The following is a 140,144-nucleotide window of genomic DNA, read 5'->3' as shown; positions in this document are numbered from 1 at the left end:
ACTTCCACCTGGTTCTGTATTTTGTCCCGTATTTTTCCCCGGTGACGCGAACGCTGCGCTCCCGCGGCTGGGCCGGGGGTGCCTGGGGAAAATGGCGGTGCGGCCCTCTCGCTCTCCGTAGCCCTGGAGGACCGGCGGCGCCGCGCTCTCCCCGTGTCTCTATGGCCGCGATGTGCGCCCCAGCGTGTTAGCCCTCCCAGCCGGCGCCAGCTTCCGGTGGCGCTCTAGCCGCCCTGACGGCTCAGTGGTGGTTCTGGGCGGCGGCGCTCTGTGCCGCGGCGGTGTCGTCTCGCTGGCCGGGCGGAGGGCGGGCCTGGCGGAGTCATGGCGGCCGTGCGGGGCCTGCGGATCTCGGTGAAGGCGGAGGCAACGGCGACAACGGCGGAGCTTCGCGGCCCGGAGCCTGAGCCTATGGAAGTGGAAGAGGGCGAACTGGAGACCATCCCTGTGAGGCGTTCGCTCCGGGAGCTCATTCCGGTGAGGGGCGCGCGGTGGGGTCATGGGCGGGGGGGACGAAGGAGGAACCAGGTCCTGAGGAGGGGGCAGGGTACGTAGAGGTTGAGGGTGGTGGGGTGGGGGTCTGTGGGGATCTGTAAAGGCATTTGGGGGTACATTCGTGGGAAGAGGGGCAACAGGGGGTGGGAGGCGCAAGAGGGGAAGTGAGGGTGGCGGGGAGTGGGGCCATGAGGGGACTTAGAGGTGCCTGAGGGGACTTTGGGGTCAAATTGTAGGAGGAAGAGTCTAGGACAGGCTTGGGAGCGGAGAGAATAAAGGAGGTGGTGGGGTGGTGGAAAATTTGGGGTATAGGGGTGGACTGTAGAGAAAGGCTGTGAATGGGAGAACCTAAGAGTGCTTGATGCAGTGAACGTGCAGGGTAGGGAGCAGAGGGGGTGACCGTGGTAAAACTGAGTTGGAGACATGGGGAACATGGGCTCTGATGAGTGGGTTTTGAGGGTTTCCTTTCTATTTTTTTCCTTTTTTCCTAATTGTTCCCATACAACTTTTAGCAGAATTAGGTTTAATACATAAAAATGGGTCAGAGTTCTTCTAACCTCCTAAGTAGTCTTTTGCTCTCAAAACTTGTGTGGAAATTACTTCAGAAACTAATCTCTAATTAGCTGATTTACCAACATGCTTGAGCTTCTACCAAATATGTGGCCTAAGAGACAGCACCTGGCTGTACTTCCTTGTGCTCCATGAGTCAACCTTAGACAGTGGGGGTCTTTAACTTTAAAAATAATGTTTATTTTGCTTTTCTTTTTCTTTTTAATAACTCTAATCATTTGGCAGCGTCAGAGAAACTTTGGTACTTTGGTTCTTTTGGTACTAAGAAAAGCAGTTAGATTGTGTGTACTTTGGTATTTCTAAACTGAGACTGGCCTACTTTCTAGAAAAAGTCCTTTAGCTAAAATAATTATTGCAGCACAAGTGTAAACAATGTGTTTATCCCTAGAGAAAGCAAGATGTGTTCTTGCAGCTCCAGAGTTTTGCCAGGTGATGGTCCCGAGGGTGCCAGAATGAAGAGGTGCCATTTTTGCATATACAAACCGTGGAAGGGACAGAATTGGGTCATTGGTCCAGGGTCTGTGTGGTTTAGTGCATTCTTGTGAATTCAGCAGTCCTGACTGGTGGAAATGAAACTTGTAATTTTTTTTCCACATCATTCTCCATTTTTACTCTTTATCAGTAGGGTTGTATCAAAACAGTAATGCTTTATCATGCTGGGATTTGGAAGTTGGGTTTGAAATATTGATAGGACTAGGGGTAAAAGTTACTTGTTTAATTGTGGATATGGCTTGGTGTTCTGACTTTTGAGACTAAAAGTTGCAAATTGACGCTTCAGGAGTTGGGTATAACTGTTAAATCTGTTCATGTTTTACAAGGAAGTTATTCCCAAAACCAAAATTGTGGAAATATTAGTTAGGAAAGGTGTTTGATGACTTTCTCTGTATTGCTGAGAGAGAGTAAGTAAAAACTGTAGCAGTGGCAGACCCAGAAACTATATTTTGCCAAAGGAAAGAATCCTTATAGTAAAGGAAGTTTGGTTCAGTTCATATGCTTTTACCTTTACTGACATCAGTGAGAGTTATCACTTGTGTACCTGTCTGTCAAGGGATGTAGCTTGGAGTAAGGATGCATTTCTTGTAAAAATGGGCAGATTTTTTTTTCAGCATAGCAAGTATGTTGCTTTCAGTGTTCACTGAGATTTCACAACCATTTTGCTTTGTTTCAGGACACCAGTAGGAGATACGAAAACAAAGCTGGGAGTTTCATTACTGGAATAGATGTAACCTCCAAGGTAATTTTTGTACTATGGTTCTTCAACATATTTTAATTATTGCTGCTGGAAAGGAGGAACCATTTCATTCATTTCTTCCCCCACATGCCCAAAAGCTTAGCCTCATATTCAGATAGCTGGTGTTTTTCAACAACTAAGGAGTTCTCCTTTTGTTGGTTGTGGCCTGCATCAGGACCCGATATCTCATAAAGTGTGAGAATTAGCATTTTTAAGTTACAAAAATTTGTGTGCCAAAACCTGAAAATGTTTATATTGAAATTGCCTTGGTGCCACTCAGTATTGCAAAACAAAGCCCTTTCAGACTGGTCAGCCGTGGGTTTTTCCTCTTAGGTGAGTGACAGAAGGAAGAACAAGTACTTGGCAGGAACATCTGATTTCATTGCCTTGTATCTTCCAAGGGCATCTTATTGTTTCATTGTTTAAAACACAGTTTGAAGAATGTGAACAGCTACTACATTTAAATAACTTAGTTACATAATTCTGTGGAACTGTTTTAATCCTACAGCTCATCTCTGTACATTTAATACCAAATTGGCTGTTGTTTCATATTGTACAGTTGACCACTATATCTAGCATTTGGTAGTGGAGAAAAAGCATTTAGTCCTATACTTTATAGGACCGATACAATTTTACATGTTCTAACAAGTATGAATCCCCACCACGACAGTGTGCTGACAAATCCCATTTTGCATTAGTGAAGCTTAGAAGATTGTGCTTATCAAAGGCTACAAAAAGGGTTCCAGATGAAGACTGAAAATCCGCTTTTTGGCTTCAATATCTAGCTTGTGTGTTTTGTAATTCGGTAAAGAATTTGAAGTTCCCCTGGTCAGGGGAAAGCTGTCATCTTTTGCTATGTTCTTTAAGATGCAACTCTGAAAAACTTTAAGAAACGTGGCTAAAGATGTTTTGGCAATCTTTAAAAACTAGTAAAAAGCCCATGTTTATTTGGATATCATTGTTGGCAGTTTTTGCTTAATCACAGTTTGTGTTCCACATTTGACTTCCATTAGTAAGATCCAAAAATCTATAATACTTCCTGATAAATTCTGTAGAATAAGAAGCTTCTCAGTCAGTTTCAAAAATTGCATGAGATCCGCATAAGCTGTTGCTACTTAAAAGCAGCATGAATTGCCAGTCTAAATAAGATCTTTATAGTCAGCACTCCAGCTAGTGCTGTTAAATTCATGCTCAGAAAGGCAAGTTTACACTTTTGTATATATTTAAAAACCACATAGGGAAAAATCTTAAAAGACAAATTTTCCATGTGGTGGAAATGCTTTTTTTTAAGAGGTTTTTGGGGGTTTTTTTTTGAGAACAATCTCTGTACATTTGTTAGGAAGGAAAAGATGATGTTACTGTTCCATCATGGAGTCTGAGCGTTGTCTGAGATACCTTATTTTCCATGCATCTTGATTCCTGTTATGTTGCTGAACGTACATTAAAACTATTATGTGTCACAGAAATGTTTTAGTGAATTATTTCTACATTCTGAAACTTAGAGGTCTCTTCAGAATTAATAGAATTATTAATACAGATTGTTGTTGTCTGGTAGATTTTTAATTTAAATATCTGGCACTTCGGTGCAACTTGTTGGGAATGCTGCTGTGATTCCTGTTTTCACTGCATTGTTTTGCATTTGGCAGGAAGCAATTGAGAAAAAGGAACAAAGAGCCAAACGCTTTCATTTTCGAGCTGAAGTGAATCTTGCCCAAAGGAATGTGGCGCTGGATCGGGACATGATGAAGAAAGGTATGAGTTTATCCAGCAGTCAAGAAAAAAGATCCCTCTGTTTACTTCCTCACAGTTCCTTTACTTGATTTATCCTGTAATATTTCCTGCATCCCCAGAGGTTTTCCTAGGTCATTGCCAAAAGAAATCAGTTTGTGGGTTGTTTTCACCTTTTTATTTTCATGTAGTTACTTTTTAAACTACTTGACAGTTACCATTTTGCTCCTTGTTTTACAACCCCAGAAAGAAGACGACATCTTTTGTGCACCTTATTTACTGTTTGGCAACGGCACCTAGTGCTGCATGTCCAAGATTCATTTTCTGGATCAATGCTGCTTTAAGAATGTTTAAATCCTTTGAAAGGACCAGACCTTGAGCACTGTTTGTGTTCGGGTGGAGGACTGTGGCCCATGCCCAGTGAGATCCCGTTGTGTGCTGTATGGACAGTGAGGCTGGACTGGTTGCGCATGTGCTCTTAGATGGCAAGCTGCGCATGTTGGAATATAAGCAGATCAACCGCGTGTGCTTTTGGCATCCACTTAGTAGTTCTCAAGGCTTTTCTTCCAACTGGCAGCTTGGACCCACTAAGCCACGGCCTCTAACAGCTCTGCATCAGATGGTACGAGTGGAAGTGCTTTGTACACGTGTCCTGGTCACAGGCCTCGTTAGTATTCTGACTCTTTAGTGCTTAATGGTAGTACTTTGGCAGTATTTAAAAAAAATAAATTGTTTTTAAGGCAGTTTGATGGCATCTACCAGTGCTTGTAATGTTACCTGTTTTTAATTCTCAGTTTAGTAAATGTTTTCACTGTGGAATAATAGTCCAAGTTATGGTGTTTTAGAATGGTGTACATCATACATTGCTTTAATTAGCTTCCCTTTAGCTTATTTAAAATGTTTGCCTATTTAAAATGTTTGCTTTATAAACCCATATGTTACTAATATAAAAGCTTGCTCTATAGGAATAAGTATCAGTTTTATATCTCTTCCTCTTCATAGCAATTCCTAAAGTGAGACTGGATACAATTTACATTTGTGGGGTGGATGAGATGAGTACACAGGACATCTTTGCCTATTTCAAAGAGTATCCTCCTGCTCATATTGAGTGGTTGGATGATACATCATGTAAGTATATGAAGTCTTTTGTCTAATTCTTACTCTGTTTTTTAATATCGGTCCTAGCTGTACTTAACATGTCTTAGTGGCTTTCAGAGTCCCTGATCTTTTGTCTCAGTTTCCCTGTCATATGCTCTAGTCAAAAGAGATTTAGAAGGAAGGAATAGCATATGTTGAAAATCAAACCCACTATCTGGTTGAGTATTATTGGAAAGAGATAGCATAGAATAACTTGTAAAAAAGAAAAAGGTCTAAAATTTTGTGCTGCTTACATCTTGACATAAATAGTATACCTGATTGTAAGTGTCACAAAAGATGACATTCTGAGAGAAGATTATTGAGCTGTGTGCAGTTAGGCAGGTTGGTATGGTTTTGTATTACGAAGGAGCAGACTTGTTGCTGTATTTGTTCAGTGCATTCTCAAGGAGAAATTAGTGGGTGGAAGAAGGTAGCAGCTGAATGCAATTTACATAGATCGGAAAAGGAATGTAAATTAATGTTGCAAGGGCTGTTTCAGGAAATAAGCATGCAGTGAGATTGCCAGAAACATATAAGGTTGTTGACAGTCATGCTTTCTTCAGTGATATTAAAGATTGTACAAGAGCTGTTTGCTACAGTTGGGTGCTGGGTCATGGAACTGGAAGGCTCTGAGGTCATGTGGCTAGAAACTGTGTAACTGAAATCATATAAAAAGAAGTAGGAACCAGTGCAGGTTTTCCATTTGGATTGAGATTGCTGGAAACTGGTTTATTGACAAGTATGGCTAAGACCTGAAAATTAGTAACATCGTTCCCTGCAATGACCCTGAAGGAATTATGCTCCAGTGCAAGAAAAAAGATACGGTATACTACAAAATACTGGTAACCTTGAAGTCACTGTGTATGACAGCTTGATATACTGCCACAAGGTGACAGAAAATTTGAAATGCAATGAGCCCCGGGTGGACAATTGCAGGGAAGATCTGCTAGATGAAGCTGTGGTGATGCGTAAGCTAGCCAAGTGCAGAGTTTAACTCTGTATCTGAGGCTGCATTTCTAAGATTGTCTGATTATCCTTTTTCTGTCTCATTATCCTTTTTCTTAAATGTTACATCAGTAAATTTAGCATGGAACCAGAGTGAACTTGCAGCAGGCTTCAGAGTCATAACAATACTTTACCCATTAACACACACCTTTTTTAGTGATTTCTTTTCATGCTCTGAGTGGCATGCCAGCTACACTTGGTGAAAATATCAAGAAAAAGCATTGTCTTTTCAGCATAGATTTGCATCACAGCATGGCAAAAATTTTAGCGTTCCCAACTGAATTACATCTCAAGGTGTCTTAGTGCAAAGGTGAATTTAGACAGTGTTCTGTGTTTCAAACTGATGAATGTGAAACGATAAAGGCTTTGAAAATTTGGAGATGTGAAGAGCAGGTAGGCATATATAAATGGAAAGTTATTAGCTGGTCATTGAAGTTAGTATCTGGGTGTTATACACCTTGTAAATGCTGTCTGTTCAAGTAATTTAAGAGAGAATCTTTTATTTCAGGACATTGTATAGTTTTCTTGAGATCTGAATACGCTCTGCTTAATGGTAGAATTAAATGACAGTTGTTGCTGTATTTGCACTGAATGCGTCCATGTAGAAAGCTTTTGTTCAAAACCTGTTTCTAAGCAGTTTTAGTGCTTGAACAGTCTCTCCTACTTTCCCCTATTTTCCTGCTTTTTGGAAAAGATTAACAGAATTCCACAGTAAAGTCCAAGGTTCTGTTAAATTGCCAAAGGGAAAAAAAATCAAGGTTTCTTTCTTCTCCCCCTGCCCCCTTAATCACATTTGTGTGCTAACACATTCATGAAATACACTGACTCTGATTCAGTGTCTAATCTGCTGTGCTCAGGAAGCAGTCTCTAATATACATGGATGTGCATTTCAGTGATTTTGGTTTTGATCAGTTGTGTGTATTTTTTGGTAATGTGATGAAAACTCTGCATCCCCCAGCTTATCAAGTGTGTTAAAGAATATGACTTCCCTTGCAAGAGGTACATCTGATTGCTTTTTTTTTTGTCATGTCATTATATAAGAATGTTTCTGAATTTTTGTTAGTAATTTCCCTCCAGTAAGGCAGTGTATGTGACTGATTATACAAACTGCATTTTGGTTTTGTGTGTTTTATATATGTCATAGGTAATGTGGTCTGGCTTGATGAAGTAACAGCAACACGGGCTCTAATAAATATGAGTTCCTTGCCTGATCAGGAGAAAACAAAAAGCAGAGAAAACAATGAAGAGAAGACAACTGAAAAAACCAAGAAAGGTAGATTGAGATATGCATATATAGACATCATCTAGTTAAATCAATGAAACTTTAAACTTGTGCTTGGGTACTGCATAATCTAAATTACTGAAGGAGCTTCTATCATGTAGTTTCAGGTAAATGTATTCTGCCACTTTAAAAAAGGCTTTCATCTTGGAAACCTTTTGAAGAACCTGCTTCTTAAAAGGTGGGTTGGAGCTAGACCAAAAGCAGTAATCCAGTCGATACTGAACATGTTAGATGCAGGGTCATATGCAGATGTGATATTTATAGTGGTACATGTTGCACAGAAATATGTCTGTGTGATGTGTGTACAAAGGCAGTAAAAAGGATGGTTTCTAAGTGTGGAAAAAGGAGGTGTAAGAAAATCTCCTATTTTTGAAATACCACAGGTGATTCCTTTCTTGATACACTGCCATCCTTTAAGTATATCGTTCACACTGATGTGCCATTGTATCACTTCACCACTGTATATCGTCTCTAAATTTCACTATTATACTTTCCAGAAAGCAGCACACTGAAAGATCAGTCATAAAAGAGTAAAGCAGCGCAAGTACCTCTTAATGTTCTGGTAAATCTGGTACCTAAATGCCTTAATTGTAAATTTATTTTATGGATGTAAGTTAAAAATCAGGCTTATTGCTACCTTATGACTGTTTGGCTGTTAGGCTGGTGTGATAAATTGCTGTGATTCAAAGTACTGTACCACACGGGACAAAGCAAAGAGAGTGGTTGTATTTATCAGCTCTTCCATAGATTTTGCTTAAACATGCTATGAACACAATGCAAAGAGTCAATCTCTCTATTAGATATTTGCAGTGCTACCAAGAAGTTTGGGGTTTAGGGCTTTGTCAGACTTGTGGATCCTTCTAATTCATCCCCTTTTCTTGTTGCTTTTCTCCACAATGCAGTGGCTCCTCAACCATCCATGTGACTTTAATTTTGGGGCAAATATTGATAATGCTTCAAGTAAGACTTGTTATGAAGTTTTTGGAGATTAGTAATTGTCTTGTTTAAATGGAGCATAAATATATCTATTTAATCTTGTTGGCTACAAATTACATATTGCAACACCATTACACCATGTCTCAAAATAAAACCTGTCATCTAAATTACTCCTGTGCATCTGGAAAAGTGGGACATTAGATAAAGTACAAACTGTTCAATTACATCTTAAGGTGTGAGATGCATACAGATACACTGGAGTAATCTGGCTTAGTTGCATTCCTTTCTTAGATAGGAATTTGAGGGATATTTAGGCATTTAGGGAAGTGAGAGACTAGTCTTTACTGTGAGAAGTTTATCATTTGGGGGGAAAAAAAGTGCGTGAATGCTGTCCCTGATGAAACTTAATTATTCAGGTTTGAATTTGTCTGAGTTGTTTACCTCAATTCTCTCTTTGGTTTCAGTTTGGTTAATTTTTCTTTATTCTTTTCTTTGAACTTGGGTATATTGTCAGGATCTTTTGAAGCTTCTGCTCTCTATTTTAAGTTTTCAATTCTATTGTTGGATGAGATTAAGATAAGGAGCTCTGAAATATAAAAGGTTTTTTTAGTCTTACGTCTATGAAGTACTTTGAGATCTTTGCAAATGATATTGGTATATGTTGATAGTTGTCCATATTCACTACTTTTTTTTTTTTTTGAGGACTGTTTGGGAAAAAAAAATCCAATATCGATTTTCTTACTCTGAGCTAAAAAGAACCCTGAAAAATCTATGCAAGCATCTCACAATTTTAATAGTTCTGGAAGTATGCACTCTTCTGTTAGTTATTTCACTTCAGAATTAAGTCACTAAAGTGTTTGGGTTTTTGTCTCCTGTCTCAGAAACTTCTAAGCTTTTTTTGAACCTGATTTACATTGTTAGTATTGGATACTTGTAGGTACTTGCAGCATTTTAAAGGGAGGCTGAAGGAAATGGGCTTTTATATGCCTTTACAGTCTTGGCCTTGCTGATCTCTGTCATACCCTGAAATGCAGTGCAAGTTCATTGGCTTTCAAAGAATTAATCTATGTGTGCTGCTGCAGGCAATTATCTGCACAGAGGCTGTCTAGTTAATGTTATTCTGTGCTCATGTGTGCTTCAAATTTCTGTAGACGTTTACTGTTTTGATTATTTTCTAGGCTGCACAGAAGAAAGGATAACACCTTCAGTTTGATTTCTGAGATTGTACATACTAATAATCAAATATGACTGTCACACTAAAATGGAGGTTATTTTTGTTTTCCCCAATTATTTTCCTTCTTAGAAAAACAGGAGGAAAGTTCTGATGATGAGACGGAAGAAGGCGAGGTTGAGGATGACAATCCAAGTGATGTTGAGGTCAGTACAGAAAGAAACTGAAAACACTATTAGGGAAATTTTGCTCTGACTGGTGTGAAGTCTTCATAACATTATTGTTTTAACCATATATATTTGCAATTCACAGTTAATTATCAAAGTAAATTAAATGGGGATATGACAGGAAGTGTAGATACAGTGTTGGTGAGAATAGCTACGTAAGTGTTTTGTGAGACTAGATTTTGAGGAGTGCTAGGGCATCGAGCATGTAAGAGCTAGACTGGCTGCTCTTTTCTGCTGAGAGGAGGCAATGAAAGAACAATAATGGAAGACAACGGCCTTTCAGCAGTGAAGGCAGTGCTTAAAGAGACAAATAGGATTTAGGCTGTCCGTAGATATGTGTAGGAATCAGCATATGCATTGATGTTTTGTTAAGTAATTTAATCTTCACCAGCTGAATATATAATAGGTGTGATTAGTATTTTCTTTAGGGATGGCTGAGTGAACGCTCATACATCATGGAAGTCTGAATTGGGCATGAGAACCTGTTAGTAAAACCATTTAGATATGAAACAAGGAAAAAAATTGAATAGTTGTTCTTCAGTGTCCTAGTTGTGCATGTCAGTCAGTAGTATAGTGTGATTTGAAAATTACTGGATTTAATCATCTGAAATAATGTTATGAAGGAAGAGAAGAAAATATTTAAAATCATTAGGGCAAATTACTTTAGAAATTCACATTGGTTTGTTAAGAAAAAAAGCAGAGTTTATTTGAACATAATTTGAAAAGTAACTTTCTTAATAATCAGTTGATTGCTTCTCTGTAAGGAATCCATTTTCATTCAACAGTAATATCATTTTTGAGTCCAAAATACTTTTTTTGCCCCCCAAAGTTGGATGCACTCTCCCAGGTAGAAGAGGATTCTCTCCTGCGTAATGATCTTCGCCCTGCCAATAAACTGGCTAAAGGAAACAAGCTATTCATGAGATTTGCTACTAAAGGTAAATGAACAGCTTAACAAGCATAATGAATTAATCACTTGTTGTAGTTTTATTTGTTGACTAATTAATGACTTGAAGTACCTAATTTTTATTTGCAGAATTGTTAGGTTTTTTGGTAATCAATTAGGTATTAGGATTTTGCAATAAATCCACATTTAATGTGTGAATTAAAACCAGTTCAAGTTGTATGAAAATTATTGTACCTAAACAATTTTACTTTGGGCTCAGAGCATTCTTTCCAATACCCTAGAATAGGTTTTATGATGCCTTTCTCCACAGAGGTAAATTTCACATTTTATAGATATGAAAATCACTTAAGATGCTGATGAGGTATTAGTGGAAATAATTGCTAAACACAGTTGAGATATTAAATGGTGTTTATGAGTAAAACAAAAATCCATATAATTTCTGGCCATGTGGGAAGTGACACATCTATAAAGAAAAGAAAGGTCATGAGTAAGGTAAATATAGCCTCCAGCAGTTACAGTGGGGTGTAATGCTCTGTTAAGCTGATATGTAGAAACTCAGTCTCCCTAGAATTAAGTTTCTAGACAAAAATAAAACTCTGGTAGTAGGAGAAATTTCAGAGGTGTCAGCAAAAGTGTATCCTTCATGAAGGAGATTGAAGTAACGCTGATCTGTAAGACATTCAGTCTTACTTTCATTTTCTGTGTCTTTGACTGGATGGTTATTTATTTTTATGCTAGTGTTGTAAGATATAAGAGGGAAATATTCCTTTAATTTATGTTTTTTTCAGATGACAAAAAGGAGCTGGGAGCTGCAAGGCGAAGCCAGTATTACATGAAATATGGCAATCCGAATTACGGAGGCATGAAAGGAATTCTTAGCAATTCATGGTGAGTATTGGATAGAGGAATTGGAACATAGTCTAAAACTGCTTTAATTTGTGGATTTTCTTTCTGTTCATTTTATGTAGATGTTTCTTATGTGTAAGTAGTGTTTTTGCAGTGTTACTGTGGATTTGTAAGGGGAGTATTTTCTCATGAAAATAAAGAATGTTTATATTCAAGACATTCAGAACAGATCTCTGACATAAATGTATGTCTGCTATTAAAGTGAGTGATAATTGCATATGCTTAATCCAGGACTGAATATGGGTCATTCGTGATGCCTTTTCTTTTTATGGTGTTTCAGGAAACGAAGATACCATTCACGTCGAATCCATCGGGATGTGATAAAGAAAAGGACACTTATTGGGGATGATGTTGGCTTGACTCCTCCTTATAAACATCGTCATTCAGGTAATTGATGCTGATTTGGCATCAGTTGATGGACTCTGTAAGAGCACAACTGGGGCATGGAGGGCTGGAAAGGACCTTAAACAATGCCTCATGTAATGCCCTGTGGAGCATGAAAGTGAAGTGTACTTTTAAAAAATGTATAACTGAATCACATTTTGAGAGTTTGCAAGGAACAATTGAGGCAGAAACTTCATGCTGCTCATTGGCTTACCAAAATAGCTATTACTTTTGAGGTGATGTTTTTCTTTTACAAATTTAGGACATGGGGGCTCTAGCATCAAGGGCAAAAAGAAGAGATAACATCTTTAAACTCCTTGGCAATTTGTCGTACTTGCTATGTCAGTCCTTCTCCTCTGTGAAAAGGCAAGCTCTAGATGTAGAACAGTAAAGATTAAAAAATTCTATTAATTAGGCCTGAATATCTTCGTCTATTCCTAAGGGAGGGGATGTGCATTAGAAAAATAATTGGTGTAAAAATCTTTGACGTGAGACAAATACAGTGTCAAAGTTTCATATGAGTGGCCTGTTAAAAATACAGCCATGGATGTATCAAATCTCATGGAAGATTTTTGCATCTTGATGATGTACTGCTTTCTGAAAAGATGGTTGCACACTGCTGATGACTAGATTTAAGTTGATTTGTATTTAAATCAGTGTGTGTGATAAATGTATACTAATGATACGTGCGTTCTTTTTGGCATTGCTGCTTACAGGACTTGAAAGGATTATTGCGGAGCCAGCAGCTGTCATATTAAACCCTGCAAGATCGTAGGAATTGTTATGCTTAGTTCAGGAAATATGAACTGCACCTACTGCAAGAGGCAGTTGTACTTTATATATTCAGTCCAGCTTTATGCTTGAGCAGGCTTCTGTGATAGTGAACAGCGTGGACTTTTTTTTCTCCTGTAGCAATTTTCTTCCACTTAGGCTATTCTGTAATATGGATTCCATTTGGAATATTTTGAAAAATATTCCCTCTCTCTTTAGCTGTAGAGAACTACAAAGACTCATTTGTAGTGGATCATTAATTACAGTGATTTTTATTCCTTTTTTTTTTGCTTTGGTTTTAAGGTACCTTATATGAATGATAAACTTCAGTTTATCAGAATCAGTTTGTTTTGCTACAGGCTTAGTAAATGTTCCTGAGGAGCCTATTGAGGAGGAAGAGGAGGAAGAAGAAGATCAGGATATGGATGAAGATGACAGAGTTGTGGTGGAGTACCGTGATGAACTGCAAGCTTTCAAACAGTCCCGAGACCGCAGTGCAGCAAGACGATCGAGTGCTAGTGCATCTGATTCTGATGAAATGGACTATGATCTTGAACTGAAAATGATATCAACACCCTCTCCCAAAAAGAGCATGAAAATGACAATGTATGCAGATGAGGTGGAATCACAACTGAAAAATATTAGGTAAAAGCTTCTTATTCTTTAAAAGTATCAGTGAAAAGGCATTCTAAATTTTAGTGACAGAGCTATCAAAGCTTAAAGACAAACTGTTGAAGCTACTTTTTCAATTCTTAACATAATTTTGGAGTAGATATTCTAAAAAGAAATACAGAAAACACTGATACAGGCTTTTAATTACAATTGACATTTTTTAAATATACTTTCCTTTGCAGATTTCTGTAACCCTGCTTATTGGTAATAATGAAGCTCAAAGTGGAATCAACAGAAGTGCATGCAAGCACAGTTAATTTCTTGCATTTCATAGCTAGGCCCTGGAGAAATAACTCCTCTTGTCCCTTTACTTCTTCCTCTTTTCTCAGAAAGAAGAATAACCCTTAAGTGTTGATGCCAAAAAGGAATTTACATTCATTATGGGCATATTAACCAAAATCGCATACATTGTAGATTGTTAAAATAACTTCAACGTGCATCGCTTCAGTACTATGATTATACTTCATTATAATGTCAAGTCTTTTAACAATTTTGAGTTGCTTATCTGCTCTGAATTTTGACCCAGAGGCACAGCGTTAAGGAGACAAACTTGATACCTGCCTTGAAGTGGATACTGAGGTATTCATGTGATTACTGTTAAACTTAGGATTCTGACTGGAACACGTTCTCTTCTAAGTAACGTTTTTACCTTTTGTTTCCGAGTAGAGAAATCCTGATATTACTGTTTTGTGATGTAATTTTACATACAAGAAGGCTTAAGAACTATATTAGATTTCATTTCACTTAAGGGACATTAAATCTATTTTCTTTCAGAAATTCCATGCGAGCAGATAGCATAGCAACCAGTAACATCAAAAATCGGATTGGCAATAAAGGATCCTCAGAGAAAGTTGCAGATGTAAGACTACTGTTAGAAGAAAAACGTCAGAATAATACTGGGCCACGTCAGCCAAACAGCACTGTAAAATCAGGTAATTTTAAACTGTTTTATTGTGCAGAATTGCAGCCAGCTCATTAAAATGGATATATTCATTTCACATCTGTGCTTCACTGCAACTAACAAACCTGAGGGAATTCTGTTCAGCAGCAGTTTCTGCATCCATACAGTTAATTTTTCCTCACTAAAAGACTGAGTTGGGGATTGCTTTGGGGAAAGATGAAGTACATTTGAGTGAAAGTGATGTGTATTTTTATCCCGTTTACTTGCCGGTTTCTATTTCCCCCACTTTGTCCTTTTTGATTTGCTCAGTCCTTGAGGCAGAGATTCTGTACCAATCTGAGAAACATAGCATGTTGGGGAGCTCATGTGCAAAATTAAATGTGAAATGCTAGCTACTTACATGAAACAACATGTATTACATGAATATGGACAATTTTTCAATTGGCGGGGTTTATTTTTGGGCTTAATTGACTTGCTTTTTTGACTTGGGTACATGTAATTTCAGCTACTTCTGACATACATAGTATGCAGAGGATTATCTGATTGATAACTAAAAGATACTCTTTTGTATCAATGTAATGTAGAAGTTAGGTCAGTATATTTTACCCCTCCTGCACATTTTGGGGCTCTGACAAGTTGGCACATAAATCCTCTAGCTTCCTTTGCCTTTATGTTTTGCTTTGAACCTTCTTTAAGACTAGGAATTTCTACTTAAACCAGACAAACTTCAGAATGTAAGACTCTCATCATGGGTTAAGTATCAATACATTTAGGATTCTTGTATTCTGGTTTTCATTTTATTCTGCAAAATACCAAGCAGTATTAGAATTCTAAAGCAAGGTATCTATACTCTGAAAAGGTTTGTTGAAGGCATAGCAATTTTCATATAATCATACCTCATGCTGGATACATTCACCCTGTGCTGCTAAAACAAAAGTGCTGCAAGCCATGGAATAACTTACTTTTTTGATCTTCTGGACAGAGCACAACCTGAAAATATTAAATGTCAAATTTATTGCCAAAAAAAGAGAAATGAAATCTGGATAAATTGTATTGCAGTCGTTGCCAGCACTGAAATCAGAGTATGAAAGACTTAAATGAAAAAACTACAGAAAAGATTAAAAACAGAAAATCTGTCTAGTTTCAAGTTGTATGAATTGTGAACAAGCGTAAAACTAGCTGGCAGGACTAGACTAAATGCAACATGATTTTTGTAATTTTAATCACTGAAAATATCCCTAGATGTGCGGCAAAGACTGGGAAAAAGACCACATTCTCCAGAAATCAAACCTCCAAGTAGTACCTCTGCTCCTCGTCGAGAACCAATATCAGATGTACACAGCCGCTTAGGAATCCCCAAACAAGATGTAAAAGGTCTCTACTCTGATACCAGAGAGAAGAAATCAGGTTAGTTTTATAGAGAAAATGTAATACTGCAATTCCTTTGATTTTAGAGTATGAGAGAAATTTCAGCAGAAAATCTTGAAGGATGTTCAATTGAGTGAAATTAAAGGTGAATTAGCAAATGTCTGTTCAAAGCTTTGAAACCTAAATACGTGTAGGTAGGTTGAGCTGAGTATTTTTATGAGCAATATTTTTATATAGGTATGCTTAAAAGTAGAGAACTACTTTAAAGCTGTGATCAAAACGAGGCACTAAAGTGTAATGAATGCAGTGGCACTTCAGACCCATGTGTAGCATTTTCTGCAAATAGGAAACAGTGAACAAGAATGCACTGAGCCTCCCATATTTTACTTTCAGCTACTGCTTCAAAGTGTAGTAAGTTCCATGCCAAACAAGGTGGGAGGAGTATGAGGAGTTTAAAGAGATGCAGTGCATTTAAGACTAGGTTCCTCAGAATTCCTCTTAGTCCTGTCTTTTTTTTTTAAAATGTTTGTTTTCCATCTGATTAGGTAATTTATGGACCAGATTAGGGTCTGCTCCGAAGACACAAGAAAAGACTTCAGATAAACCTGAAAACTCTGTGGCATCTCCAGAGGAAGATGATTCAGAGCTCCAGCGGGTTTGGGGTGCTCTCATTAAGGAAAAAGAACAGTCTCGGCAAAAAAAGAGTCGATTGGATAATTTACCATCTCTACAAATTGAAATCAGCCGAGAAAGCAGTTCTGGATCAGACACTGAATCATGATTGTTTTTACATTCTGATCTTCACCTCAAGATTGTGACTGCAGTGTGGCAAGATTTCCTTTGCCCAAAAGCTGGACACTGGCAAAGACTCTGCAGTGAAGGTTCCAGAAGTGTCTCTGTTCCTTTTATACAAAAACAGAGATGCATATACCACTTGAAACCTAAAGCAATCACGTTTGTCTGGAGTCTGTGGTTGACCCTGTGTTACATAGGGCATTGTCATATATGTTTATTACAGCAAACCTGTAGTTAATTCTAGCAAAACACTTTTCCCCAAGCTTTGAACTTATAAGAAGAGGCAGAAATGCTCTGTATTTTTAAGACGACCTTTTTGTTCTTAATATTTTTAACATGGAGCCTTTTAACAAAATATTTTACACAGTTCATCCAAAGAACAGGGCATTTCAAAATCGACATCATTGCCTTGCCCTTCTGGCTCTTACCAGCACCTTTCCTTTCCTCTTGAAGTAATAACAATAATGCTTCCTGGGTAGGTAGCCAGCAAGGATAAAGCATGAAGGGACTGACATGTTCCCTTCCTCCAAAGTACTGAATGTAAATCTAAGTTAAATGTGTTAGTACAGTGAAATTTCACAGAGTATCCAAGCAGCATCACTGCTCTCAAGGAATTCTGCTCATTTATTTTGGTGATACTACATTCTGCTGTAGTAGGGATTGAGATGTGCAAGACTGCAAAGTTGGCTATTTGAGAATTGTGTAAATTCCCAACGGTTTAATTTTTTTTGTTGTTACATGATGAGAAATTCTATTTCTTTCATTTTATCTGTATCATGTTTTGAAGAAATCTAAAAATTTAAAAACATACACTTTTATATTTGTGAGAATTTTCTTGTTGGCCACGGTGAAAGCTATAGTGGTGTTTTCCTGTGTGCTGTTTAACTATATATATATAACTGAAAGAGAAAGGAAAACTATAGGACCGCTGTCTCATGTCAATATTTTTGAATGTTCTTATTGTGTATTACATGTGGATGTGCACATGGTTGACTTGTTACATTCAGCTTTTTTACCCACAGATCCTCTCTAGGTAGGACAAAGATTTGATCAGTGTGCAACCGCAGTTTTTTCTTGTTGCCTGTGGCATTTATTTTGATTGCCAATAATTCTAAATAAGGAATAATGCTAGCACATCATATTCCGGTAAACAGAACAGGTAGCAAAGACATTGCCTGCTACATTTTGATAGTCTGAAAATTTATTTGCATTGTCCCTATTTCCTAGGTTGTCAGTCCGAAATGTCTATGAATATCTCTTCCCCTTTCTGCTTTTCAACAAACAAATGTTTTATCTTTTTTCCCCCTACTTTTGTACTAAGTTGAAGTAGGTTTGAGACTTCACAAAAGCGAGGAATCTGCAATTAACTTTTCTTATTGCTTTATTATGTGTAAGAATAGCAGCATGTAAAATTAAAGGTAAAAATGAAAGGTACAGTGACTAGAAGGGTAATCTGGGGACTGACTGGGCTTCAAGCCTTATTATTTCCTTGTTTTGTGACACTCATCCTTGATTTTATATTTAATTATTGAATATATAAATATGTCTCATAAAAGTACTGTTGAGAGTAAATGACTGCAATGTCTGATCCCTGTAATAATTCATTTTAACGTGTGCTTTCATGAACAGCCCTTTCAAAGCTTTCGAATAGAATCATACCCATACCGTACCCATTTCTCAAGATCCTGATAAAATTTATTTAACCAGTGTCTTTTTGCCAGTAAACCTTCGTGTTGTATTACAGCTTTGAATCCATTATGACCTTTCCTTTTCCTGAAAGGAGATAGTGGATATGAATCATGCACCTGGTCTATGTAGACAGGCTTCTGCATTGTTGTGAATCTTTGCATGTTTTTAAGCTCAGCAGCTGGTTGTGGTCTTGCTGATAACCACTGTGTTTCCATGTAAATACTCATAGCTTGAGCCTGGTGAAGGACAGACTAACTGGTATGAAGGGCAGAATGGGAATAGAGAATCTCTTCAACTGATATAAAAGATCTGAACTAATGGATATATGAAATCGAGAGAAGCAATGTAGGCAAAGGCTTGTGTTTGAGGAAGAGGAGCCATTGACACTGGTTTTGTCTTCCAGGTGGTCATAAATACACCTTACAAATGCCTCCACGTCAGGCAGGTCTGTCGTGTTTTGGTTTGGGGGGAGGGTTTTGTGTGTTAATGAGACCATGGTAGCTTAGCTGCAAGTAAAATAGAGGTTTACTGTTGGATAGAGAGGGATTTTTGTAATTGAGTGTTGTTTGCCTGGTTTTGCTTTTTGATGATGTACAGAGAAGCCTTGAAAAGTGTTTTCTGGTGTCAGGAACTCTAGCTTTGGTTTTCTTTAGTTACCTGAACATGAACTGCTGGGTTTTTATAATTAAAAATGAGCAGTGCATCTTTAGAGAATGCTTTTTCTTCAACATGGTGAAGTTAAATCTCTTTGACCTAGAGAGAGATTGGATAGAGAATTTTGTGTAAGTCCCCTTCTCTTTGTGGTCAGCTGTTTTGCTCCTAGCTAATGTGTTCTTGATTTTCACTGAACTCCCAGATATTATCACCTTTAGGGAATTTGATGGAGAAATTAATGTTCTGATACCGAGATGTGTAACCTATGTATTTGACTAAAATGTTGAAAATTGCAAGAAGTTCAGCTTTGGCTTTTGCTGGAGGATCTGTGCCTCAGGAAAAAATAATTCTGAATTTTAGGTGGCTCGTTACAGGACCACACTAGTCCTTCTTCTAGGAAGTGTTTGCTGTTTTAAAAAGGTATATTTTTGGTAAATGGTTCAGGCAACTGTTATATTGTGCGAAAGAAATCGTCGAGGGGGCTATGGGCTCTGTACCTGTAGCTGTCCTCAGACGCTGAGCGTGTGGCATTGATGGTGAGACTTGAAGATGAGGTGTGGGGTTTTTTTGTTTTTTTGTTTTTTTTTTTTTGTTTTGTTTTTTTAAGATGGTAGTCAATGTGTTTAACAGGGAAAAGGAAAGCAAAAAACCCCTTTATTTTCAGTTCAGGATGACATTATAGTGTGAAAATAATGAAACTTTTATTTAAACAGCTGTTCTATTCCCAATAAAAGTGGTCTGAAGTCACACTGACCCATCCCGTTTTGCCGGACCGTCCATGATAAAGGACCGCGCACCCCTCCCTGGTGCAGGGCCCGCGGTGCCCCCCCGGCAGCCCGGCGCGGGCCTTGTGCCTTCCTGGGGGCAAGATGGGGGTCCCTGCTTCGAGGTGTAGCCTCTCCCCGCCCAGGCTTAATGAATCCCCTTTCCTGCTTTCAACCGAGTAGACGGGTGCTTAAAATCGGGGTCCTCGCGGGCCTGAGAGAAAAACCAGAGTCCCGCCCGGGCCGCACTGCAGGAAATGAACGCCTCCGCCCACCCCTGCCTTGCCGGAGCAGTGGCACGGCCCACCCCGGGCCCCCCCCCGCCGCGGGGTGGTACGTCCCAAGCCTTTATAAGCAGCCGCCGCCATTTCTCGCGCCCTTTCGCCCCGCGTTCCCGGCGGCGGGTACGGCGCGGTGCGGGGCCGGCCGGGTGTGGTGGAAGGCGGGCGGGGAGGAGGCAGAGGCCCGGTTTGCGGGGCGAGGCGCCCTTCTCTTTTAGCGGGGGGCCTTTCCGCCGCGGAGCTGGGGGCCTTCGCACCCCCCCAGCCCCCGGCAGTGGTGGCACCCGCTGCGCCTCCCCGTCCTTAGGACCGCTCGGGCCGGGCCCGACCATTGGAGGCAGCGGCGGGGGGCGCCGTTGGTGCCGCGCGCAGGGGAGGGGCGTGGCCTCGCAGCACGTGGCGCCTGACTGCCCTTGTCCCCGCAGGCCGGCCATGGAGGCGGGCACGGGAACGGGCACCGGGCGCTGCCGGCACCCCGCCAGCGGGGCCGGACCTACGCTAGGGCTGCAGAAGGGGCTCCCCGGTAAGCGGAGAGGGGCTGGGTTGGGTGGGGAGGCCCGCGAGCTTGCTGCGTGGGTGAGCGAGCGCCAGGGCCTGCTGCCTGAGCCGCGGGGGGATGGCGCTGCCCTCGGCGAGCTCGCAGGGAGAAGCTTGGTTTAGGTTAAAGTCAATTCACATTCGGTTACCTCCCCCTCATGAGCCTCCTGGCTGCTTAAGGCGAAGCCCTCGCTGCTCACAGTATCACAGACTGCTGGGACAGCGTCCCGCCGGGCTCAGAGCTCCGTAGGGACTGTGGGGTAACGCCTCTGGGGTTAGCGCTTTAGTATTTCTATGTCTTCTATGGATTTTTATTTTTATGGCACTATCTTGAGCAAACAGGTCGCTTTTTTGGTTGGCCGATGTGCCAGGCCCTTTCTGTGCAATGAACTTTACAACCTTAGACTTGGTGGTCTGTGTAATTTCAATTTAAAAATTGCCCTTACGGTAGATGCCGTCTGACAAGCTGCGTAAGGGAGATTTCTAAGTTTTCTGACCAAAACCAGTTTAGAGAGGATTGTTGACTACTAAAATCTGTCCGATATAAATGTTTTGGTGATTCATGATATCAACACAAACATGGGTGGAATTATAAGCAGACTGTTGGCCGTGGGGTTCTGGTTTTGGTGGGGTTTGGGTTTTTTTCTGTTGCTTTGTTTCTTCCCGAATAAACCTACTTTATAATTTTCTAAAGTTACTGCTGAATAGTAGTATAGTAATGGTTCTTTTGCTTTTATTCCCACAGGAAGGATGTCTTGAAGTAAAGAGTAAGTTAAAGTTTATTTATTTCTAAGGTGTGCAAAGTTGTTAAGAAAGTTCCAGGCCTTTACTTGCATGCTAATGACTTAAAGTAGTTAAATACAGGACTGTTAGTCGAAAATGACCTGCAATAATTACAGCTTAAAACAAGTTAAAAACTAATTAAAACTAATTAAAAATACCATTAAGTTAACAGAGTTAATGCCTTTCATGAACAAAGGGGAAAAGGTACAACTGTTAGTTCAAGATGAAACAATTACTCTGTTTTAAGCAACCAGATGTAAAAGTTGTTGGCTGTTGATGATGATAACCCTGAATAGGAAGTGCCGTCAGATGCGAGAACTGACGATAACCTTCTTACTTGTCTGAAACACAGCTACATGTTTGCAGCGTTTGAGCTCTAGAAATTTGTCTTCTAGAATTAATCAGGAAACTTTGGTTTATACTTCTTTCTATGAAAAGTGCTCTTGCAGTACCTAACGTAGCTTCACGTTCATCTGTTTTACTTTATCTGCAGAGCCTGGTCTGTCCAGATAAATGTGACACACTTCCGACTGGAAGCGGGTCACTCTTTGGAGATGGCCCTAATGTGAAGGTAAGTGATGAGCTTCACTAGACCACGTAGAGTTTGATACCAACTGGAATCTCAGTTGAGAATAAGTGAGGCTTACAAGCAGACAAAAACTTGGGAGGTGTATTTTGTAGGTTCAAACTTTATAGCTTAAATGAATCTGCTTTCCCTCCTCTCTTCCTCAAAATTTAAAGCCCTGTGGTGTTTATTTCCTGGTATCTCTATATTTAGATACAGCTTGCAGGTTTTGACTGTCATGTACTAATTGCTACTAATGTCTACCAATTGATATTACAGCTCTTCACAAATCCTGTGGAAGGCAGAGAGACGGCAAGAGCAGGAGATACTGCTGGGTGAGTTTAATATTTGGTGTGGCATTACTTCAACGTGATATTTTTTGGCTACAGTCTCAGAAACATTACCTAGTTGAGAACGTTCTCATTGGCTGTGTTTCTATTTCTATATAGTCTTAGCTCTAAAAGTATAACTAATGAAGTTCTAGGGTAAAAAATATTTTATTAGACTTCAACACGGGCAGTAAATGTTTAAGAACTGCCTTCTGCGCTACAGTTTTGCTGTCAGCACTCTAGAGCAAAGGGATAAAGGTCTTGCTTCTGCTAGAAATCTATCAATTTACCTAAAGATATCATATGATGAAACTAACCAAAAATTGCTGGAATTACCGGCAGATTGACTGGTGGTGAACAAAGGTTTTTCTGATGATATCCCTTACATTAACATATGGGTTCATAGTTAGTGTTGAATGGTTAACTTACCCATGCTGTTGTATTGCAGGTGTTTATCCTGAAAATGTCTGAGGAAGAAGGAATCTGATAAAACATGTGCGTGAGCCTGGGGACTAGTGTTTGTATGCACTACCTATTTTTCTGCATTAAGAAGTTAAGAAATGGTAACAGTTACAGTTTTGGTTACACATACATTAAAATTCTCTCAAAAACCCCCAACTGGGTCTGGTTTTGTCACTACTTGCATTAAGGGATGATTTTCCATTACACAACACCTTTTTGATAAACATGCTGAGCACTCCTATAATTTGCTATAATATGATAAAAATCATATACACTGCAGTGTAAATAACGTAAATGGGGTTTGTGTAAGCATTCTATGTGGCGTTGGGTCATTTACTTGCTTTAAACAGTTTAAAGAAGTGATACTGCTGCTGTAATTACTGGAGAGATGAGGCCTTAAATACCCCTAACAGCAAGAAGAGCAAATGCAACTATTCCTGTATCTTGTTCCAGGCTTGCTATTTCTTCATTATTTTGGCCTCAATCTTTCTTAAAGTCTGCTGCAGTGGTAGCAGAATGGGTTCCTGCAGCAATAGCATTCTAGGCAGTGTTCTATGTCTCTTCTAAATAATGGTCCAAATGTGCAAATCTAAAACTAAAGGGGGAGAAAGGGAGGAGAGACTCTGTAATTTGTTCTTCAGTGTCACTAGCAAAAGTGGAAAAGGGTGCTTTTGTGATAGTGATTCATTCTAAGATTGGTCTACAATGGAGGTTGATAAACAAAAGAGTTTTGGGGGAGACTGGGTGACTTAAGGTGCTTAAATGAGAAAAACAGCATCTGAGACTGAAACTCCCAATTAGACTTGCTATGTCAGTATAACTGATGGGCTGTAACACTTCGATGCTATTTTTATATTTATAGGAGAGGCGTGGAATGTAAGAGTTTTCATCAAAACGAGAGCAAATGAGGATGTCCACTGAGACAGACTTAACAGTGCAGATGTTGCCGATCATTTTGCCCACTTGGTGTCACCAAGTGAAAGAGTATAGTCTTTAGAGTATGCTTTTTGAAAAAGATAAACATTAATATAAACGAATTCCTTGTGAGTGCATGCTCGTTCTGTGCCAACAAGAATTGAAGTAATGTTAACTGTACAGCTCCAAGTAGAAGATACCTTGGTCTTGCTTCTGAAAGTAATGGAACTTTTACCCAATTGGAAATTTTGCTGGAGGGGGTGTGGCTAGGAAAAGGGCAGTCAAGATGGCCAAAAAAAGAGTTGAAAATGGTAGTTTGTGATGAGTGATGTTCTTACTGTAGTAATTTAGGTGAACAGTTCTTGGTTTTCATAAAACAAAAAGCAGGACACAGCTTTACCCAGGGGTTTGTAGTCAAGAAAACCACTGTCACAGTGCAAGCTTGGTTATTTTCACAATGGGTCAAGTGAAAAAGGAGTGGTGACAGTGGAACATAAATGTTAGTCCAGTTCTGGGTTACAGACTTCAGAGACTGTCCCAGCTGTGACTGCACTTCCCTGTGTAGTTTAGGTAAAGACCTGAATCTGTTTTCTTGACTGTTACACCTCTGGACTGATAACCTGAAAGAAAAGATGATGCTATGGCTTGTTGCTGCCCATCTGGCATCCCAGGGCAGTGTCCCTGTCCCTCCAGTGGCACCGGTGAGCCAGGCTGACTGATGGCTGTGGAGCTACTACATGTGTCTCTGCTTGGGGCATAAATTGTATGAAATGTGGGATTTCACAGAGGTTTCTCTCATTGAAAAGTCAGTTCTGTACTTTAATCACGGAAGAACGGGTTTGATGTTTTTCAGAGAAATGTCAAAAAGCAATAGAGTGCCTGATACTATAATATACAGGTAAATTGGGATTTTTCCTAGGAACATTACTGTGAAACATGCAGGGTTTAATATAAACATTGAACTTGGGTAATGGAGTATGCAAAACTTGTTTGGAACTAATTCCTTTCTATCTGAATTGTATTTGAGCAGTGTGAGCAGGTTGCTCCAATGTTTATTTTAATTAAAATTTTAAAGTAGAGTTACATTCTGTTCCAAGCGTTTAATGAAACAAAACTATTTTTGCCTGATTTAAAGAGCTTGTGTATTAGAATGTGTTGACAGAAGACATTTTTTAGCTGGTATGATACACACTGGAAATAAAAATGGTTTTAAATGTTTCAGAAAGAGTACAGGAATCCACCGTTTTTTAAATGAGATTCTGTATGCCAGTAATGATAATGGAGATGAGTGTGGCCACAGTTACCTCACTAAACAAACAACTTGGCAAATTTTTGCTTGACTGTTTAATGTGCTGTTTAATTTGCTCAAGATAGGTTTGCAGCAACTTGTGTTTGTAATTGTTCTTTCTAGTATGTATCAGAATTGCCTCATTACAATAGAGTTGATCTGGGAATACTTCAATAAACAGGAAAAGGTTTATCTGGGTTTATTGAGGTTACAAGTTGGTGGTACCTGTTACAGTTAACTATTCATGAGTTTCATTTTAGTATTACTTGTTTATTGTTTTCATCAAAACCAAAATTCCTCAGCTGGGATCCTCTTAACAGGTTGGTTTTTGCTAAGATGAATGAATAGAAAAGTGTTATTCCTATTAGAATATGGTGCCTTTAGAACAAAATAGGTGTCCTAAACATATTACTATGATCTTACATGGGAGCATATATAATCCTACTATTTATCTTACAGTGCTTGGGGGGAGGTGAAATAAAATAATTCTGTTTTGATTACATTTGGAACACATCAATTTTACAGTGTTGGGGAATAAGCAACAGAAAAAATCCTGACTTTAAAATACAATTGTTTTGGATTTTCTAAAGGTTTAAGAGAACAGTTGGCAGGAGTCCCTGGCACTTAACAACAATCAACAACCATGGATAAATCTAAAATAGATGAGAGGATTAGAGCAGAAAGGAAAAAAAAAATACCTTGTGCAGTGAAGCTAAGAGTGACTGAGTGCCAGCTTTGAGCAATATGAGAGATGGCAGTGTCATAAAATTAATTTGTGAGGGAAAACAGTGACGTGGATGCGACTGCTGACCTGATGGAGAGTGGCTACTCTGGGTAATAGTCTTCCCGTTGGTGTCTTTCCTTCTGTACTGAGTTGGTGTAGAGGATGCCAGCTGCAAAACCATTTCTGTGATGTGAATATGCATTTAATAGTAATGAGATGCAAATCCTCAGGCTCCTTTTTATATAAGGCACTTAAAGAGATGGGATGGGACTGACCTGTAATCTCTGTTCAGGGGTTTGTGGTGTGACTGGTAAGAGGCATGAACTGTGGGCAGCTCATTGCACGTCATGTTTGAGGTAGAATGGATTAGAATGGACATTGCACAGATGGTTTCCTTGCGTGTGCCCGGGGAAAGTGCATTGGTTTCATCCCTTTCCCATGTTGTATGAAAATGATGAAGGACAAGAAAGTAATTGTGGTGTGGCTCGTGTCATGGTGGAGAGACATTACTGTGGGGAAATGGCTGCCTTGGAGTACTCCTGTTTTCCTTTTTGTAAATCACAAGCTTCACATTTCATATAAATGCTGGTTATCATCATTATTTCTTGATTAGTATTATAAAGCAATCTTATCTACAGGATTAAAATAATTACTCATGCAAAACCATAAATTACTGTAATTAATAAATCCCAGCTATTAACTAAAATCTCAAGGTGTGGTTTTTCTTAGCTTGGTAGCTGCTGGTTCAGCTGGATCAGTTTTAGCTGCCTGTATCCACTGAATGAGAAGGGAGGAGGGGGTATACTGCCTATCTTGCCTTTTCAGAATGAAATAGGTTCTAAATTTTGAAACTTCCCTCCTTTTCTCTTGAAGGCAGATGGAAGAACAGTTACTTTTCAACTCTTCTCTCCCTCATTTCAAATTGGTGAAAGAGAAGCAAACCACTATCAAAGGAATTGATGTTTCCTAGCAAGATACAACTGAGATGATACTAGTGTCATGCAAGGAAAATTTATGGGTTTGTTATCTTCCAACTGCCACATTAGCAAATGCTTTATTATAATTTTTCAGCTGCTACAGGCAGTGACTCGAGTTGCTCTGAGCAAAGAGTGAAGGCTCAGAATAGCTGGGAGGTGTTTGGCCTTTTTCACACTCACCCAGGGCTCAGGCTCAGCAGTGTCCATAGCACCTGATAAGACTTTGTGCTGCCAAAACTTTATCACATTTCAAGTGTTCCTGTAAAGAAGGACAAGGTAAACACATCGTTCAGTGGTCTGATACGACAAACATACCTTACTTTGTCAGTTCATGTAATTCAGTGCCTCAGCTTTATGCATAAAATAAATTTTAGCCCAAATGTTATGAACCTAATACTGCTTAAAATTGTAAGAGTTTTAGCAGGTGGAATTTGATTTAGAGCGTGCAAGGAGGACATTTTAAAAACAGGAGCACAAAATGTTTACTTTAATTAAAGATTTGCCCTGTTTTACCTCCTGACACTCAAGCCCACAAGATGGTGCAGTGATCAAGTAGAGAAAGATTTTGCAGCCTTGGAAGATACTTGTTTGGGGAAACATGGTTTTACTGCTGGTTTCTTCCCAGCTGTCTAATAAGATTTGCAACTTTCATTAACACGCAGAGAATCCCCCGCACAGTGAAAATATCACTTGTTAATTGGCTGTTAATAATGTTTCTTAGCGTAGGACCAGCAAAGGCTGAGCCTCCATTTTCTTTGACACTATGCAAACCGGTTGCAGTAATGGTCCCAGCCCCAAAGAGCTTCTGGTCTAAGCAGGCAGCAAGTGACACAAGAGTGCATGAATAAATGGTGTGATGAGGAGCCAAAGGAGTTAAAATTCAGTTTTCTTCAGTAAAAATAAAAATACGGCATGAAGAATTACTTGCTCTTCATTACCTTTCACTCAAATGCATGGAGCCTCAGGACTTGCAAGCCTGGCTGCTTGCTAAAGCCCACGACTTGCACAGCAAAGCCCTGCTGTGTCTCCTTGGTGGTGGGTGTTGAGCTTAACTCAGCTGAAGTCAATAAACACCTCACAGCCCAGCACCTGTGTGTGGAACTGTAAAACCTGAGCAAAATACAAATGAGCAAATAATTTATGCAATGGAGACTGAATTTGAAATCCCTGCTGTTTTAATCAAGTTGAAATGTTAAAAGTTTCATCTCCAATAATTAAGACCTTTCCTGTACGTACTTTTTTTTTGTTAGACTCCTGGTAGTTTTTGCAAGTCAATACGTAGATTTTTTTTTTTTTTTTTGTAACAGGGTTTTTATTTGTAATGGTTTGCAGTAAAATAATTATATAGCACAGCTGCAACATGAACTCTCTAAACAAATTAAATAATGATCCATATTTCTAAAGCTGCCTATGGCTTTCTGGTGGGATTTCTAGTTTTTCATAATTTTAATTTATTTTCTAGTTTTTTTGAATGACTTCCTTCACTTTTCCAGATCCTGTAGGAGGATAGTTTCTCCGGGTTTGGTTGTCTTTGTTTTTCTCATATTCTGTACGCCTGCTAACTGCATTTGATGACTTGTGTTGGCTGTGAGTTTCTATGGGGTGCTGTTATTAATGGTGGAATAGGTTTGATAGCACATTCTGAGACAAACTTCCTAGCTAAGTTTAAGTTTATCACCTAGATAATAAATTTTCCTGAACAGCTTAAACTTTATTAATAAATACCTGGGTCAAGATACTAATGGTATCAAATACTTCCCTTAGTCATTTGGTTATCAGAGCCTTTATCTGACAGCAAATGCAATACTGGTGTTCAGGTGATCTATGAATATGTCCAGTTGTTTAATGTGGCCCACAACGACAGCAGATGAAATGCTTAATATAATGCTTGCCATCGCTTGTGCCCCCATCAGATAATCTTGAAATGGTCTGCCAGCGGTCCTGTGAAGCCATATTACCACCTCGTTGCAGATGAAGAAACTGGAGATCAGAGCCTTGCTGGGGTGGGTGAGAAAAGGGAAGGCCAATTTAGTCAGTTGTTGGATAAAGCAATCTTACTTAACTGTGTCAAATCAGATATTTATTACCTTCAACTGTTGCAGTAAATAATAAAATCTTTGTGCCGAGTGCTCCTCGGGATGTGAAATACATAGGATACCTGCTGTGAAGATGATGAGAATTGTTTCAAAGCGAGGTACAAACTGAGAGCTTTGAAATGCGCAGTGATTTCAGAAGGTAATGGGAAGACGCCGTACCAAGGTATGTGCACTTTGAATTTGATTTAATATGTATCCAGTCATCTCCCTAAACAGCCTGTACGCTTCTGTACTGGGGGAGGAAGATGCTCTGTGTTTGCAAGAGGCAATATAAAGCTTTTGTGTCAGCGCCAGGTTGTTTGGTAGTCCAAAATGGGAGACCACATCAAGGAGAAAGTATTTCAAAGCTACTGCTTTTAAGCTTCAAAAGGGTCTTTGGAGATGACAGCACCGCTGTGTCACTTGGCAGCGTATCAGCAGCTCAGAGGCTAAAGCTAAGGAAAAAGAAGGGTTTGGGGGAGGAGAGCAGGACTGAGGTAACAGCAATGACACCAAAATTGCTTGAAGAACTGATGTAATACCCAGAGCTGGTCATATGGATGAAGGGACAGCTCTGGTCTGATGACTGCCCCTGCTCTGGGAGGCTGTTGGTAAAGTTCAGCCCATTTTGGGGGTTGGTTTCTCCAGCGGTTGTGTGAAAACTTGTTAGCTTGTGTCTTTGGAGAGAGTTTCTGGTACAGAGAGGTGGAGAAGGCTGCTCTGCTTCAGAGAAACTCCTCTTGTCAAGCTAGCAGCAGCTTAAGATGCTTGGGTTTGCCTATGGGATGCTGCAAAATACATGTGGAGTACACGGAGGAAATTTGAGATTGTCAGAGGAAACAAAGAAAATAGGAAGTGGCAGTGAAGTTATAGTGTACTGTGGGAAACTTTTCCCCCCTTAGCATTTCTGGAGAGCATGTTCAGGAGCCTGGTCACTGTGGGTGCAGATTTTTGGTCGGTTTGGAGAGGATATTTGTGCAGAACTGTAAGTACAAAGTAAGATTTAAACTGTCACATGCAGTGAAGACTTTTTACCAAAGCCCATGGGTTCATCCTTCACAAGCAGGTCTTAAAGTCATTAAAATTGCATCCAATGCGTCTGGCAATTTCCCTCATCCCCTCTTACAGCCCCTGAAAATCTGATCACCTGTTGAAAAGCCAGGTCTGCAGGTTGCTGCAAGAAGGGGTGGCCCAATCTGTGTTGAACAATGTTAGAGCTTGAATAATCTCATTAAAAGCCTTGAGGCTGCTTGCTGACTGAAGGGCTGACAGGGTTGGGACGTTGGCTGACCCTTGTTGATTAAACAGCTGGTGCTCATTGGGGGCCCCAGGTGAGGCTGTTTACCTTGATTTCATTTTAAACATCACATCTAATGCTCCTCCTGATAGCTCAAGCATAGGGCAAGGATTGTTGGGGCTTTTCTTGTTGTGTTTGGGTTTTTAAAACTCTTTCTTTCCAGTACTTCATAAAAATAATACTACACTTATCTAATTTCTCCTGCTGCTCGCAGAATGGCAAGCTCCAAGGATGAAACAGCAAACTTCTGGGTAGTGCTGCGTGGCTTTGGAGGTAGGTGAGGAGGGAAAGCTGCAGTTCTGCTAGATGATTAAGCAAGAAGCCTTTGGAGTTGTAGACTAGCAGGCACAGTTGCAAGAGGAAGAAGAGGTGGTACCTACATCCATTAGAAGAGGAAAATAAAGCAGGTAGGGAAAAATTATGATTTCCCAGAAAAGCTGGTGTCTAATCACACTCCAGATTTTCCTAGAAATTAAGGGGCGGGGGAGGAAATGATTGGTGGTTGTGGGAAAATACTGATCCTGGTGTGTGGAGGGATTTCAAGAGGAGGCTGTTAGTGTCTCTTACTTTGGAAGAAGTTTTGGTGGGCTAGGAGGGAAAGGGAAAAGGAATGGATGATTTGGATTAAAATAAGGACAAGAGAATAGAGACATATTTAAGAGTTGTACAGCACAGGTGATGCTTTATTGTGAGTACATGGCATTACTTTAGAAATGCTGTGGTCTGGAGCTCATTTCCTATCAGGTATTGCCAATTACTTGACTCCTGCTTGGTAGTTATCACAGAATGCTGCTTTAATCCCTTCTGTGTGAGCTGTGCTGAATTTGTGTGGGACTAACTTTTAAATGAGGCTTGCTTGGCACAGGTGGAGTCGGAGTAGACTTGGTCCATCAGATGGGTAATTTTGCTGACGTACAAACCTGAGCTGCTAAGATCAGTCAGCAAGATGTAGTTTATATGAAAATCACCACCTAAATTAAAGCTGCTGTTCCATTGTGCGTGTGTACTGCGTGTTGCGTAGGTGCGGGGAAAATAGCTCTTGCCTTCTACCACTTCCTAATGAGTATTATCGCTTAAAGAAGCAATATCCACTCAGGTTAATGAGCTAGAATGAGGACAGTTTCAGCAGCGAGAGACGTGCAGAAGACTGAATTTAACTGCCTCCGAGATGGGAAGCCAGGTTTTCTCCCAGCAACGCTGGGGACTTGGTTCATTTAGCACATTGCAAACGTCTTCCCGTGCCACCAATTTACAGAACAGGCCTGACATACTGCTGATATGAGCTGAGGTTAGAAATGAGCAGTAGTGAAATACAGCTCCTATCTCCTGAGTGTTGCAATGCTTTAAGCTGTTCTGCTCGTTTGTTTGTTTGTTTTTTTCCCTTGGCTGAATAGCAGAGTGATTTTTACAGTAACTTTTGCCAGTTGTTGGGAAAATGCATGTCACCCAGTTGGCTTTAAGCACACTTGCAAAACCTCTCCAGCTGCTTGGAAGGGAGAAGGAGGTGCTTTGTTCTTTTGAAAATCTCCCCCTTATAATTTGCCTGATTATCTTTTCTGTTCCATCTCTTGCAAAGAACCTGAACATAGTTGGCAGGTTTTCGTGGCAGAGGCATATGAAGGGTACAAAGAGGGGCCAAGTTTTGCATTTTAGCCTGCAGCTCTATGCTGTTCCCAGTGCATGTGCTGGAGGGGAGCTCTGAGCTTGCAAGAAAGCTCATCTTCCCCTAGAGTGGTTGGAAAAGTACTTAATCTTTAAATTCATAATTTAACAAAGTAGGTGTGTACAGTGAAGGAGAAGAAATGAAAAAGTAATGGCGAAGTTCTGCTATTGGGAAGTGATGTGTAAAGGCGTGCAATCTGAAGTGGATGCCTTTTATTTTGTGTTTGAAAATCTGCGTGCACATCTATCTATGTGCAGGATTCAACAGGAGTTTGGTAAAAGCCAGGTTAACAGGTACCAGAGCATGATGCACGTGGTGCTCAGAGATCGATTCTTTGCTGCCTTATATTTCATTTATATAAGACAAGCTGGAATTAAAGGTCTTATCTGGAGGTAGTAGCAAGACAAGAGACAGCTGCAAAAGAGGAAAGGGAAGGCTCATTCCCGTGGTGATGCAGTTGGATTTTCCATATTTGTTATAGCCAATGTCCCTTCCTTTATCTTGTAGTTTTCCATATAAATTCTTGTAATTTTCCATATTTATCTGAGTCTCTGTATATCTGTTCCAGGAGTTTATACCTGTAGGACAGGCATGCCTGTAATAAGGCACTTTGAAGTCTAATCATGTAGCTGCAATTTTCAGGTTGTGTTTAGCATGTCTATTGCTGTCGCTTGTGGTCCTGCTGCTGGCGGAGGCCTTCAGCTGCTGCCTGTGATGCAAAATCCTAATCACAGAACACCTCTGCAAAGACTTGCACAAACCAAAAGAGGGTCTGGTTTCCCCTGGGGAAGGACACAGCTGACAGGTAATACAGCAAGCCGTGGGGAGAGACAGAAATAGAAAAGCCTCGGTAGAAAAAAACAGTGATAAATGCATGGGCCAAATCTTCAGTGAGTTATATACTCATTTTTCTCCCCTTCTTGGTACCGCACAAAGCAGTGGTCCTATGCTTCTCCTTTGTAAACCTCAAACTCTTATTTTTGCTTCTACTAACAATTCAGAGGGATGCAGTGTGCAACAGGGTTACTAAAGAGCTGTGCTGGCAAGTGATTACTTAGCTAAACCTGCCAGATGCAGCTAAGCAAACCCTTCTTGAGGAATGCTATATAGACTCCACAGGTTTATTTTCTCCTCAAATTGAATTAATAAAATAGCAAAGAATAATGAAAGATGGCACAGAAGCCATGGAATCAATAAGCTATTAGGAGGCAGAAAACCTGGGGAATGAATTTAGAAATCTGCAGAAATAATTAAAGGTGGTGGTAAACAGGTCACATCTTTTCTGACTTTGTTGAATCAGGTCTTCAATTTTATGTAAAACCATAAACTAAGCCAAAGGTAGAAATAGAAAACGCAAGCCCAAAACTGCCAGAAGGGACTACAAACAAAGCATCTCCAATTCCCCATCGGTCAGGAGTAGTTGAGCATGGGCTTATGCAGTTTTCATGCAAAAAGTTGGTACTGTATTCCTAAATACCTGTCCTGTGGTGCCAGCTTGGGATCCAGGGTTCCCCCCATCCCTTCTAGGTAGCAAACCTCTTGCAGTTCGTCCTTGTGAACAAGTTCTGCACTAACATTTGTTAATGGTAATACACAAGCAAAATAGATTGAATACTTTCTTTCCCTGCCAGCTTAGTGATTATGGTGCTCAAGGAAATAAGCTAACATCCACTTTTTATTCCCAGCAAGCACTCAGCTCAATATAAATCATGTGCTTTGGATGTACAGCTCTCTTTTGCTATTCTTTTATGATGTTGCTTGGAGACACTGGTTATTGCAATGTCTGAAAAAGGAGGTTGGTAAGTTTGGTTGTAAGTTCAACTGTCTCACAAGGTAGCAGAGGAGCAGTAGTTGCTACTGCATGGCCAATTGCTACTGCTTTCCTCTGTAATAAAGCTTCCTATGCGTGATCTGTTGTAAATTAACGGGTCATCCATCATGCAGCAGCTTTCCGCTGGGCAGGCAATTAATGGCGCAATCAATGAAATCTACTCAATTTAGCTGTGACCTCTGAAGGCTGATCTGCCAACTTCATACTCAGAGGCTGAGAGCTGTGAAGCAAACCTTGCAGGCTTTCCCTCGTCGCTTTTGCTAGTCCAGGACACACGGATTGCATAGAAAAATCTGTGGGATGTTTCCAAAGCCAATATTAATCCTGACAGTTTAGGAAAACTGATCTTCAAACCCACCTTATTTAAAGAAGCAAGTTGGGAGTCACTTTTGCTGGTTGTTAGCTTTGAGTGCATGGTGGAGGGATGCTGCGCTGCCCATGGTCATGGGCTGTCATGTCTGTACAGCTTCTGTTGCAAGAGAGCCCTGATCCTGGCCAAGACCTGTAACGTTGCCATAAGCATCAAAACAGTAGGATACATCAGATTTCTTTTTTATTATTGTGGCTATAGTAAAAGGGAAATTTCACAATTGAGTCAACTATTTGCTCACTGAAATGTAGGAGATCATTCATGGGCTGGAAGGGGAGGGTGGTCTGATCCATCCATCCCTGCTCCCAGGAGGCTGGTCCTCCCCCGTGCTCAGTACTTGGCATCTGGCACTTTTTTCCCTGGGCCCTAAAGTGTTTTGGCATTGGCCTTATCACTCCACCAAAGAAAATTATTCCAGCAAGAATTGCACACATCTGAACAGCAGTGTAATTTTGGTTCAGATGTCCTTGATCAGCAAGAGCTAAAGCCCTTCTGGTTCCTAACTGTGCTTGCTCAGTCCTTTGTATGTAAAACAGGTAGTCCTTGAGGGATAATACTTAGTTACTTTTCCAGATGCTGCTATATACGTTTTCCCCTATCAGCTAAGATTGAGCAGACTATTCGCTATCTCCAGGGCCAGCGTTACACACACCAGCATGAGCTGCCAATAAATAATGCAAAAGATTCCCTTAGCTGGGACTTCTTCTATTAGTAAGAGGAAAAAATATCAGGCTTCAGGTAGTGTGGGAGTAGCTGAAAGTTTTAGCCTCCTGGGTTTTCATGCAGATGTTTTTTTAATCCCAGATACTGTGATTGAGATTTGCCCAGGTCTTAACCTTTTCCCTTTTTGTGTCCTTCATTGCAACCCCATCAGGGAACCTTCTCCCTGGGAAAACTGCGTCCTGCAAACATCTCCCTTAGCTCCTGCTGGTTTCTTCTCTATTTAACCAGCTTCAGCTGAAGCACTCTTGCAAGAGCTGATTTTCCTCACACTAACCAGAGTATTCACATAGGTTTTGTTATGGCCTCGCTCACAGCCTTCAAAATCACTCCCCAGCTGTTGAGTTATGTTTTAGGTGGAAAAGGCATGATTTTGTGTGTGGCCTAACTCATGATTTTGGAAGGAGAGGCCTTGGAGCGTACATAGGGCTGGTGGCTCTCCTCTGGACCTGTCTGCTCAGGAAAATGGCAGCCCAGCATTCCTGAATTTTGGATATTGGGATTTCCATTGAGATTTTGATGTAGCTTCATTCAGGGCAGCTCACTGCAGCCAGGACAGTAGTGTCTGCTCAGGGGGCACTCACCAGACATCTACCATGACAAGTGTAGAAATCCTTCTTGGTCCCTGCAAAGCACTCTTCGCACTCCCCAAGCACTGCATTTTCCAACAAATACTTTAAGGACAATAGAAGTCAGCCAACCTGCTGTTTTCTGGGTTTTCAACTAGGTCAGCTTTTTCTTGTTTGAAAAACATGTTTTTCAAATTGAAAATCCACCTTCTTTTGCAGCAGTTGTGATTATTTTTCATTCACCCATTCCCTATAAACAGCCATTTCCTACGAACTTGCTTCTTACAACCCAGAGGCTGCAAAATACAGATGTAAGAAAAAAACCAGCCTGTACCCATCACCCTCTCCAGTTTTAATTACTATTTCAGTTCTCCCCTGCAGTGCTGTGCGTTCCCGGGGAGCACATGGGAAATCCTCCATGCGCTGCAGCCCTGCAAATATGTTTTGTTTTTTTTTAAAGTTTAGAAGGAAATGAAAATAAATACAACACAACAAGTTGGGTTTTGCTGAGGCAGAGAGGAGGCTGCATCAGGGAATCCTCAGTCCTTTAGCAAGTGCAGACACAACCATTTGCCTGCCCTGCCCAGACACCCTCCTGTGTACCTGGTGTTCAGTTTCTCCTCTGAATAAAGAGGAGGAAAGGTGAGGAAGAAAAAAAAAGATTTGTCCTAAGGGTGGGTGTGATGCGTGTAAGTAAAATGAGCGAGAATGAGAGAGCAAAATATGTGTTGGGCTGTGTGCATCAGGGAGAGGGGCCTCGATCCCCCCCAGGGCTTGGTCCTGGTGGGGAAGGGATTGTACCTGCGTGGATTTGGAGGAGCTGTTCTGGTGCAAGCAGTGTGGATTGCAGTGAGGTGAAATAAGTGGGCAGCCTCGCAGCCAGCCCTGCACTAGTATTTCCCCATCTCCTGGCTATGAACCTGCCTGCCTGCAAGCAGTCACTAGCTGCAGATATTTGCATTTATTATAAAGTTTGTGGGGTTTGTAGCTCACCATGGCGTTGCCCAGACTATTGCAGTGGGCTCAAAGCAGAGAGGATGGCTGTAATCCGTGCAGGGAGATGTTGTTTGCTCCTCACTTTGTCTTTCTCCTGGACAAGCTGTCCTTGACCACGCACGTGTAAATAGGACCAAAACCTGTTGTATTTCTTAATTTTTGGCTAGCTTTGTGTGATTAGTAGTCATGATATGCTGCCTGGGTGTGTGTGAACCCCTGTCTTGAAAGTGTGCAATTGCTGGTTGTGGGGTGCTGCAAGGGAGGGGAGCGGTCCCCATCAAGCCTTCAACTCCATCATCTTAGAAGACCTCTATTCCCCCAAGGCATGGAAAGGAAAGGCTGAATTTCCAAAGCCCAGCAGGTTGTGGTATTGCAGGGTCATCAGCTCTTTTGTTTATAGCTGTTGAGCATTTGAGAATATTTTGTGAAGATGGGGCCCACTTGTATGAAGCGGTGTAACTCGCATCGCTGGAGGCTGTCAGAGGATTGTGGGTGATGGATCTGGTTTCCCCGTTCGTCCTTCAGAATTTAATGCTAAATACATTTAATAGAGCTGGAAAGATCATCTCCTCTTGCTGAGTGTAGTCTGATGGTGGAATAGGGCCCTCAGGCAGATAAAAACTCAACTGCCTCTGGAGCGAAGGAAGAGTGGGATCACTGTGATGTTTCCAGGATGACATCTGTGTACCAAAGAGGTTGGGAAGAGATTAAATCTGTTGCTTATATAGGCACATTACACTGGAGAGGTGTCATGGTTTCAGATGGAATAAAGTTAATTTTCTTCCTAGTAGCTGGTATAGTACTGTGGTTTGTATTTAGGATGAGAATAATGTTGATAACACACTGATGTTTGAGTTGCTGATAAGTAGTGTTTCTACTAAATCAAGGACTTTTCAGCTTCTCATGCCCTGCCAGCGAGAAGGCTGGAGGGGCACAAGAAGTTGGGAGGGGGCATGGCCAGGACAGCTAACCCAAACAGGCTAGAGGGGCATTCCACACCATATGATGTCATGCCCAGTATATAAACTGGGGGGAGTTGGCTGGGGGACATCATGGCTCGGCGGTTGGCTGGGCATCGGTCAGCAGGTGGTGAGCAATTGTATTGTGCATCACTTGTTTTCTATATTCTATTACTATTATTTTCCGTTCCTTTTCTGTCCTATTAAACTGTCTTTATCTCAACCCATGAGTTTTACTATTTTTTTTTTTTTTCCAATTCTCTCACCCATCCCACTGGTGGGGGGAGTGAGCAAGTGGCTGTGTGGTGCTTAATTGCTGGCTGGGGTTGAACCACGACAGGAGGGTAGGTTAGTGGTGTTTTTCCCTTCCTCATAAGCATTAATGCATGAATACTGCTAATAAGGTCTAATGGTTTCCTTGGCAATAGCAGCTACCAGCGAGACGCTCCCAATTAATGGAACATGGGCGCCTTTGCATTTCTGAGGATTTGAGTGGTCCCTGCAAGAGCTCAGGAGCCACCTCTTCACCTGCTGCTGAAATTAGGTGTGCTGAACCATTGGAAAGTGCCGAAACAGTTGTGCCCAAATGCCAAGTCAGCTGCAGTGCGATAACTCAGTGTGGTGTCATCGCCAGGCGCAGGCCTATCACTGGCTTGGCCGCTGCCATCTCCCCCGCTGTCCCCTTAGTCCTTTAGGTCACTTTTTGGCCTTTCCTCTGCTGCAGTTTTGGGTAGATATTTGCAGTCTTCTGTTCTTCTTCAAAGGACTGATGAGCAGCAAGCAGTGCTTTTGGCTGAAGTATTTAGGAGCTTCTTGCGGTCCCCAGCAGTGCTGTCTGTGGCTTCCTTGCTTTCCAGTGCAGTCCATGCTTGGGGGTGACCATCACCAGCGTTCTTGCCTGCTCCCAACACCCCCAGGAATGTAACCCTCATTTTAAATGAATAATCATCTTCAAAACCCAAATAGGGCTTGTGCAAACTCTTCTGAGATAACCCAGCTGGAACGAGCCCTCTGGAGCACGTGGCATCAGCCCTTTCATGCTTCTCTCATTCCTCGCCTACTGCTTTGATTCCCCTCAGTGTGGGCTCTTCAATCTGCACAGAATGATTTCCAATTACATTTTTGTTGCTGAAGGCATAAATCTTCTCCCACAGACTAGTTTCTTTCATGCACAGGCAGAGCTGTGTGGCTCTGATGGAGATAACTAACCAAACTGGGCTTGGATATTTTATGGACTTTTTTATTTTATGGTGGCCATTTCCTCCCCCCTTTGACAAGAAATGACCTCATCCAACTTTAATATTCTAACAGCAGTGATTTTTCAGTACTCAAATCCTTCTTCTAGAGCCATTTAAAAGCTTCTGACCAGAAGCAGCAGCCCAGTGTAGCACAGGGAACACTGATTATATATGGAGTGAGATCCAAGCTTGTTTTGATGCTGATGAGCTGGGAAGGGAAGCAATCTCACGCTGCTTTCTTAAAAAAACCCCACTCTTTACTGAGCCCACAGGATCATAGTCATCCTGAGTGCAATAAATGGCTAATTGACCTAATCCACACTGTGAGGAAGAGACTGATTAGTAAAGCCCTCTTGTTTTTATAACCAAGTAACTGTCTCTACTAGAGCTGTGGGTTTTTTTATTTTCCTATGAAAGTCAGTAATTTGGTGCATGGTTCAGCATGCACAACTATATCAGTAAAAGGCCCTTTCTAGTTATTTCCCTTTCTTGGAAGGGCTAAATCCTCGCTGGGCACAGAGATACTGGCACAACCTGGCTGTACCAGTGGAGCAGAGCTAGCTCAAGTGGTGCAACATCTGCACGGGGCGAAGGGCTGGGGGACATGGGGTCTTTCTCTGGAGGTCTGTCCTTTGCAGCCTGGCCCTGGATGATCACACAGGGGACCCAACCACAGCATTTCACAGCAGAGGGGGATGGCCGGGATGAGGTGCTCCTGATTTGCAGCACATCTGCAGCAGCACTGGGGACAGAGCCTGACATTTAGCCCTGTGCAGCCAAAAGTTGAGCTGGTGGGCTGCTGGTAGCCCCTTGCAGAAAGAGTCTGATAAATGCAAAATATCTCCCAGTTGACTGATGTGTTTCACAGCAGGTAGAAGCTCAGCTGGAGGGGAAATGTGGCAGGAGCAACCTCCTGGGTGGTTTGTGTTGGCGAGGGAATTGAGCGTGCAAAGCATCAATAAATGATGCAGTGCTCTAAATGCAAAGCGCCTCTGGTTTATGAATTTGCACGGCCAAACTGGGGGGTCCAGATGGATGCTGAGGCCCAGGATGTCTGGTTCCTGTGCAAATACTTAGCAGAAAATAAAAAGCCAGCAGCAAGGAGCTTGTGATTTAAATAATTTAAACAGACGGAGGGGCCTGAGCTGTGCATGAGGAGGGGAGTCCAGTGTTGAGTACTGAGGTATTGAGCAAACCTGTGCCTGACCTCTTACAGAAGAAGGTGCTAGAGTTTATTTTTTGCAAGGAGAAATCTTGTTCTTGATGAAATCCCCATACGCTGAGTTAACAAATCTCCATGAGGGATGTACTACTGGCACAGCAGGGCAACGTGTGCATGTGGCAGATGAAGTAGTGATGGTGGATTTGCTGCCTGTGTCTCATTGCCTGCTCTGGGTCTAGGCACAGGCTCTACAAGCTGCCTGTCAGCCTTTCCATATGAACAAAACATCCGTGCCATAGGGTCTGTCCCACAGCCTGCAAGGAGACCCCTGCGTGTGGCTCCTGGGGAGGGGGAGAAGTGCAATGTCCCCCAAGGATGGGCTGATGGTTAGGGATGCATCTGAGACCTGGCCAGCCTGGTGTATCCCATCTTGCTTAATTTATACCTCTATTAAAGGTACTTTATTAAAATTGTAGTAATGGTGGAAATAGCCCCCAAGTGCTGTGGGAGAGGTCTCCTGGGAGTTAGGACAAGCCTGCTCCCACCAGCATGTTGGCTTCTATGTGCTGTCCCCTGCCATGGTTTGGGTGCTGGAACAAAAGATTATATAGAGAGTCCTTGCTGCAAATAAGAAGCCATCTCCTTCAGTGCCCTGAGACTGTAGCACTGGAGAGAAATACCCTGTGGAGCAGTATGTCATTCTCAGTATTCCTTTCTCTCGCATTAGTTTTACACACCGGAGACATATAAAATTTAACAGATGCTTTTATGATGCTTTTGAGTCCACCTTGTGCCCACCATGCAGAATCCAGCTCAAAAACTGGGCTATCTATTTCTCCAGCCAGCTACAGTGACCCTTTTTTTTAAGCACCCTGGAGAACCCAGACCTGCAGCGCTTAGCACTGTGTTCTCCTTCAGCTGTAGTTTTTGCTGGGGTACTCGGGGCTGTCAGCTGGGCATTCAGCCTGTACAGAGGAAAAATTCAACGCTGGGTCTTTATTAAACATTGTCATTTATTTCGATTACGGATAGCTCCTTTATTTTAAACAGAACAGTTTATTCACTGCAAAGTTTTTTCATGCCTGTTGGAAGGAGTTAGCATTAAAAAAAAGAAAAAAGGCTTGGATACATGCAAATCATACTGAACGTTGCCAAATGTATTAAAACGAGTAGCAGAGTTTCTTCTAAGTTATCTACTTGTGTACAGAGGAGAAACAACAACTGACAGCATGAAGCCCCTCTGGAAAAAGCTTCCTGGTGCAGTGATGTTAAATGAACAGAGCCAAAGAGATGACCAAAATGTCTGACTGCATTTGCACCCAGAACAAGCAAAGCCAGAGGGTCACTGCTGCGAGCCAGGAAAACGATGCTGTAAAGCTGGTCAGGGATGGCCTTTAAATAGATAAAAAAGGGCTCCCTCTTAGCAAAGGGAGTCATGTTTGGTCCTTTGAATGTAGGGGAGAGGAAGTTTTTCCACACTTTCCTGCCCTCCCCCAGGTTTAGGATCAAATGAAAATCTGGTTCAAAAGCCAAAGTGCCCATTCCAGCGCTGCTGCTCTGGGGTGATCTATTTTCCATCAAAAATAAAATAAAATCAAAACTGTGTCTCTTAGAAAAAAACGAAATAACATTTTAGAAACAAAGCACTTCTGGTCCAGGAGGGATGGACACATACAGCCAAGTGCCCCAACAGCCTTTCTGAGGCTTTAAATCCCTAGCTGGCTGTGTCTGCCCAGCCCTCAGTGGCAGTGATACAGGGATGAACCCCAGGATTATTTTTCCTTTTATAAACCTTCAGTATTGTGGTCTCTTTTGCCAGCAACAGCAATGAACCTGAGCTGAGCCCTGGCTCCAGATTTTGTGGATTGCTCCCCAAAATGGATCAAATACTCTCAGCGTTGCTGGTGCAAGCTCCAGGTACCACATTAAAAGCTCTGGGGTTATTACAGCAGCACGGCTGGTGGGAAACTGGATTTTACATCTGAATAAACACTGGGCAGGCACAAGTGCCAGCCTGATTTCGGTAAGGCTGGAGGGTGAGAGTGGTGTCCAGGCATGCTGCGGGCTGGGATTTAGCTCCGCACCAGGAAAGCAAAGCTCTCCCTCTGGGCTGGCTCACAATATTAAGAGAAACACCCCTGGTTAGTGTGTGATCAGACGTTTGTTGTATCTCAGCAGATATGCTATTCATTCCCAACTCCTAAAGTCAGAATTGGAAAGGATTTGTGGTTTATCTTGGTGGCAGTCCTCTTTGGGGTGACCGCTGTCTGTCTATCACGTGTGGGAGAGCAGCTGGGGTCTGGCTAGATCTAGTGCTAAGGAGAGGGAGCCCTTCCCTGCAAAGTCTGGGTATCTTTCTTCTCCCCCTTTGTGCTCTTTGAAGGGCCTCTTATTACACCACCTCGGAGATGCATTTTTGAGAGGTTAAAAAGCACAGCACGTCACTAACGTTTAAAAATACCTGGCCAGCTTTTATAAAATACAGATATTCAATGCGGTCACCTTTATGTGTTCTTTGAAAAGAAAAAAGTTGACATTCATCTTACGGGAGGAAGGCAGCAGTCTGGACTCCCGAAGCATCCCACTGTGTGAATCGACCCTCCGCCGGGACCTCCAATGCTGAGGTCTTGCTTTTAAGTCATCTTTGCTCAACGTGCCCACCCAAGAGCCATGGAGCCGAACATCATGTCTGCGCTGTCGCAGCACCTTGCTCCGAGTTGGGGAGCTCCCCAACCTCGACTGTTCTGTCTGTCTGCTGCAAGCCTATGTTATCAGTCTTGCCTGGTCCAGCTTGCAGGTCCTCCTGGCTCTCAGCCAGGCCATCTTGGCTTTCCAAATCGCTTACCTGACCCTCGCCGAACTCCAGAATGGTTGGCAAATTGCCTTGTTTTGGGCATCGTCTCTTTAGGCTGACCAAGAAAGGCTGCGGCAAGGAGAAGATGTCCACATTGTTGCCAAGGTCGATCCAGGTGACACTGGGGAACTTCTTGGGGTCCTTCAGGGTTTCGGTGAGGTCCCGTAGGATGGCTTTGGTGAGCCGGTTGCCATTGAGGGAGAGGGTGGTGAGGTGGGGCAGCACGCAGAGCACCGGCAGCAGCTGCAGCAGCATGTCGTCCGTCAGCTCCGTGAAGCACAGCTCCACCGTGTCGATGTGCTCCGAGCTGTGCTGGAGGTAGGACGTGACACGGTCCAAGTCTTTCAGTGTCAGTGGGATGCCCGACAAGTCCACTGTGTTGTCCTGAGGCTTCCCCATCAGGACAGCTTTCAAGCTGAGTACGAAGAAAAGAAGAGGGACGTTAATGTGGGGGGATGTCTCTGCTTGGTGGTAACGCTTTGGGTTCCCTGGCCATTCTCAGAGGGGGAAAGAACACGAGTTATTTAGGTAGGATGTTCAACTGGGGCTAAGCATCTGTTATGTAGAGGCCAGGAGTGTATCTGTGCAGTTGGGAGGCAGAGAGACATTTCAAGGCTATTTATTGATAGAAGATGGCCAGAAACAAGGAGAACATACTCAAAAATTATAGTTCAGAAAGAGTGCAGAGTTCTTGTCTACAGCCACTGCAAAACCCTGGAATAAAGAGGCTATCCTGATGCTCTTAAATATGCAACAAAGGGTAAGGAAGTCCTCTAATTAGATGGACAGGAATTGCTGGTGCTGGTGTAACACTTCTCACACTGCTGATTATGAAGCTCTTTAAGTGTGAGGACACGTGAGCCAGAACAACTTTAGTCCAAGACAGCAAATGTAGGACTGACACCTCCAGGGTTGGGTGGTTTGATCTAGTATTTCCAGTGTGTTAGACCTATTATGTCTCTTCAGTCTAGCTGCCAAGGAGATGAGCACTACGGAGAAGTCCTTAGATAAATAAATTAATTCTTACGATGGCCCTACAGAGACTCATTAGCATGAGCTAGACTGGAGTTTCACAGGTCAATTTATCTTCTAAAGTGAATCAAAGAACACATCTACAATGAGGACCTGTTGGCAGACTAGCACTGCTGAGGACTTTTTGCTAATGAATTATTCTGAGTGAATTAGGAGGTGGAAGGAGCCTCACGCATGCTAATTGCTCATGTCAACTTAGTGAGCTCACATGTCTTCTCTCTGCTGCGGTGGCACATGCGTTAGCCTCGCGCCAACCCAGCCAGCTGCAGAAATGCTTTTTGCCTTTCATTACAGCCTGAGCCAGGGAATGGTTCTGCCCAGCACCTGTTGGTTTTTCTAGCTGAAAATGCAAACCAGTGCTAACGCTGCTTTCCTTAGCTGCTGAGCAAGCCCACCACCTCCGCTACACAGATGCTGAAGGGCGTCTCCTCCAGTGCCAACACACCTTGTTTGAAATTAGTCTTGCACAGCACGGTAGGATGTTTTACAAGTGGTCCCACAATGTGCACCCCAAGCTGTGACCTGTTTGTGATCTGGGGGTGAGTGCAGGCAGCTGGTAAGCATTGGGCTTTTCCCCTGAGGAGTTACAGAATTAACACAGCTAGAGAGTTGTAAATTGTGCTGAGCTTTAATTTGTAAATAACGTACACAGACAACCTTGCAAGGTGTTGTGAGCTCCACACTAGACTTTGGGGGAATAATTTAGAATAGAGGCAGGGTGGAAGAAAATGAAGGTTATCTGTAAGTACCAAAGCATTTTATTGTTGACTGATTAATACCCGTGTTCACCACTGGAGTATGAGGAGCTTGCCATGGCTACTTGATGTACTATAGACCTGCAAGCCAAGGAGGAGTGAAATTCCTGCAGTTTCTATGGAAATAAACCCCCAAAAATGCTTGAGCATGTGTGTGTATGTATGTGTGTGTACTTTCTAAAATCATCATCACCGGAATGACTTTCCTAAATAATCACAGAAAGGCTGAAATTGCTACAAGCTACAGCTAAAGAGTTTACTCCAAGCCAGTGTGTCTTGAAGTGTTAGGAAAGGGCCAGGGAGAGCAGAAAGCCTGGTTCAGCCCAGCAGCAGAAAGGGACATGCTGTCAGGTGTCCCCCCCTCCCATGAAGGATGGCATGTGTGCATGGCCACGAGCTAAGTGCTCTAGTTTAACGGAATCTCTGTAGTCATCAGGAGGGCAACATGATTTGGGAGCATGGGGGCTGTACAAGGTATTGTGAGTGTCTGGATGATGATCTGCCATGCATGTCTGCTCTGCCAAGGGTGCAGAGCTATTTGCAGTGCCTTACTCGTCTGTCTTTCACACCCCTGTGGAATATTAGTGCCTGCCTTTGAGTCAACAGGCAGCGGTTTCCCAATCGCTGCAGGAGGCCACCTTGTTTGGTGGGGCAACACAGCAGATGCAGTCAGCAAGGCAGCTAGCTTAACAGGACTTATGTTGGTTTTAGCAGTAAATACAGAACAAGCTGTGGCAGGGCTGCCCTGACATCCTGCCTGCCATCGATACACGCATGTGCACCGGTTGAGAAAGCAACTGCATTTGCACTTGGGGTTAAGCTGCTGGCCAGATAATGTAATGCTGTGGAGGACACAGGGCCAAGACTCTGCTCTGCTGTCTCCTCTGGGCGTGTTTTTTCAAGCTGCCCATGAGAGCTGACTGCCCACAGACTGTTATTTCAAACCAGGGGAAAAAGGAGAGCTTTACTCCAAAGGTCCATGCCCATAGGTTGTGTGCTGGTTAACAAGAGAGTCTCCAAATCCAGAGCTACTCTTTTGCTCTCTTGAACGGCACAAGAGCCATGTACCGGGTGCCCGTGGCCACAGGTTGACTATGGAGACCTGGCTATGACCCAGCTGAGCTGGGGTGAGAGCAGGCAAACTCCTGGGTGCTGTTTTTAGACCAGAAACATATCACAAAGTCTGACCAGGTTGTGATGGGGAGGCTGGGAGGGGTGAAAGGCCTCTTTTAGAGTTCCCTTGGTGATGCTGGATTATGCTCCACAGTCTGTTTAGCAGTACTTTGTTCCTACTCCTCCTTTGAAGATCATATTACAAGGAAGAAATGGATGCAGATAGGCATTGGGATTAAAGTCAACTTCTGTCTAGAGGCTTGGCTAAACACTAGGAAAACAAGCTCTCTTCCCAGTTTCAATTTGCACTTAAGCTGTGGCTTTCTGATATTACTTTGTGGCAGAAAGGGAGGTAATTTCACAAACTCTCCTGGGCTCGAGCAGGTACTGAAATCAGAGCTGGATGCAACAGCTGTGCAAAAGGCCTTGATCGTCACCTGGCTCTTGGATCACTGTCATTTCACACAAACTATTTGCTTTCAGGGAACACCCCACAGGAAAGAACTAAATTTGTTTTTTTATTCGTGGTTCCTTGAGCACTTTATGGGCTCCCATGGCCCAGTGCAACCCTCCAGCTCTAATAGAAAAGCACCTGCTTGTTGTGCTGCGAGCAAAATGACTGAATTTCACCCAAATTGGGCTATGCAATGTTAAGGTCTCCTTAAGGAAATCAATTTTCCCTCCTTCTTCATGCCCCAGAAACTGCTCAGCTCCTCTGTGTGTGTTATTCAGGGATTTTATGTTTGAAGAGAGGAGCTTGTCCTGGCTGCAGTCACTGCTGCTGGGGGGACATTGCTGTGGGCTGGAGCAGACTTCAGCCAGGCAGAAGGGGAGAGACCACGAAGGGCATTGCAGGATCCAGGAAGACAGCAAGTCTTCCCAAAAAATGCTCGAATGGCATTAGACCAAATAGCAGCTGCATGAATTAATTTCTCATCCTTAAAAACGTGGGTTTGTGCAGCAGTTGGCCAATTTCTTTACCACCATTTAGAAGAGTGATTGACTTCTTATTAACCTTCTAATTCTAAGTACCCGGGAGACCTGAGGGTAATTTTGATCCATCATCCTGACTGCAGCCCTGGCATAAAGAAAGCGTTGGCATACGGCATCGGGCGAGCAAGCCGGGGCAGCTCAGCAAGCACTATCTGCTGTGACCATGCGTGTGCCACGGGCTGGGGCAGGGTCCGTCAGGCCCTGGGCTCTGGGAGCTCATCACTGCACAGCAAACCCAGTGGCCCTCGATAGGAAGCCATGGGAGATGGGGAGGATGACAAACATCTGGGATGTACTGCATGAAATAGCACCCGTCTCTTAATTTGACACGCAGCCCTACCTGTGAGGCTGTGCCAGATCATGAGAAACATCTTGGCCCTTGGTGGGGGAAAGAAAAAAAAATCTATAATGGAATCTCAAGAACAGAAAACAGGAGAAAAGGGACGTATCCAGCACAGAAGGTAGGACTCTGAGGAGTCGGGTGATCGCAGCAAAAGCAAGATCTGCAAGAGCAAAACCAAAACAGCCAGAGGCAGAGGGAAAGCCATTTCCTTCTGCATATGGCACCAGGAGCAGAGAAACCAGGGAGCAGCAGCGTGCTGGGGTTTTATGGCTGTATTATTTATTTAATATGTGCTTTCACTTCTCCAGCTTGGATGAAATCCAAGAGGGTCAGTCCTCTGGCTTTGTGGGGACCAGCTTTAGCCAATACAAACTGAAGCCCTGGCACAGAGCTGTGCTCCTTCAGGGCCTCATGCAGCTGAGTGGGATTTTGGGGTTAAAACACAGAATCCTTACATGGGTGCAGGCAATCCAGTGGGAACTGTAAGCACAGCTGGGTTCGCCGAGTCTCTGCACTGCCTTTGGGCATCCTAGCAAGAGAGTTGTTGTCTGAAGAGAAGAAACCAAACCAGCCTGATGGATGAGCTGCCCTTCACTAAGGGTTTTTGCTATGTGCTAAGTGGGCTGGGCTTTACTGATAAACAGAAGCCCCAGACTATGATCACCCACTGCAGGCTCTGAACCTGTGATTTAGGCCCATTCAAAGGTAGACAAATCCTCCTGGAAACCTTTTTCTTTTAAACAAATCTTGGCTCATTAAGTGACTTATTACACACATCAGCCAACAGTTGGGTTGGGGTAGGAGGAAAGGCTAATGAGAGCTGCTGTTACCATTTATTATGATCTGCACATTTCAGTTGTTGGTTTGCCCTGGGAAAGATTATGCATGCAGGCTGCCTAGCAAAAGACTGGCCAGACAATTTCTCTAATTTTAATCTTTTTTAAAATTTTGGTGCCTTGGTGCAATGGTGTAATTAGCACTTTCCCATCTGGGCTTCTCTCAGCCGCAAGACGCGGTGAAGCTGGGATGCACCTGCTACACCCCCCTACGTCACCTTAAAACTAAACGTATTACCAAACTTGCACTGCAAAGTGGAGAGGGGTGTGACGGATAATGCTGCTGGTTACTGGATTTATTCCATGCTGTGAGCTGGGCCATACAAAGAGGCTGGAGGAAGGGTCAGAACTTGGCCTTGCTCCTTCACCCCCTTCTCCTGCCATTGGCACTAAGCCTGACTTTGCAAGAGGGCAAAGGCATAAGGCTATTTTGCTCACTCCAGTAGCCCAGGCTGCTCAGTCTAAGCTAGGGCAATTACTAAATCTTTGTTTTTCATGCAGGTGCAGGAAAATAGCTACCCAGACTAAAACTAGCCAGAGAAAAGTTATGCCAATGAATTGATGCGAATCCCCTTTGCCTTAGGCAAGATCCTGAGCTGCTCTTCCACAGTGATGTGTTTTAAATCAAAATTTCCAGGGTGAATCTAAGTGTCATTCATCCAAAGAGCTGGGCCCTCACTTTAACAGTGTTAGGTTAGTCTTAAAGCTTATTTAACATAAGAAAATAGCTCAAAATTTCTAGGAGCAAACAGCTCTGGAAGCTCTGGTAGAAATAACTTACCCATGTGGAGGATCAGTCCTCGAACACACCTCAGTAGCAGGAGAACAAGAGGACTTTTAAAAAAAGTTACAAAACTATTGATGTTTTCCTTTGTTTAATGTGAGGTTTGGTTTGATTTTTTTCTTATGGCAAGTCAGATCATACAGTGCAAAAAACTATTATTAAGTGATCTGGTGCCAAGCTCCAGTGGGTAGGTCAATAATGTCCCTGGTGCTCAACACATCTGGACTCTCACTAAACTCTCCTGTGCCTTGGGGACCCATTTCACTGCTGCGATGGCACTTCTATTAGTGACAGTTCATGGTTTGCTGGGTTAGCTGGAACCTCAAACACACACCTCCACAGTAATTTAACAAGATCTATACTTATCCCTTTACAAGGTCTCATTTAACCTGTATGTGGGCAGAAAGACAGCTGTTAATGTGATGTGGTAATTTTTTAGAAACACTGGAAAAGAAACCAATGAAATAGTATATTTATTATTATTATTTTAAAGAAAAAAACAATGTTCATATGTTGGCAGCTACTTCTCTGCTGTATGTACTGCCGCATCAGTTTTTGGAAGCAGCCCCGGCGAGCAAGGTGCAGTGAGGCTGGGTCCAGGGTGATGCCTTGGTAACAAGCTCTTCCCACCTAAAACTAACTTGCTCTTGTCTTGCAGTGTTTAAGTACCAAAGCTGGTTATAGCGGGATCTTGCTGTCAAATAAAGCACATCATAGTATCCCTGTGAGTAAGTGATAACCATTTAATAGCATGGCTAAAATAAGCATCCAGGGGTCGATCTGTGTTTTATCCAGCATGGATGTCTCCTGCATGGAGTGATGCTGCCTGCCTGCCTTCATGTAACTTCTAGTGTGGCTTTAATTTAGCAAAACCAAGAAGATAACAAAAGGGGAATGGGGATAACTTCAGGGCAGCTCTTTTCTTCTTTTGAGCTGCTTTCAATATTGCTTCACATTTGGTTTTTTTTCCTTGGAGCATGCATACAATTTCTGCCAGCAAGTAAAAGAGAATTTCTCACTAGGGCTCTATCTTTTTCCCCTTGAGAGGGATTTAGCTGATACCTACTGAAATGGATTGATTATCTTGTACAAATAGCCTTCTCACCCTGACGATCTGCAGTCTAGATCAAAGGCAGAGGAAATCTCCTAACTTACTGGGTCAGAGCAGCCCTGTGCTTGTGCTGGGGGATGGCTTGCTGTTCTGCAGCAGCCTACACTCAATCTGTCCCTCAGGAAACAAACAAACAAACCCCAAACATGATTTAATAAAAATAGTTCTGTGGATATTCTGAACCATCTCATGAAAATGAGGAGGATATTATGTTAACAAACAGCTGTGAAAACTTTCATCCCTGCCATAAAGTTTGCCACAGAATGGCCCCAAATTTCTGGAGGAAGATCTTACCATTAAACAAATCCCTATGAGCTTTAGTGGAGGCTCAGTTACACCCACTTGGTTTCATCCTCACATTTTATGAGGATATTCCATAGGGGAAGACACAGATTTTTTTTTTTTTTCCCCAGCTGGAAACAGTATATGGGGTTTTGGCTAATGTAATGATAGGATTGGGTATACAACCGTGCACTAAACTCCTGATAACACTTTGACAGGATGCTGATTTATACACACTCATGCTGAACTGAAGGCTATTTTGCATGCAGTATTGAATCAGATGAGAAAGTGTTCCCATCAATAAGAATATTGATGTTTGGATCAAAGAGAATTAAAAGAAAAGTATTTCCTCTTGGTTTAAATTCATGACATTTCTCTAAAGCACTGTACAAATTGGGATCATGTAATAAAGTATAATTGGGCTATTGAGCCACTTCCTTGGAGGGCAAAGAAATAGCTCAAGAAAAATGAAGAAGAGGCAGCCCCACAGAGTGAAGAATTACAGTAAGAAATTTATATGATATCACTGGTGAGAAAATTATTTACAAAAATGTCAGCAAAAAATTATTGAACATAGTGAGTCATCAGAAAAAAAAAAGTCTTGAGATAAAAGACTTGTCCTGAAGTACTGGTAGTATCAAAGATAAGTATTAAATAGCTTTTTCAAAGTCCCTACTCCTGCTTCAAGTGATGACAGTCAAACACTGGAATAGATATTTTGGAAAAGGAGAGAAGGAATACAAACAAATGCATGTAGTCTGTTAGTAATAATGTTGACAAAAGGGTTAAGCTCTCGTAGCCTCAGAGAAGGAACATTTAGCTTAAAGGAGGAATGTGACTGAGATGTATATAATAATATATACTATATGCTATACATTATACATAGTGTATATATAATAATAAGGATGAATAAAACAGAGAATATGAGACTAGACTTCATCTCTTTTAATGCATGAGCTGAGGGACACCCACTGATGCTGAAAGACTAAACTCCCAGTGGATAAAAGGGAAGGAGTGTGTACACAAAGCTCAAATTAACCTCCTACTCCAGCCATGGGATATCACTGAGATCAAGGGCTTTGTGGGAGGTCCAAAGCGGACACAGCACTGCTGATAACATCAAAAGTCATGTTAGGATTTAAAAAAAAAATATATTTTTTTTTTAAATTGGCTGGGTCTATGTCCTGGAGTGTAATTGTAGAAATTCTACAATTCACCAAAATGGGGCCCTTTTGTTTCATTGCCAGGAGCTTGGACAAGGGCTTGGTGGGTTGAGCCTATGTGAGCAGTGTGTTACTGAACAGCAACGGCCGTGGGAGCTGGTCCAAAGGCTATGTCAGGAGGCTGGGGGCATATAAAAATATACACACATGTGACTCTGTATGTGTGTTTTGCAGCTGCTCCTTATTTAAACTAGGGAGAGACATTACAGTCCCAGAGCAAAAATGCTTCTGCTTAAGCCAGTGGCAAGGAAAGGACTGTATTTCCCAAGTTAAGTTCAAAAAAAAATCCCTTTTAACAGGTTTGTGATGCTGTCTGGTTGAATAATGTTCTTTTTTTTTAAAAAAACCCTCAACACTGATCAAAACATGAAAGATGAAATCCAAAACTAATGTAGACAGACCCCAGATCAGAATGGAGTTGCCAAATTCTCCAAAATTCAGAGACACGTGATTCCAACATTGGACCACCACAGCCGATGCTCACCTTTTACTTCATTCTTAAGTTTTTACTCGTCAACACTTCAGCGTGTGTGTGTGCCCTTGTGATTATTCATTAGCTGGTTTAGCTCATTGTTTACTGCCACAGAAAGGTTTAGAGGTTTACTAACAGTGTAGTTTAAAGTCTCTGTTTTTCACTGCCTTTACAAATTAATAGCTTGGAAAGATTTCACTCCTCTCCTTGGTGAGATTCAGAGTAAAGAGGATTATATATATTTATTATATATAAATATAAAAATATGTAACTTAAAAGCCCCTTTAGAGCTTACCAATAAACACATTAAAAATTCCTTAGTCTTCACTGTTAAGAGGGAAAGTACCAGTGGGGATTAGTTATTCTGGTCTCTTCTTGTTCCAAGAGCGAGCCTTCCCAGTTTTGCTAAGGTTTGCAGTTTTCACATCATAAAGTCTACACATTGCTGTTGTTAACTTCCCTCCCCTGCTATCAAAATCCCTGTTCACTCCTCCAGCGAGTGCCATCCAATTTGGGGGGTAGAAAGAGCAGATCGCTCAGCCTGGAGCTCATCGTCTGGGGGCTTTGCTCCTAATTTCGGCCCTGATGTGTGACACCAAAATTAACTTTATTATGGCCATTGATAAAATAGTTGTGGCTGCTGGAAATGCTTTGAGGGAATGACATCACCTAATATCCCTAAACAGGATCTCCTATTGCCATTGCAAGATCAAACACCAGGCTATTTCTCGGATCCAGCAAAGCATTTTTTAAAGCATCTTGTTAAGTGCATACCTGGAGGGAAGGCTAAAAATCTTCTCTAAATTTTTCTCTTGCAGCAGGATCCCCATCGTTGCATGCTGCTGATCGCTGCGTGTGATGCTTGCAGCATTCCTCCTCTGCGTGCCCAAGTGCACGGGCTGCTCCAGAAATAGCTCTTCGTTTACATGTCTTTCTTTTTCAAATCCCACTGAATTTTCTTTGGCTCCACACCAAGCTACACAGGCCTGTTCCTCCTCTATTCCAGGCATAAGGCTTGGTAAGTGCATGGGGTATTTGATGGGAGGAGTAATTCCTGTGCACCCAAGAGCATCCCCTGCACCAGGAGAACTGACACGGGTCTGGTGGCTTCAGCCACAGCATGGTAGTGGAAGGACCGCTGGCATTAGAAAGATCTTGATCAACGAATTCTTCCCATCATGGAGCAATAAAGTCAAGCACCGTTGATTTATATTTCTTTACTGAATTACTCCATGCCTGTGGAATGTCTCCACAGACACCTATTAAATTCTAAAAACTCGTGATACAAATAACAAGAAAAAGTCATTTTTACCCCTGGAGGAGTGCTGACCTTTTCCATCAGCCTCGACTCCCTCATCTCGTTTGATGAAGAGCCCTCCACTAGAGAGCAGTGTCACCCAGCCTTTGGTGTCTAAAAGCCAGCACCTCACCCCAAACCCAGATCAGGAGGGACACAGCCCACAAACTGCACCTTGCAGATGGATTCCACATTGCAAATGGGTTCCCACCTTGCAGGGAACGAGACGCTGTCTCATCCCTGGTGTGGTGAAGGGATGAGATGTCACTGTGCCATCAGATGTCCTACTCGTGGCACAGCCCTCGGCCCTTCTGCTGGGTATGTCACATGGGCTGAGTTTTCTGAGAGCTGACAGTGGTTTTGGGCAGCTGCACTCAGACTTTGAAGACCCAGATCCGGCCCTAAACACACCTAAGCATCCTAATAATGACCTCATCGCCCTCTACAACTCCCTGAAAGGAGGTTGCAGAGAACTGGGGATGAGTCTCTTTAACCAAGTAATAAGTGATAGGACAAGAGGGAATGGCTTCAAGTTGCACCAGGGAAGGTTTAGACTGGATATTAGGAAGTATTTCTTTACAGAACAGGTAGTCAGGCGTTGGAATGGGCTGCCCAGGGAGGTGGTGGAGTCCCCATCCCTGGAGGTGTTTAAGAGTCGGGTTGACATAGTGCTTAGGGATATGGTGTAGTTGAGAACTGTCAATGTTAGGCTAATGGTTGGACTAGATGATCTTCAGGTCTTTTCCAACCTAGACAATTCTGTGATTCTGTAATATTCAAAATAACGTGTGTGTGGAGGAAAGAATCTCATATTTTGGGTGCAGCATCTCTTTGGGGAGAAACAGTGCAGAACAAGAGAACAGGGAACAGAAGAAACAGAGAAGAGTCTTCATTTGGGGTGGGTGGATTAATTTACTTTAACATCTCCCAAAATGCCTCTAATTCCACCCTAGAGCATCTTTCTGAAGAAGGGAAATAAAGGACAGAAATTTTCTTTGCATTAAGCATTTTGGCAGTGCGATATTTGGTCCCTTCCTAAGGCTGATGTGCCTCAATCTTGTGCTAGCACAGAGAAGGGAAACCAAGGGGAAGGAAGGTCAGTCAATGCGGGCAAAAACTGCAGGTGGACACTGGCTTCTGCACCGTCTTTCATGGGCACATCGGCTGTGGGAAGTGCAAAGACTGCATTCATTTTGGAAACTGAGGAGGAAAATATCAGTATACAAAAAGGAACCAGACACGTTGAAATGAATTTAAAGGCGGGAAAAAAAATATGCAATGGTTTTGGTTTTCAGTCCAAACCACATAAATTTGACCCACTAACACTGGCCAAGTGGAAGTCACAGATCCATTACCCAGGAACTCAAGTAAAGTCCATCTGGGTCCAACTGCTGGGGTTCACGCCCAAGCTGCTGGAGAAGCAGCTGCACTTGGTGGTATTTGGTGACCGTTAGCCACTGATGGGCCCCTACAATAGTAACCCCTAGAGAAGGTCCAGTGGTAAGGTTAAACCAAACAAAAAGTCTGGGATGGACCAAAATAGTACTCAGTCCTTCCCATGGCCAAGCTCCATCAGCAAACCACTCTTCCCTGCAGCCTTCACCAGTCTACAGCGACGAGATTACTGCTGCGTCATAATTTCACAGCATCTCTGTGGTATTTAGTAAAAGGACCCAATTAAACCTTTAAAAGCAACAAGTTTCTTGGAAAATGAAGTACTGTTATCTGAAGAAGCAGCTTGATAAATATCTCCAGTAGGGTTAATTAAGCAGAAGAACTGCTCTCATTTGCATGCCACGCAGCCAGCTCCTCGTCATGGTCCAGAGCTGAGGAGCCTGGATTCAAATACTTAGTGAAGCGATGGTCTTTTGCTCTGTATGAGAACCACCATTTATGCGTTATGAGAACGGGGATTTTTCCCAACTTGTTTTTAATTTCCTGCGAAACAAAATTCTAAAAATAAGCATTTGGGATCCATCAAAATGCTTTGCTATAATTATAACTCTATTTAACTTATTGCAAAAAAATGTAAATATCCTGCTGTTGCAGTACTCCATTTTTCTAGCCCCATCCTCCCCAGCATGAAATGTATTTATATACTCCTTTCTGTGATAAATTTTGCTCTCAAGAAACATGCATTTTCTTATAGAGAAACTGTGCTGGAATATTTCCAACAAACTCTACTCCAGTGTAATAAGAAACTGCAGCTGACGCCCCATTAATAACATGCATTTGCAGAAAAGGCAATTTGCACAAGTGCCAACAGAAAAACAATCAAGAATTTAAAAGAAAACAACATGTTGGGATTGTTGCTTCTGTAAATGATCTCCTAGAAGAGAATTGGACCAGAATAAGAAATTGGTCAAGTTTGCATTATAGCAAACAATAGTTTGCAATAGAAGAAACAACATTTTCTTTAAATTCTAACACAGAAAAAAAGAAAAAGGCTGAAAAGACACTTGGAAAGGGGCTTCTAAGATTGAGTATATTAAAAATACCCAACCATTGGATCTACATGAGCAACTGCCCACTAGAGAGAAAGGAAGCTGATGTGCTCTGGTTTGACTGGGAAAAGGACATTTGAATTGAGTTGTAGTCCTTAGTGTCCAAAGGCAAAAGGCCATAGGAAGAGAAATCACTAGTAAATTGCTCATAAAAACATACAATTTGCTGCCAATATGTTTAAAAGAGTTCCAAACCAGTGAGTTGAAAGGAAGGGGACGAAAAAGGAAAGTGGGGACAAGAAGAAGGAGCTGCGATGGTGAGGGATGGTTGGAGCATGACAAGGCAGCACTGGCCGGGGCTCTAGCCCCTTCTGCAAAACCAGGATGGATGGTGGCTTGAAATCCTTCAATTCAGCCTCTCTCTTTGGTTTTGTTACCACTTTGTCTTATTGCAAGGAACAACCCTGCAAGCAGGCTGGATGTGACCCCCAATGTGGGGTGGGAGAGCATGGCTGCTCCCTCTCTGTCCCCCCTCACCACAGTTTTAGAGAAAAAGAAATGAGTTTTGACAGATCTTGTCTGTTTGCAGATGAAAGGGGCTGCGGCTAATTATCTCCATCCCTTTCTGGGGCCGAAGGAGCTTTGGGGTGGGGGAAACACACAGGCAGGGCAGCTTGAGAGGCATTGGCTCTGGTTTACTTCTTCCCACCAAAACCCTCTCCCAATTCTCGAACCTGCCCCTGGTGCTGTCAGACAACAAAAAAAGCCCAGGAAAAGTTTGCAGACAACTGCACGTATCAAACCGAACAGCCTTTTGCTGAAGGTTTGAGATTCACATTTTGTGTTTCCTGTTCCTTGAAGTAAGTTGAATTCTATTAATACAAAAGGGAAGAAAACAGGATTTTTGCTTGGGGTTGGGGGGGGGCGGTGAGGGGAGAGAAGCTTCAACTCTGATCCTCCAGCCCAGTTTTCTCATCAGAAACCAGCCCAAAGAGGAAAAAAAACCCCTCTCCCAACTGCTCTTCCTGCAATTAGGGAGTGATCAGCTGCCAAAGTGTGTGCCTGGGGCTTCGCTTTCCCTAAACTGTTTATTTTATTGGAGCACAGATCACATTTGGAAGAGTTTAGGCAGGCAGAGGTCCCCTATTGCCTGTGCTGCTCTGATGAGAGCCAGAGCACGAGACGCAGCCGCCAGCCCGGCTCCCAGGGTCCCTGCTTGTCCCTTGTGCTGACTTGGGAAGGCATTTTCTCCAGGGCCAGGAGCTGGTATCACCCCTCATTTTCCCCTTGCCCCCGCCATCCTTGGCATATCTTCCATTTCAAGCCGAACCCCTGCCCGTCCCGCTGCCATCCCGACACCTCTGCTGTCCAAAGTGAGGGTTTGAATCACTACACGGGTCCTGATGCTCTTGTAGGTGGATCAAAGGAAAACCACCTACTTTTGTTTCAGCCTGACTGCAGACACATTTCAGAGAGCTGTTTTTTGGGGGGACACATACCAGTTCCCCCACCCAGGGTGGATGACAGACAAGCCTGCAGCCTTCCCGTAGCTATGGGGCTTGTGGCCTCCAGCCATGTCTAGCCGGTCAGGAACCACCCCCCCCCACCAGCTCCCATTGAGAGCACCTTACTGACAGACCACAGGGCACCCAGGCATTTATGTCAGCAGGAGTTACACAGCGAGAAGGTCTCGGTTGCAAGAGTAACTGGCTGCCAAATGCAGAGATGGGCAAATTGAGACAGCTGAGGTGAATGCCTTTCACCTGATGCTTGGCCTTGCTGTCAGTTTTTAATTGTAATTTGCACATATAGTGAGCCAAAAAAGTTCTGTTGTGTGTGACTTTCAATAAACAAGCGGTACGTTGGCCAAGAAAGCCCTTGTACTGTCACCGGCCAAGAAAGCCCTTGTACTGTCACCGTCCTGCTTCTCTGCAGGGGCATATGATACTCACAGAGGGACGAGACCCCTGGGGATTAGGCAGTGTTAAACTAATGAGACTTGACCGGTGTGTGACTGCTTCCTCGAGCCCTCCCTGTGCTGGGAGATGCAATCTGCTTTACATTAATGTGCACAGAAAATAATGGGTCCTACTCAGCACAGCAGAACAGAGCGATCATTGTAACCTCAGCTTTCATCAAATGAGGAATAACAGGATACAACCTGATCCACTACTAATTCCCTGCTCATGTCTTCAAAAGAAAAAGGGATGTTTTTTGTAGCTTTTTCATATTCTGTCCCAATGAGAAGATTTAATAGTACCCCTGTCCTCCTCTCTTTATAAGTACAGCAGAAAGTTCCTCACTGGAGCAGGGGGTTGAACCGGTTTTATTTGAGTCCCATAGGTTCCTTTTCCTGTTGGACATGGTTTCTCATGCAACTTTGCTATCTGCTTACAAAATTATTTCATTTTAATAGACCCTTTCCATAAGCCCGGGGTCAGCAGAAAGCAGCCGCTACCATTTCTGAGGCTGCAAAGCCAAACAAAAGAAAACAGGCAACAACGAGTGTCTTTAACTGCCGAAAGAAAACCCCCTCTTCCCCCAGCACTTCATTACTTTTGGCAGATTATTCCCCCGCTAATGTTGGGGATTTCAGCATTCATCTCCCCTAAAAAGATGAAAACTGAGCTAATATCGGAGGTGAAGCTGACTGCCAAGGCTGCCTTTTCAGCTGGGCATAACAGAAAAGTAATTTGATATGCTGCTCTTTACAGCAAAACATCAGTGCTGCCCAGCTCCCTGAGTCCCTACGGCACTGCAAATTCTGCCAGACAAGCAGGAAAACCACAAAAACCTTCCCTGAATTTTCCCTGACTGGCTGCGTAACCTACTTGCTTTTCTGCTAAAAGACAGGCCCTGTTATCAGCTGTATCAATAACAGCACAGACAAATCACCCTCGCCCATTCAGCTTTCTGAACGCAAACATTTTGCCCTTTTCTCTCTTTTCTGTACCCATCAGTGATGAGGTTTTGTGTCACTGTGCTCCGAGCTGGCTGTTAGAGGGCAACACGCCATGCTGGAGAGATCAGCCCAACAACAAATCTTCCCAGGTAATTTGTCCATATTATGTGAACACACACACATACATATATTTTTCCCAAGTCTCCAACACATCATCGTTGGGATAATGAGCCGCATTTTAGCACTCAGTGGCCAGCATGACCCAATAGCTGATTAAACCGGGGAACACAGGAGAGGACTCACTCCAGATGGGCATTTCTCTTAGCCAAGATGCTGCTGAGGAATAATCCTCATCTCCAACAGCAAGGTGAGAAGTGACCTTCACGAGAGACTGAGCACGCAGGGAGGCCAGCACATGAAGATGACTTTCTCCCAAAAAAAACCCCAGCTCCCCAGTCTGGTGCTAACCCTGGACAAGGGGAGGGTGAAACACCTGGAAGAGCATATTGCCAGCCTGGGCTACATGTTGCTAGACAAAAGAAATCAGCGTTGGGGCTGAATGCCCCCTTTCTCAGGGACTGGGATGTGTCAAAACACAGGCTGCTGTGTGTTGGCAAGATACGCCAAAGCTGAGAACTGAACATGGGCAGGGTCTGCACTCTGCAATTTGGTCTCCCTTTTCCTGGGGGTGCCAACCAGACCCTTTTGAGATGCAAAAGATCCTTCTGCACTTTCCTAAGTGCTGGCAGGATGCTCGGCCCATGGCCAAAGGGAGCTCTTTTCTCCACCCCATTGCTCGTGAGCCAAGGGACCACACCACGTCTAATGATGAAGTGTCAGACTGGAAGGGGATGAGTCAAGTCTGTGTCTGGGTCACCCATGGGGTGAGAGGGGACCTTGGGGCTGGGCTCCTGGGGGAAAGATGGAAACGCCTGGTTATGAGCAATTGGAGCAACCAGGGCTGCAAGTAGGCTGGGCTTGGGATGCAGGAGCCTGTGCCAGGAAAGCTCCAGCCGTGCCGGCTGCTGGCGTGCTCACACGCTTCATTACAGCCCTGCTGCGACCTGCATCCTGCTGCTCGCATCTCCTTGTGCGGGGCTTGCAGCCTTCTCCAGTCCAACCCTCCCCATGTGGGCTCTCCCACTCCTGCCAGCCCCACAGCAATGCACAAGAAAAAAGAAACAGCCCAGATCCAGCCCAAATAACGGTTTGGACTAGATGATCTTCAAGGTCCTTTCCAACCTAGATGATTCTGTGATTCTGTGAAATACACCTTGGTACCTCTTTGAAACACTTGATGCCCAGCTGTCACCATCCAAAACCTTCGTGCTGAAAACCTCAGTCTAGTCCTTCTCCTCCCCATGGCAGCAAGGAGCAGTGCTCCTACCACTGTTCTCCTTTGCACCGTTATTTTAAAGCATTATTTTCATTTACAGAGAGCAGCAGCGGGCACAGAAGGTGGAAACTCGCTCCAACAGCAAGTCGGAGCCCCAAGTCGAAGTGATGGATGAGCTCACTAAACACCTTCATTTACCACCACTAACGATGCACGATGTGAAAGGGTTTGAAAAAAATTTTAAAAAGCTTCTATCAAAGCTTCATCATAAAGCTTGATTCTCCTAATTGGGAAAAATAGCCAGGGGTGACAGCCATGCTGAGGCTGGCTGGTAATTAGATGGGCACTGCTGCTGGGGGCAGTGATGCCTTTCTTGCACGGTGGCAGGAGACCAGCCCAGTGCGGGAGCAGCAGTCGGGCCCTGGGCAAGGGACCAAATTGTCCCTCACCAGCTAAAAAAGGAATAAGGCAGCAGCTGTTTTAGACAAGACAAATAATCACGGGGTGTTTGGAGGACTTCCAAGGTGGGGAGGAAGCATGTGTGGGGATTAATTATTTCACCAGCTGATTCTCTCATTTAATAACAATTTCTACTAGTTGATTCCCTGCTCTGCAGCCCAAGTTGTGAGGATAGATTTAAATAATTGCCGCCATGTGTCAAAAGCACTCTCCCCAGAAGCAGAGGAAGTGGAAGAGTAATTATTAAAAAAAAAAAAAAAAATCACACTTTTCACAGCCTTTTCTAATCAGGTACAGGACTAGAAAACATATTTAGGGGATCACAAGCACCCAAGTGCAAGGAGGTGGGAGGGGAGCAGTGCCAGCAGGATAGATGTTCCCTCTAAGAGGAGGAAAACTACTGGGTTTTTCCTTAGTCCAGTTGCAGGACGGGAGAGGATGGAGGAGGAGGAGGGTGGCTTGAAATGGAGGTTTTAAATCACAGGTAGTGCCTGTGACTACTTGAAGCTTTTAAGGCTGCAGCAAGAGCATGAGCAAGCTCAGAAAAGCAAGTATGTAGGAAAGGATGTAAATCACCTCATTCCAGCCTCAGATTTTGTTCTACCTTAGCATATTTTCTAATACTTCTGGCTGTCAGTTCATTTGCTCAATGAGGGAACAGCAAAGGCAATTCAAGCATTTGTCAGGGTCAATATTCAGGGGAAAACGATGATACTCCATATTTTGGGTTAATTGTTTTAAATTCTCAAGCAACCCAGAGAACTTGCGAAGAGCAACGAATAGGGTAAGGGCTCATTTTACAGAGTGAGTCAGTGGAAAACCTTAAGCCCCTTCCAACGTGACAGCGTGCCCTGTAACACATACCTGGGTGGCATTGCAATATGCATGCATTATTTACATTTTAGCTCCAACAGCTTAAAAAGTAGGTCTTTGCTACTGCCAACTCCTTCTGAGTGAGCAAGGTGCGACGGGGCTGGCACAGCAGCTCAGCTAGCACATGGGAAGGAGCCGCAGCCTCGCCATCATTAGGTAGCTGTAAGGAATAACCTCTCCACCAGTAAAACAACAGCCATGAGATGCCAACCATCCCACCTGGCCAGCAATTACCCTTCAGCTACACAGAGGAGGGAGACAGACCAACCAGGCCAGGATGTGCTAATGCTGGATGATGTGGGAAGAGCCAGGGAGGCAGCTGGTTACACACCAAAAGGTTTAGTAGGTTGAATATGTCACAGGAATAGAGATCAGAACAAACACAGGACAGAAACCTGGATCGTAACTGGGAAGCCTTATTTGTGATGTGTCTCATTTCAGTCTGCTGAACAGTCTCAGAGATGATAACCACACATTTGCATTTCCTGCACTCTGTAACAGCGTAAATGAAAGATGGTTAATGCTGCCCAGCAAAGCACCCAAAACCAGGAGATACCAACCCAAGGGCACTGAGCCCCACTGTAGGGCATGACTCTGACCATCCTGAGTGATGCTTTACAGCTGGTGTGGGACACAGAAACTCACGTTCCAGTCAAAATCAATGCTGGCTGATGCCTGATCCCAGCCAGGAGTTATTTCAGGCAGGAGAAAGAAGAGGCACTTGCTGTACAAAGGGGCACTGCCTCCAGCAGCAAGCTCTCAGTGGCTGAGGCAAATTCCCTATTTCCAAGCCAAATTACACCAACACGAACCCCATGAATCCCAGACGCCAGAACCAGACTTTGCTGCTGAGCCACGTTCTCCCAAATGGCCAAACCTGACTGCTCGCCCCTGCTAGCGACTGGCAGCCCCAAACCTTGAGCTTGAGGTTTGAGACATTTTCAGATCAGATAGATGCTCATCCCGCCTCACATGGCACAAAATCTCTTCGCAGCTGGTGTCTCTGGCTCTCACGCTCTGAGTGCTGTATCATCACACTTGCCTACATTTTGTTTTCCTCAAATTTGCTGAAAGCTTGCAAATTCATGCTTGGGCTCAGCCACTAATAATCTGTTTGCATACCTGTGTCCTGAGGTCTTGAAAAAGAGTCCCAAGGCAGCTACAGTACTTTCTAATAAAGTAAAGACATCGTGCTCCCTTCCCATGGTTGTGAGCCCTCTGCAAGTAGAAGCACTCTCAGTGCCTCCTCATCAGCTGCCAAAAAGGCTTTTTCTGGATGTGCAGTGTTGGGATTTGGCCTGTTTAATCACCGAGTCACCTGTCCTAAATCTCATCGGTCCAACTATCAGTCCAACTCACTGCTAACAGAGCAGTGAGTGAATGCCCAGCTTTCCCCCACTCCCTTGCTTCAGCAGAGTGATGCTTGCTGCTAACATGCAGGAGTCTTTAGGGGAAACATGGTTGCCCATGGCCCTCTTGGCCTCACACTGCTTAGAAAGCTGTGCTGGCTCAGCAGCAAATCAATCCTGTACATCAAACCTCATGGCTGCCCTCTTACCTGTTGGGGTTTATCAGCACTCGTGGCAGTGGTTGGAGCTTAAGGCTTGATGCTGCAAAGCATGAAAGTGCTATAAATGCTCTTGGTGCAGGAGCTGGGATGCACCTTTCTTCAGACAACTCCAATAGATGTGGATGGGATGGGATGGGATGGGATGGGATGGGATGGGAAGGGAAGGGAAGGGAAGGGAAGGGAAGGGAAGGGAAGGGAAGGGAAGGGAAGGGAAGGGAAGGGAAGGGAAGGGAAGGGAAGGGAAGGGAAGGGAAGGGAAGGGAAGGGAAGGGAAGGGAAGGGAAGGGAAGGGAAGGGAAGGGAAGGGAAGGGAAGGGAAGGGAAGGGAAGGGAAGGGGAGTATTTTGGTTGGAAGGGACCTACAGTGATCATCTAGTCCAACTGCCTGACCACTTCAGGGCCATCCAAAAGTTAAAGCTTGTTATTAAGGGCATTGTCCAAATGCCTCTTAAATACTGACAGGCTTGGGGCATCAAGCCCCTCTCCGTGAAACCTTTTCCCGTGTTTGAATGCCCTGGTCTGGTGTGCGAAGGGGCACAGCATCCCTCGCCCATGCACGCAGGTACAGGCGGCTGTGCCTTGTCCCATCTAACCCCTCCTGGGCAGTAAGGTCACAGCACCGTGCTCTCCAGAGCTGTGCCAGCCCATGAGTAACCCGCTGGCCTACAACAAACAGCTTGATGTATCATCTGATTTCAGCCAGATGATTTCAACTCGCCGAGCATCTAGGAAATTTAAGCAGTACTTTCATCTCCGTTGCACAAATAGGACCCCATGGCGAGCAGCCCTGGGAAGGCTTTGGGCAGTGCCCAGCACCAGTCCCACCTTCCAGATGCTGTTGTAATATTCAGCAAAAATAACTTATTTCCGTCCCAAACTTGCTGGTCTGGTGGCCAGATAACTCTCAGTGGAAATGAAGAGCAAAATGGGTGATTTCACCACCTGCTTATCCTCCCTGTTTGGCATGTTTCAAGGTGTGTGAAATGCCCGTGCTTCCCAGGAAATGGGGAGAGCAGATCTGACAGTTTTCACTTTGACAGGCACAGGAGAAATCAAGTTTCCCCTGAATATCAGCAACAAGAAAACAGGATGGCAGCTTCTTTAACTGCCACGAACAGCATGTTGCAGAATTATTTCTTAATCGCAGCCCTTATAAGTATTTGCTCACCCAGATTTGCAGTACTTCACCTTTCCCTCCACAACAGGCATTTAATTTGCTCACCATTTAGTTCTGTTTTCATTGCGCCAAAGGTTATTCCAGTGTCTCCAACTCTTTAAATTCAACTACGAACACCACAGCACTTTCCTTTCAAGCCTCTCGGGAAAGACAGGCCACCCTGCCAGCTCGAGCAGATTGATGTGCGCTGACACGTCAAGGGACCCTGGCAGGGGAACACCCCAGGCTTGATTGGCATCAGAGCGCTTCTCCCCTCTGCAAGACATCTAAATGGCTTTTCCTCCCAGGCTGGATCCTGTCTCAGGTCAGTCTTGGCACAGATTTCCTCTGAAGACTGCGTTTTTAACTGTTGAGGACTCTCCAAAGCACACAAGGAAGCAGAAATAAGTCTGCCCTGCTGGAGACAGATGAAGTGGGCAGAAAAATCCCAGCAATGGAAGGGTGGGCTCGGGACCAACTGGTTATATTTGGGCTCTCCCTTGAAAGGGAGAAAAGTTTCTGACCCATGCAGAGGAAGTGATACAAGCCCAAGCCAGGAAACAATCAGCTCAGCATTGTCACCACATTGTGCTGCTCTAACGTGTTCCCACTCTATTCACTGTTTTTTCCTATGAAGACAGAAGGACAGGGATGCGTTAGGTGAATTACAGCCTGGAGCGAGCCTCTGCGGTTCTAAGTGAATGGCAGGTTGCTGCAGACCCTGGAAAAATCCCACCTCTGCACTGCACTAATGCTACTAAGCATCAGTCCAAAGGAATAAACATTCTGGGTCACATCAAGGTCTACAAAGTCCAGATCATGCCTGGATGTTAGTTAATGTTTAAGTAAAGGATCTAGAACTTTATTCAATTACTCCCCCCTGGCAAACCCTCCCAGTTTCCCATGCTTTAGAGACTTCTTGAGCCAGAGGCTGACCCTAAACTATGGTGTCTAATGGCCACTGATGAAGCTGTCCTTAATTTCTTTCTAAACTCTCTGTGCTTTTGGGCCCTTCAACATCATTTGACAGAGACAGCTGGGTGAAAAAGCAATTCCTTCTGTTCATTTCCAGCCTGCTACTTGTTGATGTTGAAGCTCTGCTGTAAGGATGATACACTCATTTAGCTGTTTAGCCAGGGGAAGTCGGCAGCCAGCTCAGAGCATCCTCACTGCACCATCAGGTTCATCCCTCCCTGCCTGATGCACATGTGCTGATTCAGGGATAAACTGTACACCAGGGACAACCTATTGCCCTGGTATTTATACCCCACTAGCCTTAAAAGAGCATTATTTAAAGCAAAAGCCGCTTAGTCCTGTACATTATTGACTTTAAAATGATTTAGCTTTTTTTTTTTTAATTCCTCTCTCATTCAGCAAACATCTTTCTCCAACTGGATGAAACCCTTCCCCTCTTTCCACCCAGCTTAGTCTGTGCTGTTGACCTGCAGCGGATCACTACTGGATTATTCATCCTCTCCTCTCCAACATCACACAAGATGTGTGTGTTCCCACAAGAAGGACAAAACGTTTCACTAAGGTTTTCGCATAGTCACAAAACACCCGACCCGCCAGACGGGATGTCTTCACGTTAAACAGCATTTTTTGAGAAGAGATTCATCAGATTTTCTGCATAGCAAGGGGAAGCACTGCGATGCACGCCTGGCTGTAGATAGCTGCATCTCGACAGGGTGTCCTCGAAGGGTTGTGATTTCCCAGGGATAAGCTGGCTCCCGACAGCCAAGCTGGCGCCGGTGAGGACAGGGCAGCTGCAGCCACCGCTGCTTGCCAGCATCTCCCTCTTTTTTGGGAGGGGGCTTAGCCGTATTTAAACCCAGGCTTAACCTTCCCACCCCACTCGCTCAAATCCATCTGTCGGGGTGCCAGTGTGGAGCAAAAAATTCTGTCCAGCTACCTTGGTGCGTGCAAAGAAACAGCCCCAAAAGGTTGCTCCGGTTCAGCTATCTGGGAAAATGGACTTTCCACAAACAAAGGAGCCCCTGACTGGGCAGTTTTGAAGCCACACAGACCACCAGAAAGCAAAAATACAGAAGGCACTGTGCTTCCAGCGATGCATGTGCCAAAGGGAATAAATTCAAGAAGCGGGAGCCCAGAAGAAGCATCATGTGGCGGAGCACTGAGACAGAACAACTGACAGGTCAAATCATGGTTGTTTCAGTCCCAGCTATAAGAGGTATATAAAGTCATATCTTGAGTAACTTTAAAAAGTCCAAAGAGTCCCAGATTGGCAGATGTAGGAAGGACCCCATGGCCATGGAGGAAAAAAGAGGTGAGAAGGATAGAGATGATACGTGTTGCAAAATCACCCACATCCAAACATTTCTCCCAACTCCTCATTGTCTCCGGGTACCTCAAAAGTTTTCTTTTTTTCCCTTTCTATTTTGCCAGGGTGTATGCCTTGAAAACAGCAAACCTGCTCGTTTACTGTGCTCTGCGTGGCTAAGAGCCATATCAAACAGCCGATGACAGTCCTGCTGGAAGACAGCCCCCTCCCGTGCTCATCAGTGTTGCAACAGTTTCCAAACATTTCTGCCAAAATATAGAAAGTACTCTGGTTTTATGTATGTTGGCTGACTGCTGCGTGTACCAGGCCAAAACGAAGGTGAGTATCTCCCAGAGGAGCTGCTGTAGGTGCTGCCTGGGTGCCAGCATCCTCAGCACTGCACGATGCCGGTGTTGCCCACAGGCATATCTGGGATTTCCTCCACGGGGGCCAAGCCTGATACAGGGTTTAACACCACACCTCATCCTGCTGTTGCTCTCATTACTGAGGCAATTCATTAATAAGGCTGAGCAAAGTGCTTTATCAATCTAAGACCAATGCCTTAGCAAAAACGATGCCTGATAGCTGATGCCTGTGAGCAGTTGGTGCCTGCAAGTTGAGGCCTGTAACAATTAGTGATAAGAGAAGCGTTCCATTATACCTTAAATATTAAGAAATTCTTTTACCAAACAATGTTTAACTTTGTATTTAACAAGGCCTGAGTGATTAAAAAGTACAGAGAAAATATCCTAACCTTGAGAATAGATACATCCTGGCAGAAATGTTGAGACAAGGTGGGTGAGAAAGAACAGCTTGGCTGGACAACAGAGCTGGGGAACATCCAAGGAGAAGAAATTGTCCTCAAAAGACTCATGACCATAAAAGGGAAAAAGGAGTAGGGGGCTAACTCCCCAAATGACCACCCGAGACCCCCACACATGCGTAATGTAGTTTTGCAATGCCAGCATTATGTAAATATAATATGCAGAAAGGTGGAGACTTCTTGGAAAAATGTATGAATATTCATGTCTTTAAGGTATATAAAGGATGAACTTTTGTTTGAGTGTGTGCACGTTAGGTAGAATCATCCCCAGTGCATCCAGAGCTGCAATAAAGAATGCCTGCTTTCTAAAACTCCAAAACGAGTCTTAGAGACTTCCTCTGCTGGCTTTTACGGTAACAGAAAGGCCAAGCAAAAAGACAAAATGAGATAAGCAGGATGCCAAATGCACCACAAGCTGGTGGATGCTCATGGGGGGTGACACCGCTGCTGACCGCGGCCGCCTGACAGCCCCGTGGCAGTGCTGGGGCAGACCCAACACGACCTCAAGCTGCAAAATCACTCAGCACATCTCTGACAGCAGCCAAGGGAGAGGGGTTTTTTGTCTTGCTCATCCTCCCCTTGTTTTCCACTCTCTCTCCCAAAATCTTAGCTTCCTTCTGACTTCTTCTGTGTCACTCCAGGTCTTCCCATCACATTAAGTCATCCTTCTATTACGGGAGGATTACTCAGTCCCCGTGGTTAACCCTCACCATTCCCAGTTAGCAGTGCTTAAGCAGGGACAACCCTTCACATCAAATAGATCTGTGGGATATACTGCCCGGGGACTCCCTCCCACACGGTCAACAAGTAGCCCGGTGACAAGGGACAATCAGACACCTTGCAAGACACTTTTGGTGGTCATTTAATATTTCCAGAGGAAGGTCTGCCTTGGCCAGGCTGGAATTTGAATGCTGAACCATAGCAATATGCAGAGATTAAATTCTAATTTCCAACCCTCTTGATACAGACAATCACAAAAGTAGGTTATAATAAGCTTGGAGATGGCCTCTCTTGTGCTCTTAGGGCAATTAACAGAAATAACGTAGTAAATAACCACAATACCTCTAATGCTGCAGGATACACACAGGGAAAAGCTCTGCTCCACCCCAGTAGAGCTCTTATTAACAACTGCCACGCACAGGCAGACAGCAGTTGGTATTTAGTGCCTACCCTGGGAAATGAATTGCTTTCCGCCTGCATCCAGACTGCAATCATCTCAGAGACAAACAAAGCTCTGTGTTACGGCCGCAGCCAACGCACAGACAGCTGGAGGTGGCTGGGAGCTTTGCAACGACACGCCTGGGCGAGGACAAGGGAAACACCAGCAGCCTCCTGCTGCGGAGGGTCACAGCCTGTCCCACCCTGGGGGCTGATGCATCTTTTTGAGCCACCACCAAACCGCTGCCACTGCAGCTGGATGTCAGCACAAGGATTTATAGACTCAGTGACCACACAGGTGCCGCGAGACTGCAGACCTCAGTCATCGTGATACGACCCAGCAAAGGGCAGAAGATCCACCATGGCCAGGAGCACCTCTGTCCCTCACCCACGTCCTTCTGTGAAAGGCAGGACCCTACCTGTAAAGCCAGGGCCAAGCATCCCACTGATGAAGCCTAACAGCCTCAGTTCCCAACCCCAAGCAGCCTGAAGAACCACTAAGAACCAGAGTTTTGCTTTTCTCCATCCCAAACACATGCACGAAGTCTCAGGCCATGCAGGGAGGAGCAGAGGTTTGGGAATTGCCTGCTTTCCACTGCAAAGGCAGAGTGATTTGCAACACACCCTGAAATCCCAACACCAGGCAATATCCCAGTCTGGTTTTTGTAGTATTTGCTCCATATGCCGGAAAGCACTTTGCTGCTCTGTCCTTTCTGATCTCCAGGACAGCCACGTAACACGGGGTAAAATAAAGTCCCACTGACAGACAGAAGAGACCACCCACTCATAGGTCCCAAAGGTCTCCAGCTCATAAATTCTCTGCTCTTCTGCAGCAGCTACCAGCACGCCTGCTGTGCACGCACACACATACACAGGATTTTAATGAAGAGACTGTATAATTTTTGCTTCAGCCTCCTCCCACCAACAACGGATTTGTGTTGGATGCTCTGAAGGGACTGTTTGTTGCAGGAGCTACAACTTCTCCTATCGCTCGCCCACAAGCTGCCGGCAGCAGTGGAGGATTTTAATCTACAAACATTCATTCTCTTTCTGTTTTCAAAAGGAAGGGCACATTATTCATGCACTGGGCTTCCCTCCTGTGAAAATTCCCCTTTTTTTGCCTCACAAGGGCTTTGTAGAGAAATGCAAGCACGCACTGCAAGCAAGTAGGAAAAATCAGCGTTCCTCCAGAAATGTTTTGTGCCCCCAATGAAATCAGGAGTGGGATGTTAAAAGATCATTCCTACCAACAAAATAACTGCTTAACCTCTGTAAGTTCATCACTAAATCAAAACACCCTCCTCTTCTGTTTTAACAGGTCTCCATACCTGGCTGCCAGGTGCAATGGAGAACACTGAACCCATAGGTAACCACAGGTTAAAAAGTGCTGTAGCCTGATGGAGCCTTCTGATTTTCCAAAAGCTGTCCCAAACTATTCATTTGCACTTTCAGCCAATTATTTTCAAGGCAATTTCTAACAACTTCACATCAGAGAGTCTTAAGAGAGCAAAGGGGAGTTCAGGCTGACTCCCAAGTATAAAGGAAGACTCCAAAGTGCCTACTTCAGACTAATATTACCTCTCATATAAAATCCTTGCTTGATGCAAATACTCACTCTTTGGGCACAGTCTGGAAAAGGAGGGAAAACATAAGCCTTCATTTTGCAAAGGTTCAGTTTCTGCCCAGGGTAAAATATTTAGGATATTCACAGCCATTTCAATGGGAAGAGTCATTGGCACTGAACTGTTGCTGAACTCTCCCAAGCTAAAAAATGACAGTTGTTGCAGCAAAATAAGGGATTTTCTGACCCTGAAGAAAAATTCCCAAGCAGCTTTGACACTGAAGCTCAATGGGAAGTGTTCCTCGGCGAAATGCATTTTACTGGCATGTTTCCACACCTCCTTTAATATCATGGAAAACCAAGCAAGCAGTGGTGCCAAGGTTGGAGGGAGTGAACTGGTTTGGGAGGAGCCAGAATGGGCAATCCTCGGTGTTCAGGTGCTACAAGCAGGAGCTGGGAGCTCTGCCTCCCACAGAGGTGGAATTCCTCCAAACTATTGCTATGCTGACCCTGAAAAGAAGGGAGAAAAGCACATTTTCAGCTGCCTCCAGCAGCAAGGGACCATGACAGAGCCTTGTGGGGCTCCATTCAAAGCCCATCAGTGTGCCATCTCAGGCACGCCTGCCAAACCTTCCCTATTGCCACTCCTGTTGGATATTTTGGCAGGTTTCCACGGTGTCATGCTTGATGCTCCAGTAATGCCTTTTGCCAAGCACTGGGCAAAAGCCCAGGGTACCACAGGGGCAGGCAGACTCCTGCACCCCACTGCGACAGGATGCAAAGGCAATGGGAGATGCTTGCAAGTGAGGAACAGGAGAGGTGTTGGCACTTTTATAACTGACTAGGGTCTTGCTCAGGAAAAAGCAACTTGTCACACTCTTCCACTCTGAAGAAAAGAGGGTTTAGCATTCTGTGGAGACAGGGAGCAAAGGCAGCCTCATTCCAGACACATAGCACCCTTCTGTGGGGAAAACATATTGGGAGAAAACCTATTCTCTGCATTTTCCCTTGTGAAGCTGATTCCTGCCTTCATAAAGCAGCAGACACAGCCCTATCCTCCTCTCTGGCATGACCGCATTGGCAGTATCTATTTTCCCAGCCTAACAGATCCAGCCTGTGGATGTGCAAACCCAGGCTTAAACCTCAAATATCCCCAGTTCTGAATGCACCATGGGCCTGAATGCTGGGAACAAGGCAGGAGATGGAGGAAGATGTATCAAGCAGGATTTTTGCCCTCAGCAGCAGTATTTAACACCACACTGATGGCGCTGGCACATGATGGATATGGCGCGCTGTGGCTGCTGGAACAAACCCTGCAGATAGCAGGGGCTGGAGGTATCAGCCCTTTCAACTAACTCCAGGAGGGCTTACTTTCTACCCTGGGCTACCAAATGTCCTCCCTGACTTGTTGCTTTGTCAGCAGCTGCTTCAAAACAATGTCTCGCAGGGTTAAACTCGCGCTTGGTTCCTACCCAGGCGCTGCTGGTGCCGGAAGGATGCGGAAAGCAAGAAGAAACACTCACTGAATTTTCAACCCTGCTTAGGCTGGGAAAATCAAAGAAAACAAACAATATTCTGCCTTACTTTATCATGCATAGCCCTGTAATTTGCACATATTATATGGAGAAGTACCTATTACACGGTTCCCACTGAGGCAGGGCCACAGGCAGTAATTTCCCTGCAGAAATGTATGGCAACAGAGAAAAAATACCTGTTTGCTGTGTTCACCCTGTTCATACCAACGCTCACAGAGAGACAGAAAGTGACAGCTCCTCTCGGACACTTTTATGATTAAATATATCCTCCATCTCAGAGAATTACAACCCCTTCAGTGCAACTTTCCTAACCTGTCCCGAGAGAAAAATGATGGCTTTCAAGCCACAAAACTGTCCAAGCTAGAGAAAAATCAACACTGCCCTAGTGGTGAGCTACAAGCCAAAATGTGTGAGGCTGCTAGACCCCCTTCGCTGAAGAATTATGAGCTCACCCGTTGCACTGGCAATGACATATCGAGGTTATATATGAGCAGAGCATCTCCATAGGTGCTTGGTTCAGTCCCTTAGGTGTGTTAAGAAAACAACAAAATAGAAAATTAGGCTTAAACTTTAAGATAGTGAGGAAAATCAGTACCTAATATTCATGTTTGAAATCCATATGCTCCTGAGAGGAGACCTGACTTTTTCAAATGCAAAGACCTCAGTGGTTCCCAGCACGCTTGTGCCACCTTCTTCAAACACTGCAGCTCCACTTTCTCTTCACTGACCTTGTCCCCTTGCTACCACAGTTATCTTAAGAACCCAATGGCTATTGTGGTAAAACACAATAAATCAGTATAAACAAGAATACTTCTGGAGTGCCTTAGGAGCAATGTCATTTTTCTGCAGACTGACATGTTAGAGTAATGCACAACGAAGCAGGAATGTGGTTTAGCACTGACTAACGCTGCTTGTTGAGCAGAGATGAAAGAATACTCTGTTTAAACTGGAATTTAGCTGAACAAGATCTGGTGCAACAAAGCAATAAAGGGGCTTTGGACTGGAATGAAGAGATACAGCTCAGAAAGCCTGTAAATGAGGTGGCTGCTGCTAAAGAACAGAGGAAATGCAGTGGGGAAATTCATAGCAGCAGAGACGCAAGAAACTGCAAGAAGAAAAGTGAATGATGTGACATCCCGATGTGACAGATCTAACTCCAACTCGCTTTGGAGCCCCAGGCTGGGCAGCACAGAGTGACCGTGCCCACTTCTTGCATCAGGAGGATGGATGGTGTTAACAGGGAGGTAACGGCATCTCCATTTCATCAAGAAACTCAGCTGGATAAAGGTATGTATATGCTCTGCAGTCCATACTGAAAGCTCCCTACCCTGGCTGGGTACCTACAGAAGTTGTGTTTGCGTTATCACTACAGGATCTGGCCTGTAAGGTTCAAGTGATCTGTGTTCACAAGCCAAATATGAAAAATCCCATGGAGCTGTGCCCTACATGCACAGTGCCCACATGCAACGGGCAACGTGCGGGCAGAGCTGTGTTCCGTGACAGCATGTACATTTCAAATAAGGGCAGCTCTTGGATTTATAAAAAAAAATACAGATCAATTATATTCCTGGTGTTACCAGAGCCATCAAAGAATGTTGCTGTTGTTTAAGACCTTGTTTAGACCAACTATAGCCACAATTCATCCTTTATGTACATAAGTATTTGGGAAATAATTAAGTTTCTCCACCAGCCATAGGAATGAACTGGCATTTGCTCACACAGGGCTATGGGAAAGCTGGCCAGCTGCTCCCCAGTGCTCCCTGCAAAGAGCAAACGGCCCCTTTTCCTGCAAATCCTCATCAGGCGCATTCCTAGTTCAGCCGTGGAGCAGATCTCATACCAGGACTTACTTTCCCTTCACCCCTGTGCTGTGCTAAATGCTCCCAGCTGCTGCCCACATCAGCTTTGCGTTGGAACCCGGCATCCAGGCTCGTCCCACCATCAGCAAAAAGGACAAGTGGCAAAGAAAAGAGAGTTGGCTGGGGCTAAGAAAAGTCACCTGAAAAACCCATGTGAATTGAGAAAAAAAATCAGATTGTTGCTTTTCACATGTCCCAGAGCTGGGGGGAGGATTTGCATGAGTGAGTGCTGGGAGCTCTGAGACATGAAATGGTTTTAGAAAGTGAAGAAAATGCCACATTGGCTCACCCTGGTGTGGGCCCCTCCCCGCAAGCTCTGTACCAGCTCAGGGCAGTCACAGGCTTCTTTTTGGGCGTTTCTCCACTTACTGCAGAGCCACAACAGAGTTAAAAAATCCATGGATTTAGATTCAGATTGACCCCGTTTAATCCCAGCGCTCAAACTGAGCTGCTTCACCCTAAATTCTTCCACGTTTCGCACCCCAGTGGCACCAACAGGAACTGTATGAGAGAAAGGGTTTTACCTGAAGCAAAACGGGGCTAGATTTGGAGTTACAATATGAATAACTGATATTCCTTCAGATGCTGCCCACTGCTCAGCTTGGCGGGGCTGGAACCACCACTCCACCCCCTCCCTGGTGCATCCCTGGCTCATCATTGTCACTCCTGTGCACAGCAGCAACACGGGCAGCAAGCAAAGGTAACGCACTGGCTATGACTCTCCAGGGATGGGAAAGACACAGCAAAGCCACGGAGGCTGTTCCCCTTGGGAAACACCTCCTCTCTCCCCACAAAGCGCGCAAGCCCGTGCTCCAAAGCCCTTATGGATGCGTGGAGCTTTGATGACCAGTTTTGCTTTTGTGATGCTGAAGGCAAGTGTTTGGCAGCAGGAGGAACAGGGAGATTCCAGGATCTAATTCAGTACTTGCTAGTTAAACACTGGACTGTAATTGCATCCCTAGGCAGAGCCAGAAACGTATGAATTGCTTTAGCAGGCTGGTTTCATCCTCCTGCTATTGGCTATCCCTACCAGGCAAAACGCCGATTTTCATCCTGGATGTTTAATATAAATATATGCGATTCAGAGGGAGGCATGGAGAGGGAGACAGCAAGTGAGAGACAGACAGATTTATAATATGCAAAAAAAATAAGGTCATTTGGCACAGGTTTGGGTGCTACGGTGCCAGGCAGCATGGCAGAGTGGGGCAGCCAATGCTGAGAGCTTCTCCCTTGATTTAGCTCTTTCTGTGCGCACACAGGCTGAACGTGATGCCTGGGGTGAGATGGAAACAGAAAGTGCGAGCCTCCTCCTCTGCCTACGCGGCAGGCTGCCTGGCCATAGCACGACCAACTGAAAAAATCAGCTCCAGTCCTTTCTATCATCTGTCCCCATCCTCCCCCTCCAGCTGCTCTGCTTCCGATTATCACCTGTAATGAATACAGCAGTTGCAGAATAAAGAAAAGCAATTTTCCCTTGTAATTATTTCGCCACATTTCTGGCGAGATTAACTACAGCTATTTGGCTTTGATCAGTGCTCGGTCAAGCTGCACCCATGTGTGGGGCTCCTGCTCACTGCGCTGGAGAGACCTCGGCAGAGGGACCAGGGTGTCCCAGGACAGGCTGGTCCAGGAGGGACTGATCCACCCCATGGCTAGTGGCTACGTCCCCAAGAGCCCAGTGGAAATGCCAACAGGCATATAGTGAAGTAGGAATGCTATCCCACTAAAAATTTGACTGTGGGCATGTGAGGAGGTGGCAATACAATGACATCCAGAGGCCACCACCCCTTCACTAGCCCTGAGCAAAAAGAGAGAAACATCCCACTAGTGCCTGAGACCCCCTTGATCCCACAACTGGGGAAACCTTTTAATCAAAGAGAGGGATCAGCACTGCACTAATGCATCAATCTCCTACAAATGCACTCCCCACTGCTCCCGACTGTAGGGATAATTAAACTCCGATTCCTTCCCAAACCTTTCCAACACGTCTAACGCAGCTGCAGGGGACAGGGGTCTATAGAGCATTAGGAGACAGGCACAGCCGTGACCCTGGAGAAGCGATGCCTCTTAATGAAGCCATGGCACAGATTAGGATGCGTGTGATTCTGCTTGTTACGAGTCAGTGCGCTAACGAGCGTGGCTCTGGCAGGCAGGACCCAGGAGCACAATGCATCCCAAAGATACAGATTTCTAATTAACAAAGTATTTTTGAGTAACTCTGCAGCTCCAGACCGGGAATTCTCCATGACGGGTTCCACTGCCCCTGCTGTTGTGCTGCAATCCCTAGTTATCATCAGGGAACCAGGGACAAAGCCAAAATACTCATTACAAGGTCAAGAATCACCATGCAGAAGGTGAGAGGGCAGGTTTCCACATCCAAAGCACGGGGTTGCATGCTTCCCACGGATGGATCCTCCAGGCAGGTTGCAAGGCAGGACAGGGGATGATTCCAAATTGTCCCTTTCTGGCCCCAAAGTTGTCTTGCAGGAGAGTCAGAAGACTTCCTCTCCAACAGGAAAAAAAGAGAATGAAACGAAAGAGCAAATTAAAAAAAAAGAGAGTGAAGAAAAAGAGGAAATGGCTTAAGAAAGCATGGTGCAGCCTGCAGGTGTTACAAGCCTGCAGGTGTTACTGCAGGGAGAAGGAGAGGAGGGAAAGGAAAAACCATCATCTCTTCTGCAGCAGCCCCTGTCTTGTTTTCCCGAGCCAGGGCTTGTCCCGGTGAGCAGGGTTCACGCATGCATCTCATCCCAGCAGGCAACACATTTTCCTCTACAGACCTCTAAGGAAGGCGATTTCTCATGCCTCATTGTTTCCTCTGGGTTCACACACAGCTCTCAGGAGGACACCCCAGTTTTAGGGCTCTGAAGCCCCCAAGAGCAGGTACCTCTTTCTGCCTATAACCTCCCGTCTGGGGCTGCTGCTGTAGAGAGGAGCCACCACACACCGGGCTGTGGACACTGCTGTGAGCTTTCCTGGGACCTTACTGACCTCGTTGCAAATCAAGAGTAATTCCAGGGAAGCTGAGGGATTTTAAAAGGCGTTAGGAGGAGACTTGAGCCCCAGACATGACTGGTATCACCATGACAGGCAGGACAAAACAGGCTTTGAACAATAAACTCCCCTGCTGTGAGTGAGGCTACATCTGTGCTGCCTAAGCTTTCAGCCTTAATTTTCACCACCCCCCGCCCCCCAAAGAAAAGCCTTAGCAAGGGGGTGGAGGCTTGCAAGGCACCCATGAACCTCCTGTCAGAGCCACCCGGGGACCACAGGATGGGCCACGGGTGCACCCACAGCCTGCGGGAGCTGCAGCCCTGACGTTTATCCCAGCACCAGCACAGGTGGGCTCCTGGGCCGATTGCTGCACTTTTTGTGAATAATTCATACTCTGCTAAATCGCTATTGCAACACAACAGCATACACATTGCAGTGCATTTTCCAATGCTTTTCCCTTAATAACCCACGTCTGAAATATTGCCAGAGCTCCCTGTGCTCTGTCCGTACTATAACCAAAGGCTTGTCACAGTTGTGAACATAAGCCAGTTTACCCCAAAAAACAAGGGCAGAGACCTTCCATTTAGAAAGACAGCTCTTAGCACCTGATCTGTATGGTGCGGGGTCCATCGAGGAGTATCTCTGAACATCAAGGAGAGATACCAAGTGAGCCCCGGGCTCGCAACAGGAACAGTTAATCCACAGACTGATGGAATTCCCACCACAAATCCCAGACTTCCCAGGCACTGGGTTGCACTGCTTCTGTGCCTGCGCAAATGGGGATTTTACAAGGGTAGCCTCCAATAAATCAAAATAAACCACATCCTAATTACAAGGGTTGTCCAGAGCTACTTACTAAACACCGGGGGCACAGTCAGCCCCCTGCAAAAAACGGCACATCCCTGTGCCGGAGAGGAACGGGAGGAACAGGAACTTTGAAGAAAGCCCAGGAATCAATTGATTTATTGGCTCTGTTTAGTTTCTAAATGAATAGCAACCAGCCAAGCAAAGAAACAGGACAAGATGCAGTATGATAAAACCAGCTACAGAAAGAGCTGGGAAAGTATTCCCACAGGCTTTGTTTTTATTTCTGATAAAATAGGTCTGTCACCTCCTACTCCACCAACCAGTGTCCCTCTGCTATCACCGCATCAAGCTGAAGTTCTTTTCCTTGTGAAGAGACAGATGTGAAGAGGGGTTCTGTAGCTCTCTGGTCATTAGACCAGCTATTAATTACACCACAGAGCAGAGCACTGATGGGTCGTGGTTGGCCAACAGACACACAAGAAAGTGTGGAAACTTAATATTTGAAAGTTCCCGCAACATCTGACAGCAAGGCTGTGTCAAGCCAATGCTGATACCTGGGAGCAAGATCCCATTGCTCCCTTGGAGGCATCACAGGGCACTTGGAAACCCCAGCCCAGAGAGGGGAGCTCTGGGAAAACACCTGCTGGTTGTTGGTTGTGAAAGGAATTACCCATCAACTAACACGCAGACAAAAATCAGGAGCAACCTTAATGGGGTAACTGCTGGCACACAAATAAAGCAGTGGGTGTCCGAGCACAGGGAAGATGAGAGAGATGTTCTCTCTATTCTCTACACACTCTCTATATTACGGCATTTAGACCTTAGCAAAGAGTTGACTTCAACTTCTAGCAAAGGGTTGGCTTCAACTCACAGCCACCTCCTAAACAAGCATCTAAACCAGAAACCCAGGCAAATCCCATCCTACAAACCCTCGCCAGGGCAGAGCCAGCAGCCAGCACCACATGTTCGCAGCCCCGGGGTCGCTGCGGTGCGGTCAGGGCTCGTTTACGGCCGAAACCTCACCCCTGCTATTAAAACCGTGACAAACCTCAGCTATTTCCCGGCTCTTCCAAGGAAAGGCAAATGTTACAGCAAGCTTATAAGATAAAGCCTCGCAAATCTCTGGCATGCGGACACATTCGCACAACTGTTCCAAGCTGATAATTAAGGACAGCGATTGGTAATTAAAGACAGAGTGGCACAAAGCACTTTAAATTTTTTCAATAATTTCTTGTCTTTTGGGCTGTAAAGAGCTCCCCACTGCCACATCAGCGTAACTTTAATAATGCCCTGATGGGATGACAAGGGATGTGCATTTCCTATTCTAATTAAGAAAAAAACCCACAAGGGTAACTGAGCTCCCGGGTCATTACGCAGCTCTGTGTGCTGAGCCCAGTTCACGGGGTACAGCTTTGCAGCACGCAATCCCAACGTGCTCCCTCTATTTCTGCCACTTTACAGGAAAGAGCAAATTTTAGTCACCAATACACCTTAAAAAGGCTCAACACGCAAAAGTATGGTTACTACTGCTAATGAAATAGAGGTGTTTCTCCACATTTGGGTCTCTAAGGACAACAGAATAAAAGGATGCTGAGCCAGATCTCCAGGAGATGTGGTCCTAATCCTATTTGGCCATGTGATCCTTTATTCCCTTGTGTCTGTTTTCCACCTGTGTCCATTTTCCTCCTCTCTTCTCTTTTCAGACTAAGTTTTTTCACTGGATTAGTCTCCACTATGGCTACAAATAGCATCTACTACAACAGGAACCAAAACTCTCTTGGGGCCACAAGCCAGCACCTGGATACAAATCCTGACTCTTCCATATTGTGGCTTCTTTTGTATTTCTCACTTCCTTAAACAAAAATAATAAATATATAATGCATAACATCACAGAAAACAAGGAGCCCTTTCCGTTCCTATCAGCCTCATCCACAGGTTTTTTGGCTCTGTGAATCCAGGATGTTGGCAGCCAGGACATTTTGCTGAGGACCTGGCTGAGGAGGGGACTGGGGTCATTTACTCCCTATTTTTAATCAACAATTCCCTTTGTGCAATCGCACTGCAAGCGACAGTGTGTGTGGTGACAAGTGTCTGTACGTTAATTACCAGCTAATTAGGATGTCTTGGAGCAGTTTGTCTCCTGCTGTCCAGTGCCCAGCATGGGGATGTTTGGAGGATGGGTGGTTCAGGTTTCCCAGCCTGTTTCCCCTTCCTGGGCACTACTGTGCTGCTCTCCTCTGCAACTGGGATGCAACGGGGAAAGGAAAATGGAAAAGGAGAACACTTCTGGGTGAGCACAAAGCAACTTGGTGACGTGACCAGGCATGGGGGAAACACTGGTGAGATTGGGGACAACTGATGATTTTAGAGCTTGTGGCAAGCTGAGAAGGTTTTGACCTCCCGGCTCCCTCGCAGCCCTGGCTAATGGTTTTAAGCACTTTCCTTCATCGTGGTGGATTTGTTCCTTCTGTCACTGCAGGTGTGCAACAGGCAGCTCCCACCTGCATCCGTGTTTGCACACCATGGCCAAAAGCATCGTGGAAAAACCCTTTTCCCCCTCTCCTGAGCCTGCTGGTGGCCCTGAGGATGCAAGGACCAGGGAGGGGACAGTGACCCACCGGGATGACAGTGGCTTTTGAAAGCTGACTCACCAGGACTGCGGCTTCCTCTTCATGATGCCCTGGCGTCTCCACTGCGAGTGGGGGCTGAGGTGGTAGGTGAGCTGCCGGCAAAGCTTCTCCATGGCCCCGAGGGAGTCCCCCTCCTGCAAAGACAAGGGAGGGACGTCAGGTAAGGTGTCTGCAGCGTTGCCATCACACCTGCAGGATGCTCCAACCCCAGAGTGGCTCCCCGCTAGGAGTGGGCAAGCCATAAGGGACCATGCTAAAAATTGTATAGGAAGGGGGAAAAAGAAACCCCACTGACTGCTAAGATGCTGCAAGGATGGGGCGATTCATCAAGGGCCACCCTGTTCTGCGCACCCGTGGACATTGCTGCTGGAGAACGAACGCAGGGGTGCGTGGGTCCTGCCTGGTTAAGGATGATGAGGTCCCTTCTTGGCTGCTGTGTTGGGGTTCAGGGGATCCGCACGGCGGGGTTGTCTTTTTGCAACTCATGCAGCAGCAGCACCGTTATTGTTTGACTCTACGTAATAGCTTTCAACACTAAAGTTTTACAGAGACTGATTAAGTAAACCAAACAACCCATCCATTACGGTCAAAACTGCTTTACAGAACAGCAAACACTAAGAGACTTTGTGAGCTGATGGAGATCTCAGGAACTGCACTCATCAGAAACTCTCAAAACATCTATTTATTAGAGAAAAAAAAAAGCTTCAAAGAAAACAGGGATTTTGGCAGCATCTTCTCAATTCTGATGAAAATTTCCACACAAAAGGATAGTGGCTTACAAAACTTTAATTCTGAGAGTTTCTAAGGATTTGGTTCTAGAAATTTTGGTTCCTGAAAATCAAATACCAGTATCTAGACTGTTCAATCATGTTTCAGTTTCAAGATCTTTATATACTAAGATGTGATATGACATCCCATAGTGTAAACCACCCGTCTTGCCCTGCCTGGCTTGCTCTCTGAAAGGTTACAAGCAGAGATTAACCTGACCTAAAGAATAATAATGATTAAAAAAAAAAAAAAAATCAGGACATGACAATTTGTGGCATCTGCCTGGTTTTACAAAACATCTTAGAGAAGACACAGAAATGAAAAAAGAAGCACTAAAATAAGAATCAGCCAGGGCTCTGCTCGCCACTGCTCTTCATTCGCGCTGATGGCTGAGGGTGTGTGCTGGGACAAGCTGGGCAGGGATGCTGAGGAAGATGCTGCATCTTCTCTGCCTGGACACCCAATCACTGCTGCCTTTGTGTCCTCACTTCGAGCCTGAACGCCCTGGCAGAGCTGCGAGCTGTGCATTTTGTGCAGCCTAATTTATGCAATGTATTCTCCCACCTCACCTCCAAGTCAGCAGAGCGGGACCAGCCTTATAAAGACATTATAAATATTGAATTAACCAAAGAGCAATAGGGATTTTGACAAATCACCTCTGAGTGTGCAGGGAAACAATTACAGCAGGTTTTCTCAGGGTAAAAAAACCCACAAAACTGGGACAGAAAGGGCCTATCTGCAGATGGCTGGAGCAGAAATATCAGTGTAGGACTTGTGGTCTTTAGCTTCTCTGTTCAATCCAGTCTGGAAGATGCTAAGCCTTGACAGAAATCAGGGTAGTTTATTCTCAGACATGTCCAGGTGCCTACACAGTGACTACCATTAATCAAAAGCTGATTTAATTCAGGGGCGATGCTTACCCAGCTCCAGCTGCGCCAACCAGCAACGAAGCAACAGCACCAATGCTCACCCCCCTCCATCAGGCGATTTTGGCAGCTCAGGTGGAAACTCTGGATCCACAGATATCAACAGGACACGGCGTACAGAAAACGCCACGTCAGCACGAGCTGGAAACAGCTCGAGTCAGGAGCCGCTTCACATCTGAGCTCCCTACGTGTTTGATGGCCATACCTCCTGTTTCCCAGTTTGCGGAGGAGGAAGTATGGGTTTAAGAGCGTATTTTAACCCATACTTTTCAACACCTCATTTATCACCGTGCTTAACTTGAAACGAGGGTTTTAATCCCGCAAATTTCAATGGGATGTCAGCCTATGCTAAACCTCAGGCATGCCGAAATGTCCCCTCCCGCTGGCAACCCTGCAGCAAGAAATACCTAGTGCTCTAGGCTTGGGGATGGATGAACCCTAGGAGGCTCAGCCTGTCAAATTAGCACAGAAAAAATAATAAAAGAGAAGATTTTATTTCATGTTTTCTACTGGAAGGTCTGGAAACATGTCGCAGCCATTCTTTAATTAAAGCCTCAAAACATTTTGGGAAGGCAATGGTATAGCTGCTCCCTCTAACTGCTCTCCATTTGCTCTCTGCCAGCAACACCTTCCTCGCTGTGTAACCACTATCCCTAATGTGAGAAGAAAACACCATGAATTTTGACACCTACCTATTTTTTTTAACCTTTGCATAATCATAGAATCATCATAGAATGGCTTAGGTTGGAAGGGACCTTAAAGATCATCTAGTTCCAACCCCCCTGAATAATATCCACAGCAAGCTGCCTGGTGCCATCAGCTCTTGTTTAATCTATTTTTTTTTCAGCTGTTACCCTTGCAAAGCATTGCAACAGCCCCTGAAATAACAGTGTCCACCCTCAGCACGGCACAGGGGTTTCCATCTCCGAGTCCTCAATGTGCCGCACGGAAAAACTCTTGTTAAAAAGGAAACAACATGCTAAAATGCTGTGGAGTGAGCGGCCACCATGTTGCAATTCAGAGCTGCAAATTGCCTCCAATATAAACCTGAAAGAGACAATTTTATTTGTCTGCAGTGTTATCCCAACAACTAAACTGTTGGGGAAGTGAAACGATTCACAAGATGAATGTGGCAAAAAAGCTGAGAAAGTAGAAGAAACAAGTTTTTGCTGGTACAAATGTGGCAGGACCATCTTCTTTCTCTGATAAGAAACTTTTTCCCCAAGCAGCGTGCTCACACTGGCCCTTGGTGTGCAGCTGCCAGACTTCCTGAGCGGTGTGTCCAGACAGCTGGTGGAAGCTCAGACCTGAACTTCACATAAAGCCAATTTCTGAGAAATTCAGCCCAAATAAATTCCCTCAACAGAACCCAGCAAATCATCTACCAAAGCCAATAAAGCACATCAAGGGCTCCAAGGAAAGATGCTAGAGCAGAGCAAAACATATTTTCATTCTTATCTCTACATCAGTGGCCACAGCCAGCTCATCCTTCACATGGTCATCTGAATCAGTCCACTCTTTCAGCCCTTTTTTCTTCATAATCAAGCTCAACTCCTAAGCCCTGCAGGTACCAGGCTACTTCTATTTTGCAGTTTTAAAATAATGATTTAGAGAACATGACTTAGGTACACAGCAACGCATGCATCTCCTTCTGGTCTCGGTACTGTGTGAGGGTATGAGCCAGCCACAAATGTATGGTCTTTTCCACACTGGTCTGTAGTGGTCTGTAGATAAATGCCCCAGTTTAGCACTGGGATAAATAAACAGCCCATTTCAGAGCCTTCATAAGACACATTATTTTGGGGTCAGGCTTCTTGCTTCTGCACATCTCATTCCCATCACTGCACTTCATCTGCCCATGGGTGAGACACAAACCTCTCTGCTTCAAGAACCCCCTTTCTTTAGGTACTTTCCTAAACCTCTGCAATTCCTCCCGAGAGCTTTGCGGGAGGCTCCAGAGCAGCCCCAGGCCTGACCCCCAGTGTATGAAAGCTACGCTGGGTTGCACAAAACACTTGTGCAGAAGAAGGGATTTAGCTGATGCAGTGCCAAAGGCAGAGCTGGACACTCATCTTATGGTCTAAACAAAGCTTTTTCACTGTTTATGATCCAAGTCTATCAGGAAATTATTGAAGCTGACGCATGCCCTGGTGGGACTGAGCCCAAGAGCTTGTTTGAAAACTGAGTCAGCTTAAAAATCAGCCCAGCCTCGCTCGTGTTGACAAAGTTTTAACCTTGCTGCCCGGTGAACGGGGAGAACACCGCATGAGGGGCTGCCAGAAGAGCCGGGGGTTAGTGCGTTACACTGGCAGGAGCAATGATGCCGAGCGCTATCCCCGTGGGCAACTGTCGGCTTCCTGACGCCGTGCCAGCACTACGCCGTGATGCCAACCTTCCCTCGGATGCAGGGTAACACGCCTGCTCTCCATCCAGCATGCTCCTCTCTGCCCTGTACCATCCGCATCCTCAGGCATGATGCAAAAAAAGACACAAACCCCATCGGGTGGGCAGATGCTGCTGACGTCCTCCCTTGCCGCTTCCAGTGATTAACCACTTCCCACAAAATCAAAAGCAATGGCCAAAAGGTCTGTCTGTCCCACCTACATCAGTCTATATCACATCACTTACGTTATAAATCAATATAAGGCTGAGGTTTTTGTGGTCAGAGGGCGCATGAGTGGCAAGGCAGACTTACCTCAACCTGCAGAAATTGAAACCCACAGCACTGGGTTTTGGCAAACACTATGTGCGCTTTCCGTAGAACGGACAATAATCAAGTACAAGACATATACAACGAGAGCTGCCATTTTTCACTAAGCATGTTGTATTACCAGCAGAACCAAACTGCAGCAGTAATCATTCCTGAAATAATCCATCAGGATGAACACCATGGAAGAACTGGCCTCTTCCAGCATGAGGTATTCACAGTGCACATGTGTGGGAATGTGCATTTGTTACTCTGGTTTCCAAGCTCTGGAAGGAAAACTGCAGAGCATCCCAGGGTTGAGGAGATGGGACAGACCACACAGAGAATTCAGCATTCCCAGCTGAAGATGCTGCCAGGAAAAAGCCTTTTTTGTAGAGCTGGGATATGCCCTTTCTCTTAGCACTACACTCTCAGGCCAGCTGATAAATGCTGGTAAGATGCTGGTGATGAGCCCTCAGCTGAGCTCCCTACAGATCCATCAGCTACACATCTGGAAACATCTGTGAGTTTGCAAAAGCTCTCAGTGCCATGATCTTGCACATGCCTGTACAGCTCCTACATCAACAGGGAAAGAAACCTGTGCTTGGCACACAGCAAAACTGCTTTAAGCAGCACCCAAATAGGGGGCAAAGCCTCTCTGCAAGGAGCAAGAAAGCTGTACAGCATCCTCGTTCCTTTGCATTCATCTTGGCTGCTCAGCTGGAAAGCTTTGAAACAAAACATGCCTCACAGAGCACATTTATGCAGCACCTTGGCTCTCAGCGAGACTTACAAAGCCCACAAAGAGCAAGCCTAGGTGGTGCAAGCATCGGCTCAAAAAAGCAGGTTTTGGGCAATGTCTTGGCTTCCTCTTGACTGTGTTCTCTCCAAGCTGGCAGAGACCCAGCACAGTTCCTGGCCATCAGACGTGATGCTGAGAGCCGGATGGAGGAGGGATGAGGGGAAAGCTGAGAGCAGAGGCTCTTCCCTGCAAAGGGCCCCTTTGCTTGTCATTCTCTGTCTTCGCCTGCCTCCAGCCCTCTGGAGAAGGAGAGGGCTGCTCACTGCCGGGAGGAGCCCGGAGATTCATGAGATTTTAATCCTTTAACAGACTTCAGCTGGGAGAGGGATTCATGGCACATGCCCCATCTGTGATCTGCAAACAGCCCCATCCCAATGGGATCTCGTTCAACTGGAAAATGAGGGGGAGTGGCATGAGTTGAGCCCCGTCTGTCCCCATGGCAGAGGGGGTGCCCCAGGCATGTGCTGGGGACCACCAGGCTCCTGACCCTGGCTCCAGCCCCAAAAGGAGAGTTCTGGATGAAGGGACGGAGCAACAGTGCTTTAAATGGGAATCAATTAAACCCCAGGTATGAATAAGAGCAGGTAAAGGCTAGGAGCCAGGCTCACCCCTGTTGTGTCCTGTTAAACCTGCCCTGGTTTCTGCAGGGGGACCTGTTTCATCCTCACTGATGATCTCACACCCGCAGTGTAGGAGAAAAACTGTTTGGCCTCTATCAGCACCCCACGACAGATTCTGTTGGTGAGGTATCACCCAGCATCTGCACACCACCTTTAACCACAAATGAGCGATCCTTGGACGTGCTCCTTGCCACTCTGCCGGTGGAGGGAGCGGGGTAATTGGAAGCAGAGGGATGACACCATGGGAAAGCAAACATGGGATGAACAGGACCACGTTTTCGCTGGGGATAAATAATCACGGCATCACTGCCTGCCCTCCTTGCATCACCGTGTGGCAACGACTCCTGGGCGATGCAAGGAGGTAAGGTTTGTATTCACAAACTGAATTTCAAGGCTGCTCCAAAAGAAGCAGCCAGAGAGCTCGGAGAAGGACACAAAGCAAATGAAAGCCTTGTGATAAAAATGTTATTACAAATTAATTTGTTTTCATTAAGAAATGAATCACCCGCTCCTCCTCCAGCAGCAGAATCCCTGGTGGTGTGCAGAACCCTTGGGGGGTTGCACCGGGGCCAAACATCATGTAAAATAGGTTAATGTTAATGATTAAAGAGCCCTGGTAAAGAATTCCTGCTGCAGCACAGCAGGGGATTGACCCAAATTAGAACAATTAGCCATTATCCCGGGTTGGAGGAAGCGACAGGTTTTTTTCTTGTGTTATTACACAGTCCCACATTTCTGTCACTCGCAATCAATCTCTGGGGAAGAAAAAAAAAAAAAAGGTGCTGTCCTGCAAATCTTAACATGCAAGAAGTTCCATATTGGCCCTCCCAAATAATGATTTTACTTAAATTTTCTTCTTCCTCTTTCCCGTTTCTTTTAAAAACACTTTTCAAACTTGCAACATCTCTTTCCAGATGCTGCAGGATTTGCAGTTACTACTCTGATGTGCAAAAAGCTCTCTCCATGCACAAACCACTGCAGCCACAGGCCAGGAAAACTGCATTCATCCTGGGAGCACCATTCCCCACATATGAAATATTTGATGTGGAGACCCCTCAGCCAAGAAGTTTGCTTTCCATACAGTTCAGTGGATGGTGACTCTTAAAACATGACCTATTTCATACCCAGAAGATACAGAGAATGATAGATTTTCTTCCAAATCCTCCTCCTTGTTTTCTTTGTCTTGGGTGATTAGCTAGGACAATAGGATAATAATTTGGGCTATTAAGCAAAAAAAAAAAAACAGTTGAGAGAAAAAAAAAACCAACCTATGTTCACAATGGTAAACAGAGTTATTACACAGTTAAACAAAGACATAAAATAGTGAGAGATGCTCTAGGAAGCCCTAAGACAAATCATCCTCCATGGCTTTGACATGCATCAGATACAAATTAGCGAGAAGCAAAGGAGACCAAATCCCCAGTGCTGATGTAGGGATCGACTTCCGAGTTTGGAAAGGATGAAAACAAAATGAAAAGGAAATGCTACCTCAGCACTGTGAAATGGCCCCGTGTGCCAAAGCTTTCACATGCCAGGAGATCCTTAACATGTGCCAAAGCTGATGGGCCACAGGGACCTCCAAACACCTACTAGGAAGGTGACAAGAGAAGGTAGAGGGACACATCTCAGGCAATTAGTAAGTGAAAGTCATATCTGCCATCCACCAGCGCAGAGCAGCTGAACCCCCACACATCCAGGTCAACGCAGAAGCCGGGAAAAAGCTTTGCCCACCCAAAACCTGCAGCTGCTCCTGCAGCTCTGAAATGGCTTTCCCTGGCCGCTGGCACCAGAACGGCATCCTGCTCCCCAGTGCTGGGGCCCCGGGGTTTAATAGAAACCGAATTTACGATGCCTTCCCTTTTGATGTAGTCACGCGGAGCTGAAGTCATCTAATGGCTTTCTGGCTTTCTTTTTTTCTTTCCTTTCTTCTTTTTTTCCCTTCCCCCCTTGCTTTCAAAGCATGGGGCTAAATTGCAGCCTATTGTTGCATGCAGACATCTGCGCTGCAGCCAGCCCCAGCCCCAGCAAGCCACCACCAGACTTTCCTTTTGAAGCACTAATGGAGTTTTCTCCAGCAAACCGTCCTCCTCCTGTGAGACCAGGAGCCGAGGAGGTAGCAAAGGCTTTAAATCAGCCATTCCCCTTTCACCAAAGGCCAAAACATGTCAACAGCCAGCCAGCAGCGAGTGCTCAGGTTGGTGTGAGATCGTCCCACTGCAGGAGGCTCATGGTTGCTCCTACCTACAACCCCATCCAGGTGTGCAGGGAAGGATCCACACCAGCACCAAACCCCTCTTGCATCATTGAGTTCCTTGGGCAAGGCATGAACGTGCACATGTGAAAATCCCCATTGTGCTGTAGGGAAGAGCTCTCCATGGAGGTGTCCTTAACATCACCAAGGATACTGCAATTCCCTCTCCATCATTTCAGACTCCTCTGGGAAGAGACTGCAGCGTGTGAGGAATGAGTGATGAGGTGGATGATGCCCAAAGGCAAGCAGAGATGGGCATGGTCAATGTAAGTGATAGATCTTGTCCACACAGAGGAAAACAAAATCCAAATAAAGTGACAATATGGCTTTAAATGGGTTCATTCGACCACCCAATATCCCCTTGTAGAAATTATTTTGAAAATAAATCAAGGCCATTTTGATTCAAATTAGAGGAGAAATGGAACAAATCTAATAAAGGCCATTTTAATAAGAATGAGATTGTTCCCAGCAGGGTTCACTGCAACTGAGCTAATCCACTTGATCTTTCCTGAATTTCCCCAGGTATGCAGCCATGGGGCCAAACACCGCCCGTGCTTCCCCCTGCTCAAGGTTAGGGCCCAGCACTCACTGGCAGCAGAGACATCCGATGACTTTTGTAAAGGGAAGGATGTGCCCCAGAATTAATTCAAGTTATGAAATGGCCAAGAAAAAAACAGCTGGTCCTGTAAGAGAATGAAGGTCTCTTATATGAGAAGAGGCATTTGGCTTCTTACAGGAAAAATGCATTTTTTTGGCATGGGAAATTTAGCTTTAGGCTTGGTGACCCCTTTCTCAGCACGGCTCCAGCAGTGAGCTCACTGCAGAGTCCTTCCCAAGCTCTGTGTATGTCCCCTCTCCATCTATCCATGGAGCTGCAGGAGGTTTGAAAAGACAAAAAAAACAAAGCAGCTCCTGATTTCCCACTGTGGAAGGGCACTTGGTGGTGGAGCTGGGTCCATGGGGTGCAGGATTTGGGTCATGGACCTGAGAACAGCCAGCAAGACCCTCGCAGGGCTGTCCAACTACCATGTACAGCCAGCTCCCTTTCTTGGAGGCTCTCTGCCAGGAGAGGAGCATTTCCACCTTGGACAAATCTCTCACTTCTGTTCTGCAATGTTGCATTTTACAACGACTACTGCGGGTCCACAGGCCCTCAGCAGGCCTTACAGATGGTCAAAGCCTAGCATCAAATAAGGTACTATATCTTATTTCAAATCACTCTATGTAGTGGTATTTTCATATATAACTATCTCAAATATTAGGAAGTGGTTTGTGGGAAATTCTACTGAAAGTATGTTAAAAGATACACAGAAGTAGAAATGCATAGACATAAAAGTTGCACAGAGACAATGCAAACCCACCAAGCAGCTCCAGATGCTGTTTGGATAAGTAATGTTGTTCATACTGGAAACCCTCCTCCCTTCCTTCTGGTTTTCTAGAATATAGGCTTTACCATCAAAAATTCCCTCTTAAAGAAGGGCAGAGGTAAAAGCAGCTATCTAAAGTAGCATAAATAAAAGGCAAAGAAAAAGATGGCTTTTTTTTTTGAGAAGGAGAAGGACCAGTCTTCCATCAAGCAATAAACTATACTGTGATAAATGCCTATCAGAAAGTAAAACTTCCCATCCAGCAGCAACCCTTTTGTACAGGAAGGAGCATTCTGAAGATCTTGCAAGAACTGAGAAGAGCAGTCACTTCTCATCAGTGTTCTTGATCAGAAAACTCATTCTATTACCTGGCAAAACCCAAACCCAGCAACAAAACCATCCAGTATAATTTCAAACCCCATGCCCAGGCCTGCAGTGATCAGGCCAGGTACACAGAAACAGGAATGACAGCCCCAGCTACTGCACAACATGCCCCCAAACTGAAAATGCTTTTGCGTAAGACTAATTGAAGGTTGTGGCCATGATTAGCTGCAAGCCCCGGGCTGAGAGCATGTAGCTTAAGCAGCACTTCTGGTCTTCACCACTGTATTAAAGCAGCCTGATACACTGGCAGGAGCAGTGGCTGAAGGTGTCCCTTAGCAGATGGCAGGTACTCTGCGCCAGGGCAGACAGCATCAGCTCTGGCAGCAAGCACAGCAAAATTAACGTTTTGTGGAGTCCTGGTCGACAGCAACATAAAACTCAATGAGGGAGAAAGTCAGCAACTGGTGCAAACCATAAGTGGCCTCAACCTGGGGACTTCTGGGCCTGCCCCCAGGGATAACCAGGCTCTCAAGCTGAGGGTAACTGCCTGACCCATTGCTCCTCACCACGCTGACTGCAGCCAGTCTCCAGAAGATCCCATTAACTCCTTGGTCCAAAAGGAGCAACTGGTTTTGATCAAGTTAACCAAATAGCCATTGAGTGTGGCACATGCATTAACTTGATGGTTCAGAAAACCCCAAATCCTCTGCTTCCAGGCAGATCTATCAATGGTGCAAGCCCTCTCCCCAACACGGCCCAAACAAAAAAGGCATGAGATCGCTCCATCTTGCCATCACATGCTGGTTGCAGAGATGGGAGTGGATGTTGACCTCCCTAAGATGACCAGCAAGGGACTGAGCACCAGGTTAATTCTTTTGCTCTCAGTAAAGGATTTGCTCCTATTCAACTCCTACAACAACCAGCCAGGCTAGTCAAGCTCTGGACTGGCCTGACACCACAAAGCCACTGCCAAACCTGGGAAAGCCGTGGCTGAGGACATCTACACCGGACACACTGGGCATCCCGACACAGTACGGAGCACTAGGACAATCACACACTACCAAGGACCCCAGCAATTAAACCCTGCCTTGAACTAGCCCAAATTAGGAGCTGGTGAAGCTACAGCAGTAGCAGAACATTGAAAGAGGAAATTTGTAGAAACAAAGAAATGGGAACCAATTTTGCAGCTCAGGCCCCGCTAGATGCAGTGCTCACCATCTGCTTTGACGAAAGGCCAAAGTGCCATACATTAGATTCAGTGTTGACACACTGAAATGAAAAGCAATGTACAATAGGGCTTATCAAGAGAGCCAGAAGTACAAGATGAATGGGATCGCAGCAACTCAGGAAGTTATTCAAAAGGATCCTGGAGTAATATTACACTTGGACTTCAGAGAAGCAATTAAAGAAGGCAATAAAATTCAAGGTGATAGATAGCCCTGAGGAGAACATGTAAGATAAAGGGAAATTGCAAAAAATAATACAAAAATCTTTTGAGCAAGCTACTGGAGGGTACCCAGCTTAGCTTCCACAGCAGAGGATAAATGAGCAGGAGTCAAAACGATGTGGGGAACGGCAAGGGATCTGCATGCTGCTTTGCACCCATAGCTGCATTGCCTAATGCCACTGACTCCATCCTCAGTTGAGATGTGCACAGTAAAACTGTGACTGTGGAGGAGGGTTTTGAGCATCACCACTCCAACACATGCTCCTGACAGACACATCCTCAGCCAAATAAATTGGACCCACTTCAGCACTATAAACGAAGTCACTAATGGGAAGGCCGTTTAGGTGCCAGTGTTCATTCCTGGAAGGGTCACCGGATCATCCTTTTAATGACAAACGCATCTGTATCCTTCTGATAGACACAGGCAGTTATCATAAAACAAAACAAGCAGCTAAAAATCATTCATTACCCTGGAAATATCTCAGCAAACAACAAACTCATGAGTTAATCATTACACCTGGTGTAGAACAGCAAAGACAGAAAAACACGCAAGGTGCTGCACTGACAGGACTAAAAATGGGAAGAGGGGTCAGAGGTGCCAACCTCTAACGTCTGCTGAAGTCAGTGTATTCAGTGGATGATGGCACTCGCCTTCCTCCTACACACACAGACAGGGAGGACTGATTTCAGAGCCTTAGGGGATGCAGAGTCCCTGGGCAGCTCCTCCCCAGTAGGGTTCAGCTGCTCCCCATCACTCACTGTCACTGCTCAAGAGTTTGCAGGCAAAGTTTCCCCATGTTTTGGCAAACAGGATCGTCCCTCACCTACAGACCTGATGTCTCTACTTGCCTGTGTGGCCTCAGGCTGCAGCAAGCACTGTGTCTCCAGGGGGGCTCCTCTATTTGCTTTTCAGGCTCCCAGACCCTGCCGAGAGGTGACACACACAGGATGGAGACACATGCTGCAGAGTGATGGGTGCATGGAGCTTTGCACAGCGTCTGTGATGCCTGCCACCATCCTGCCCTGAGTAAACATGGCTTTTCAGCCAGACCCTGCCCATCCACGCTCTCTGCAGGAGCCAGAGTTTCTCAGGGGGCATCCCATTGGGAACTGCAGGTCGGAGCCCAACACCTGCTTTTGCTGCTAAGTACAGGGAACTGCTTGCCGTTCTTTGTACCCCTCTCCCCCCAGGGTTAAACCAGAAGTAGATGATTTGGTTATTTATGTCCCAGATGTAGGACATTGCGTAGAGACTTTCCCAGCCCAACAAGTCTCCTATGGAGCCTGTGTCTCAGCTGCACCACACCAGATCCCACGGGAAGCAAACCCCAGTCCAGTCTGTTATTGCTGTTGGAGGAGAGCAGGAGTGTCCCCAGGATACCACTGCAAATATTTATGTCATTCCATAGGGGCTCTCAGCCCCTCGCCACAAGCCCTGGGAGTCTCGTGACGTGCACAAGAGCCTGGGAAGGGGTGGCAGCAACCCCTCGCATCAGTTCTCATTGCTCCCCACTGCAGGCAGGCACAGAAACCTGAATCCCAGGGCAAGGGCATAACCCTCAGAGCAACGCTCGCCTTCAGCTCATTAACCGCTGTGGGGCCCTTGTAGGCACAAGAGAACTGGGAATTCTTTTTTTTAAAGAAAAAAAGATAAGATCACAGTAACAAAGCAGCAGCTAACAGCAGTGGCTGCGCTCCAGCCAAGCTCTCCCAGCAACAGCTCTGGGATGCACTGAGGCTTGAGGGAGCAGGGCCACTTCATCAAGTGCTCCAAGCGGATGTGAAACTACGAACGCAGACACGAGAGCTGTACTGGGGATTTCCTGGAAAGCTGGATGGAAAGGAGAAAATTGGAAGTGACAGAGAAATCTGAAGGATTAGCAAATTACCTAATGATTGCAAAACGCTTTGAAGATGGAAAGGGTGGGATAAAGCTCTTACCCAAATCTCCAAATACCCCAAACTGTGAGATAATCGCTTGCTGGACTTTGGCCAGAAATCACAGTCCCTGCCATCTATGAAGAGCAATTGCTGAAAATCCTGCTGGCAAGTTCCCTATCTGCGAGAACTCAGCTCTTTGCATTTCTTTATTACTTTTTGCCCTACAGAGACAGCTCAGCTGCATCCCCTCTGGAAGGAGCAATTATCTGGCGATTCCCTGGGGAAGGAGGACATATCGTACACGTGGAGTGAACTAGAGAGAGGGGCTCCTCTCACCTCATCAGCATGCCACAGGGCCCTGAGCCACCCCAAATCTGCAATGCTGCTCATCACACATCTCCTCTGAATGGCTGGGTGAAAGCACCTCAGAGACCTGGCACAGTCAAACCCCCAAGGGGCTGCAGAGCTGCCTTGGCGAGGTGACTCTGTGCTGGGGGCTGCAAAGGCAAGAGCTTGGAGATCAGCAGCAAAGGGCAAAAATTCTCCTTGCTCCAAGAAATAGCCTGAAGCATATGTCAAGACAGCTGTGATGCTGCAGATGGGCTAAACACAAGTAACTTCAAATTCCAGGATGAGTGCTGGAAATGCGAGCCTTCCAAGGCCCAGAGGTGTTTTGGTTCAGTCCTGATGAGCACAGGGTTGTGTACAGCCCCTCCCAACTCCAGGTATCACTTTCTCCTACTGTGAAATGCTGATAAAATGTTCTTCCTCTTCTTCATACAGGACTTGAAGAACTAGCATGGAGAGCTGCTTGGTAGTAACAGTGTTTTATCCTCAAATGCTTTCGGCTCACCCTGAAGCATCACAGGTACTCAGTACTTCTGAACTGCAAAGGCTGACTATGGCACCCAGCAAAGAAGCTGAAATTTGGGTATATGGAAACCAATGGATTTTCTTCAAGTCCATTGCATGGGGCAAAGGCAGGATTTGGGACACCATCACATAGGACCCCATACCTACATCACTCAGTTCTGCTGAGCCCTTGCTAGCTAAGCTCCATGTGCTCCTTGGCAGGGCTCTCTTCTCTGCCCTTCTGCAGACTCTGGACATGCCACCATCTCCATCCCTTCCTCCAGATGCTGGGGAACTGCCCCTGCTTTGCTGGAGAGCAGCAGTTGCACCGGGATGCAACAGGGCTAACCAAAACGTGCCCTGGGCACTGACCCTGCCTTTGGTGGTCAGGGTTGAAAAATGGGCGTACCAGTTGCTTCCAGCCCCAGAATAGCTGAGAATGGGTCACAGTATCTCTTAGAGCTTCTTTCACTCATCTTGACAAACGGTGAGCAGGACTCTTCTGCCTGAACCGAGTCAACCATAATCCATGGCTGGGCAATTCCTCAGCCATCAGCAGTGGCCTATCAACAGAGAGGAAACCCCTCCTTATTAAAACCTTCAAACTCTCCTTATTAAACCACTCATTTCTGCAAATCCACATTGCCAGCAGACCATTTGCTAGCTTAGTATTCATACACCTGTGAGTTAGTTTGGAAACAGATATTAAAATACCCATCCAAGTGCCCAAGTCACCCAGCTCTTCCCTCCAGCCACACTGTGGGAGGGGTCCCCATTGCACACTCTTCAGTGCTCCAGGCAAATAAATAACGCTCCCACCAGGAGGCAGGGAATCAATACGCTTCCTTCCTTTGCAGTAAATTATGTTCTGATTAAAAGCTAAATGAGCTGAACTCAAACGTCAATTACCATCAGAAAACATCAATAAAATATGTTGTTACTGTTTAATGAGGTACCTGTTTCTTCAGCCGTCATTTCCCTCGGGGACACTTACTCGCCATTATTGGAGAGGCTGCAGGTGAAGTGTGTGGCAGGGCCGGGCAGTCCTGGATGCTCAGCTCAGGATGGGGATGGGAACTTGCCTTTGACCAGTATTTCTGTGCAATGACACACAACTCTTGACTGCCAGAGCCATGCCAGAAGGGTCCTTAGAAAAGATTCAAAGTTAATTAGGGCAACTCCAGCATCACCCACAGACTCCGCTTTAGCCCCATGGGAAGGCTCAGCCAGGTTGTCTGCATTCACATGGCACCAGCAGCATCCAGGCTGAGGCAAACTCTTCTGCCAGGAGCAAGATCAACATGACACTGAGCCTGAACAGTGGTAAATAGCCATGCACACCAGCGGGACCCATTAAGGCTGCAAGCATTTATTTGAATTACTAAGCAGCATATTGCATTGTTCACAAAATAGTCCACAAGCTTGCCAACTCTAGTGAAAGAAGCTCAGCAAATGCTTTCTTCAGTTGTTCATCCTTCTTCATCACAGTTTTTCCGAGTTATATTCCCCATCTTGTGATTTTCTGGGAGCAAGGGACAAAGACTGCTTGACACAAATTGTTTTTGTGGCGTGGATTGCATGTGAGTGGTTCTTTGACATGCTGCTTTGGTGACATGTTTTGGAGGAGAGCAATGCATTGAGTAAGAGACCAGGACTCAGTTCAGAGGCTCTTCACATTCAGGCACTTGCAGTCTTGTTATGCTCTATCACATAGACAGGGTGGAGCAGCAAACCCTTCCTGTGTATTAACAAACTGACTTTTCTGAAATTTCAGAGCACTTTCATTCGGAGACCAAAAACTGCTGCCTCTGACAACCCTCCTGGAAAGCTGATACCAGTCTGCAGGAAGTGGAGCAGAGCATGCAGCTGACAACCATTGCTTATATTGACTTGAGGGTCTACAGAAAAGGCAGGTAAGATCTGGCTTCACAGGAGGTGGTGTAGATGGGCAAGTGTGAGGTGAGGAAAGAATATTTTCCAGAAGACAACCTGAACCCTCCAAGCACCTCGTGTGAAAATGCATTTTTTCTTTTATGTCAAAGCAGAGCTGCTGAGCCTCAGGTGCTGCCACAAGACAAACATTAGACCTTTCTCCAAGAGCCTTCACCAACACTATAGCGAGCTTTGATCATCACGACCAACAGCAGAGCACCCCTTATGGCTCTTTTTCTTGCCCATCATGAAGGGGAGGCCACCAAGAAACAAGGTGAGGGGAACCTCTTCTCTGTCCAGCCATGGAGCCTCAATGGCAGAGCCAAGAGCAGAGGCAGTGGGGGGTCTACGTCATCTTCTATGGGTTTTTTTCTCTAGAGGAGAAGAAATTGGGAAGAGAAAAAAGGAGGTGGGGAAGAAACAACTGACCCACTGTTAGGAATTGGTAGATCCTTCCAAAATGCAGCCATGGAATTATTCCTCCTCTTTTTGGCATTAAAATACTTGTGCTGACCTGCCCCCTTCTCCCTTCTCTTCTGCTTTGGTTTCAGCTCTTAAGTTTACTTCAGGTGCTTGGCAACTGCTGCCTTTTGAGAAAAAAATAGGGCCACCGTGAGGTATCTTTTCCTGCTCCTGGTTCTTTTTCTTAATCTTCTGCTCTGGCTCCAACCTGTGTGATGATGCCCATCACTGACAACTGGTGGCACCCAAGATGCTCTCGACTGCTTGGCAGAAGAGGGGAAGCTGTGCACGCAGTGCTTCGCACTTCACTTGCCGGCTCGCGTGGCACCTGACATTTTGAAGGCATTGTAAAATCCATCTCCAAGCTGACAAAAATCTACCCTGTGGCATTTAGGAGGGTTTGCAGATGGCTATGCAGTGGTTAGGAAAGGTCATCTTATTATTATGGGAACTGAGTGAGGGGCGCGGCAATTCTGCCAGCCGGCATTGAGAGTTTGGGTTTAAACAACCCAAAAGAGATAAAAAGATAAAAGTTTGATAAAAGTCATCCTGGCCTCACTGGACTTTTTTTTTTTTTTCTTTTTTGAAAAGCCTCATTCAGCTCATCCAATATCCATTTGTGTTTATACAGCCTCTTTCATCCCAAATTCTGCTGCAGCATTTCAGAGACTTTCAAATCACAGATTCTCTATTCACTGACCCCGACACGGTATCAGTTAGACAGCTGGGAACGTGAGAAAGGCTTCTTTGTCTCTCCACACTGCAGTAAGAGCTGCACACGCTGCCACGCCTTAGCCCAAACCCATAAAAAACTTCAATACTTTTTAATCCAAGGGAAGTTTTTATGTCACTGATAACAGGGTGTGCCAGGTGGTCTTCCCCAGGCTGCTCCCCCACGCCTACCCCTTCTGCACCGAACAGACATAACTCCCATCACAAGCTGAATTTCCCTCAGAGACACAACTGGTATAAAAGTCTGTAAAGAGATACCTAATTTTCAGAAATAGGCTATAATTTTCATAAATTTGTCCAGGTATCCAAGGGAGACACTAGTTAGCCAGAAAGGGGGGTTACCCCATCACACACTGCCTCAGAGAGGGGAAAACAAAGCAGCCCAGGCATTAAGGGCAAACAAACCCTACACACACGTGCCTCTAACAAAAAATTAGTGTCTTGCACCAACAGAGGCCAATTGGTCCTACAGCTGTGATACTCATGCTGTGGGGAAATACAGATTCAGCATCCATTATACGTTGCTATTGCTTGAAATATAGATAATCTACCTGACATTTTAATGTGGGTTTTTTTAAAAGGAGAGGAACTCTCTCCCTGGATTCCTACACCACGAAGCGTGCTTAAATAAAGGGTTGCATCCTGCCACTTCCTCGCTGATGTTGGCGACGTGTATTTTTTTAAAAAGAAAAATAGATGCTAGCAGAACAGTGCCACAGATCAGAGTGTGATTAATTGCTCAACATCCCCATGTGCAAACAGGCTGAGTGCTGGGGAGCAAATTCATCAGGCAGGGAGGGACAAGGACAGCAAGGGCTTCCTCATATCACACAGGGTTTGGACAAGGAGGCAGAGGCAGGGCTCACCCCCTGTCCCTCTGCAGTCCTGCTTCACATACAAAACCAATAATTTGACAGCAGTGATACCATCACAGCCCATCTAGACCTCACCATTATTCCCTTTTAGCCTTAGTATTTTAAAAAACCTGCGAAGTGCAATTTTCCCCTGTTTCCAAGGCACTCTACTCAGCTTTAGTTCACACACAAGGGCTTTAGAGAACATCTCACTTTTTGCAAAGAAAAGATGAGCAGAGGGCATGACACAATGAAGTTAGGAAAGAACCAGAGCTGTCGTTAGTGGGGTCTGAGCTTCGCAGCCTGTTTCATACTGCTGGATATTTTAATGTATTGCAGATGTCTTCAATACCCATAAAGAGTGATCTTCACACTTGGAGCAAGACCAGCAAAAAAAAAGAAAAAAAAAAAAAGGGGGCCATCAATACAGAATACAATTGACTTAGCTGAATCCCCATCATCCCCTTTGCTTTTATATCAGGTATTAGAGGGTTTTCATTCATAATCAGCTTCCTTTTATGATGTTTCTTACAGCAAAGAACAAATAATACTTAGTGCTCTTGTAGCACTTTGCACCTGGAATCTGAGAGCTTTGCAAGATGTGTGAGACGCATTTTCCTTGCACATCTAATAGCAAAAGGGAAAGGTAAGAAACTCGTTAAGGCTGACAAGCTCACCCGACAGACTGTGCCTGAGTGTCCCTCAATGTGTCATCACTTCATACCTATAATTTCAGCTCATACTGCTGTAAAAATAAATGTGATGTCAGAAACTTGGAATGATAATTTGAATTCAAGATCAAATAATAACATGGATGGTGGAGGAGTGGATTATGTGCTTGGTTTGGGAATAAATGCACTGAGCTGGCAGTCACAGTATCCTGATTATATTTGTCCTGTATAAACTGAGTTTATTAATACAGTTTTAGCCACATGCCACAGCACACTGGATAGTAAATAAGAGGGAAAATGCTCATTTTAAGCTTCAATGCAACTCCATCAGAAATAACACATTTTAAAAATGAAGAGCATAAAAAACCCAACAAAATTTAGAAGTTAAAACCTTACACCACGGGGCTGAAGAAGGGTTAGAAATAGATTATTTCATCCGAGTCACAATCACCACTTTTTCTTTCTATACTTTCTTGTTTTCATGGGTGACAATTCATGTAATCAAACCCATACTGCAAACCTGATCAATTTAGAGCTCATGCAGGAAAAGACATCTGAGCCAGCTAAGCATATATTTCTCAAATGACACAGAAGCGAACAAGAAAATAGATCTTCACTCTATCCAGAGCTACATGGAAAAAATCCATTTTACTTCCAGTCCCAGCACGTCACCTCTCCAGCTACATCAATTGCTTAGAAGAGTTTTTAAATGCCCTCCCTGACACATTGCTGTCACCATATATCTTGAAACACTATGAATTTTGGTGGGGAAGCTGAGGATCACGTTATCTGCTGTACACAGCTTCCGCACCGAGATGTTTGCCCGTATCTAGCACCCTACCTGCAAACAGGGTTGCATCTTTCACCTGTCGTCTTAGTGGAGCTGCACCCTTAGAGGTGCAGGCACCAACGGGAGAATGGACAGGCAAAGCTGGACTTTGGGATGGGGTTTTGCTAAGCTGTTCTGCCAGCCCTTCTGCGGCCACCAACCAGCAGAAAAGCCTTTCTCCACAGAAAGCAGCAGGATAGGGATCAGCAAAGCCAAAATCTCATTTTGCATTTACTCTGGGCAGCCTTCAGGGGTTGGAAGAGCTTCTACAGTACGTCCCCAGGACAGTAAAAGCTGGTGCAATCAAACATCCCAAAGTTGCAAGGGAAAAAAAGCAGCCTTTGCCCAAGGCTTCACTTTCTCCTCTCCCCCGGCTCTGCTCAGCACTTATCCCACGTTCAACAAGTCCTCAAGCTGGAGGAAAGCCTGACTCACTCCCTATCATGGTCATCAGTCATCCATACATGTGGCTTTGGTCTGTGGAAAAAATAAACCGGTTTAATTTTCCAATAGTTTATGGCCAGCTATTCCTGCTGGCAAAAGGAGCTGTGAATTTTTTATGGGGGCCCTTTGCTCCTTACGTGTTTGTGTTTTCAGCTCCTTTGCCTGGAATGACTCCCACTGGAAACCTGAGCGGCTGCAGGAAAGATACAGGGCATCGGGGCAGCTCAGTCCCACGCCATGCGGATTTGCCAAAGCATTTTTTTCCCTTTCCCTGTTCACAAGGCAACCCTGGACCGACAGACATCACCTCAGGGTCCAAGAGCACCAGTAGCACCAACTCCCTCCTTACCCTGGCACCCCGTTTTGGAAAGGGGCAGCTGTGAGCCGTGCCCAGAGCCCAGAGCGGAGCCGCTTGCTGAGGGACTTGCCTGGCCCCTTTCCATGGGGCTGGAGAGAGGCAGGAAGATAAAAGACTGCCCCAAGGTCATGGCCATGGGGAAGAAAACACTTGTTCAAATGTCTTTGATCCTATGCAAACACCCCCTTGAACTGACATTGGAAAACTTGCTGCACAACTGCCTCTTCTAAGGCATAATAAACTCCAAAGGTTCACAATAGCTGCACAAGGTGATAAATACGGAGTGCAACACCTACAACCAACACTCAACACAATGTTCACATGCAACGGCAGCATTTATTCGATCTGAAAGCCCAGCAAGCCACAGCTAGAGCTGGGCAGATGCTCTCTCATGGCTCCATCAGCATTTCTGGAGACGCTGTGGGGTCGTGCTGCAGGCATGTCCCAGTCCCTCAAGGAAGGGGTATTCAAGACACCCAGGTTCATTCACATAAGGATGGGAACAAATCCAAACCCTGACTTCCAAGTGATCTGGAAAAGAGTTTTCACTTGGCTCCTTTAGTAAAAGTCACCTGAAAACAAGCGCCTTAGGGAAGGCTGGGATCTCAGTGGGGTCTGGAGACACACGATCCAGCCTTTACACAATATACCCTGACGTCCATATGAAAGCTCACCCAAAACAATTTCCGCACGCGGGCTCATTCAAAGCACTCCAGGCTGCTCCAGCACAAGTTAAATTTTTTGCCTTGCTGCTGGTTTGAATTTACTTGCTGGAATAAGCATCCACCGAACTGTGCTGAGCCACAGCCACGTTGGAGAGCCCAGGCCAATTTTTTTCTGGCCATACAGACCAGGATGTGTTTACCCAGAGCTCGGAAAAACGATTCAACTTTTATTTTAGCTCAGAGGAGAGACCAAGGGGTCACCTTTAAGCTAAGGGTGGTATAAATAGAGGCTGAGTGAAAAAAAGCAACGTACAGAAAGCCAGGGAAGTGCTCTCTCCAGAAGGGAGGAGGAAAGCAAGACCCCATAACCCTGAGCAGACATGTATTTCATAGAGCAGGTAAATAGGGACCAAAGTCAGCTGGGTCAGCCCCATCTGTTCCACCTCTGTATGGATGTGGGCAAGTTCACAGCTGCCTCAACCTACATATTCATGTATATTCATGCCATGGGATGCAATGGCATACCTTCAGCAGGCAGAGTAAAAGCCAACACTTCTGCAACACTCCTGGCCCTGAGCTTTCTCCTGCTCTCGTACGCTGCCCCCAAGTCTCTGTCAAAGAAGCTGCAGGGAGGGAAAGAGGTCTGGGGGTAAAGAGGACTGGATGCTGGAAAATAACCCAGGTGACTAAGACATGCAAGTTTCTGGGGACATGAAAAAAATCAGCATCTCAGAAAACCACCACTAGACACTGGCATGAAATTACTTTTCATCCAGAATCCTGAGGTGCCAATAAAAAGAGGGTTTAAAGCACAGTCAGTGGCACCCAAAGCCCAAGAAAGGCTGTCATGGACTAGGAGCTGCAGCACAGTCCTGCTGTTGTTGGACTTGTCAACTGCACAGTCCCTGCTTTCCTCTCCAAGGCAACACCCATCAATCTCCCAGGGATGCTCCAGGGCTTAGCAACTGTCTGTGAGCCCCTGTGGGTCTCTGGTGGAGCGTCTCGCTGCACAGCAGAATATGATGATGTTTTCTTTGCTGCATTAATACAGCTGTCACCGCTCTCTTGCGAACACTTGCCACCTGCCAGCATTTGCCACAGCCGCCTCGTAAGGGACCACTGCCCCAGAGAAGCCGTCCCTTGCTCAGGCACCAAAGCAACTGCACGGCGTGGTGCAAACCCCGAGCTGTGCAAAGGAGGGGAAGAGGACCAAGTGCGTCCAACGAGCGGCAGCTCGTGCAGAAGAGCCTCAGTGCTGGATTTATTTGGGTTTGCTATTGCACGTTTTACCACCACGGTCTGCTAGGAGCCCATGATTCAGTACTAGGAGTTTGCATCTCTATGCTTACACTGGCACTAATTCCTTCACAGCACTTAGTGCCAAAAGAAACGTGCAGGGAGACATGCGAAAGCAGGTATTCAGCAGCAGAGCAATTCGCTGTTGCATGAGTGGCCTCAGGTTATTTTTACGAGGAGCGCAGAGCACACACTTGGCCGCAGCTCACCATTAGTCTCCCAGGGTAAAATGTGGAGGAGAAACCAGCTTAGTCACGATGCTTTGGAAAAGGGTAACCTCAGTGGGGGAACAGGGCCTCTCTGCCTGGAAACATGCCCGTCAAAATAGGTTTCTCCAGTTTCCCATCTCATTGCCCCATGGGGGAGGAGAGAGGAAAGGATCTTGTTCTCCATAAGAAAAGGGAAAGGGATATATCGGTATTCTCACACAGGTTTAGCTATGCAGCACTGGGATGTGTCTGTATCTTGAGCTCACGCTGTAGGATATGGGACATCCATCCTTGGTCTGGAGATGGAGATTTGGGTCCCTGCTGCCCCTGAGCCATGTCTGCACGCTGCTGCACCCGCTCCACCCTTCCCAACGTGGTTTATTGAGTGTAGAGAGTTTTATGAAGCACTTCCAGAGCCAGTTTCACACCATAGCCCAGGCAGACACACCCCAAGCATCACCTTGGCTTTTCCTCAGCAAAATTAAAGAAATCTTCAAATATTTCAAAAAAGCAATTTCCCTCATTTTTAAATACTGGTGGAGGCTATTATTAAGTAAGACATCGACAAGAAGCAGCAATGAATGACTCTCCCTTCATACACTCTTACAGGAAATTAAAGACCCATTATTAGCAGTAAGTACAGGAGAGCGATGCCTGCAGGTCCCAGCTTGGACCCGTGCCCCATCACACCTATGGATGATCCCTTCCCAAGAAGAGGTTAAAAATGCCACATGCAAGTCAAAAGGAGGCATGACATGGGTAAATGCCTTGCAGTTCAGCAGCAGAGATGAGAACAGATGAGCTAGCTCTGAGTTTGCTGTCTCCAGGAGGAAAAAATAAACAAACAACAACCCCCTCCAACAAAATCCAAGGATACAGAGCGCAACAAGTGTACTCTTGGCAGAAATTCAGCACCCTGATGAGCTCGCTGGGACCTGCTGGAAGATATACACATCCCCTTCAGGAACACCTGAAAAATATCTGGGGTTCACCGTGTGATCCCCAACAGGAGCTGGGTCTTGCTCAGATGTCCCCCCCAAGACATTGCTGGAACATTGGTGGTGCTGCCCTTCAGGAAGGCTGCAGAAAGGGCTGCACCCCTCTGTATCACAGGGAATGGACCCACAAACATCAGGTACACACCCAGCCTGGGCCATTTGCACCTCTCCTCCCTGCTCCAGGTTACGTCAATGTACAAAGTCTTACATGCTGCAATGAATCTGGATGATTGATGCCATGGTGCTGCTCCAGGCAGCTCTTTCCCAGGGACAAAAAGGCATGGGAAGGGTTTGGAGGACAAGGAAGGAGAGTCTTGGGAGGTTGTTCCTGGTGGCCCTCAAACAGAGCTCCATCACATGTGCAAGCATGACCAGAGCCAAATGCAGGTTATGGGGGTAGAAGGGCTTCCTTTTTGCTCAAAGTGAACTTTTTAGTAGCTTATTGGTTCCAGGCAGCAAGTTCAGGGAAGCCACGCAGCTCCCACACTCCCAAGGAAGTTGTTAAGATGGAGACATCCCACCAGGAAGCTCTGCAAACCCTCCTTTGGGCTTACTGGAAAACATCACTCAACCTCTTCCTACAATTCACACCATTTGTTTTAAATGTGACTTTAATTCCTGACAAGCAATGTGCAGGGGAGAAGAAAAACACAACCATAATAGATGAGCCTTCAGCTCCCCGGCCACACTCTGACCTGTACCAGAACAAGATGAAACACAGATAGAAATGTCTCTTTAGGAGGAAGCCCATTCCTAGGAATTTCAAGAGGAGTTGAGAGAGCTCCCCCTTGCCCTACAGCCTGCATGATGCTTTGCAGAAGAAAGGTATCTCCTTTGAAAGGTGCACATCTCAGATGTTTGCAACCAATTCATCTTTGGTGCATGACATGACACCATGACTGTAGTGCCAGACACATCACACTGATTTAGCAGTTGTGCCATCCTTCCAAAATTACAGGTAGGGAACTGCAGCACAGGAGGACTAAAAGATCAAAAATCCTCAGAGATCTGATGCCACCTACATCTCCTGCGATCGCTGTCCGGTAAATTTTGGTCTTCCCTCTTACCCCTCTTCCTCCTTATCCAGTGTGTTTTGAGAGCTCAGACATTTCACACCTTTCTAAGCCTATGCTGCTCTGTGAATCAGATACCGACAATATTGCTTATTTAAAAGAAAGCCTGGGGAAAGAAACCTTAATAATCCAAACAACCAGTGGCCACCATGCAAAGCCACATTTACCATGGAACGGAGGGAGCCAGCCTGGGATTTTCAAAAGCCCTTATGCTGCTACAGCCACCAGTGAGCAAATGGGGCCAAGAGTTTTAAAAGCCCACATCTGCCTGGGGCTGCACTCACAGAGAAACCTGCTCATGTCAGAGCCCAAAGAGTAGCCCACAGAGGCTGCGCTTTTTTAGAAACCTGGCCTTGAAGGCATAGCCAAGGACTCTCTCGTCATTTGGGGCCATGATAAATATTGCACAAGGGCGAGGAATGGTGTGTTATCCTTGTGAGGCAGAAAGTGTTTCTGATGGGGTAAGGTCTTCAACGTAAAAACATGAAGCGGCAGAAAGCAGAAATAATTTGCAAAACAAGGTGTTAACACCCAAAGTACTGATATTAGGCAAATGTCACTTGGTCAGCTGGAAAGCCCAATACTGTGCAATCAAACCACAATCTCCAAGCTGGTCCTCTTGGTCCAAAGGCACACAACCACAGCAGTAATCAGGAGGCTTTTTCCCTGGCATTCAGGGAGAAGTTCCACGCTCCCAGCAGAGCGGTTTCCCAAGCCAGCACAGTTATGGAGCTGTGATGAGACCATGGTACCTACCGGTTTGGGGCAGTGGATGTATCTAGCAAGGCTGATGATCAAGTCATGAGTGATTGGATCCACCAGGTTTCGAAAGCTGGCATATCGATAGAGAACATCATCCAGGGAGGTTGACTCCATTCCTAAATCCTGCAGAAAACAGGGTAAAGGAACAATATTAGATGTGCTACAAAAGCCAGTGCTAGCATGGATCTTAAAATTAGCCCACATTGGTGGTTCCCATGAAGAAGCCAAGAAGAAAATGATCCCCACCATCACCCACACAAGGAAGGGACACATAAGCACGTGACCCTGGGGAAAGCTGCACTCCTGTGTTTTATCTGCTCCGAAAAGAGGCGTTGGGGCTGCAGGATGAACACCCTCATGCCACTCACAAGCCATAAATCCACCGGGTGAACAGTGTGCTTGCAACAAGGTAAAATCAAAGATGACTCCAGAGAATATGACCACTCAATCGGCGTGAAACTGGAATTGGAGAATAAATATAGCATAGATGTGCTTCTGGGTCTGCTGTGCATAGGGAGGAAAGAATGAGCCTAAAATTGCAGCAATAGAAACAGGAGGATAAATTGGGGGTGTGTGGGAAAAGCAAAGTGCTGGACTAGATTGCCTGGGGAAGGGGTGGAGGTTCTGCCATTGGAGACTGGACAAGGATGTGTCAGGAACAGTTCAGATCAAGCTGATCCTGCCCTAGGGATGGATCAGACCTCCTGAGGTCCCCTCCAAGACTATTTTCTATGATTTGCAATCCTTAGACATAATAATTTGAGGAATTTTGGCAGAGAACTCACCATTATACGAAATATGTTAGTGCACAGGGACGAGGAGGGGAAGGGTTATATATAGTGTACTCCTTTTAATTCAAGTATTTTATCTACGCTATGTTTTTCTTCTCAGCAGCAGCCGATCAGGGGAGAGGACAGCACTTCTCTCAGATGAAGGCACGATGCAGCAAGGTTCACCAGCCATGGCTAGAGCCAGTCCATCAAGGAGATGCACCTCACAGGTCCCCTCCAACACTGGCGCTCCAGGAGAGCCAGCTCATTTTCCAGCCCTGCCTTACTGGGTGAGCTTGAGCAAGTCACTTCCCTTTTGCCTTTTATTTTTGACAGGAATAAGATGGTTTGTATTTCTCTTCAAAGGTCTGCTTTCGCTTTTGAAGAGTAAAGCCCAGAAGCAGCCTCCTCTACTTGGCATGGATGGGATTTAGCAAAATGAAGACCCATGGGTCCTACTGCATTTCAGGAAATTCATCTCTCCTTTGGGTAATGCATCCACCTTCCCATAGCCAAGACACCACCACACCTACACCAAGGCATTTACTTTCCAGATGACCTCTACAAGACTCAGTGGGCAGGGACATACCCACGCTGAGACCTGCCTGTCACCCTGCCATGCATTTTGGTGAGGTAGAGCCCCTACACTACCGAAACAACATGGAAACAGTTGTTTGACAGCCACCACTGAAGAGTGGAGATGTTACTTGGTAAGGAAGAACTGACCACCAGCATTGATCCAGTGCAAACACTTGCGTAGGAAGCCACAACCACTGGTCCTTCAAGTCCTCACTGGCAATGGGAGCTGGGTCTGTAAGTTGGTGGGATGGTCCAGCTCTGAGTGTCTATTCCTGCTTCTTGAACCAAAACACAGCACAAATGAGGAATCATTTCAACTATCCATGAAAAATCAGGCAATGATGAAATCCTCGTATCTGTATCTCCACTCCTGACCCCCAAGAACAGCCACACTGGAGATAGAGACTTGTCCACAACAGCATCAAATGCCAAGTCCTCCCACATAGCTGGTGGCATCTGGCATGAAGAGTTTCATGATGTTTGAAAACATATGTCTCTGGGGGGTGAAAAGGCCTGCTGCCCAGTCTAATGGCAGCGCTCCCAGGGATTAATCATAGTGCCAGCAAACCAAACTGGTCCAGTTCTACAAAGAATTTGAGGCTGAAAAGAGCCGAGCTGCAAAAATGAGATGAAAGTTTCAGGTGAAAAAGGAACGAGCAACGCAAGAAAAAAGCATAAAGGGGAAAGCATTTGGTGCTCTGGTCCTCTTCTTAGGGAAAACCAACCAGCTACAGGGATGAAATACAGGAGGGGACCCCAAGGACAGAGGGTGCTGTCATGTGGAGCTGGGGAAAGTGAAACATAAAAGTTATTTATAAGGTGCCAGTAATAGGAAGGTCTACTTGGCCATGTCGGAGTCTCAGTCTGGCTAAATGACTCAATTAAAAAAACCTGAAAAGTGTCAGACACACCACACAGGGTTGGGACAATATTATTCACCATCATCCTACAAAAGGCAGTAGTTTCGACTACTAACTTGTTATTTATTGAATATTTTGCACTTCTGCAGAACTTGCCATGTAGAGGAAGTTAGAGCATCTCACAAATGCAAATTGCGCTTGTCACCCACAACCACAAGTACTTACATGTAGGAACAATGCATTTAAAAGGAAGGCATTATCTCCCTTACAGGGCTGAGCAGAGCAGCTCAGTGAGATGTTAAGCCCTGCAAATTTGAGAAGCTGTCCATCTCAAATATGTGCTACAGCCAAAGCATCACAGCTCCCAGCCCTCACAGTATAAATGCAGCTTTTGCCCAAACAAATAGAAGTGCAGTAGGGTTGGACATAGCTGCTGTTGTGGGAAATCAAAAAATCAACGTGGCAATAAGAAAGTAGCTTTCACAGAGTCACAGAATTGTCTAGGTTGGAAAAGACCTTGAATATCATCCAGTCCAACCATTAGCCTAACATTGACAGTTCCCAACTACACCATATCCCTAAGCGCTATGTCAACCCGACTCTTAAACACCTCCAGGGATGGGGACTCCACCACCTCCCTGGGCAGCCCATTCCAACGCCCAACAACCCCTTCTGGAAAGAAATACTTCCTAATATCCAGTCTCAACCTTCCCTGGTGCAACTTGAGGCCATTACCTCTTGTCCTATCACTCATTACTTGGTTGAAGAGACTCATCCCCCCTCTCTGCACCCTCCTTTCAGGGAGTTGTAGAGGGCCATGAGGTCTCCCCTCAGCCTCCTCTTCTCCAGACTAAACCCCCCCAGTTCCCTCAGCCACTCCCCATCACACCTGTGCTCCAGACCCTGCACCAGCTCCGTTGCCCTTCTCTGGACACGCTCCAGTAATTCAACGTCCTTTTTGTAGTGAGGGGCCCAAAACAACACAATCATCGAGGTGCGGCCTCACCAGTGCCGAGTACAGGAGCAAGATCACTTCCCTGTCCCTGCTGGCCACGCTATTTCTGGTACAAGCCAGGATGTCATTGGCCTTCTTGGCCACCTGGGCACCCTGCTGGCTCATATTTAGCTGGCTGTCAATCAACACCCCCAGGTCCCTCTCTGACTGACAGATAATCACAGATCGGAGATCTGTGTACATGTACATCTGTTGTACATGTACACATGGATGAAGACCAGGCAGAAAAACAGAAATACAATTCAGGAGCTTCAACTATCAGAAATCCATGATCCCTGTCAGACCCAGGACACAGATAGGGACAGAAATGTGTGGCTGAGGGTGGGGACAGTCCCCAAGTCCTGGCAACACTCTGCAATTCGATCAGCTTAGGTGTGTGTGAAAAACACCCCAAGACAGCCTTCATTCCTTCAGCTGATGCCTCCGAGCTTGGCTGCTCCAGGGTCACAGTTTTCAGCTCATTATTGACAGCCACACATGCAATTTATTAATAATTTACATGAAAAAGTTCCCTTTCTCCTGCCCACAGCGTTTTAATACAGCAAATCCAAGCCAATAACACCTTGATGCCCTGCAATAAATTGGAGCCTGTCCTTTGCTCAGAGATGCTCTGACCCCAATGTAGGTGATGATGCTCTGTGACTTCAGACACACCTTCACTTAAAAAAACCCCACATATTCTGCCTTCAGACACTGGCTGTAGCAGCCAGAGGGATCTCGCACTGTGTGCAATTACAGCTCATGCCACAAACGAGGTAGCAAGTCTTCAGCTTCCTGGTTTTCTTGTTATTTTTAGGGGCATCACCACAGCACTGACTGAGTTAACACCAGCATTGCTGACGCTTTGACTGCAAAGACACCATTGGGTAAAAAAGAGCTGAGACAGTTAAAACACCACACATGTGAGGCTGTTCTCCCTTGCCGAGAGCACCAAAAAAGTCCCAAAACAACAAATCCAGCTGGCCACAAAACCCAACTGGCCAACATGCCCACTGATTGCAAACATATCTAGTTTGAAAAATAAAGAGACTGAACCAGTTTATGATCTATCCCACAGCTTCTGCCAAGTCGGCACTTAAAAAAAATTAATCTCAGCATCGAGATCTAGAGTTAAGATGAGGGTGTGCACTGTGCCCCCCAGGAGCAGCATGGTGACGGCCAGGCCAGCCCACCAAGGCTGCGCTGGCATGGTTGGCTTCAATTAGGCTGGAAAAAATAATTCCTTTGTTCAAGACCATCTTCCTCCTCATGTATTTTGGCACCGCATGGATCCACAGGCAACTGCGCAGAACCAGGTGGGTTCAGGAGCTCGGGCTCCTTTGCAAGAGGGGAAAAAAGGGAGACATAGAAATTTTGCAGATAATGTAGGGCAGGGAGATCCCCAAAGGAAACTCCCACTCCTTCAGGGAAAGAAACACCTCTCCTAACAGCAGCGTGGCTCTTAGCTTCTCAGTCAGGTGAAGCTTAACATTAGGATTAAGCAAACATGAAGTAAGAGCTGAATTTGGCACATGGTCATACGGCATCGCTGGCAAACACCACACACTACCGAAGGAGCCAGTTTGGGGGCTTGGTAAAAGTAATCCCGCACACGCAGCTCTCAACACACTGGGATCTTTGAGGATCAAACCAGGCTTAGCATCTTGCCACTTCTCTTTAAGCATCTCAAAACTCTGACAACTTTCTCTTAAGCTAAAATTAAAATGTAGAACCAATAAATCAGAGAATTTCTCCTCTTCTCTCCTGGGAGAGCTTACATTTTTCACACGAAGTATTCCCTCCTCCCCCCTGGTACACACTTTTTATGCACAGATGTCTTTCTCAGCTGCTCCCTAAATCTCTCTGCCACACCAGCATTGTCTCTTTTCCACCACATGTAATATTTTAAAGCCACTCAAGGCTGAAACTTGTTCAAGGCCAAGTGATGAGCTCATCTGCAATTTAATAACTTAACACCAGTTCATGCTGTCAGCAGCAAATCACAAATCACTAGCTTTGGAGAAAACGCCCAGCATCTGGCTGGAGTCACTTGGGGCTTTTTTCAGCATGTTCCCTTTTCCCAGGGGATCTTTACCTGGATAGCAAGTGCAACTTCCAATAAGTAGGGTATAAGCGTTTAAAACGATGGTATTTATGACCCAGGCAAGACCACAGCTTTCTTGGTGTAGGCTGGAGGGGTGTTTTTCCAGTGTGGACCCAAAACCATGCACAGTGCTGAGATGGTTTGGGAAGGTTTGAGCCTGTGCATCAGGAGAAGGGGAACATCTACATCCTTGAGTCACCTCGAGTCCTGACATCCCCATGGGCGCTGGCAGGAGGAGGCCAAGTGGACATTTCAGAGCAGCATGTCTGCCCATGTGAGGCAGCCGGCGCTAATGCCCAACTTGAGCAGGATTTGGGATTAGTGACAGAAAACAGAGAAAGTCAGGAATGCAGAAGTGACGGAAAGCAACCCAAAGGCTGCGAGCGGATCAAAAAACACCAGGGAAGAAGCTGCCAACCCTGACGTTAGGCAGCTCCCTGCAACTTGAGCTGCTGCCCCCAAGTCTGTCTTACCAAACTGTGTCCCTTACTGAGCACATCAGCTAAAGTCTTGCTTTGCGAGGCAAGACTAAGGAGTAGGGAGAGGAGATCGCTTTGGGGCTGAACAGAAAAGCAAGAGTCTCGCTCAATTCATTTTGCTGCACATCCTCCCTGCTGTCATCCATGACCTTCCTGCAATTTATCTGATTTGTTGCCAGTTTTAGGATGCTGAGAGACAGCCAAACCACTTGTCAGTACTCGGCTTACCCACTGGAAGGAAAGCTTCCTGCCACCAACTAGTTGCATTCAGCCTCCACAGAAGGAGTCTTCTGCAAATGTAGCAATACAAAGCTATTAGATTAAAAAAAAACAACAACACAGATAAAACCAATCAAAACCAAACAAACTGTGAAGGAATTGGAAATTTAAATCAAAGAGGTCCAGCAGAAAAACAATGCCTCCCTCCATGGCAGCCAGCAATGGAAACTTCCCAGCCACAGCCGTGAAATGCATAAGAGAACCAAATTATTTTGGAAAAACACCAAGCCAGGTGAGAGCCCAGGCATGGTCAGTCCTGCTGCCCTGCAGACCTGAGGCTGTGCTAGATGCTCTCTTCAACCTGAGTCCCTTTTGCAAGCAACCACCACATAAACACCCCTTTCACCCAAAAACCAGCACAAACTAAGAGTTCATCACTGACTTCCCCAGGCCAACACTAGCCAAGCAATGCCATTTTCCCAGTGAAAAAGGAAAAATAAATGCAAGGCATTTGGGAACTGTACCCCCAGCTCATCTTTCCCTAGTGCTGGGTAAAACAACTTGTTATTCCCCTTCTGATGCCTGTCAAAAAACACAGCACGACAACAGCTAACAGTTGAGCAGCCGGCTTTTGAAGCTCCAAGTTGTGTTTCCATGAGATGCAGCATCGTGTAACACTCCCCTAAGCCATAAGGAGCCATAAACAACAGAAGTCAAGCCCATTTTCGCTTATTAAGCTATTTATCACTGCAAATTGAATTGCAATTAGAGGAAAATTCAGCAGGTCCACGTGAGAAGTCATACAATAAAGCAGGTTACGCTGTTGCTGCTTTCATTAACACAGAGCGAATGCAGTTACCAGCTGCCCAAATGAGGTTACTGTGTAAAATACCACCCCGAGCTCCGGCAATCACAGCTGCTCATAAATATCCTGATAGCTGCTATTTTGGCCAGCACCTCTTCCAAAACTGCTTCATATCTCCACTAATAGCCAGGGCAACATAACGAATTTCCAAGCGGAGAGGTTGGCATTATAAACAAGGATCAGGCATGAAGGAAGAGAAGGATTAATATTGTGTGCAATCAATCATCTGCAGCAATTTATCTGGGAAAAATGATATCATGAGGTGAGCATTAGCAATGCAGTGAGTAAGGTCAGCTCAGAGAGACAGGCATGTGAGATGTGACTCAACAGCGAGCACAGTGTGGGTTGCTCAAAGGCTACGGGGTTGTTTTTCTTGATGGAGGACATATTTAGCTGCTCAATCCCCATACCTTGTGAAGTGCCCCCTTGAAAACAAGTAAAAAAAATGTCTTGCCTTTGATCCTTAGGATGTTTGACTGCATCACAAATCCTCCGATGTCTGGTTGACTTATGAGGTCAGTAAGCCACCGTAAAACTTGGTATTTATGGATTTGCCAGCTGCAATTAGCCATGGCTGGCCACAGCATCTAGAACCAGACTCCACCTGTTTTGCACATGATGAGCCTTTTGGCATTTGCTTCACAGCTAATAAGTCTGGTGCTGCTTTACTTTCCTATGAGATAAGACCAAGCAATGTGGAAGTGCATTGCTCAAAAGATTATCTGCCTGGTGCATTTATTGCAGCCCAACAGCTCCAATCATCTGCGTACATGCCCTATAAACCATGCGTTTATACATTGCAATAAGGTGTTTTTCACGTGCTATAAACAGCTTAATTCTTAACTGGGTATCCTAAAGAAACAGGGCTGAAATAGTCACACTGTCCATCCATCTCCTCCTGCTCTTCCCCAACCAGCTTTTCAACCCAAGAACCAATTTCATGGGTTAAGAGAGGAGTAAAGCATCTGAAAGGTAATTCCAACAGGTTTGGGGAAAAACCAGATCTCAGCAATGCAAAGATGCCCAAGTTTGCACCTTCAAAGGAGGCAGACAGCGTTTAGCAGCCACTCATGGATCGGCTGTGACTGGACAGCCAGTGATGGGACAGTATGTCTGGATGGGGCATCGCAGAATGCACCCTGGGAACCTCCAAACCAACCAGCAATTGCTACTGCAAATTTCTATGTCTAATCCACCAGAATGGTGCAAAAATGGAGTTTAAATATGTGGGATATTTTCCGTTTAACAGAGTTAATATCTGTTTGGAACCAACGATTGCTCATTCAAGCCTCAAGTGAGGGTGCAGTTAGATAAGAGAGTCTATGTTTCACGGAGGAAGTAAACATTTTCCTGGCAGATTGACTCCAATAATAAATGGTGGCAGCTTGAACCCCCTCCAGGACTCTCAAATTATAGAAACTCAGAAAGATGGATTAATGGGCAGAGATATGATGCTGCCATCCAGATAATAAACAACTGCAAATAAGAGATTTGCAGAAGAACGTGTTGCGTTTATTTTAAACTGTGAGGCAAATGCAATCCCCCCAGTTGGAGTTTGTCCAGACCACAGCTAACAGGCTTCTTCAGGAAAGTACCTGAGGATATTTAAAGAGAACAGATAGCCTCAGCTACCCATCCCATCTTGATTTACAGATCTAATGGGTTCCCAGTATACGAAAAGCTTGGAAACACTATTTGGGGAAGGTGACTCCAGGATTTGCTTTGAACAATTCAAACAATTGAGATCCATCACTGCCTTTAACACAAGTATTCATCTTAAGCTCACAAAATACTGTTCACACATCCCTTCTAAACCAGCAGGAGCTGTCCTCATCCCAGTTTCCCATCCAACCCAGTGCACCCATCTGAGGCTCCAGCCCCAAGCCAGGAACCTGCTGGCCACACAGAGCCTGCACCAGATGGCTTCTGGTGGGACTTGTTACTTCCTCCTCCTGCTCCCCAGACAGATTGGTGACAGCAGCAACTTCCTAGCAATGCACCCCACCCAGTCTCAGCCCTAAGGTGCAAGAGCCTCCAAAGTGCACCAAAATGCTCCCAAAGAGAGCAATCCCCCAAGGTCTTCCTCCTAAAAAGGAAAGTTGAGGGCAGAAAAAGCTGCAGGTCTAAGGGCAAGATGTGGAGGAGGCTGTGAGCAAACACATTGGTCTCTCTGGTTTGCTGACAGCTGAGTGCAAACACCAAAAGGCCACTCTCATGGCCTACTCGCCTCGTGCTAGCCAACTCTACCCAGAGCCCACCACATCACATGGCTAAAATCCAAAGAAAAAGGTTAATGCATCAATCCTGCAAGACACCCACCCTATTAACTCTGCTCTTGCTGCTGGAACTCCCATTAACAACTCCGCAGTGAAGCATTAAAAGGAAATATGACAAGTTTAATCAAGCATTTGCCATTTCCCTTCCCATGTGTCTGCTAAAAGAGCTTGCTAGAGCAACCCAGATGCCGACTGGAATGTCCAAACCACAGGTCAGAAGCAGAACCTCAATTTATCATTCCTTTTGCTCTGACTAGTACCTTTCACTATTAAATGCAGTAGGGGTTGCACCTGGACTCCTGCCCCAGCACAGGTCAGTGGCTCATCCCCAGGATGAAGGCTACGTACCAGCCCCAGCCTTGACCACACTGCTGCCAGCTCCTAACGGCACCTCTTCTCCCTGACACTCCACATGCAAAAAAATGCTTATTTTCTCTTGCAAAAGTGTCTGAGATCTCTGCTGGAAAATGGACTTACAGGACAGGATGCATCTCATCTCCTGTCAGGTAAGGATCCAGACTTGTCACCTAAGCTCAGTCTACTGTCAATTCATATGAAGATGGTGATTCATCCTATTCTAAAGCAACTGGGCTGAGTCAGTCTCTGGATGTGGCTGTCTCTATCAGTTATCTGCCAAGAAAAGCCCCTCTAATTAGCTAATCCTAGACATTCAATGTTTAGGCAACTGGAGCAGGAAAAACCCACTTGTACTGTTCTTACCTTTGTATTCCAGCACAGCAAGCACAGAACTCTGCATGGCTTTCATATCCACTCTTCCAGCCAAAGAACAGCTCCAACTGCTTTGCAGCTGATCCCTCATCAATACTAACTACATTTTTAAGTTTTCCTTTAAGCCTGCACTGTTTTGTTGGAGGTAACCAGGAGCTCAAACAACTCTTGTCCTTGGAAGGTGATGGTAGATGCCTTATGGGCACTGAAGACTTTTATTTATGCATGCAGATATTGTACCATGTTGTGTTCACATGCACTAAATACACACACACATCTTTATTATAAGTATTTATGGGAACAGAAAAAAAGGCAGAACTGAGATCCTTGAAGGAAAGCGGAAGAGATTTCCAAATAGATGACATTGTCAGATGGGGAGGAATCACCCGTCTTCATAATTTCCACTGTCTGTTAGAAGCACCCTAGTGCCTGGGCATACGGTAAGTGAACGATTCCCGATGCGAGAGCAGCATTTGCACTCACACACCTTTCCCTGTTTGAAATTACAGACGAGTCTTCCTGCACATGCTACAATTGATGAGAGTTCTTGGAGCAACACCGAGTCTACAAGCACTTCGTGCAATCTGCTGCTTATCCCCCCACCTGCATGTATTGAATTTCATTAACAGTAACAAGCCAAACACCCTTGCTTTACACATCCCTGCAAATATCTCTGCTAAGGGATATGCTAAAAAGAGAGTCCAAAAAATCTTGACACACATGGCCCAACCTTGATAATGTATCAAACAGGCAACAGTGCTTGAGCGACTGTGCTGTCTGCCTACCCTTCCACCTCTCTGCCCTTCCCCAGGTAACTGTGTGTCAGCCAGACTCATTAAACTATGAGAAAAGGGCAAAAATCTCAAAGGCAATTAAGGCCCTGTAAGTTTTGGGGAACCAGTGTCAGGGGAAGGAAGGGGCCCCAGTAAGGGAAGGACCAGGACTTGGCTGGTACACCCCATATGGCAGCAGATGGATGGACAGGAGGACAGACTGTCTGCAAGCTGGGCCAGATGGTCCACAGCTGCTGTCAGGGTTGCCTAGCTCAAGGAGGACACTGGGAGAAGCTGGATTTTCCTAGAGCTTAGGTTTGGTTGATGTGATAGACCATCAAGATAAGCCTTAGGAAAGCCAGCCTTATCTGGCCCTGCACTGGGGACCACCCTCTTTTCTAACAGAAAAAATGAGAGAATGGGAGACCTCACCTCTAACTCTTCCCTTCTCTAATTCAGCCACTTTCTCCAAGTTGCCCTCCCTTCACAGATTAACACAACATGGCATGAGCTGCTCGGCTCTGGCATTAATTCTGTTGAACCAGCCTCTGGTTAGCAGGAAAGCAGGATTTATTGTCTTGGCCCACTTGAGCCCCATCTCCTGTTTCCAATAGTAGCCGCCACCATGAGAGATTTCAGGAGGAGGTCTGTGTAGGTCTCCTGATGAACAACAGTGCAATCCTGCCTGCTGGGCAAAAAACCCTCTCTGAGCACAGCATAATCAGCTGTTCCCAGGAGCAGGCGATCCCAGTACAGCCAAGTACAGAAGGAAATGCAAATCAACATTGAAAAGGCACATTTGCTTTTCTACCCATTCAAAATGCTGCTTTCTGAAGGTGTCCCCTCTTCTCCTCAGCCAGAAGAGCTCTTGCAATCCTGTGATGGAAAAAGAAACTTGATAACTTCAGGGGATCAATCAGGTCTGCGTTAGGAGTGCTGCCAAAAACTCCGAGATGGGGATTACCCACACCTATCCAATATGGGGGGGTTGTTTTGATGTACAGCTCTGCCAAGCAGCAAGCACACAGCCAGCCATGCACACCACTGGGAAACACTCCCACATCATCCCCAAGTACTGAAATTCCCAGGCACATCACGCTGAACCTGCAGCGTCAATAATGATGTTACCGTATCACCGGGAAGCCTCCTGGACCCTCCCCCCAGAACCTAAAAGAAATCAATCCATTACTGCACATACAATAAGAGCTTGCAATCCAATAACCGCTATCTAAAACCTGGTTTCACTTCCAAGCCCTGGGTTGATTATTATTGCATTAGCTATGGAGGGATGTATTGTTACTGCTCAATGAATGCTAAGCTCTACTTCAAAAGGGACTGAATTTCAGCAGTGGAAGACTATACAAATGCTTTGACAATTGCTTTGGGATCCTTCAAAGCAGATAGGTGCTAGAATAAAACCTAAGATCTTATTGATACAGGTCTTAGCAAAAATAAGCATCAATGATTCCTCAACACAGATCTTTTCCAGAGTAGGCTATTCAAAGGAAGTAATTTAAGACATCTTTGAGAGAAAGAAATATTCAATTAACTCTTTAAACCGGCTGCTGTGGAATGATGTGGATGTTACAAAAAGATCATTTAAATTAACAAATTGCAGCTGACTCCAATAAAAAAATGTCAAGCCTTTTTTTGGGCCATTTATAGTTTTGCAGGAGCCTGGGTGGGAGCAGCGCAGGGACAGAAATGGGTTCAGTCAGACAGCAGCAAGGGAAGAGCTCGACACTGCAACGCGCACCACCAACACTACCCAAAGCACACCAACTACACCTCCAATACGCTGCCATGCTCTTGGGCTGCCATTGGTTCAGAAGGTGAAATATTTTGCCCCAGTAGGCAAGGCAATGGGCATGCTTCTCTCCCATCTTAGCCTGACAACCCCATCCTCTACATAGGCACCCATGGGTGCACCCCACAGGAGGAGAAATGGAAGCATGTGCATGTCCCACAACACACACGGTGCTGCTGCGCTCCTCCAAGTACAACATGTTGGTCCTGCTGCTGCCTTGAGGTGTTGCTCTCTACCTCATTCCTCCCAAAACCAGAGTTCAGTCTTCTTTTCCCTCCACCCAAACGTGTATGAAATGAACTGCACTGGCATCTGCATGTTGGCCAGACCTATGTGTCAACCACCTAAAAGAGGCTGAAGGAGCAATCACAGAATCATAAAAAGGTTTGGGTTGGAAGGGACCTTAAAGATTATCTAGTTCCAACCCCCCTGCCACAGGCAGGGACACCTTCCACTAGGACAGGTTGCCCAAAGCCCCATCCAACCTGGCCTTGAACCCTTCCAGGGAGCGGGCATCCACCACTTATCTGGGTGTCTCACACCTTCACAGTGAAGAACTTCTTCCTTGTATCTAATCTAAATCTACCTTCTGTCAGTTTAAAACCTTTACCCCTCACCCTATTCCTACACTCCCTGATCAAGAGTCCCTCCCCAGCTTTCCTGTACCCCCTTTAAGTACTGGGAGGCCGCTCTAAGGTCTCCCCAAATCCTTCTCTGCAGGGCTGCTCTCAATCCACTCATCGCCCAGCCTGTATTTGTGCTTGGAATTACACAAATCTTGATTTCCTGATCCACAAGAGGTCTTCTCATCTCAGTCTTGGTTTTCAGGCACATGGACATCCAAAACCTGGGTATATCATTGGTTTTCTACCAGCAAGTAGAGTGGAGTTACTCTTTGCAGCTACCTTGCTGCCCTTAACACAAGAATCTGGCTACGTATCACTGCAAGAAGACACATATTAGAGATTTTGCACTGGAAAACCTTAAAGGGAACAAGATGCAGGTAGATTTTAGCTTAAAGCAAGAGATGAGAAAATCAGGGTGAACTCGACATTGAAATAAAACCTCTCTGTCCCTTTTCTGCATTACGACTTATCCTGAGTTAACAACAGCCTATTCCACACCAAGCATAAAGCCTCCTTCAACGCTTGATACCTTTTCAACAGTTAAAAGAGGCTTCCAGCAAAGGAGCAAAACAAACAAATCCCACAGCACCAAACTCATTTTCTTACTTAAGACAGAGCAACAGCAATGGAATAAAAATAAAGGTTTCCACAGCTTCTGACAGTTTGCCAAGAAGGCCAGCATCACACAAGTAATTAATATGGACAACATGAATTTCAATTCTTTCATTTGCAAATCCAGCATCACAGTTAATCTCAAGCATGGACAAAGTCCATTAATAAAGCAGATTCATGTAATGGGATTCAAAGCAATGGCAAATCAACACATAACACGCTTGTATGCTAGAATAATCTATGCTTCGCATAATAATCACAGTAACTGTAATGCTGTGTATTTATATGGAGACATATTCAAGACAAACCCAGGCCACCTAATGAGCTCGGCAGAGCTTTTCTCCTGTGGTGGGATGTGGCCAGCAGTGGGGCTGAGCAGCCACAGCAGAAATACCCAGCAAGAAAATCAGATAAATGTGTGCATGAAGCAGTTGCAGCAGGGAAAAGAAATCAGGGAGGATGCTATTTAACACAGAGGGTTGGCACTCTCCTAACCTCACCCAAAAAAAGAAAAAAGGATACATTATGTGCCATCGTGTCCTTGTGATTGTGATAAAAAAAGGCTTCTATTGCTGAACAGAGGTGCACACCCATGGTTGGTTGCCATCCAATGGGTTCCCCAAAAGCCACGCGAGGGGCAGGGGTTGCCCGAGCAGCACAGGGAAGGGACAAACTCAGCAATCCCACTTCGTGACTTACACTTGGAGCTTGTGGCTTGTTTCTCTCCAGACACCAACTGCAGGTGGTTCAGAAGCAGTTTCATTAAACACCCACTACACGTGCTTTTGCACAGAGATACCCACAGTGCCGAGCCATTCCCCTAATTACAGGATGCTAACAAACACACTCCAAAACCACCCACATTCACACAGCTCCCACTTAGGGAAAAGTAGGGGAATCACCCACTTCTCCAATTAACCAAGCCTTTTTTGCAGGAGCTGTGCTAAAAGTATGTGATGCCAAGCATGTGATGTAGCACGAGAGCTAAGGCTGCATCCAACGAGGCACGGCATGGCTGTCCAGCACCTGCTTCCAGCTGAAGCCCCAAAAGACACCTGGCACCAACATCCACACACAGCGAGGGTTTCCCCTGCTTGACCTGTGATGCTCCAACCACTGCTGAGCTCCACATCTGCATAAAAAGATCCCCAACGTGTCAGAGCTGACTCCAAATAGAGAGGTAGAGCATGAACCACGGAGAGCCGCTACCCGCTCTGTCCCCATCTCTTCCTTCTGTTTTCAGGCAGGTTTTTAAGTGACCTTCCCAATTTAAAGACTCCCTAAATTTCACAAATAATGGAGTTATTCTGATTTTGGGGAGGTCCTCCCAACCCTGGTCGTTATCAGCAGCAGGAGTCAGGGCTCTCCACATCAGTTGCTGCATTGTTGGATGGTCTTGGCCAAGAAACTTAATTTCTCTTCTCTTCAGCTTCCCCAGCAGCAAGATGGAGGTGTAGCCAATGGAAAACCGAGCAGCTCAGTGGTGCAAAGGTGCCTGGAGATACAGGCAGCTCCCCGCATTTTTTGAAAAGCCTGGTTCCCAGCCCTAGGGCAGCGTGAGCTTATTGAATTAATTCTGATAACCACACTGCTTAGACCCTCCAGGCTGAAATCAGTGAGGAAAAGTATTTCTTACACCCCCGAGCAGCTGCTAGTGAAGCACCACATTAGCCTCTCCTGTGCAGCCCTACCAAAGAGCCATCAAGTGCCTCATCTCAGCAGCTTTTCAAGGTGCAAAGGGAGAGGATTTTGCTTAAAATCCCTCCTCAAGCCCCTCTGGTCTCACCCTGGGTGCATGGCAGAGCCCTCCTCTCCAGGAGGTGCCTGCCCCTGGAGCTCATCAGCCACTGGTCGGACCTTTCCTCTGTCCTCCACTGCAGGCTCAGGTGCATTTACTGATACACACCAATCCCAGCTTATCCCCTCTTTCACTTAACCACTGCCCTTTTGTAATTTTTGATGCCTCAAAGCCCATGTGGGGTATGTCTTCCCCTGAACAAACTGGAGAAACTGAGTCAGAACAAGTTAATCCCACGTCCCCAGACTCACACACTGCTGCCTTCTGCCTTAAACGTCCACATTTGCAAACACCTTTAGTTGGGAGGCCACGGTTCTGCTCTCCTCCTTCTCCTTTGGGATATCTTATCTCATGCTTGCCAACTCAGAAAACCACTTAAATATCTGATTAACTATAAGCACATGTTTAAGTCCCACTGAAGCCAAAGGGTTTTGATTAACAGAGCACTTAATACAGGTTTTCGCTAAGCAAAACTTCTTTCCTCCGCTGGCCTCTCCACCGCAGTCCCTTCACGGCAGCACAGGGTACGACTTGAGACATGATGGCTAGGTCACACCATGAACATCAGCTCACCAGAGCGAAATACAGCTTAAGTCATTGGTGGCAGAGCATTTTGCACAAAATCAGGCAACAACATCCCAGGAGACATAGGCAATTTGCAAGCTGGGCTGGTCCAAGAAGTGCTCTGCCCTGCGAGAGCCAGCACACTAACTCGCCAGCAAATGTTTCCAGTAAGTGCTATTAAGATCCTCCTTTTCATTTCACCACACATCACTGCAGAAAGGCTTGAGGGTGGTGGCTGCTGGCCTCTCTCCTCTGAGCACCAGGGCTGTCTGGGATGCGACAGATTAACCCACACATGGCCAGAGAGCCCCTGCACTTGGCCAAGAAGAGAAATTAATCCCAGGTTTCACTGGGGGAGCTGAACAAACACAGAAAATAAACAGCCTTTCTGCTGTGCTCTGTGCCTCCTGCTCCATTTCTAGGCTCTGGGTTGTCTACAAGGGGGAAGAGGTGCCCCCTGCACCCCAAAACTCACAGCAGCACCCCAAGCCAGGCAGGCTGGAGGGTGGCAGGGAGAAGCAAGCACATCCCTCCTGCCTGCCTGGGAGCTGCCTCCTGCTCAGACAGGCAGCAGTACGTTTTGTTCAGCAGTAAGAGGTGTCAAAGTCGTGTGTCCCTCCGCTGATTAAAAATGAGAATATTTCTGCTTTGTTTGACAGTCAGGGCCATTAAACTGCTCGTGTTGATATTTCATTTCCCAGCAAAAATGCCAGCAGCGTGCGCCAAATTAACTTGAGACAACTCAGACAGAAAACATACCTTTGCTCAGGAAGCTTCTGCGAAGGAAATTCAGCACATGATGGATTTGTGGCAGTGCAGTGCCCAGCAGATGACAGCACGCTATTAGCCGACACTTGTGAGTGATAATAACCACGCCTTAAGCTCACTTTGCAGGAGACAGCTTCATCGAAAACCTGCTGCCTCCACTGCTGAGTCACGCCAGAGCTCGTGCACTTCTAGCTGATGCAATGCAGACTCAGTACAGGCTTTTGCTTCTCGTCACTCCCAACCTGATTAGGAGTTTCCTTCCACCAGTGGAACCTCCACTGTTGGGATCTGAGACAAGGACCAAAAGGACCACCAGTCAGTCCCAGTAACAAGGCAGGAGGCAAGTCTAGAAAAGGTTTACCCTGGAGATGGCGATTCCTGTGTCAGCTCCTATTCCATGGTTTCACACCCATGGGAGCATGGCTGAGCCCCATGCCCTGCCACTGAGGACAAAAGCCTGGACTTGCACACTTGGTTCTCACAAGTTTAGCATGGTCAGAGAGACCAAGATGCAAGAAGAATGTGGTGTCAGCAGTGAGCTGTGGCTCATGGCACTCCCATAAGTGAGGTCCACAGCACCATGCCTACTCCTCCTCCACCTGGGGCTGATCTGCATCTCCCAAACACCCAGCTCCACACAAACAGGTTCCTTCATTAGGAAGTTAGAGCCTTTGCACCAGCAGAGAGTCCCTGTTTGCACAGAACAGGCACCGTTGACTCAACCATTAGATATCCAGTTTGGAACCAGCCAAAGCAGGAAAGATTCCACAGAGGGATGGAGGTGCCCAACAGGCTCCAGAGGTTTCCTTCTTGGAGAGCAACAGTGAGGGACAAAAGGATGAAAGGACAGCTGGTACTTCATTCTGTGAGTTTTGGCACTCATTTTCTTCCAGATAGAAGAGCCTGTACTTCCAATGAAGATGCTGACATAAACCTCCATGGAATGGTTCTGGGATGAAGGCTTGTAGCATCCAACTTGTCAGCTGGTCAGGGCAACCCTCAGGTCCTTCATCTTAACACTCTGCAGTCTTCATCCACAGAGAAGCAAAGCAGTTTTTCAGTTAACACATTGCCTACCCAGCCTTTCCCCCTACCTTGTCCCAACCTGGCAAAGCCCCCAAAACCACACTGAACTGGACTCGAGTGCTGAGGTCTCCTTGAAGTGGATGGGCACTAAGCAGAAGTGTTATTTCAAGCACAACTTTCTAGGTTTTCTCTTGAACTGGGCCCTAGATAAACCCTTCAGCTGCATCTCCTGAACTAAAGCAGCCATCCCAGCACATCCAGCACGAAGGCACAGGTCATCCGACGGGCCAGCTCGTTACCTCCAGCCCTGCAAGGTCCAGGCTGTGAGCTGCACACTGCTATCTTCAAGCACCACACTGGAGAAACGACATCCTCCACCACGGTGATCCAGCACAATCATGGGCTGATCCCTCCCTTCAGCACATGGCTGGCAAGTCAGATCAGCCCCTCCATCCCAGCCTTAATGGCTTTAGCTTGTTATCTGTTGGCTTTTCCTTCATTTATCCTACTGCAGATACTTCCTCCTCAAGTAATTCTCAGCATCCTTTTGAATTTCACCCCCCAAACCTGTCTGTTGACCCCCAAAACACTGCTGCCAACTCCAGCAGGGTCCAGCACACACCAGTCTCCAGAGCAGGTATCCCCATGGCTCATGCTAGGTTCTGCTTGTTCACTACAAGCAGCCAATTTCTGGAGTGGTTTTTGTGCCTGGGAAACTTGCCTATGAGTTCTGCTCATGTAGTCTGCAGGGACAGCCAGAACCTCCCCTTACACAAACCTTGGAGGAACACCAGCAAAGCACCCAGCAAGAAAAGCCTCTTTCCCCATGCCCTGGGCTATTTCCCTACTTCCTTACAATGTGACACAACCCCAGGAAGCATCCCCAGCCAGAAGCAGAGGCCTGAAATGCCGACAGTAACAGAGTACCCTGCTAATCTCTCATCCTTCTCCACGGGTGGCTGAGCCTTCCTGTGAAAACTAAACTAGACCCCATGATATGCTATGGCCAAAGAATATTTCCACAGGTGCTAGAACAAAGTCTTTGGCTTGAAACTCCCACCACAGCTCTGGCATTACAAGCTAGGAACATTTATTTTCCAACTTCAAAATAGCCAACACTAATATTTTTGACCACCAGTTTCTCCTGAAGTTAACAGCAAAGAAAGAAGAACCCTAGAAGCCTTCAGGATGCAGGACCAACTTCTTAATATCATTTTCCAGATACAACCACAGGGCTGAATAATTGCTGAAACCTGATGCAAGACGACGAGCTGAGCAAGAGCAAAGCCAGGATGAGCTCATTGCGTAGTCCTGTCCGCCGGCAAGGCGAGCCCTCCCTTCCCTGCTACAGTCCCACTGAGACATCCACAACCCTGGGCTGAAATTCCTCAACTGGTCATGAAACAGCTGATTTCAATATCAAGGCATCACTGAGATGGGACTAATAAGTCACTGGGCTTGTTTCCAAGGGTAAAAGCAACTGGTCCGTGGTCAATCAGACACCTACAGCCTCACACATGAGAGTTGTGGGTAAACCACGGCACTCGCAATGGGCTGGGGTGGCATTTAACACACAGTAACACCAAACAAGTCTTGGGATCTTATCCCCCCCCCAAGAAATGCCAGAAATTAATACTTGAAGGAAAGACTCCTTTTGCAAGACATTTAACAAGAAGAAAAAACCTTGCTTCTCTCTGAAGATGCCACAGGCTGATCCAAAATCACCACTGACAAGTAGAAAAGGTTGGAAAAACCTGCTTCTGAGGGTTAGCAGGCTGACAGACTCAATTTGCGTTATCGCTTTCCTTTTTTCCCCCCTTATCTTTCCCAACATGCACGTTCAGAAAGAGATAAAGAGCAGCTGCCCCAAGCCCTCCTCAAGGCTCTGCCACCTCTGGACACTGCTGTCCCTGATCTTGGGACTTCCCTGCTCCAGCAGATGCTCCCTTTCCCCTTTACCAGGGGGATGCTCAGCCTTTCCGTCCCTTTGTTCCCTCTTCAAAGCAAGTAGGACAGATGATTTCCCCCATTACATGGGTTTTGGAGGGGTGAGGAAGGCAAAGACCACAAGGTGCCCAGCTGCTGCAAGAGGGGAGCTGCAAGACCCCGTCTGCCCACTTCCCACCTTTGCTCTTCTATTAGAGCTCAGCCCTTGCAAACCCTTTTGGCCAAACTGATCTCACCCACAAACCAGCCCCTTTTGACTTGCTGAGGGCTTTCTTCTGACCTCTGCTCAGGGCTGAGAACAGCCCACCAGCGTCAGGCACTGAAGCCACGTCTCTCCCCACATGCCGTGGTCCTGCTGATGCTGCTTGCTCCTTCCATATTGCCACCTCTGTTCCACTTTTAGCTGCCATCATAGTAAAAGCTGGTTCAGGCCAAAAAAGCCTGCCTCCATGTGTGCATTGTACACACACACACAGCAGAAGCTCATAACCCCCAGGTCCTACTCCAGAACCCAACCACAAAATCAACTTCTCCTTCTCCCTACTCTTTCTTTTGCTTTGTGCAACTCATTCCGTTTAATTAGCAGCACAGCCTGGAGCGCCCGTGCTGCAAATCAGCCCTGCAGCATCCCACCGGCTTGTGGACGGGTCCGTCAGAGCTGAAGTATCCAGAGATGGAGCTTGGTCAGCGCTGGGTGCCACCAGGACTTCGCACATGAAACTTAGCAGCAAGAAGTCATTCTCATCCTTCTGCAATCAATAGAGGCAGCACTGTGAAATGACCTAAACCTGCAGGAACAGCACTTTATTCCTGCCTTTGGGATTATTTTAGGCTTCCATATTTTTGCTCCAGCACTGTCTCCTCCAAAGGGAGAGCGAACATGAGTCCTTCTAGAAAATAGAGTTGATTTACACAATGTGGCAACACTAAAAGAATTTTTTTTAAAAATGGCTTGCAGGAGAGGAGTTTAGCTTATTTATTTTCTTTGTGTTGGTGGAGAATAGCAGCTGATGGGCAAGAGATGAAAGCACCCCAAGCAGAGATTTCTTATTATGTTTCAGGGAGTTAATCTCATCAGAGAACTGCTTTACATCTGTTTGAACAGGGATGGAGACGTTCACTGGAGCCAAACCTTGTGCTGGTGCAGACATGCTGACCCTGTCACCTGCACCTTGCCAAATTCTCCACCCTCCTTCTCTGGACAGCAACAGACCAAACTGTGCATGGAGAGCATGCAGGAGCTCAGAAAGAGCACCGATGATGTTTCTTTTTTGCAGTTCAGCCTATCCACTTAACGACCAGTGCCACATACTGGAAAGTCAGTTCATGGTACAGTTACAGCAGGTGGTCCCCAAGTGGGAGCAGGGACCTGCTGTGCCGCATGCTGCACACACACAGTCCCACGTTGCTTGTGACACACCCAGGGGGTTTACAGAGATGCACACATCCTAAAAGCTGGGACAACACGGAGTCTTAGCAGCTCCCAGAGCTGCTGACACCCTCATCCTAAAGCAACAAGGCAAGAGAGAAGAAATGCCTCTTCTGGCATTCACCCATGGAAAGGACTGGATCTTTACACTCAAAAAGGAGATGTCAGAAAGCAGATGTTGTGCACATACAGAGACACCTTTTTTCCTTTCCCCTGCTTAAGCCAAATCAGTGAAATAACTCTTGAATACTTAAAGCATGCTTTCACTAGCAAGTCCCAGGGGAGAGGACCCTTCCCTAACGTGAGCTCCCGTGCACCCCGATGGATGTGGTTCCAGACTACACTCCCACTTCACACATGGGGAAACTGAGACACGAAGGAACTTACCGAACACAGAGTCCCCAGCAGCATCGGCTGGGGCCACACCACCCTGCTACGAACAGCACCGGCCACAGCACATCCAACACACCGCCATCTCTCGTTTGGGGCAGAAATAGGGTTTTCACCTATGTCCATCAAGTGCTCGTGAGGGTTGGGGTCTTTCCCAAGCCTATTGTAACACGGACATCACTGCAGAGATGTGGAAGGAGCCTGTTTGCACCGCCCACGCTGGCGATGCTCAGTGTTTTTAAGGGCACTTAGGTATATGGTTAAGAGCCACACTTCAAATCTGAAGAGAGGATGAAAAGCACAGCCTCACGCTCAGCGATGGCGAGAACAGGAGGTGAGAGCAGCAGGCACGGCTCTATACCTGCAGTAAACAGGGCCCTGCTGAACGCTCAATTCCCCTCCAAAGCTATCAAGCATGGCCCGCTTTTCAGACTGGCTGAATAAATCGCAGCCCTCCACCGCGCCTGCCGGGCAGGCAGTCTGTAATTCCCATTATACAGCCTGACAGGTTGGTAATGGCACACATAATAATATATTGATTTTGTCTGCTGTATGAGAGGCTGCCAGGCAGCTCGAGGAAGGGAATTGCTGAGATGAGGGTTTCCTCTCAAAACACCCGCAGAAAAATGGGATGTTCATTGGGAAGGTAATGGATAAGACCATCAGCTGGGGCAAATTAACTCCACTTTTTGCAGGGTGTTTCAAAATTCTCCCATCTTCCCACCCTAAGACTCAGTCAGTGCTGCGATTTACACCATGGGGAACTGGGAACCTTGCCCCTATCTTACAGGAATATATAAGTGAAGGAAAGTCAGTAGGTTTTGGGGGTTAAGGGAAGAAATTAAGTATTTTTGTATGTTTTATCCCATGCTTGTGTGTATTTATTTCCAGCATAAGATTTTTAACTATTAGGGAGAGCGGAGGCTGTTCTGGGTTGGGATTTGCTATTTGGCTCAGAAGGAAGAAGCTTGGAATCTTTCTTGAAGTCTTTCATAGTAATTTCCCTGTCTGGCACCAGGGAATTTGGATGCTCCTCTGAGGATCCACCTTGGCAGGTGCCTCCAAATTAGGGGTAAGCGAGGTACGGCAGCTACAGGGGTGGGATCCTCCCTTCCAAGAAACCCAATGGGTAAAGGCATTTGGCTCAGCAAAGACATTAATAAATGCCCAATCTGGCTAAGGAAGAATTAAGGAGTGGGTTGCACAAAGATTCAATTCAACGACATTAAAATTCAATTAATGCTGCTATTTAAAATAGCTTTAAACATTAAATACATTTACTTGAAAGCACCCATTTCAAACAAGCAATTTAAGGTGACACCAACCTCTGGTCATGCTTTAATATTAAACAGTTTATGTTAGCCCAGGTAAGCAGGACATGCCAGCTGCCAAAGTTTTAAGGAAAGTCACTGATGAAAACACAACCAGAAGACTGAAGTACAAACACAGCTTTTGGGGGAGCCTGGCTCTCTCACAAGGACAAAGAAAACATCTACATTTCAGTTCATTCACCCAGTCAAGCTGAACACCTAACTTCAACAAGTCAACGAACACATCAGGGGTACAATGGAGAAATGCATGTTTTCCAATCTGCAAGTAAAACTGAAACCTGAGAGACCAAGATTGCTAATTATGGTGACCAGAAGTGTAATTCATTATGTACAATTAATACTCTAGTTAATGAATCAACTAGTTTTAAATGTAAAATGTGTTTTGAAACGTTTACTTTATCTGCCCTACATATCCAGCATATTTTAAGTTTACTAACTGATCAAATAACATTAAAATACTAGTTTTCTGCATTTTAAACTCTTGTTTTCATCTCCATGTAACTTGAGTCAGAAATACAAAAAAATAAATCAATCGTGTAAACCTAAAATTCACCATTTCCCACCAGAATAAAAACATACAAAATTAATCACCCAGCCTAACAGCTGCCTAAATAAACACCCCCAGATCCACCAGGCTCCTTGCTCAGAAAAGGAAGTATCCGATTACACCAAGCAGAAGCAGCTTTTTACAACGAAACAGGAAAACATCCTCTTTCTTACAGAGTGACCAAAAAGAAATTCCTACCCACAAAAACGGCTGCTTAAATCAAGATCCCCTCCTTGCTGATTTTGGCTGCGGTCACCACCATGGATGTAGGTCATTCACACTCTCATCCCAAATTACTTCACACTTTCCACCTTCGCCCAGGAAGCCCACAGCAGCCATCGGGAGCGAGATTTCCCCAAATCCCTTCTTCTTCCAAACCTGTAGCAGGCAGAGCTGTATCCAAATAGGTGGTATATATGGAAATACATGAAGGAATGCTGGAATGAACCAAAGCTTTGCTAGCTCTGCCTACGTGCCACCATGGATCAACGGGCACCTTCAGAGAAAGAACCATCAAGGATGGGCTGTTGGACAGGTTTGAGTCCTGCTTCTGCAGAGATTTTTGCTTCACTACCCTGATTTTGGTGAGCTCAGGCTGGACCAGGGCCTGGGGCTTATTCAACACGAGCAGAACCCATGGTAGACGCTGCATCCTGCATGCACGGGAGTTGGGGCTCTGCCCCACTGTGCTCTTTTACCTTTCGGGGTTTGCACCCCTCAGGTCCAACCTAAGGCTCTCACCCCCACACTTGCCATCTCATGGACCCCCAACCTCCTGCTTTCCTCTTCCCACTGGAGGTGGGGGTGCCCTAAATCACAGTCAGAGAGATGGCAGCAGTCCCCACCACAAGCACCGTGCTCCGCAGGACCAGCTCTGCAGGCAGGGTGGGAACAAGGAGAGAGGTGTCCCAGCAAAAACCCGCAGCACATCTCCTGCTAAAATAACTATTTCCCACCATAGACTGCAAAAGGCTGAGGGCACGTCTGCTCTCCTTCCTCAGCAGATTTTGCTTTCCCCTGCTGGGATTTAATTGTTGTGCCAAAAAAGATCTGCCTGGCCTTGGGGAGGATGGGGGTGAGGAACAGCTCTGCAGAACAAGACAGTAATTAATTGCTCACCAGCTCCCTGCCATCCCTGGGGTGGGCTCAGTTTAAGCAGCCCCACAGACAGAGGAAGGGTCAGCTCTGGCAGCGTTTCCCAGCATGGTACCCAGCCACGGGACCAGGGGCTCCCAGGCACAAGTTTGCTTAAAGCCCTGTGCCCTTCAGTCACACAGACATGGGGAATCTCTGCCTTTGCACAGAGAAGATCACTGCCTGGGAGCGATGAAGATACAAGAACCGTTAAAGGCGTTATTGTTGTTCTTTAGTATGTTTTCTGAGCTCATCATGTTTTGGAGTGGGAGGAAGGGACAGACGGCATTCGCTCGCCTTGGCGTGCTTTGCATGCTGAGGTTTAGAAAACGGTGCTTCACCTCCTGCGTAGCTGGAGGTCCCGTCCCCGGTGGGTGCCACAGCCTGCTCCCGGCTGGGTAAAGGCAGGAGCCAGCACTTGCCCCATCCCCCCCAGCTTGGCCCAGCTGCTATGCACCCCAGCCATGCTGGTGGCTCACCTTTTCTAACCTGGCATACTTTCGCTTTCCCAGCTTTCCCAGCTAGTGTTAATTTTCTCATTTTCTGTAGCTAAACATAAAGCAAGGAGCTGAGAAACCCAGCACACGCTTCCCCACGCTTTCTCCAAAGAAACACGCACACCCACCCCCTGCACTTGAGGGTCCTGCTCGGAGTGCAGGCTGCTTGGTTGGGCTCTCCTTTAATTAATTAACATTCATTTCAATTCAATTACTATCAGAAGTTTAGAGACAGTGCCTCAGAAATAATCTCTTGTGCAACACGAGAATGCAATCCCCTGCCCCTGTGAACACACCCACAAACATTGCAAAATCTCGCAGGGATGGGCAGGCAGAGCAGCACCAGTGGGAAGCAGGAGCAGGTCTGCAGTGAAGCTGCTGCTGTTTCCCAGAAACCAACCTCAAAGGCAAAGGGGACATTAAAGGACTGAAAGCAGCAAGCAGCAGCCTGATCCACTGCCTGTGGATAGCAGACCTCAAGGAAACGCTCCATGGGCCAACAAGGATGCATGGGCTGTTGGAATCCACACAAAACCCAGAAACATCTTGTAAAGAAATTCCTCCGCTGATATCAAACCTGAGTCGTGCTCTGTAATGCAAGAGAGCCAGACCTCTAGGAAGTTATAATATAAAGCGGTCCTGAGGAATGAGATATCCGTTGAGATACCCAAAGGCACGAGGAAGGAGGCAGCTCCCTCCTGTCGGCTCTGGTGCGTGTCCAAGGCTCTCCCTTGAGCTGGCATCGGTGTGTGCTCAAACCCTTGCACAGAGAAAGCATCGCTGACTTTGAAAGACAGGAAGTCTGAAAGGTAAAGAGTATTGAAAAGATCTGAGAAAACCAGAAAGCTCGAAGCAGCTCCTGCTCGCAAAGCAGCAAGGTCAGAGCCAGGAGTAATTGGAGCTAAAACCTCCTGCTTGGGGAGGAATGGAAAGGAGAATTTGTTTTTTCTTTTAGAGGCAAGATTAAATTTACCATTCAGTGGTGTTTTCTCCAAAATTTGGAAGAGGAGGCGGCTGAGATACACAAAAGAGTGAAACAGAATTAGGCGTTAAATCACATTAGGTTTTTGGCGGGGACCTGCAGAAGTCGAATGCTAAAAAAATCCTGTATCTCTTTGTACAAGAATTAAATTAATATTTATATATAACCATCTCCCTTACCTAAGAGGAAGCCATGGTCACCAATGCCCCCAACACATGGATTATTATTATTGATCTAAAACTATCAAGCAGCTACAATATACTGAATTTCAAGTGCATCCCGCTGTATCCCTGTCCCCCAAGACCCCCTGCACACCATCACAGCACAGGTCCCAGTGCTGGGATCTGCAGGGAGGTCTCTGCCCGCACATCCATCACACCCACGTGCTGGCAAGAAGGAGAAGACATCCTCAGACACAGGGGTTTTTACAGTTTGAAGCAAGATAAAAAGAAAAAGAAAAAATAAAAAAGGTGCATGCCAGCCTGTCTGAGGGCTGGAGCCCCAAGCTGCCTGCGTTTCACATCAGATGTGAAAGCAGCAGCAGCCGGGGGGGGGAAGAAAAAAGACACATTCCTGCTATTATATAAACAGATAAAGTGCTGAATAGGGGCTGGCTTGCCAACTGCAACCATTAACCTCTCCTAGCTTGGAGATTTCTGGCTCCAGAGAGGGCACAGGCAGGACCTCCCCATTCTCCGTTTGGGAGCAACTGGCTGCCTACTGCCCCAGCCCAGCCTAACCCAGCCCAGCCCTGCAGATCCAGAGGAAGGAAACCAAGGTCTGACCCAGCAGTTTCATCTCTGACCCTTTCAGACGAGGCAGCCCTGTGCTGCACCACCTCCCAGATCCCAAACTGTGGCATGCGTGGGAGCCACCACCTCCCTGGGCACACAGTGCTTCCAGAAAGACTGAGCTGGGGACCCTGGGAAAGCTGGCGATGGAGGGAGCTCATCCAGGATGTGCTCCTCAGATGCAAGCAGATAGATGAACATGGATCTCACCCCCACTCAGGCTCTCACAGCCGTCCCTGCAGCAAGCAGGGCCTGCCCAGATGCATGGCATGTGTTGCATTAATGCATCCACCAGCAACACGGATTTCTTATGCGTGTGATTCCCCACTCCCAGGGGGGACATCCCTGCTAGAAGAGAAAACCCACTCTGCTCCGTGCCAGGGAGAGCATCGCTGTCGCACAGGGGAGCTCCAGGGATGGAGCCTGTGCTGCTGAGCGTGTACTGCCTCTGCCCTCCTTGGTGCTGCCTGACCTTCCCCCCCGCTCTGCATCTCGGCATCCCACACAGACACATTTTCCTTAGGAGAAGCAGCATCAGCCACCTTCCAGGGAGTTAATTAAAACCAGGCTGCTTGGATGCCAGACACCGGGACGCAACCACCTGCAAATCCCACGGGGGAAAGAAAAAGAGTAAAAGGAGCTGGGATGGGAAGCAAGTGGAGAAAGGACACTGTAGGAGAGCAGCTTGCAGCAGGGTGGGGTTAGGCAGCACGGTGAGGAGACCAGAGACCCCGTTTGGGGCAGAAAACACCCCACCACTGCCAGGCACAGTCATTTACTGTCAACGCCTCCAGCAGCCTAAGGGTTAAAAATAACTGTGGGGAGCGCTGGTGGTTTTGTCAGCAACCTAAACCAAAGGAAACGAGTGCTAATCCCAAAGCCGCCCTGCTGAGTGTCGAAGTTACCCAACTTCCACCACGCTGCAGGCAGAGCGGGCACCCAGCCTCGGCCCCCACTCCCCGTCCCTGGGGACTCCCGCTTGCAAAAAAACAAGCCCGATGCTGCAAAACCCCTTCGCCCGCAGCTCGCAGGCTGTGAGGAGCTGAGAAACCCCAGCCTCGGTCTCCTCTGAGGCATCGGCTGGTCTTAGCACTCAGGAGGAGGGACCAGGCCTTTGCCCCCATGGCAGAAACACCACCACCAAGGACCTCCAGCATCCCAGGGGCCACAGGACGGTCTCCACAGGGATGATGCTCCACGGCTGGTGGGCACGGAGCCAGAAGCAAGCACAGAGAGGCACAGTCCCGCTGCAAGGCACCCGCAGGCTGCAGCTAAACTGCACCCTATCAACCAGACCGCAGCACTCCCCAAGGTCCACTCTAGATGTCCCTAAGCACGTCCAGCTACACCACCGAGGAAAAACATTTAAGCTGTTTTGGCATCGGCAAGGCTGAAGTGCGTGATTTGAGGCTGCTGCAAACCCAGGGGCCAGCACCCTTTGGGAAGAAAGTTTCAATCTGTGACAAGGTGGCACCAAAAAACATCCCCTTTATCCTGATGAGCTGCCAGAGAGACCACATTCATTGTAAATTTGCTTGACAACAGACCCACCTCCACGGGGACCTGCTACACAACAGCGTCTCTGTCTCTTAAGCGTAGCTTGGGGAAATAAACCCTGAAAGCACTCCTGACCCTCAGTGCGTACGGTGAAGGTGCACGTTGTGTAACACTAAGTGTAACACACAGACCAGGCTGATATTGGGCCGTGAAGTGCTTCAAGAGCTTTTATGGAATGCACAAAGTTACACCACGGGGCCAAATTGCATTTTCACAGGTTGCTCGCGCGGGGGTAATGCTGCCCAGCTGGTCTGAACTCAGGTAAACCTTCCCCTGCCCATCTCAGCATGTCCCGAGCACCCACGAGATGCTGGAGCCTACTTCCCAGGAAAGCTTGGAAACATCTGCATTTCTCTCTTAGAGAGAGCTCCAGAAGTGGCACTAACCCTCCCAAGGAAGGTTGCCGGCCTTTTGATGTCTCACTGCTCCCTCGCGGGCTGCCCCAGCCGTCAGCCGCGCCTCACCGCCTTCACAGCCCCGCGCCAAACTCTCCCCAACAGCTCCTGCCTCCCCAGAAAGTGCAAAATCCCGAGTGCTAGGGAAAGAAAGTAGGGACAGGGAGGAAGGGCTCAGTGTGATATAAATCACAGGGACAACGAGGGTAAATCAGCTGCCATTTAATGTACTTACCAACCTTAATTAAGCAGGACCTTCCCCTGAGAATTGCTTTTTAATTTTATCACGTAGTCCTTTGCTCTGGTGTAGTGGGGAGAAGGCTGCAGGAGCCCAAAGTGAACTGCCTCTACATTAGCTATTTTTTAATTATTTTTTTTTACTATTCCCCCTGGCTAAGCCCCCTCTTACAATTAAGATATTCATCATTTAATTAATAAAGCATCCCTGCAAGACGCAGTCCCCATGGCACCAGGCAGCTGCTCAGAAGTAGCTGGCATTTAATTGCTGACCCAGCGGGGCGGACGCTGGGACACGTCGTGCCTTGCTCCCCGCAGCTGCTGGCTCCAAAACCCAGGGGTCAGCCTGGGACAGGGCAGGGGGATGCCTGCACCCACAGCAGGGATACATCGGGGGGGCCGGCCATGGGGGTCGCAGGCTGTCAATGGCAAGGGGGCAGCTGCCTGCACTGCGGGTGGCATCAGCTCAGTGGGCATCAGAGCGCATTTGCCCCTGACCCCTTTTTGCAAACTGGAGTTATCCTGGTGTCTTTGCCCATTTGGGGCCCTGACCCCTCTCTCCTGCCCTTCACACCCGGCCACCACCCAGGCAAGGCTGGTGTGAGCAGAGAAGCCACCTTACAAGTCGTGCAGCTTTGCTGCACCTTGGACCTTGCCATTTGGCTTCTGGCCCAGAGGTTTTATTACAATACTTCGCCCTCTTTTTCCCTTTTTTTTTTTTGTTTTAATTCCCAGAACTGTTGTACACCTCCTGCCCCATGCAGGTGATGCCCAGTGCTGGCGGATGCCTCCTCCTCCCTTCTCCCACCAGCCCAGCTCCACCGGAGCAGCAGCAACAGCCCAGCAAAAAATCCACGTTGAGCCATAACCAATGGTAAATTCTTCGAGTGAAACGTAATGTGCTGGGAAGCGCTTCACCATTTCACTTGGGAAAACGATCCGTTTGGCAGCAGAGAGGAGGAAAACATGCTTTGTTTTACAAATCCTCTCCCCAGCAGGAGAGACACTCCCAGAATTTAATATACTGCCAGCGCTTGGCTGCTTTAACCACTGAAACTCAAGAGTGCGTCAAAAAAAAAGAAAAAAAAAAAGTGATGCACTAGATAACATTAAAGCCTATCCTATTCTGCAACTGGTGGTTTTGGGCACAGCAATTCATCGGCACAGAGGAGCTGCAATTCTCCCACCCGTGACAGCTGGCGTGGATGGGGTGCAGGGTCTGGAAGTGGGGTCCCAGGTTTCTCCAAGTGCTGGAGACCCTTAATTTATTCAGTTTTCGCCCTCTTAGGGTGAGGCCCTGCAGCAGCTCCTTGTGGGAAAGCAAGGAAGATTCTGACAGGTAAATCTAGGAAGTCACTTTATAGCAGAGAAACTGGATTCAAAGTTATTCAGTGCAACAATTACTTCCATGAAAGGCAACTTGCTCCCAGGTGACTAGCAAACTTCTTGCAACCCCAAACTCCGGCCTCAATAAAATATTAAGTATTTCAGCGTATTTCCACTTATCCTCCAATCATTTGACTGCTAAAAGCATCCTACATGCAGCACTGGAGAGGGCAGCGGACGGCACTTTTTTGAGAGGGGATTTTAATTTTGCGGTGTGGGGTTTGGGCTCCAGGCAGTTGACAGTATTACCAGAGCAGAAGGAAAAAGCAACCGCTATCTCTAGCTAAAGAACCTGTCGTTAAGTTAGGCTGGCTGTGCCAAAGCAGCACATACCCTTTCGAATGGCCGCTGCCAGCTCCTGCACGCAGTAATAACATAAGTGTTATTTTGAGGGCAGGCAGCGGGATCGAGTTGCCTCCGCACCGGTGACTGCTTCTGACCTCTCTGAGGAGCTGTCTCGAAGCAACAAAGTCTGTTTGCTGTTCACATTTTTTATCTTTTTTAACAAAAAGAAGTCCACTTTATACCTTAGTGCTTTTATAGTTGTTCACAACCCCCAAGCATTCTTGGAAACACTAATTAATCCTTACGAGAGCCTGTAAAGAAAACAGCATTGCTCCCATTTCAGGGGACGGGAGCAGGATGGGGAAATTTGGGGAAATGCAAAAGGCCACGCTAGACATTGGTGACAGTGGTGGGGCTGGAAGGGCAGGACCTGCCCGTGCTCTGGCACGATGTTTAAAATATGGTTTTGCTGCCCTGTCCTTTGGCTGATTATCAAACGCAGCTTTTGTGGGAGCCTTGGCAGGTGGGAGGAGAAACCCCTCGAACGTCGTCTTGCAGCGGGTGGGTCAGGCAGGACGTTATGTTAAGGAAAGCTGAAAAGTTGGTCAGCCTCGGGTCTGGCAACATGCACATCCTGCTCAAAAAAAAAGGATGGAACACCTCCAAACGTGGGGATGCTGTCACCTACCCCTCGCTAGCACGCTGGGCTGGCTTCAAAGCTTGGTGAAGTCAGTGGAAAGGCTCCCAGTGACCTAAATGGCTAAGATTTTTAAAAATAAAAAGTCTAAACGTAACTGAGAGCTGGGCACCCAGTCACTAGGTTTGCTCGAAAACCCCAGTTTTGCAGCAGCAACGCATGTTACATTAGCAAGTACACGGACCAACCAACACCACAGCCCCTCTGGGGCAGACACCACATAAATGGCTCATGGGAAAAGGTCTGGTCTCTGCCCCACAGGGCTCACCCCTCCATCCCTCTCTCTGCAGGGGGAAGCTCATCCTTCCCCCCAGATCCTCACTTTCAGGCTGGGACGTGGCAGGAGCTCAGCTCTCTAAGACTCCCACTGCCTCACAGCCCCAGCTCCTTGGGAGCAAACGGAGCATCCCTCGCAGCCATCAATGCACCCCTAAAACACCACCTCCCAAAAGCCAGCCCGTGGAAAACCACAGCAATTGGGATTTGTTCAATGGGGCATCCCACATTCGCTTCCCAAAGGCAAGGAATAATACCGCCTCATTAGAAATGTGCTTTGAGTCTATTATAGTATCTAGGACAAAGTGTTCCCTATTTTGACACTCCAAGATATATTTTATCAGAGCAAGCTCTTCAGAAACACTCACTCACAAAGACTTATCTGACTGTAACAGGTTTCTTGCTTCCCCCAGCATTTTAAAATTAATTTCTAGCTTTTTTTTTTCCACCTCGTCAGATGACGGGATGCCCCCACGGTCAGATTTGTCATTAGGGCAGCCACCGTGACACATCCCAGCTCCCTCACACTCTGCACGGCCAGCCTGCCGGGAGGGAGAGGACAGTCCAGAGCATCACTGAGAAAAAAACAGTATCTAAAGCCAGAGAGAACTTGGGAGAGACTCACGTACTTCATAGGCACCAAGATTTATTTTGGGGGGGGGGGTGGGGTGGGGTGTGTGTTTGATATAAACACCTTCTAAAATTAGCACCTGTCTTTCTGCCAGCTCCAATGAGCTGTTGGTGCAACGATAAAGCTCTGGTGTGGCTGAGAGGGTGCAACATGTGGGCACAGATCTGCTGCCCAATGCACGGCCACTTCTGCCCCACAGGGTTTTCCCAGCCACGTGCTTGACCCACTCAGCCACACAGATCCCACAGGGAGAGGTCATCATCCCAAAGAGTCACACCTCCAGCTCCCAGGGAGGGGGCACATTCATCTCGGAAAAAGCACCTTATCTCAAGGTTGAGAGGAAGTCACAAGAGCTTTCTATAAAGGAACGCAAACACGTATGAAACTGTTCAGATTTCTCAGCTGGACTGCTCCAAAGATCGTCCTAAAGTCACGTAAACCAGCCGGACAGAGGGACCCTGGCTGATGGGGTAAATGAAAATGGGCCTCTGCAGGGGCTGAAAGGGTCAGGGACATGCCCCAAAAAACACCCCCACTTGCTAAAAAGTTAACGGGACCAGAAAATGGGGGGAAAAAATTGCAAAAAGCAAAACTCAAGACACAAAACCCAAGAAAAAACCCATCAGATTCTAGACCAGCTGTGTTTTCACGTGGACAGACTGACACTGAGTAGATCTACTGGACAAAAAAGCAGCTCCCAATGCCCAGCAAAGATCTGAGCTACTTTTCCCCAGGTGGTAGAACTGGTTACGCTGAACAGCTGGGTGCCTTGAAGGCTTCTTGGGAGAAAAACCGAGCTTGAAGACAGGTCTGTTTTCAGTTTGCAAGGAAAACTTGCTGTTTTTCAAAGCCCTGTGTACCCCAGAGCCTTGAAAATGCCCAGCACTTCGGTCTTTTTATCACCATCTATCAGTAGAAAAGGTTAAATGCTAATTTGCCGGATACAGAGCAGTGCTCCTCAGCTGCCTTTCTGTTTGCTCACAGCAACTTTCCGTAGTGTTGCTTCTCAGCTAATGCCCAACTCAAACAGACTTTCAAGGGGAAAGGTCTTGGGCTCCGTACAATTAATTCCCCGCTCCCGCACAGCGTCTCGCACACTCATTTCTACAAGCTGCAGTCAACGCCAGCAAAACTCCACCAAGTGATTGTGCGTCAAAAAGAACAAGATAAAAAGCAAAGCTGCCAACTCTTGGTATTTCTAAGCCGGGAAGAAAAGAGCTGATTCTCAAAAGCTGCTAGCTCAAATTGCCTCAGCGCTTTTCCAGATCAGCTTTAAACACCAAACTTTTTGAAAGTTGAGTGGGAACCTCCTTGAGTGGGCTGTGCATACTGCAAACCCCAGAGCTATCAGCACAAGCAATGAAGGGAAGGAGAAAAATGCACTCGGCAGGGTTCCTCGCTGCAGACAATGCAAAGCACCTCCCCGGGGTTATTTTCCCATCTCCAACACCATGACCACCCTGCAGCTCCTCAGCCACTTCCCCAAAATTACACCACGAAAGTTAGACCCGCAAAAACGGAGCGTGGCCCCTCTTTGCCAGCAGGCTTTCGAACCCGGGATGTGTTTTGCTCCTAGACTGCCTCTTCCCCACCGCCAGCAGGCAGCCCCCCCCAGGAGAAACCTGCCCATCCTCACCTGCCGCAGGTGCCTCAGCAGCTCGGTGGCCTCCTCCTGCTTCCCCTGCTTCACCAGCACCAGCATGTCCTGGATCATGCAGATCCGCCGGTGGTAAGGGGGCAAGCTGCTGCCACCACCCTTCCCAAACTTCTCGCCGGACTTCACCACGAGGGAGGCGAGGAAGTCCCCCCTGTCCCTGGGGGGTACTTTCTTGCGGTGATGGGTCGGGGGGCTCTCCCCGGCGCTGCCCGGCTGGCAGCCCTTGGTCTGCTTGGTGCCCATGGTGTGTAGCCCCGGCTCCTGCAGCCCTGGGGCTGCATCCAAGGGAGGAGGGGGGACGGGGGACGACGACTGGAAGCCACAGAAGGGGGGCACAAGGGGGCTGGGGGGTGCACAGGAGGATGCACGAGGGGATGCACAAGGGGTTTAAGGGTGCGCAGGGGGATGCACAAAGAGGGGGGGGGATACACAAGGGGTTCGGGGGATGCACAGAGGGATGCACAAGGGGTTGGGGGGGGATGCACGAGGGGTTCAAGGGGGTGCGGGACGGCGCTCGGCAGCCCCCGGGTGCCTAGCAAGGGGGTCGGTGCCCGGTGGCGGGGCTGCTCCGCTCCCGCAGGCGGAGGAGAGAACGGCTGAGCCCGGCGGAGAGCAGCCGCGCCGCGGCCCCGCCGCCCCGCTCCATGGCCGCGGGGAGCCGCGCAGCCGGGATCCGCGGAGCTGCTTCTGCCGGCCCCGGGCGGCGGCAGCGGAGCGATGAGAGCGGCAGTGCTCAGCGCTGCAAAGCGGCGGCGGCTCCGCGCAGCCCCCGAGCCCCCCGCCCCCGAACAACCCCCGCCTCCTCCTCCCGGCGCCGAGGGGGCTCCCCCGGGGAGGGGGGGGGACAGAACTTGGGGCGACGGGGGCGGCGGGGGGGGAGCAACTGTTGCGCGGCGGGGGCTCCCCGGGGAGGCGGCGCGGCTGGGCCGGCGGTGGGGTGCATGCAACGGGGAGAGCCGGGGGAGGGCCGGGGGCGGGCACCGTGCACCGAGGCAGGGCTTGCGGAGGAAGCTGGAGCCGGCCGGGGCTCTTCCTTCCTCCGCCGCCTTCTCTAGCTCCGTGGGGATGGGGATTGCAGCGGGATGGGGGGGGGGGGGATTGCACCGGGGGGAGGAAGCGGGGGGGGGGGGATTGCAGCGGGGGAGGGAGGCAGCGTGGTGGGGCATCCCTGCTGGTGGTTCCCGGGGAGGGGCAGGGAGGGGTTTCCCGCTGTGTTCTCACCCCAGGGGACCCACAGGCACTTGGCCACCCGCAGGGGTGGGCTCTGACCTGGGGAGGGGCCCCTCTCGTAACCCTGGCTGTCCCCCTCGGGTGCTCGGCTGAGCCCGGTCCCGGGGCAAAGCCCCAGGCAAGGGACCGCTGCGGGCAGGGTGATCCTGCGGGGCTCCCGGCTCCCGCCCTGGCTGCGGTGCCACCCCGAACCGTGGCTGCTCCTGCACCTTCTGGCCTCCTCCCTTGCCTCTCTCCCTGCCAGCAGCCGCTCCGGTGCCCATCTGGAGGTCACTGCTTGTGCTCTGCCATCCCCTGTCCCAGCCAAAGCCCCCCTCCAGCGCTTGCAACCGCCCCGCTGCGCTGCTCCTTCCAGCAGCTCCCCATCCAATGTTCAATCACTGCTTATCTTCCAGGCACTCCGCTGGCAGGGTTTAGGGCATGGATCAAAGCTCTTGGATAAAGATCATGATGAAACAACTCTTCTGGACAGGGACTGCTCACCTGCTGCAGGAGACAGACTGCTGGAAAAATGCCTGGGAGGAATAAGCTTAGGACTGACAAGGCCCCACCAGTAGCCTCAGACCCTCTCCTGATGCAAGGGGCTGTTTTCCATCCACCCCCATGCCTCTGCTTGGCCAGGGCAGGAGAAGACCCACTGGAGCCGCTGTGCAGTACCCAGGCTGGGAAAGCATCACCTCCTGCAGTAGGAACATGCTATGGGGGCATTTTGGATCTGTATTAGAAATAATCCCAAAGCAACACATGACAACTTTTTGCTTCCTCTGCATCCTGTGCAACTGCACATCCACGAGCACACAAATACTGTGTTACACCGACGAATAAAAGGCAGCTCTCCTTGATAGCCAAATGGCTGGAGGCCTGTGTAAT

General features: G+C 46.1%; 2 protein-coding genes and 2 non-coding genes across 5 annotated transcripts; 3 read left to right on the top strand and 1 right to left on the bottom strand.

Moving 5' to 3' along the window:
• The first annotated feature begins 289 nt into the window (after nucleotides 1-289).
• NCBP3 (nuclear cap binding subunit 3) lies at nucleotides 290-18,195 on the top strand. 2 transcript variants are annotated; one of them, XM_074844958.1, is made up of 13 exons: nucleotides 290-477; nucleotides 2,234-2,299; nucleotides 3,943-4,048; nucleotides 5,027-5,152; nucleotides 7,311-7,439; nucleotides 9,688-9,761; nucleotides 10,612-10,720; nucleotides 11,478-11,577; nucleotides 11,876-11,982; nucleotides 13,110-13,395; nucleotides 14,197-14,354; nucleotides 15,566-15,730; nucleotides 16,237-18,195. In XM_074844958.1, exons 1-13 carry the CDS (start codon nucleotides 325-327, stop codon nucleotides 16,470-16,472), a joined length of 1,815 nt encoding a protein of 604 aa, XP_074701059.1. In that variant the 5' UTR covers nucleotides 290-324; the 3' UTR covers nucleotides 16,473-18,195. The 2 variants fall into 2 exon arrangements, with proteins under 2 accessions (XP_074701059.1, XP_074701058.1); XM_074844957.1 differs by having other exon boundaries at nucleotides 5,003-5,152.
• Nucleotides 18,196-21,466: 3,271 nt separating this feature from the next.
• LOC141932355 (small nucleolar RNA SNORD49) lies at nucleotides 21,467-21,541 on the top strand. Its single transcript, XR_012625805.1, has one exon. It is a non-coding gene; the product is annotated as a small nucleolar RNA SNORD49 (small nucleolar RNA).
• An 848-nt stretch (nucleotides 21,542-22,389) lies between these two features.
• Nucleotides 22,390-22,463, top strand: LOC141932359 (small nucleolar RNA SNORD65). Its single transcript, XR_012625809.1, has one exon. It is a non-coding gene; the product is annotated as a small nucleolar RNA SNORD65 (small nucleolar RNA).
• A 17,866-nt stretch (nucleotides 22,464-40,329) lies between these two features.
• LRRC75A (leucine rich repeat containing 75A) lies at nucleotides 40,330-138,903 on the bottom strand. Its single transcript, XM_074844959.1, has 4 exons — nucleotides 138,024-138,903; nucleotides 104,021-104,149; nucleotides 78,839-78,951; nucleotides 40,330-42,603 (listed from the first exon to the last, which is right to left on the bottom strand). The coding sequence occupies exons 1-4, from the start codon at nucleotides 138,285-138,287 to the stop codon at nucleotides 42,018-42,020; spliced, it is 1,092 nt and encodes a 363-aa protein (XP_074701060.1). The 5' UTR covers nucleotides 138,288-138,903; the 3' UTR covers nucleotides 40,330-42,017.
• Nucleotides 138,904-140,144: the final 1,241 nt, after the last annotated feature.

This window comes from Strix aluco, chromosome 19 (assembly GCF_031877795.1).
Source record: "Strix aluco isolate bStrAlu1 chromosome 19, bStrAlu1.hap1, whole genome shotgun sequence".
NCBI classification, from domain to species: domain Eukaryota; kingdom Metazoa; phylum Chordata; class Aves; order Strigiformes; family Strigidae; genus Strix; species Strix aluco.
The sequence above is the reverse complement of the archived record's forward strand: the minus strand, read 5'-3'. Positions and strand labels throughout refer to the sequence as shown.

Bases quoted from the DNA above. Each gene is read 5' to 3' on its own strand.
- LRRC75A (XM_074844959.1), bottom strand. From the start codon at position 138,287: ATGGGCACCAAGCAGACCAAGGGCTGCCAGCCGGGCAGCGCCGGGGAG. The intron at 78,952-104,020 runs GTAGGTACCATG...TTGTCTTTGCAG, and splicing joins ACATCCACTGCCCCAAACCG to GAGGGGGACTCCCTCGGGGC. The intron at 42,604-78,838 runs GTGAGTCAGCTT...CTTCGTACTCAG, and splicing joins AAGAGGAAGCCGCAGTCCTG to CTTGAAAGCTGTCCTGATGG.
- NCBP3 (XM_074844957.1), top strand. From the start codon at position 325: ATGGCGGCCGTGCGGGGCCTGCGGATCTCGGTGAAGGCGGAGGCAACG. The intron at 478-2,233 runs GTGAGGGGCGCG...GCTTTGTTTCAG, and splicing joins CGCTCCGGGAGCTCATTCCG to GACACCAGTAGGAGATACGA. The intron at 10,721-11,477 runs GTAAATGAACAG...TGTTTTTTTCAG, and splicing joins CATGAGATTTGCTACTAAAG to ATGACAAAAAGGAGCTGGGA.